Source organism: Lagopus muta, chromosome 17 (genome assembly GCF_023343835.1).
Source record: "Lagopus muta isolate bLagMut1 chromosome 17, bLagMut1 primary, whole genome shotgun sequence".
NCBI lineage: Eukaryota > Metazoa > Chordata > Aves > Galliformes > Phasianidae > Lagopus > Lagopus muta.
The window spans coordinates 11,850,419-11,975,516 of NC_064449.1; the positions used below are offsets into that span (position 1 = coordinate 11,850,419).

The window sequence follows — 125,098 nt, forward strand, 5'->3', positions numbered from 1 at the left end:
ATACAAGCAATAAAGCACAACAGCATCAGTGTGGGGCTGGAAGCCTGGATCCCAAGCCAGCCTGGTCAGAGCAAATGTGACAGCCCACCTCTCAGCATCTCTGTTTCAGTGCTTGTTTGCTCCTCGCGTGGTGTTTCAAAAGTACCGAGTCACAAGACCCAGCCCTGCCAATTCTGTCACATTTCACTTGACAACTGTCCCTCTTCCACACTGTGATAACGACTTTGAAATTCACTTGGTGTCGCAGTTTCCTTCCTGTTTCTCTCAACAGCTTCACAAACGATTGTCAACACAAGCACAGCAATAGCTGATAGACAATAGTCCATCAGCAGCAGATAAGCACGAAGTGCACAGGAGCCAGTGTCACAGGGTGATTCCCCAACACAGCTTTGCGTGCATTAAAAACTGTATAGAATAAATAATTTCAGTGGAAACCGGGAGTCAGAATTCTGTTCTTTTGGTTACAGGTTCTGAATGTTGTGCCGATCAATGCACTGAAGTTATGCAGACAGACCTTGCAAAACAGAAGTCTAAGACAGGCAAATCCCAGCTTTCCTAAAAGAGATAACTGATCCGTATCACGGCTGTCACCGTTGTCACAGTCACTGGGGGTTTCACCTTCTGCTGTGCCTGAAGGAAGCAGCAGGACCACAGCCCAGATCACTGTCCTAAATATCCATACAAACAATGTGACATTTGAGCCCCGAGCCAGAATCCTGTATGCGCATACACCGCCAAACCCGTGCCTGATGACAGCTTACCTGAGTAAGACTTTTCCTACAGAATTATCATGTTCAAGAGGTTATTTATCTTTCAGTTTCTTATCTTTATCAGTGGAAAAATGGATTCAAATATTTCTCTAACAACAACAAAACAAAGAAAAATCCCCAAACAAATAGCAAAATAAAGCCCAAATGGAAACCCAGCGTCTTGGAATTAGATACAAGTAATGCCAGTTTCATGTCATGACAGCTCAAAATCCCTGGGCTGCCCATTAAGCCGCTGCCTGAAATAGCATAAAAGTGGCAGCAGTTGTGTATCCAAGAGCAGCATTAGCAAGGCCATCAGCTCACCGCACGTGGCAGCAAAGGCATCCTTGCTCTTCTCTGCCTCATCCTGTTCCCAGAGCACTGTTATAGGAGCGTTGGTTTAAAGTCAGAATCATTCAACAACCAGGTTTACAGCACGAGCAGTTGGGCAGAGAGGGTCGGGGGGAATGTGCACACCATGGCATCAAGCTGGTACAGCAGTGCCCAGCAAGGAGCCCAGCCAGCAGCTAGGGAAACCCTCCTGGACACAGCACGAGGAAGGCCGTGCCAAGGGACTCCTCCTTCCCTTCCGTAAGCCCTGCTTAAATCCCCTGCAAATGTCTTTTGTTCCTCCGTGTTGTTTTTAAGAAAGCAGCTTTCTTTCACAAGCACCCCTGTCAGTGAGCTGTGTCAGAACAACGTGTGGATGCCTACACAGGCACTGCCAGCACCAGAGGCGTGTCAACTTGTGCTAGAATCTTAAGGTCTCTAAAATAGGAATAAATGCAGTCCAAGTGTGCAAAGTAGCTTTTCTGTGTATAAGAATAGATTAAATTTGACAGCTCTGAAAACCTGATAGTGTCAGTGAAATCCTGCTACTGTGAAGGCAACCAATCTCTGCTTTCCCATAATACATCATTTAAAACCCTGTTTGCTGACTGTTTTTACAGTTATTGTAAAAGTGAGAAAACTTCCAGATTCACACTTCTCGTATTTTCTTTTGCCACAGAGAATTTTACTGCAATTAGTCTGGTTTGTAATGGAAAACAGATGAAAGTACAAACGAGATCAAAACCTTGCCACATATCTAAGACATTTTTCATGCCATGCATCCCGAGAAGTTTTCCCAAAACCAACAACATTAAATGAAATGCTCAAATATTTCAACCAGACCCAATGAAAGCAGATCAAACTTAAATTTAAACAAGAAGTTAAAAGATTTTTCCTTCTCCTCACCTGCCAAGTCCTCAAAGTTCAGGGCTCTGTGTTTCTCTGTCAGCACTTAGCGGCAGAAACACCTCAGAGCCGAGAGGAGACATTTCCTCCTCACAGGCATTATTCATTATTTCTGAAGTGTCGACAATTGTCTTCAACACTGCACCACGCATACAAACAGAGTCCCTGCCCCAGCGAATCCCAGTCGGAGGCTGCTACCTTTGTTCTGCTTTGGTACATCGCCACAAATCTCTACAGGGCACCGCAGGAGCGCAGCCCACCTCGGACCAGCAGTTTTCCACTGGATTAAATAGGAGTTGAACCAGGCAGCCAAAGTTACAGGACTGGCCGCAGCAGGACAAAGCTGAATTCTTAGCCCATGAGCAAGCAGCAAAAGAACCAATTCTCATCAGTTTTGTTCTAAATTAGAAGTATGTTTCAGTGTTCTCACATGTAATACATCTTGAGATCATAAAGAGTTCCCCTTTACTCTTTGCTTTCAACCACAGCAGCACTGCAGATCAGCCAGCAGCAGGTCATCTCTGAACCAAGGCAAACTGGCAGCTACAGTAACAGCTCCAACTGGTGGAAGTTGGTGAAAGTTCTGTGTTGTTTTCTGGAATTCTGTGCTAAGCTTTCTGCCAAGGCATTTCACACACTTCAAGGGAGCATTTTCTCTGACATTTTGAAAGTCCTCGAGTGTTCCTGCAGGTAGCATTCAAAATTTAATCCACGTTCACATTTCTGCAATTTCTGCACCTCCCAATGGTTGCACTCAGTTCCTATCCTGGCTTTTCCCTGGCTGTATCTTGTGGAAGAGCGAGCAGAGGCACACAGCCCTGTGCCCTGACACACACCTGCTAATGCCCAACAGATCATAGAACACCACATAGAGATGCTGCCCTTCTGATTTATGCTCTAGATATATTTTTGTCTACGTTCTCGCGTAAGCCAAACTTTTAAACCTGCTCGTAGCTAATTATTGCTGTTCCAGCAGCATTTGGATCCACAAGTAAAACTCATTCCAGCCAGGAGCAGAATAGACATTACTGTTGTGTCTGGGGAGTGAAACAACTTAAAACCATAGCAAACCAAACTTGAGCATTAACACATCCAGATGTCACAAAAGCACCTCATGACAGCTTATGGCCTCACTGTGCCATAAACCAGGCTTTAAACCATACATGATATGAAAAGACTCAGTAAACTACAGCTCCAAAAGCCATATTCCCCCCCAGTCCCCATCAGAACTCTTCTGGAGCCTTCTGGTATGGAAGGATGAGAAACTGCTTTCCTGCTCATCACACTTTGGTGATCTGCCCCGTTTCAGGCAAGACACAGCCATTAACTGCTATTAATATCCAGGCAAGGTGCTGGCTCCTCTCCTGTCCTCCAGTTTAGAAGTGCTTCTTGTCCACGATTGCAAGTAACATTTTCGTCATGACATTTGTTTGAACCACATCCAGTTTACTGTTAAACACAAATGAACACCACAGAAATTTGCTATGGTAATTCTTACCTCCAATCCAAGCAAATTGTTCCATAATCTTTTTAAATAGAAAATGACACGATTCTGTTTTCATTCTTGTTTTCCTATTTCATTGCTATTTCCAAAATTTCCAAAACAAACGTGCATGTACAGTTAGAATTACAAAGTATCACATCTACTTCCTGGAAACACTGCTTGGGCATTTGACAGAGCATCTACTTGTCTACATCAAAATATTTACTGAAATTCCTGAACAAAATGTGTAATATTTATTAAAGTTTTAGCTTGTTCTTAACTTTCTTTTATTTATTTGGAAAAGCATAACCTCTGTTGCCTTGTCTTTTGTCATATCACACTACTGGTTCCATACCACATGCAGAGACAACAGGACCAGACACAATTCTCAACTGGGTTCAACGTATGACACAAGAGAATCTCTTTCCCTGCTCAAACTACCTATTTGCTTTGAAGGCACCGTGGACACAGGCCTGGTATCAAACAGGCTGTTTGATAAGAAAGAGTTTTGGCCACACCTTTCAGAAGGGAATGGAGCGTTCCAAGGTGTATCGGATTCAGATTATCATGGAGGTACCATGAAGATCACATTCAAACTTCAGTTTTTAAATGCTTGAAGGATTCTGAGCACTCAGACTCAGAGAGCAACCTAAGTTCTATATGGAAGCTGCCTTAGGCTTGGTTCTGAGGAGCCATGGACGGAGTAGAGACCGTGGAAAGTCTCTGGGGAAAAGAGACTTACATGGTCTGCATTCTCACCCTCCAGAAGTAACTTCTCGCTCCCTGCCTCCCTTTTACTGCCTCCTGCCTCCCACTCATTTATTTCCCATAAAGGTTGTTTCCAGACACAATTGATTTGAAACCTCAGATTATTCTGTTAAAATTGCTGACTTTGGAGCTGAGACCCCAAGCCAGATTGGGACAATCCCCTCAGGTCCTTTCTCCAACTAATTTATAGAAAGTTTTGTTGAGACAAGGAGTTATGGTCTGTAAAAGGCTTGCTGTCAGCCTCTCATAAAACCCTAGCACCCTGTCAGAGAAGGGCCAGAGCCTGGGAAGAAAGTTTCAGCAGTGATCAGCTGGTTTCCAGATGGGTGGCCTTCCACGCACTGTCCAATCCCATGAGTCCAATAAACCATCCCCAATCTTGCTCTTTGAAAAAACAAAGACACAAACCCTCCTCTACTCTCAGTTAGGGTTTTATAAACACGTTCCCAGTCTCTGTGTCAAGTTTTTCAAGGAGAAATCCATTCTGCTGTCTCTCCCTTTCGCTCTCTTTGCATGCACGTGGTGGCCCCTTTTGCTCCCGTTTCTCACTTTCATATGGGGTGGGAGGAGTTGTATCATGATTTACATCCTCCTGGGTTGTTTCATCAGAAATAAAGAAGGGGGAAAATAAGCCAGAAAGTTGAAGGATTGGCCTCCAAGGTATAAAACCACCCACATGAGGCAATGTTTGCTCTCAGTCTGGCATAAATTCTCTGCTGTTCTGTCCTCTACAGCTTAACAAACCAAAAAGCACATGATTAAATATGCAAACGGTTTGTCGGCAGTCAGAAAACAAAGCACTGCTGACTAATTGAGGACGCTGCCTCCAAAGCAGCACTGCACAGAACCGAAGTGCTACTGCTCAGAGGACCTGGATGTGTCTCAGCACTGAAAGCAAGTTCAGCTTTCATTTCAGACCTTGATTTTAGCTTGACTGACTTCTCAGTAGGGAAATCTCTGTGAGCCTCTACACAGCCAGTTAATCAGCTTCTGTGTCCATCTGTCTATATTAATTGCAGTGTGAATAATTTTCCCTGTATTTAGCTCAAATCCCCCTTTTACTTTCAGATCACTACTCTTACTGATATCTTCCACTTCAGCAGTGCCAGAATTTCATGTCTGACATTACCCTGAAGGGAACCAGGAATGGCTGTTGTGATGTTGAGCCTGGTAGGTATCTCGAGAGCCAGTATTCAGGCTTTGGACTTTCTCTACAAAGCTGCAGCTTTAAGCCAGGTTTGTTCGCTATCTAAACTCAGTCTATAAACATTTCTATATCCAAATAGAATCTGTTAGGACTGCTTTCTCAACTGGTCAATCAAGGTGGATAGTCTGCTGAAAACATCAACTCAGTATTCTTGTCCTTGACCAAAAAAAACCCCAAATGTGGTCAATATCATGAGGAAATGAACAGAATAGAAAACTTCCTCGTGCGCTTTGTGAGCCTTGGAGGCTTCCTCCCATGCTCCAAAAATATAGAAGTAATCCATGAAACATGCAGCAAATGCAGTAAGTATGAAAAGAATATGGCTTTAATGTAAGGTGAAACTAAAGAGATGGAACTTTTCAGTTGGAAAGGAGACAAGTAAGGAGGAATATAGTAGAGGTCTGTAATGAATCAGCAAACATGATTTACTGGTTGTCCAGGTTAGACGGACCACTCTGAATCTTAAATTGAACATATGCTTAAGCATGGGGCTCAGACAAAGCTCAGGCTCTGCCCATTGTTATCTCAAGCGCCCTCGGCCAACTCCATCTTTGAAATTTTACTCAGCTCAGAAAAGAGCAACTCAGAAGCCCAATTTCATGCCCTGATTCTTGAGCAGCAGCACAGTGTGGTAATGGCTCAGTGACTAACGCTGCCTGGGAACACTTCCACCCATCTAAATGCTTTCCATTGAAAAATGATTCATGCAAAAGGCACAGGTGTTAGGCCAGTATGTTGTTAGATCCTTCATGGCACAAAAAATTCTTAGCCTAAATATCTTAAAAGCTTCTTTTGAATTCTACGTCCATATGCACAAACTGAAAAAATATTGTCCTCCTTGTTATCCTTCTACATAACACCCTATGGCAAAGCATTCTGCAAAACTGAGACCCATTTCTGTGAACAATCCCACAGGAATAGGTCTGTCGATATTAATACATTTTGCTGGAAGTACATGTATGCAGAATTGAGAGTATCTCAAAATCGCAATTTTCTTTTTGGTAAAAAAACCTCTCTAAATCATGACCAAACAACCATCCGAGTAAATTACTTTTGTTTCTGTAATGCTGAGCTTCTCTGTAGCCACGTGTCACTTCTTCAACAGGAGCAATGCGCAACTCCTCATCATTTCTGTGAAATAACCATTACAAAGTCGAGATTTGCTCACCAGGACTTAGAGCCTCACTGAAGGCTCTGAGCAGTTTCCCACAGACTTCAGCACTGCCAAGACTTCACTCTCAGATTTGACCAAATCTTTAAATACAGACAAAGTGTCCCTCAAACAGTTATAGCAATTTCCATCAAAACCAAACGTGTGTGCCTCAGGAGCACCGACAATCTTAGCACAAGGAATTCTAGGTGGGAGCCTAGAGAAACCTCACGGTGTAGGATCTGGGCTATTTTTACAGGCATAACATTCCCTCATTAGATACACCGAAAACTGGAGCTCCTTTGCAAAGGATTCATGCTCCACAGCCGCTGTTAAAAAGCTTTCAAGCTGAGGGCCAGGATTGCCCCACAATGCTATGATCAATATTTCCCATGCAGCTCTCTCCACCTGAAGTGTTTGGCACAGGTTTTAAAGTACAGTGGAGTTTTCCAGGGTGCAGCCATCACTCCTGCGCTCTCTCTGGAGTGACTACTGGAAGCCAAAAGCATTTAAGCAAAGCTAGATAAAATCAGCAGCACCCAATGTGGGTTCTTTCTGGTTTCCTGCAAGTAAACAGACATGTTTACAAGGGGCTGTACATTCACATCAATCATAACGTGACTTTGTTTACAGTAGAGGAATTTCCTGCAGGCTTTTGCTGTCCTGGTTTCTTTCTCTTTGTATTTACTTTTGTTCAAGTGCAATTTTAAAAAGCCATAGTACTCCAGCTCAATTCAAAATGTGACACACTGAAATCTGAAGCAGGTAATAATTCATGCCCAGATTTAGTTGTTCTCTTTCTTGTTTGTTTGTTTAAGCTAACACACACCTCTGCATTAAAAAGCCACTTTTCTCTACCCATCCAATTCATCTACACCTGGGAAGGAATCAGCTTTGATTTGTCTCTCCATAAAGAATTGCTTTCCTCATCAAGCCCACAAAACACCAGGAGCCCACATGACACGGGGACTGGGCTTTTATTTCAGGCATCTAAGAGACAGATCCCTCAGAGGAATTTAAGTCAAAATGTTATTGAATGCAAATGAAAGACTAGCATTAATATCAGCTGAGCAGCCGGGGATTAAGGACTTCTGCTGCCATGAATCAGAGGGAACCAATTCTTCACCCTTTGATAGAATAAAGACTACTTGACTTCACTGGGGATTTAATCTGAAGAACTGCTGCAGAATTTGGCTGCAGACTTCAGAATTTGGTCAGAAAAATGTTTCTAAATAGCAAGTTCTTCATTTTCTATAAATCACTTTCAAAGAATCTGACTCCTACAATAGCCATCTTCACTCTTCCTCTCTGATTCCTCCCTAGAGCCCCAGCTGTGCCCAGAGAAGCAGCCTGCTTTTCTCGAGGCACAGGGATGTGTGGGGCACACAGCAAGGACAGCCTACACGTGATTCTTGCCTTGTTCTCCATTCTCTATGTGATGTGACCACGTATTAGGTCAGTGTGGTTTACTGCTCCTGAGTGTAACTGAGCATTAACAGTTCAAACAGGGAGTATGAGGAAAAACCCCTCCTTTGATACTCCACAAAGGCCAATAAAGAGAGAAGAGCTAGAATGGGAAGCACAGTGCCAGAAGTTTGCTGAGAAGAGAACAGACCACAGTTTCAGAGTGGCAAAAGAGGGAAACGTGACCTCGCCATTTGCCCTTGCACGTAAGAGAAGTTCGCCAGAGAAACATGAACAGGGCCCACTTGAATATGAGGCTTTGAGAGTGGCTTCCAGCATACAAGCCATGATTCAGTATAAAAATCAGCCTCGTACAGGCTGTCTTTGTTAGCATCTGTTGGCAAGAATGTCAGCTAATCAATACTTTTTTATTGCCAGATACCTACAGGGCTGAAAAAGACAGTATTTCTGACATTATTATCAGTGTTCTTACAGCTCATCTTTCTGGAAGCATTTTTCCTTCGCCTTGTGTGGCATCGTTACTCATCTTCACCAATGCTTATCTAGCTCCATCAGTCTGCAAATGCCCATCCAGAGAACTGTGTCCCTCTAGACTCGGTTCACTAAGCTCACACAGCTAACCTATCCTCCCCATCACTTCATCCTGCAGATTTTCACCCGCAGTTTGCTCAGGATTCAGCCCTTCATGGTGGCAAGCACCCCTGCAGATGACTTGCATTGTCCCCACAGAACAGTTCCCTGCTCTAGGCGAAGAAAGGGAAAAGCTGTGACTTGGCAGTGCACAACAAACAAGCCTTCCTAGTCCTGTAATTCAATTTACAAAGCAGCACCTCGTACCACATTTGTGCAACGCAGGTGAATGGAGCCACAAGCCATATCTGTTAGCAGCCCTTGCTTCAACCACAGACTTCTACAGAGCTATTTGGCACAGTGGAGAATACATGTGAGCAAGCCTGGAGCTGCCTCCTGGAAACTTCCCAGCCTTTCTTCTTGCTTTTCCAGACACCTCTTTTCTCTTCCCTGGTATCACTGTGTTTTTCTCCCTCACACACTGGCAGAGCCTGGGGTTCTTCAGCACCTCGTGCTTTTGAGGAATCCCAGCTGCACACACGCAGCACAGAGATTAAATGGCAAATGGTGCTGAGCCCCAGGTGCTCCTCTGTACCTTCACGGGACGGTGTGCAGTACAGGAACAGGCTGCTTGCAGCCGACTGGGAGCCCTGCAATCTCTTCTGCCACCGACCTCTTGGCGTTCAGAAAGCCACTCACCTCCTCCCATGCGCCAGTAAAATCAAGCACCATTGTGCCTCGTCACCTGGGACAACGCACTGCCCTCAGTAACTAACAACACACTGCTGTGTGGGCTACGGCGACTCCAAGCTCACACAATGTATCAGCAGAATCAATACCGAGTATATAGAATAAATTAGTTCCAGGCTGCTCTCTGAAAGGAATAAAATCAAAGGGAAAATTGCCTCCTGTCATTTTTAGTCAATCGAGTAAGGCAATATCAATTAAAATGGAGATGCAGCAAGTATTACCATGCATGCTCTGGAAAACACATCTATATCAATAGTATCTTGGAATAACATATTTAAGAGAATTAATTTAATTCTGAATACTGTCTTGCCTCAGGACCAGTTTCTATTTGTCCCAAGACATGTTGAAACAATAAAGAACATTTTCTTACCAAGCCCCTGGAAAAAAATTTCTCTAAAGGCTTTAAAAAATTGGCAAAAAGCCTTCTGCAGCAGAAATGGAAATCTTCCTTGTCGCATAATCATCACACTGCCTTGAAAAATTAATAAGGATGTAGGTGATTTAGAAAAACATACAGGTTTAAAGTGAGATCCTTTTCTGGGAAAGACAAGCAAACAAACTGCCTTTAGGTTTAGAAATGGAAAACTCTGAGCAAAACTTCTGAGTATCCTCTCAGAGCAAAGAGCAAACAGAGCATTTCCATAGTGCTTGCCCTTCGCACAGGTGACGCGCGCTGCACCTGGCTGTAGGTTGTGTGGTGCTCACTTAGCTGCACAACAGTGAAATTTTGGGGCTCCTAACTGCCAGTACAACACAAAGGATCATCAGGTATTTAGAAGACGTAGAAATAACCAGGACACCACAGTGAGCACGCAAGCAGTTAACATTCAACTTATGTTAACAAATCTAGCAGATCATCCAGATATCCCTGGAAAGTAGATTAAACTCCAGCAGGCTGACCAAGAAGAGGAGATGCTCTGAATCATGTCTGGCTGCAGCTTTTCTTTCTCTGAAGAAAAGTGACTGAACTATTAGAAAAGAGGAGGCTGACTTTTTTCTGTGGAGCTCCTGGAGCAGTATGTGCCACAAAGCAGATACTGAGGAAGAAGAAACATAACTCTTGTGCCCCATACGCCCTGGTACTCTGGATGAAAACACTAGAGGGTAGCTCGACATTCATATCTTCCAAAGGCAAAATGCAAGTTCTGGCAAGGCCTCTGTATATGGCCATCTTTCAATGGGAAAGCCTCTAACAGCTGTCTAGCAATATGCAGGGTGCTTATGGAATAACGCAGGGTAAAAGGACCTGCAATGTTAGATAGATCTCTTTGGCTAGCGTCCACTACTGCTATCTCAGAGCCAACAGCAGCAGCAGGAGAAACAAAGAACTGTGGTGAAACGACTCCTCCTGCATCATGCTCTCGAGAGCTATACCTAAAGCACAGCAAAAGCACCTGCATGGCTTGCAGCCTGTTGGAGGCACTCTGATGCTAAAGAGGAGGTAGTTAATCTGCCCTGCAGATGTGTACGACGTGTGCTAGGAATCAAAATAGGGAAGAAAAACGATTGAATCTAAAGCAACGTAGTAGCTGCGGAAAAGCTTCCTCATCTTTGCACTTCGTGCAAGGGAAAATGCTGCCTCTTTCTCCCTTATCAAGCACTGTAGCTTTGGTTAATTTTTTTCAGCAGAAAAAAAAAACAAAGTCAGACAGGAAAATAAACAAGCTCCAGCTGGGGGTGTTTTCCACACTTAAAGCACAGTGGGCAGCAATACCCACTTGAGTGTTTGATTTTTCTGATCTCTGTATTAGGGGAGGGACTTTTTAAGGGCATGTAGCAACAAGGTGAAGGGAAGTGGCTTTAAGCTGGAAGAGGGGAGATTTAGACTAGATATTAGGAAGAAATTCTTTACTATGAGGGTGGTGAGACACTGCAACAGGTTGTCCAGAGAGGCTGTGGATGTGCCCTGCCTAGAAGCGCTCAAGGCCAGGCTGGATGGGGCTGTGAGCAACCTGGGCTGAAGGGAGGCGTCCCTGCCTATAGCAGAGAGTTGGAGCTGGATCATCTTAAAGGTCCCTTCCAACAAACCATTCTATGATAATAGGATTCTACAACAGTTCAAGTAAAGCAGAAGAGTGCTCAGTGTTCTAGTCTGCTTGACATTGTTCATGGTGAACACTTTCATAGCAAATCCTGCATACCTGAACTTCTCCAGACAGTGTGCATGCTCACACCTGATGGCAGTCCTGCTGTATTTGCTGCATTGAGGTTGCTTGGGAAACATCAGAGTTCCAGCAACAATCTGCGCTATCATCTTGTCACAAAGAATCTAAATTTGTAAGTTTTTCCTTAAACTAATGTAAAAATTATTCAAGTGTTCATCCTTTCCCCATTCTGCTACTGATTAAAGGTTATTAAAAGCCTCACAATTTTCCCATCCCTTCCTTAGAGAAAAGCCAATTGTCCAGTGCAGTGGTGCAAGTGGTGCAGCCATTTGTGCCATCCTGAGGCACAGACAACAAATTTGTTTTGACATATAATGAAGGCCCTCTGAAGACCACGTCAAAGCTAAGTACTGGTCCAAGTGCACTGCTGAACTGGTTGGACTGGTGGATCAAGATTTTCAGCTGCTAGGCTTTGAATGAAGATCTTGATGCAACAGACAAATCTGCCTCAGAGTTTGGTGACTGCTGTGCTTTGATCTACCGGTAACTCCTAGGGCTGGGCAGTACACTGAAAGCAGGCACTAGGGCAGAACAGTACTGATGAGCATAAAAGAGTAACATAAGCATTCAAGGATAAAACTCAGCAGTACTGAAGCCACGACATGAGATGTACGTAGCAAGAGATGTCACAGCCAACAGGAGATGTTTTGAAAGCTTGAGCATCAAGGCAGAGAGGAAAGAAAGTGCTGCTGGGCTGCTCACCTGGAAGCAGGGCTGTGATCTCTGGGCTCAGAAAGCAAGAAGTGATGTCAGCAGAGAATAACTGATCCAGGGCTCACATCCAGGTGAGACTGTCTTGTTCTCTCACAGGCAAGCTGGCATGGCACAAAGGTGCAGTGGAGTGCGATTTGGAGGCAGTGCTGCATTCACTGCCAGGGGTTTAGCCCATCACACAGGAGGGCTGTTCATATACTGTGCTGCCAACCAGGGAGCTCCGGTTGCCCTGCCTGGGATTTGAACTGTGCAGTCTCTGGGAATCACATGTAATTCACTCTGTGTTCAGGAGGCATAGCTTAGGAAAGCGTATATTTGCAAACATCCTTCTCAAGCAGCAAACAGAACAGGAAAGCAGAACTTCAACAGAGAGTAAAAAAACCTCCTGACTGTTAACCTGTGACTGAAGACAAAGCTATCTGTCATCCGAAACCAACCTAACTGTCCTTCATTTTGATATTTACCAGGAATTATTAGCACCTCTTCAGGAGAAAATCCACCTCCTGTATTCTGTTTCCATCTGGCTCCAACTCATTCATGTTCTAAATGTCCCACTGGATTCTTTTAGCATTTTATAACATGGCAGCTTAAATCCCTGTGATCTGTGACCCCAACTACGGTTGTTGGAAGACAGTACGAAAAACAATATTTGGGGACAGTGGAGCCAAACTGTAAAAAGCAGCCTCTAAATATGACTGCAGCTTGAGAAATAAGTCTCCAAATGTCCAGGGATGGAGCTGCTCCCATGTAAACCAGGCTTCTTAGACACCAGGTCTCCAGGTCTGATCACATCTGCTGAAGCTTGAAACAGGCAGGGAGAAAGAAATATGCAAATTTTCCATTTGCAAAACTGGCAGTGTACATTTATCTTGCAAATGTCTCAAATGGAAAACAGTCTGCGGAATGTTTGCCCCTATTTGCTCTGCTTGGGAAATAGTCAAAAGGGGAACAATTTCTGTGTAAATCCAGGCAAAGAAGGCTTTTGTCCCAGAAGAATGGAGAAATTCCTGCTGTCTCAATGCTGGTCTCTATTAGTAAGTGGTCAGCTAAAAGACAGGGGACGAATTGATGCAACAACCAATTGATGGCATCTATTGCCCTTTTTTAGGCTGCAGGAGGGCACGATGGCCAGCTGACTGGTGACTTGCTTCTCTCCCTAAACATCTTGACAAGGGGGGCTTTTAAACATCTCCAGGTTAACAAGTGAACCAGAAACAAACACTGTCTCTATTAGTCTCTCCAAAATGGAGGGGAGGGAGTGAGAGAGGGGGAAAGCTAAACTCTGTATGAAGATCTGAGTATTACATACTGAATGTAATTCACGGCTGAGTGAAGAACTAACAATGAACTAATGATTAATAATGAATCTGTCATATCCTAACCAACAACGTAACGTCTTCCAGCAACATGCCACTTTTAAATGCCATTTATAAAAACTCCTGCAGCCTATTAGATTTTGATTTCTTCACTTACTGTCACATTGGAACAGAGTTGACCCTGGCACCATCTTTTCCCAACAGAACCCACAGTTTTAGAGTGCAAGCCATGAATATCCTTATGGATAGAGTGATTCTCAGCAGCATGTGGCATTACATCCAAGGTCATTTTTTCTCTAGCTTGTAAGGGATCCTTAGTGACCTGCAAGTGCAAGTCTTTTAGAAACATGTAGGTCTTAAGGGAGCTAACAGCACGTACGGTGTCCAGCCATTTAGGGTAAGTGTGAAGATGCCTCTTAGATCAGATCCTAGAGATAGCCTACAGATACCAACACACTCAGCTGTGAAATTCATGTCGGGTGAAAATGCTGTGAAAAGTTCTGTCCCATAATATCTAGCTGAGAAATGAAAGTGCCAAAATCATCTGCGTTATTTTGCTAGAATCACAGCTTTTAGAAAGGCTTGTTTAAAGGGTGCATGTGGGATTCTTGTAACAGAAGTACTGTCAGTTATCAAACAGTAGAGAATTGGCAAGTGCTTCATGTAAGATGAACCTGAGCAGTGAGCATCTCTCTCTTTTTTTTTCTTTTTTTTTGTTGGCAGTAACATGACACAGAGGTCTTAAGGGACACATTTCCCGTAAGAATCCTGGATTGCACCTTCACACTGTGGTGCATGGTGATTGCTTGAGCAGTATTGCATGTTTAGCTCTACCTGTCTGGGTGCAAAATCTGCACTTGCTATAAATGGAGGCAGAGTAGAAAGCCAGTTGGCATTTCCTCCTCTTCTACCTGCAAGACACCTCTTCATAAACAGCAGTCTCCAAATACTCCACCACACCGGTCACTCATCCTGACTCAAGTATTTGTAGGGTCCATTTTCTTGTGATTCACACCTCCAGCATTTGAGCACTCAATTCAACTGAACCGAGGAGTTCAAACGTTACAGATCAGCTCAGGCTACTTTATATTTAGAAATCAGCCTCGAGCTACAACAGTTCTTGAGACTTCTAGCTGCCTTCCAGCCCAAGGACGTACTGTATTCCCTGCAAATCACTTCAATTACAAATTTATATTGCACAATCAAAAGTCACAGAGAAGAATGTGACTTCCACTGAGTCAGGAGAAATGCCAGGAGATGGAACACATGGCCCTGAGCACATATGAAATGTAATCCAAGCGTTTCTCTGGTCAGTGGAAATCTGTTTTTAGAAACAATTAGATCAGCCCCCTTAAGTTTTATAATTAGTTGCTTGCCTTTATTTCACAAATACTTTCCTCAAGCCGTGGCTGAAAGGTTACCTCACTCTGGTCCAGCATGAGCTTGCAAATGATAAACATGAGCTGCCTACAAGATAAATCCAAAGAGGCTTGCACTCCATAGCACAATTTTCCATTGCATCTGTTCACTTAATATGAACTGCTGTAATCTGGCATTTCTGCTCCAACATATTAATGTGTTTCATACATCAGCAGTAAGTAATTAGGCAGAGCAGCCCAAGCCTGCACGCAGCTCACCAGCTGAACGGTGTGTGTGGGACGATCAGCTGCCAGTCTGAACCCACATGGATTCAGTTACCTGTTGCTCCTGTGCAACACAATAATCAATACTGAGGGATTACACTCTAAGAACATAAGTGGGGTTCAGTTTTCTCTGAGTGACCCAAGCATTTGCTCAATGTGTCTGCATGGGGAGATCAAGTGAAAGATCCATTAGACAATAAGGCAGCACAAGCCCACGTTCTTGTGGGCTGAAATCAAGGGCATATTTCCAAGCTCTGAGCAGGCTAAAGAAACCCGATGCCATCTGAAACAGCCCTCTTCCAGTAAGAAGTGGCTGGGTAGAAAATGCTCATTATCTGCTTATTTTGCTTTGTACCTTGAAGGGTTGCTGGAGTGTCTCAGTAATTGAAAAAAAAAGAGCTAAGCAGCATCCCAGAAGGGGAAGCTGAAGTGTCGCAGTGCTCTCTTGATGAAGCGGTGCATGTATTTGCCTGCAGTAACTGTCACGGAAGCTCAGGATAGTAACAGGGAGCAGGCACAGCAGAATCTGTGTGTGTGGAAAAGTTGCTCTGCTCCTCACTTGTTGTAACCTGAAGCCATTGATTTTTTATTTTTATTTTTTTTGAATCTGATATATATTTGAGATCTGAGCCAAAATAATATCAGAAGGAATCCTTTGGCTTTGCTGGGTCTTTGAACAGGCTCACTGACAGCAATAAACACCCATGCTGATAGCAGAGCATAAGCCAGTTTCAAGTCAGGCCATAAAAGAGCAAAGCCAGATGAATGTTGAAAAAAAAAATTACTGGATTGCATTTGGTGATCTACTATTGCAGTGCAATGCCAGGCACTCTGATCATTCCTGCTGGTCCAGGAGCTGAGTGCTTCAAAAATACTCATGAGCTAAACACCACAGCATCCCATCCAGCAGGGAGGTACTCTGTGCTCCACGGCGCAGCCTGGCAGCTCTGATCCCAGCAGGACCTCAGCAAGGCCTGACAGCTCTGAACTCACCACTGCCAGCCTGCCTTCCCAATGCTGTCCTTCCTCCAACAAGTAAGCACAAAATAGAAATCTTTGCTGATGGGCTGATCCTAGGACAAACACTGCCTCAGTAGGCAGTGGTGATAAAGCTAATAATTTGAATACTGAATGTTCAGGAAGCTTAATAGCTCTTGATTTCTGAGCCCTGAGTTCTGTTTTCCAGATCTTTTTTTTTTTCTTTTTTTTTTTTTTCCTGAGATGAGAAGGGCTAGAAACTGCCTTGATTCTTGAAAGCCGATTTTCTCCCTTAATTACATGCATGGGTTTAGGAAATACACCACATAACTTGGCATTCCTACTATGTTTCATGTCCAAAGCACTTTGCAAACCTCAGCTGACAAATCCTGCAAGCACTGATGCATTTGAAGGCAGTCAAAAGTGATTGCATGGGGCAGGACCTGGGACACAGGCAGGGCTCGCTGGAGGATCAGGCCCTAAGCAAGCTGTGTCAGGGTCAGAGGAGGATTCATGACTGGGATTACTGCTTTGGATTCCTCCTGTCCTGAAAGCACACTTCCCTCATTAAAGATATTAGCACTCAGCCAGAGCCTGATCCACTCTGGGGCACCTGTTTACATGGCCTAGATAATTTTTACTTTTTCGTGTTACTGCCTATCCTTGTAGCCAACCCATAACAAAACATCATGCAAGAGCAATTAAAAAAATGGTACAAATTTTTTTTTAATTGAAATGCCACACACCTCTAAGACTCGGGCAGCAGCACAGCACAAAATGGCAGCTCATGTCCCCACACCTGCCTGTCTTCCTCATCCACCTCCCACAATTTTAACAGGAGTATTTATTTGGAGAAAGACAAATTAAAAGCTAATGGATAAGAGATGCACACTGGGGATTCAGAGGGCCCTAGTCTAAAGACAGAGAAGGTCTCTTAGACCTGGAGTGCCCTTTTTCCTTTCACTGCTAAATCCCACTCTCGGGCAACCTTTCTGGAAGGCTTTCTGAGGTTGGCTGTGTTTGCGTTGCTTTGAAATGCAAGTCTCCCTCGCTTTGTTTGTTTTTGAAATGGTTTGAAAGGGAGGAACAGACATCCTTGGCTACTAAGGCTGAGCTTTCCCAAAACACAAGCTGCTGCTCTTTGTTTGCTTCTCGTTAATTAGCTGTGTGTCTAATTAGTGACAGGTTCCCTTTGGACTTCCTGAAACCAAAGCCGCTCCATGTCAGTGGAGGTCCATCAGGGGACTTGTCAGTGCCCGAATGGTTTCCAGCTGCTCTGCAGCCCTCCGCACAAGCACACTTGCACACAGAGACACATCGACTCAGCTGAGCCCCTGGCAATAGCCAGGCCAGCAGGGAAACAAGTTGCTGTGCCTGCACTCAGTTCAGTCAGATCTGCTCTGCTGTGTCCCATTTCATCCCATCCCTTCCTAATTTACTGTAGATACAGATCCACGGCAGGAACAGAATCCAGGGTCTTGCTTTCTGGCCCTTTGCTTTAACTCACTTTTATCCCCAGTGTTCTCCAACACTCTGGTCCAGGTTCATCTCTCAGTTACTCCAGTCCAACAATACCCAAGGGTGCAAACAGCTTTCCAGCTGCACAGAGCATCGCTAAGTTTTCAGGGCACTCACCATAGGATACTGTTATTGAAGTTTATTTATTTAAGCAGAGGTGAGCTCAGCCTGTTACCAGCTTTAAATTCACCTTTTTGCGGAATCACTGAAAAATCCCTTTGGCTTGGTGTGAGAAAGAGGAAAGACACGGACTTGCAGCATCCCAGGGGACCGCCGAGACTGTTCCTCCCCCATGCACACACTTCCTGCTCTCCTCTGCTCACTTCCCCCCTACAGGTTTCCATCAGCAGGTCCCTAAAGAGAGAAGAGTTTATTTAATTCCCCACTGATGTCAGATCCTGTTGGTGCCAGAATGATTGATGGGCAATCCCCATGACCGACGGGAAGATGCGCTTTCAATTAGCGGGCAGCTTCCTTCCCTCTCTCTGCCCTCACTCCGCAGTCTCTCTGGGGCACTGCCCTCATTGCAGGGCTTCTCTCTGGGTCGCTGTTCTGTATTCCCTACCCTCTGCTATATCAGCAGCAACATTTTAAACAAACATGGCTTGTTTTAAGCTGGGTAAAACTGAACCTAGAGTTCTCTGCCTCAGGCATAAAACAACTCCAAATTCATCAACCCTAGGTCTTCTCAGCTGGCCTTTCTCCCAATAAATACATTATTGGAAGCCACTGGGTTCTCAGCACGATTCAAAACATCTCTGTAGCCCTGAATCTGTAGTGGCTGGCAGATCACAACTCCAGGGAGTCAGACACAGAATCAGGAGAAGCAGCATAATCCTTACATAGTCTCAACTCCTCTTCCGCAATACTGTAGGATTGCAGTGACCTCACACACTGGAATTACTCCTAGGAAATTCTACCAAGTGCAAAGGAGATGAGAATTCACCCTTTCTGATGTCCTGTTTCTGCTGAACATATAATATCTGCTCTTGTTCTCACTCCTGTGTAACAAACCCATTCCCTAGCAGAGCCACTTGTGAAAACAGCACAGCATGAAGACGTCAAGAGAGCGTTTTCACTACCTCCCCTTGGCATTCAGCTGAGGCTGCCAGACTAAAACACCTAAACCAAACTTCTGCAACTGTAATAAAAGCAAGACAACGATCAGCATTTAAAATGATGATGGTTAAACCAAAGAATCCTTTGAGTTTTCAACATGGTCTTGCGTTAAACTGTGATTAAAAAATTTCACCCAAAGGATCCTGATGTACACAGCACAGAATCTTGTATTAATAAATCCAGGAAGCGTGTTTCACGGCAAGAAGCCAAAGAACCCAAAGGCTTTGACACTATCATGTCCTGGAAAGCATTTACCTTGCAAAAGGCACTTTATATTGTACAGCCTGACTCTCACTTGGGAGGCAAGCACAATTTTCACAAAGGTAATATGCTACCATTTCTTTCCAGGTTGCACTAGAAACAGTTTCCTGGAAATCTTTTCCTACCTCAAGATTTTCCATGAAGAAGAAATAGAAAAGTCTAAACACTGACTCCAACCTAGAAGACTGAAACCACTTTCCTGTGTCAGAGTTTTAGCAATAGCCAGATGTGAATGAGTAGCAGGTGCCAACAGAAAATATCAGCTCTGAGCTCACATGCTTCTGCTGCCAAAGACAAAGAATAAAGCTAGATCATTTCACTTCCCACAGTACAGGCGATCTATTCAGCAACAACTGCATGGAGATCAAAGAAATCAGGGCAGCAATGAAGAAAGAACTTATGCTGTCCTCAGACAATGGATCCCAGAAACAAAACTGGCAAGTTAAGAGTTGAAGAGAGCTGTAGACATTTCGCTGGGGTCGTACTGAAGATATGAACGTCAGCCTTCTCACCTGATCAAACAAAGCTGTTCTGAGGAACTTACATGAAATTAAATCATGGCCAGAGAAACTTACCTTAACCAAAACCACCTGTGATTTGTTCTCGGCGTTCCATCCTGCCATCCACAAACACATTCCTGGTCAGATCTACATCCAGTTCATATCTACTGATCCCGTTACAAAGCTCTCTGCTCCCAGCCCACTGGCTCCACCATTTTCCAGAAGCACTCTTGTCTTCCGCAGCTTACAGCAGCATCTTTTATTCACTTCTGGAAAACCACATCTGGAAATATCCAGCATTTGTATCTAATCAATGAACTTGGGATAAGCAGCGCTATACTGGCTGGTACCAAGATTCCTTACTTATTCAAATTAAATAGCGTGACGGCGTCAATAGCAATTAAATACAGCTACAAACTTGTCTGCCTTTAGGAACACCGAGCCAGATTTTCCTTGTTTTATTCAGCCTCTCAGTCTCATGGCCAGTTACACTGTGTTCGCACTGCTTGAGGAAGAATTCTCCAGAAGACTGCAAGGAAATAACTTGTAACGAGGATCATTTTCCACATCTCCACATGGGAGAACAAACCTCCAAGGAATGTCTTTATCGTAGTTTTCCAGCCTCTGTTTCTTTTCTAGTTCACGCTAGAAAATGCCATTTAACACATACATGAATGAAGAAGAAATCAAGCACCTGACGGATTTGATCTGGGATTTAGATGTCGTGCATGAACAGATGCATAAGAAACAGCAAGAGACTTTCCTGTTTGATTCATTGCTTATCCCTTATCAACTACAATTAGAAAAGCAATAAATGGAATTAAAATAGGGCAGAAAGGCACAAAGGAACAAAAGCTGAGACATCAGTCAGCCTGACCTCAACTTCAGCTATAGCACCTGGAATAAGGCTGATACAAACAGTGCTGGGCTTCTAGATTCACATACACGAACCGGAGATTAGGAGACCATTCTGACAATAAACCAGGAGGCAAGCAGCATCACCACTAGTTCCATTGCAGCTGGTGTATGGAAACACGTGCCTCTCTGGCAGGGAGATGCTCTTAACAACCCAAGCCCAACGATCAGAACTGGTTTAACTCTGAAGGCCACACTGCTTCATCTGGAGCACAGCACTGGGGGAAGGCGAGGATGTCTACACACAGTCAACTGTGCATTTCAAAATGAAAAGGGAATCTGGCTTTACCAGCTTTGTCTGTTGGAGAAGCAGTCGGTAGGAAAAAAAAAGAAAAAACAATTTCTTTTTTTAGCTATCAACTTCCCCCACAATTACACGTGGTTTACATTTAGTGCAAAGGAGGGACCAGGAGAAAAGTCTGTGCAGAAGCTTAATTATGTGTAATGTAGCCAGATCCTACATTAATAAAAGCCTCACGAGGCATTTGCCAGGCCATAAGGGAAATAAGAGTTTGAGATGTAACAAAACCAAGGAAAAAGAATTTTTTTTTCCTAAATACCACATGATTTCAAAACCAGGGCAGAAAGGCCAGAAGCAATGCCATTAGTTCCAGTCAATGCAGCACGCCTGGCTCCAGAGCCACCCTTGCAGCACAGTACGTATTTTTTCACCTGTGTTTGTAGGAAAGAGCAGTAACTAACGAATTTCTGATGGCCAAGTTTGAAAAAGCCAAGGGTAGTTTTAGCAAGAAACTGTAAAATATTCAGCGCCAACACTTAAACTGCCTTTCTCTTGATCACACGGGATAGAACGCAGAAGAGCCACACACAGGTCCAGAGGTGCATTCGCTGGAAAACCTCTCTGACGACCTGAGCTGTGTAGCAAAGGCAGGGCAGACGGCGCAGCCTCTCTCCACGCACCTGTTGCATCTGATTCAGCCACTGACCGTGCCCACAACATTTGTTTCATCTTCTGGCAGCAGAGGAGCAGGGACAGCCGTCTGTATGTATGAGCCAGGTGGGCAGGCAATGGGATCCTGTGGCTGTTTTTGCAGAACAGCCCATACCGCCACCATTCCCTCAGCCCAGCGGGACAAAGCAACTCCCAGCCGGGAATTCTTCCCAGACGGCAGAGAAATTCACCCCAAAGCAGGAGCTCCGTCCCGTTTTCCGCCCCTGCTCGCTAGTGGAAACTGCAGAGCAAGTGCGAGCCCGGGACTCTGCAGGTTGTGGGTGCCCTCTGCCGATCAGAGGAGGAGGATGGGCCCGGGGGAGTAACGAGCAAGGAGACCCCAGGTCTCTGCCGGACTGCCGTGTCCAGCACTTCCCTCAGCAAAGGAAACTTCCTCCCATTCCCAACTTTGACCAGGTATCCCGTGCGGCAAAGATTTTACACGCGCTGTAAAATCATGCCTGAGAAATGACTGAGTGCCATCCTGAGCTTCAGCATCCCTGCTACTCCCAGCCCCTCTCCAGTCAGCAAGGGAAGGGCTGAGCCAAAGTTACTTCACAAGTCCCTGACACCTGTGGGTTTGCTTTCAAGGAACAGTCTCCTCAGCACATACTGAAGTGCCCCAACCTCCCTATGGCGGCACTACAACAGGACAAGGAGGAGCAGAGCGGCGCGGGAGCAATCTATTTGTGCAGAGGGAAAGAGGGGATTATGTGACTGGGGCTAAACAAGCGCCCTGAAAGTTCAAGCTACGTCCAGAAACAGATGAAAACAAGCTGTACTATGGCCATTCTGATGGCAAAGATAAAGGGGCTGATGGCTTAAAGAAAAAGGCTCATTGCACAAGAGAAATGAAGGGTAAATTGCTCTTTTTATTTCCTGTTCATGTCAGCTGGTGATGAATTAGAAACACAGATCCCTGCCGCAGAGCTCCAGTGAGCCGACTGAACGAGAATTTAGGAGGTTCAGCTCCGCAGGGACCCATCGACTGCCTTGCCCAGCAGCAGCCTCCTGCAGCTGCCTGTAAGCTCTGCTTTTCATTGCAAGCTGGGAGAAGCTGCCAGGAGGTGCCTGGGGACAGCTGCTGCTCCTGGAAGGGCACCTTCAGCTGTGGGACTGATGGAGGGGTTGAGGAGAGAGGAAGAGGAAGAGGGGTCTTTGTTACAGCTGTGCTAACCTTGGAGCTCTGGGGTAAGGAGAGGGCCAGTGCAGCAATATGCCCAGATCAACACGCTCTGCACATGCTGACCTGGTTGATCTCGACATTTCTTTCCACCATTCAGACAAATTCTAAGTTACAAAATCCATTCTCATTTCCAGCAAGACTTGCTTTCTAAGGGCACTCATTGGTAAAGCAACCTAAATGAGTTTAAAACAAACAGGCAGACAAACAAACAAGACACAACATTATCTAAGCTCTGCAGTGCAAATGCAACTACGGCCCAAAGAACACGGGGTGCTCACGAGATGCATCCTCCTTCAGGGAAGGAAAGGCTTCTTGAAGCAATGGGGATTTCATATGTGCAGAACAAAGAAAGCAATTCCCAAATTCTTCTTCCAAGGCCCAGAAATGAGATCACACATCCCACAGACGGAAAAGCTTACTGACATTGTGCTCAGATTTTAAGAAGGGTTCACGCATTCAAAGCTTTCCTGCTTTTTCTGTCTGTATCAGCCCATCAGAAAAAGGATACTGACTCTCCCCAGAAACTCTGCCTATCTTGCCAAGCTTTTAGGTAGCAGTATGTGGAAGGAGAGATGGGCTAGCTGATCCCTATTTTGCAAGGACACAGGGATATTCATCACTCAACAAGCTAACCTTTTCATTTCTGTAGCTTCAGCGTACAGTTGCTCCATCACATTCACTTGGAATTTATAGAACAAGGAGTGACTGGGCAGCAGCAATGGCACCTGTCCACACAAGCCTGGAAAGGGAAGGAAGCCTTCGGGTTCATCTGGCCGTATCTTTACGTCCTCCTTTTGCCCTCCCTGGCATAAGCCAGATCTAGATCTAGAAAGGGTCTCCTTAGGAAGGAAATAGTGGCTGCACAGTACTGTTTGTTACATAGACATGGTAGCAAATAGCTGAAAGGAAACAGAGGGGCATATGCAATTGTGGCAGAGCCACCCTAGCAAGAGAAGCAGTTGGAATTTTCTTAGGGCTTTTTACAGAATACAAACACTCATCTTTTAGGGAAAGGTTATTTAACAAGAGGTCAGGCATGGAACAAACTCCCCAGGGCAGCAGCCATGGCACCAAGCCTGCCAGAGTACAAGAAGCATTTGGACAGTGCACTCAGAATTATAGTTTGGTTTTTTTGGTTTAGTCTTGTGTGAAGCCAGGAGTTGGACTTGATGACAATTGTGAGTCTGCTCCAACTCAGGATGTTCTGCAATTCTCTTTAAGCACAGCTTCAGTGGGGACAGAACACAGATTTCAGGCCCTACCAGCTTAGATGATAAACAGAATGTGGAAGCCTTCAGCTCCAGCCTGTCCTCACGCCCAGGTGCTCAGGAGCAGCTAGAGCTGATTCAGAGCACCTGAACAAGTAGTTCTGCAAAGCCCCACAAAAAGGGCTGAAAAAGCCCTTTTCCAGATCTGTCTTGGAGCCAGCTGACATGGCTAGAAGCCCTGCTTCACCACACACTCTGCATGTGAATATGCATCATCTGCACCTAAAGCGTAAGATGCAGCAAAAGGCAAGAGCTGGCTTTGGCATCTGCTTTGCAGGCCCAGGTGCTGGGTACTGAAAGGCAACTGTTTTCAGGCTATGGGAACAACTCTATCAAGTCTCCATTAAAGAAGGCGATGACAGTCCCACTTGTTCAGCTGACTAGGTTTCACCCATAAGAGGCAGGCAGAAGGTGCTTTAATGAAGGGCACACCAAGAAAATCATCTTCTTTGGGTTAACCTCTGCTCCCAGTCCTTGCCACCCACAGTGAACTAGGAATGTTCCCCAAGCCCAGATAGCCGCTTCTGGTCCAAAATCAGGGCTTGCTGTCCCAGAGCAAGGGCCACAGCTCACAATAAATTGTGCTCCATAAAAGCATTTTCTTGTATGTTTGGTGGCACAAGCAGCACCTCCCCTTTCCAGGTGCCCTCTCCTGGACCAGACCTCAATTAACTCACAACCTCAGGCTATAAATCAAGTCAATAAAAGGGGCTGTAAAATAAACATGAACAGGTCTTCCTCTTTCCATTCAAATGTACTGAAGTGGCAAAGGCTTTTTCCAAGCAGAGCGTACATACCCTGTGCTTCACTGGCCTCACAAGAGGAAATCCAGTGTCCTCAGATATTAATACAGGTGACCTGGTCACTGAGATGCAGGTAACGCTAAGAAGTGCCCCGTGGCGTGGAGGTCAGCTTCAGGTCACTCCTCCAGAGTTTCCATGGGGTGGACAGGTCTAATTTACAGCTCACAAGAGCTGGAAATGAGGTTTTTAGAGATGGAGGTTAAATAAGCAACACTGTTGTTTTTTATTATAAGGTTTGGCCTAGCAGAATGTAAAGACATAAATTGCATCTAACAGACTTACCTGACACCTCAAATAAGGAAGAAAAGTAGATTTTCAGTCTCTGAGCCAAAACCTGCTCCAAGGGATGCCCACAGGGTCAGCAAAGTTGGCTGCATGACATCAACAACACAAAGGACTAAATTCTGTCAAAGCAGCAGCCATGAGAACTGTGACCTTTTCTAAAAATTTGCCGAGGAGGAGAAAAAATGATTTATAAACCATTATTATTTGTAGTGCTATAGTGCCTAAAACTTCCAGCTCAAACACAGGGCCACAGCATGCCAAGTGCTGTAAGCCAAAGTGAGAGAAACACCCTGAGGAGCTGAAATCCCACATGCAGACCTGAGGGGAAGAATGGAAAAACAGAAAGGGCGGCATGAGCAGACTTTCTACACAGTTCTCTGACCCATGTCCCTCTATTCTCTCACTGGGCAATGGAACAGGATACCTTCTGCCATAGGCTGAGAGCCCGAAGTAGGTTGACTCGATTTAGGGAAGGTTTTGGTTAACCCTTTTGCCTTCACCTCCTGCACAGCTCAACCAACTCACCACAATGCCCAGCAGTCTCATTCACCTGCTTCACAGAAAAAACCAAGCTGCACTACCCCAAATCACTGTCAGCTCCCTCCTCGCTCCAAAGCCCACATCTAACTTTTTCCTAACCTTGAGAGCCATATGAAACCTCAAAACATGTTATCTGCCTTCCTGGGTCAATAACTCCAAAGCATCATTAACCCCCCCAGTCCTTGCACTGTCATAGAGTGGAAGTCTCTGCCTCTGAACTGAGCTGCTCCTAGCTTAGGGAAATGCGTTGATCATGCGCACACATCTGTAGCAGAGCAAGAGGAGTTAAAATCCTTGTGTCTGTTCTGTGGCTACTCCTGGGTTGACTGTAGGTTTGCAAATAAGTGCTCATTCAGATATGCAGGTGAGACATCCTGGGAGTCATGAGATGGATCAAAAGATAGAGAAAAAAAGATTTCAAGAGAGGAGGAAAAAAAGCTGAAAGGAACTGAAATCTTCCTTCAAGTCTTTGTCCCTTCTCTATAAATGCAGAGCTGTGACAATACTCCTGTAGTTTGTCCAGTTAATTATGGAACAATACGAAGAAGAGGGCTGTGATGGATTGGTGATTTACAAGATAGGGATGTGAGAGTCAGAGAATGATAATTACGCAAGTGCTTCCACACTGCCTATACAACCTGACTGTTTGACTAATGAAAAGAGCCCTTCCTATCTGCCTTCCCCTCCACGATAAGAGCTGAATGCCACACAGGCTCAGGTAAACAGCACAGCTTGGCTTCACTCAGTCTCAAGGGGATGCTCATTGCCCTTCCACCCAACCTGATCCTGGGGAGGCACCCAGGGAGAAGGCACAACACTGGCAAGCGCTCACCTCCTCTGCAGGGAGTGGATACCCAGGGCAGAGATAAGGATCGCTGAAGCAAGGCCACAGGCGAGTGGACAATGGCGAGGCTTGGGCCACAAGGCCATCCATCACATGGGAAACAAAGGTGTTGTCAGCAGGGACAGACGCATCCTCCAGGCATGTCAGCTGCTGAGTGAGTTGGATGACAGGGCTGACAAGGCCTCCAGGGAGACTCCAAGCAAAGAAGAAAAGCCATACAGCAACCTGCAATTCCACAGTGGTGCCAGGAAAGGCCAGACAGCTCCACAGATTCCTCCCAGGTGAAGGCAGCTAACTCTGCTGTGGTACCAGGGTCAATTTCTCTTAACGGAGAGTCTTGGCCGGCGGTTGAGGATGTAGGACTTCTCCTTAGCACAAGGGATTATTTCAGCTACACAAATCAAAGCCCTTTCCATATTCTAACCAAAAATCCAGGATCAAAATATTCAGGGAAGAACTAAATGGAATATTTTTCCCCCTTTTTTCTCAATAGGGTGAGCTTTTCCCTGCTTAGACCTTAAGTATACATATAAGAAACCCCATAGGCCTTACAGCCTAGTTTGGATCCTAGAGCTCCATACCAGCAGCTAAGCAATGTAAGCTTTGCCCCAGTTACTTCAGGACAAAGAAGGAACGTGGTGGGGAGGTCTGCTCCAGTAGGAGAGATGCAGTGGAAGGGAGCTGTAATGTGGAACACGCATCAGTCTTCACTTTCCTTCACAGGAACGGCTGTTGTGATGAGACCCTTCAGCTGGATGTTCTTATTTCACACTAACATGGGTCATTTCGACTTCGCAAAGCATTCAAGCCTAATCACACTGTGTAGACAAGTCCTCGCATGAGCTTCTTATATGCATAGTTACACCAAATCGTCCACCTTGAAGGAAAAAAAGCAAATTTCCAGCAGGTCTGGCCTCCACATGAAAGTAACACAAGAACAGCCTTTCCAAGCTCAGTACTGGCCAGAAAACAGGAACAAAACACATGTTTCTGATCATTTCAGAAGCTCCAAAAGATGTTTAATTCAGAGAATGGGCAAGAGTTTGAAGGCAAAGAAGGACAACACACGTCCTGTTTGAAGTGTAAGGACTGGGGTTTTTTTAAGCCATTTTAGCCCTTCTTAACACGTGTGCTTGAAGTGTCAGCCCAGGGCAATGTGCAGAGTGGTTCACGATACAGATATTAGAAGTTCAGACACCCCTAGTCTGGGAATTGCTGAGTCCAGCAACACGTTCTGAGCTCATTTTAAAGAAAGGTTAATGTGGAGGTGAGGGTCTGAACTCAGACTCACGAATACGCAGGCTTACACTGAAGTACATCTTGAATTATAAGCAGTTCTCCCTCCTTTCTTTCTTCTTGTAGCAGCTCTTGGAACTTTCCTCCTCTGTGTCATGTTTGGTGACTTTTTGCTTATTTTTCTGCAGTCGGGAGAGATGCCACGAACCTGGAGCTGGGCCCTTCCACCCATTAATCAAAAGCTACAAGTGCTCTGTAGGGAGACAAAAACTCTGTGTGTTTTCTCTGATATTTCTGGAGCAAGGCATGGAGGACGAGGGGTGGGGGGGGCAAGGACCCCTAGTTAGATTAACATGTTATTCAGAGACCTATTAATCAAAGTCAGAAGTAGTGTGAAGCAGCACTAAGGGGAAAAAATGGCTGGACAACTAAGGTCCTTTAAAAAAAAAAAAAAGTACTAGCTGAGAGGGAGGGAGATTTGCAGCCTCAAATCAAACAAGAACAGACCCTGCAGGTAAATTCGGTTTTTTTCCCTCCCCACATTAAGCAAATAGCTCTGTATCCAGCCCCCATCACAAGTCAAAAAGGTCCCTATCTGTCTTTCTGCAGAGCACTATACGCTTTCGTGCAAGCTTTTGATTTTTAATTATTATTTTTGGAAGACAGTGCTATTCAGCTCCCTTTTCTTAAAAGGAAAGATAGGCTCGGTTAACAGAAATGGGTCTGGCCAGCATCCTGCTTGATTCGGGCCTTTTGGAAGGAGCAGTTTGCCCCCCAGAGGAAGGGTCAGTGGCCTCATGCAGCATGACACCAGCAGCAGTCAGGCACGGATGTGTCGGAAGACAGAACAATCTTGTGCTTGTTTCTTCTGGCCGCAGCGCTACCCACTGTGAGACAAAGCACAGCAATGCAGGTGAGCCTGAAAACACACAAATGCTGGGCACAGTGGAAAAGGGCTGTTTTGTTTTAAGACAAAAGTCCACCGAGGAACTGCTGAGCACATCTCCACAGCTTGGGCTGGGCCTGCCTTAAGAGTACAGCGGGACCCAGCATATTTCAGCACAAATTCCTGACCCACTTCCATATGCCATTCAGAATATTTTATCTCAAGGTACAGAAGGGAACTGGGCTCTGTGGCCTGCAAGGGCAGTGATGTTAAGAACATTACTATCCAGAGGTCAAATGGATAAAAGAAATGGAGACAAGAAGAAAACCTTGCGTTGTTTTTTTTCCCCTTCAGAAAGCAGCGGAAGCCTGCTAGAAGAGAGGTGACAAGAGACAAACTGGAGAGCAGCGTTATGTCAGCCACACCAAGCAGTCCTAGGAAGCTATGGCAGCTGCCTTGTGCAAAGACGGCTCTGCTGCAAGGAAGGAAGACTTGCCTCCTCAGAGGAGGTGGGGAAAACTGCATGCGTGCATCCCCAGACAAAGCCTCTGTGCCCACCCAGGCACAGCCAAGCCATCTCCAGCAGCACGTGGTTGGTTTTTGCCTATGGTGAGCTCCTGGCAGCTGCTGACAGGAGGGAGACTTGGGGAACTTGATCTCTTCTCTTTTCCCCAAGCGCCTGCCCTCTCCAATCCCAAAACACAAGTATATGGACTTTTCCCGTACAGATATGCAAGACGCCAGGGAAAGAGAGGCTTGTGGAATGCACAGCCCAGTGGATCTGGTTTCCCAGAAAGACTGGCCTGGCCTTAGCAGAAGATTAATTAAATCTGGCAGCTCAGGGCTGGAAAACGTTCCCTCCATGCACTGGAGTGCCTATCCATGGATGGAGAGGGGGCTATGCAAACCAGAGGGGCAAAAGTCCATCTGCAAACATGTACAAAAAGCTTGGCTGGGTTCATGCTTGGGTCCTGTGGGGGAATGCAAGATTTAGCCAATCAATATGGCCATAGCGAGGTGCAAGGGGAGGACAAGAGAACCACAAAAGAGCTAGAAAAACACAGCTATGCCAGGCGTAGGTGGAGAAGCATTATTTATGGGGTGGGCGCGTATTCTGCCCTCCCTTCTCTGAGCACCACAAGCGCCTTTGCATCCAAGCCTCTAGGAGAAGTGGCTGAGAGGAGCCACAAACACAGAGGCTTGAAGACACCCTTCACAGGTTCTGTAGTTCAGCAGTAGAGCTGGGTGCACTGTTGACACACAGCAGAGAGAAATGAAACAAATGCATGGCCAAACAGACGTGCAGGGAAAAGAATTTGGCTTTCCTCGCACACTGAAAAAGGACACTGCCCCATCTCTGCTCCACTGCTAGTTCTGCACCTTGCCAGACCGCAGCATACATTTCATGCTCAACAAGACCCAAGTCACAGAGATCTCACCCCAGTGCAGCAGCTCCCAGCTGCACCGCATGTTGAAAGACTGCCTCTGTCCCCATCATTCCTGTAACATCCAGGGTATGAGTATTTTGAGAAGACTCACGGCAGCACTTTGTGAAACCTCCGTGAGGTGGCAGCTGCTGCTCATCCGAGCCCTGAACTTAATCAGGCAGTGCTCCCCGAGACTCAGGTGTCAGCCAGTAGCACCAGCTCATTTAGTTCAAGTTGTGCTGAAACCTGGAGGTAGCTGACTTAACCTCAGGTGCTGAGGTTTGGAGAAGAGAAAACCTATCAAAAAACAGGGAGATGTGGTTGATCTTCTGCAGCACGCAAGATATTGAGAAGAAATCAAGGAAGAGCACCCAGGGCAACCACCCAGGGCTGCACATCCTTCCCTCCCGCTTCCCAGGAAGTGAGTGTGAGATGCTGTGCTGTTCAAGCCCAGCTGTGCTGCTGAGGCACTCAGTGAGGACAGGCACATCCTCACTCCCCCTGCTTCAGTTTCTTTTTCTCTGTAACAGCTGAAACGACCGGTGTCCCACTGGGCAAAGTCCTCCGAGATCAGCTGATGAGAAGGATCTTCATTTTAATAAGCTTGTTCCACACACTCCCAAGACTGTGTTCATCACAAGGTGGATGAATGGATGAACAGTGCCTGTGCTATTTTGAAGTGTCCCAGGATCCAAAAGATAACCCAGACTAAATCCTTTATGCTGAGTCAGGATGCAATAAGCAGCAGCTGGGGAGCTTACAGATCTGCTTAGGGAAGCCTTTGTGCAGCAAAAGAAGGGTGAGACATCAACAGAATTTCTGTGATTCCTTGGCTCGCTGCTCGAGATAAGTATCAGTCTTAAATATTTGAGGGAAATATTAAACCTAAACAAAGTAAAGCAAGGTTCAAATTGAATTATTTGCAAAGAATAAGGGAAGGAAGAGAGAAGGAATAGAGGCCAGGAGACACTGGACAAGCCAAGGAAAACATTTGGAGAACACTGTGCCACTTAGAGCAGTCAGATGTATTTTAAAAGCAACGAAATAGTTTTTGTGAAGTTCCCGCACAGCCGGGCTGTAGACAGGAGGTACACCCTTGTTCCTGCTTTGAACCACAGATACACCCTCTCCCTCTGCTCAGCATTTTTCACTCACCAATCTCAAAGCGCTTACAGATGTTAAAATTTAGCGTACTTATGAGATTGATTTTCTTGATAACTCTACTCAGTAAAACAGAATTCAGCTTTCTCATTTTGCTCACAAAGTCCCCACAAAAACTGCTTTGCTGTGAAGCTGTAGCACACCTTGTGGCAGCCCACAAGTTCAAGTGCTTTTCTCTGTTTTAGATGCAGCAACTCCAGTACAGTTTATGTTTTATTTTATGCACAACTTGACATAAAGTGACATAAACTGACATAAACCCCAACAGAAGAGCCTCCCTTTCCTTCTGTGCTAGATTCAACCAGGGCTAAATTAACCAGAAAGGTGAAGCAGCATCCAGAGGCAAAGAAATTCTGGCATTCCTCTGCAAGCGTGTAACCAGATCCTCCCTTCTCTGTTTTTCTTGCCACTCATTCTCCATCTGTAGAAACTGCAGAGGATACAGCAAGGCCAACTCAGTAGGCAAAAGCTGCTTCAGCCTTTATAAACACTCAGTAATCAGCCCAGATCAAGCTCTCCATTGCCAGAAAACCGTCCTTCAGTTCTGCTCTTCTGGTGGTTTCACCAATAGTGTCCATGTGCACACACTTCATTCTACGGACTACTTGCTGTCAGTCTGCTCTGAGCATGGGTAGCTCTGAAGCTGGACTCTCCGGTGAAGTCCTTGCTCCCCATCTGTATGAGGGGACCTTCTGCAGGCAGCTCACACAGCAAATGGACAGCAGTGAATGTTCCCGCTTGCTGCCAGAAACCTCTTCATACTCACAAGCTCTCTAGACCTCCTCCTTCAGGAAGCCTCAGGGCCCGAGGATGGGTTGGTGCTGGTCACCTGTCATCATAGCTGCTGAGCTATGATGCTTCCAGCAGCCTGGCAGACTCCCTCAGCCTCAGTCCCACCCTGCAGCTGCCAGGCAGAGTACAGCCCGTCCCACCGCATGCAGGGAACACTGGTAGCCCAGTCTTGGACTGAGGATTCAGTAGTGCTACAGAGAGGGACACAGGATGGTGCCCTGCACTCCAACAAGAGTAGTCTCTTCTAGTCATTAAGAACACAGCACAGTTTAGATGAGGCTCCTGCTAGCTCTTACAACAAGGAGAGCAATCCCACCCAACAATTCAGCTTTCCATGCTTCTCGTCCTTTGTGTTTGCGAGGCAGCCTGCCTTAGCACCAAGTAACCATAAGCCCTGTGGTGCCAGAGCAGCAGGCTGCAGGGAGCAGGTAAATGGCTCGTGCCTGAGGTCCGGCATCACATCCCACCCACTTCTGCTGCCAGCCACCACACTGTGGCCAGGGCAGCCTTCACCAGCAGCCCTAGGGCCGCACAGATGGGAGGGAGCTCCAGGTCCCTGGCTGTGCTCACACCAGGCCACCAGCACCAGGCCTGCTCCCCTCCCTCCTGTGCAAGACGCTGCCTGCTCACCTGCTCTCTTACCCCATCCAAAGCTCCTGTTGGTAGGTACTACAGCTGCTTCCCAACAGGGGAGATGTTCCCTCCCTGACTGATATTTCCTTTGCAACGAGAGGAATGCAGCAGGAACTGGACTCTCTGTGTGTCAACACCAGCAGCTCAGCACCTCCAGGGGTGCTGGGACTCCTTCCAAGATCTGCGGATCGCTGCTGTTATCCCAGAGTGTGAATGTCACTACAAATTTCAAACTGCGCTGCACTTAGTGCAGAGCCTTCTCTCAGATCCACACTCGTGTTATTTTCAAGTTACAGATAACAGATAAATACAAAAAGTCTTCCTGAAGCACTGCTGGACATCACAGGGGGTTTGCACACTGAAGTTCAGATGCAGCACTTGGAGGGAGTTCCCCTTCACTTAGGGGTAGGGAACACAGAAATTACAATATTGTTTCTACTACATTTAGAAGTCTAAGGCAAAGAGGAAAGGAACCAAACCAGCCATTAAAATGGCGTTCTTGACAGACAGTGGCAGAAGGGATGAGAGGAGAGGTAGTGAACAAGCTCACCAGTGTCTTGCATTCAAAGCCTTCTGCACTGGATCATCAAATTAATTGGTTTGATGTGTTCAGTGCAGTTCGGCCACCGAAGAACCAAACACAGGAAAGTAGCAAGCTGTAGTTTGTGTACAACTTGAGAAATGTTGGCAGCACTTGGAAGGGTGCGGGGAGCAGGTATGGATGGACCAAAGAGGCAGCAGCTCACAGCAGAGCTGAGGGTGAGGCAAGAAGGATGGCAGCTTGGCACAGGGTGGAGGCTTTGGGGTGAACTTGAAGGGAGGACTTAAAAGGCAGAAAATCACATACAGCTGCACAGGGAAACTGCCCTCTACTTCAGAGGTTTTAATGCAAATGGTCTTGCTGCAGCATTTGGTGATTTATGGAAACTCAATATGATGCCTAAGTCTCAGTAACTGCCACGTTGTCTCATGCTCCCTAGAATATAAAGACTCCATGCTTTATCTCTTTCTCTGCAGGAATCCATGCTGCTGATCAAATGTGAAGATTCACCATAGAAAGATACAAAACAGCCTGGGGAAAAGACTTCCTTTCACCAGCAGATTCATTCACAGAGATCTGCCACGGCACATAAGGGAGCCATTGTTTCTGGAATAAAATCTCCATTTGAGCTCTCTACTTTGGCCATGATCAATGGGAGGGAATTAAATTCTCATCCCAGGAAAAAAATTAGTTTGCTGACACCGTGTTGAAAGATGGGGTAATGGAGACACAGACAAACGTGGGCACCCGCAGCACCTCTTGGGGAGCTGGAGAGTGATGGAGTTAAAAGCCTGCAGACAAAGCTCCCCAAAGTCCAGCAGAGCTTATCCCAGGAGAGACAGCCAAACCAAGGGCTAAGGTTTGCAACAGGAACATCAGCACTAAATGGAACTTCAGCCCCGGTAACTTTGCATGGTTCTGCACTTCTGCCCTACAGAGACCAGGGGAACGCTCACAGCTCCTGCCTTCCATTCGTCCTCTGCACACCTTCCCACCTCCAACACGCACGCCAGAGGAAAACTCAAATTCCCTGCTCTCACTGCTCAGTGACATTAAAAGGTCTTTTCCCCCCATCCACCATGGGAGGGATTTAAGCCCTCCAAACCGAGTCCGTTTCCATCACAGCCATCACAACACAATGCCTACTTTTCCCTGCCAACAACAGACAACCTAAACTAAATGCCACAGGCTGAAAACGCAGCGTTTGCTACTTGGACGCTGCACCGGTCCGAGGCCCCGGCCTCGCATCCGTTTCACCAGTAAGAGCGAACAGGAGATTAAAAGCTATTTGCTGCCCTCTTCTGAGCAAACCCAAATTGCGTGTCAGTATGGGAAACGGCTCCAGAACGATCCCTGAGGTAGAGAGAGCTCTCCCTCCCTGCAAAACGAGCGACAGCGTACGGCAACAAGCAGCTGTGGCGGCGGAGCTTAGGAGTAATCATCAGCTGTGACAGACGGGGACGGCAGATCAATCCATGAGGTCTGAGCCGTGTGTTATCCACAGGGCATTCTTGGCATTTGGGTTTCATAACTCTCGGGCTAATCCCCTTGTGTGGAAATAAAAAGAAATTCCTCCTGGTGTATTCTGTTCCCTGCCGTCAACAAACATTTCAGAATAGGAGTAAACCAGGAGACATGCAAAGAAATGGGAAAAAATGGCTTTTGGATTTAAAGAGAGTGATTTTATGGTTGTTTTGTTGTCGTTGTTTGTTTGTTTGTTTGGATTAAAACCACTCAAATCTCTCACATTTTACAGCAGAGCTTTGCCCTGTTCTTCCAAGGAATATTTCTCTTTATCCCGATATACAGTACGTATATACATACTGCCTTCAAAACAAACCTTAACATTGCAATCTGCTGCTTTCAAAGCATTTATTCAAGATAACTAATTATTCATAGAAACTTATTAAATTAGACACTGTGCTCTACTCTACAGACTTACAATACAAACACCTGTGAGCCTGAGGGAGCCTCAGTTTTCATATGCAAATGCACAATAAAAGTAAAAATAATTTCCAAACACTTCTGAAATAGCTCTCCTCCCATGTCCCCTGGGACAGGCAAGATGCTCCATGATGCTGAATCATCACTGCTTTCCTTGGCACTCCCTGGGATGCCCTGCATACGTAAACACTGAAGGGAAATCAGGACTTTGAAGCCCAGGTAACCCCAAATTAATGACCATGAAAAATGTATTTCATAATTTGTAAGCAGTGCAACGAATCCCAGACCAGGCTGCCATCAAGGCGACTACTGACTGTTTCACTTGGGCACACAGAGCGCACACAGCTGTGACAATGTGAGACTGGAACATGCCATTCTTCTCCAGGACTTGGTTCCACAGGATCTCCAAGCACTGCTTCGTTTCTGGCTGCTGCACAGAACAGGTCTATTTATTTCAGTGACCAAGCCACGCAGTGGAAGGTAACAAATTGTTCTTTATGTGTGCATTTTATCCCACAGATGAGGGTGAAACATCAAAGTCTGTTTAAATCAACAGGGATAAGGTCGCAGATGTCATGTGAACCCAATCAAATTGTGAGCAAACACCTGCAGCAACCCTGAGGCAAAACATAACCACTATCACCACTGTTAGCATGCTTGGGTGTTGGATTGGCATTGATACCATGAAGGGATTTGCAAAGAAGCTTAAATAGCCTCCACCTACCTTTGCCCTCTTTCACCAGTTTCTCTTAGAGATCACTGTGCAGCAGCACAGCAGATTCTCCTCAGGCCAGCAGGTCAGGAAAGCGTCTGTGACGTGCAGCTTTCCTAGCCAGGAGAAGCCAAGGCATGCAGCCTCCAGATTTATGGATTATAATGCTGCCACGGCCTACAAATCACTCTGCATTCAGTGTAATTCATTATCACACTGCTATGGTTGGTCACATTCTTTGCAGGTGTACAAGATGCCAAAAGGGCTTTTTACCTTTCTCGTGCCAGAATTTAATGATATACAGTCAGGACACCGGGAAGCAAAACTGAAGGCAACGGTTGCTCTGCCCCTGTGGGCACATCGAGTCCTGAGGGCTCCCCAGAGCTCCTCCCACAGCTGCTCCCAGCCCAGCCCCGCTGCCAGCGCCCGCCCAGGTGCCGGTAACGACATCCTGTGACCCAGGGGAATTCAGCTAAAAATCTGCAGGCAAACCCGGGGGTTCGTTCTGGCACATGAGCACAGTCTGCAGCCGTACTGAGAAACCAGACCGTTTGTCCCAGACTTTGCGTGGGACTTCAACAAGGCGAACAGCACAGCTCCAGGAGCAGCACGGCCGACCCAAGAGGGTTGTGGTATTTCTTTGTACAGCTGAGCCTTGATTACGGAAAAGCACACCTGGGAGGAACCAGCCGCCAACGCAGGCTTTTTGTTCCTATGGAAAGTTAATTCCTCAGAAGCCATAATAATAAAAGTAACGCAAGCGTACTTAACAAGCAGAGATCTGTCAGGGCCTCACCTTCTCTCCACGGCAGCGGCCGCCACGGCCGAGCTCCGCCCGGGGGCGCTCACCTCACGCCGAGCTCTCCTCCTTCTCCGGCCGCTCCGCGCCGCTCCCCGCTCGGGGCTCCACGGCGCTGCCCGGCGCGGTGCTTCGTCCCGGGGCCGGGCACGGACCGCCGCGGCAGAGCCGCTCCTCTCCTCGGCCGCATCGCAGCGGGCGGCCCGGCTCCTTTCCTCCGCCTCGCCGTTCTCCTGCAGCGGCCCGAAGGCGTGACGAGGCTGCGGGCGGCCCCGCTCAGGGCAGCCGTTAGCGGCCGTTAGGGCTCGGCGCGTGCCGGCGCCTCGTGCCCCTTCGGCAGCGCGAGCAGCAGGAGCAGCGCCCGGCACGGCGCCTCCGCCCAGCTGCAGCTGCGTTGGAGCGAGGCGCGAGCGGGAGGCCGAGAAGATGCCGAGAAACGCCACTTACAGCGCAGTTCACCTTTATTTTATTCCATTTTCGCTACAAAAACGATTCGGAGGCCGGTGAGCAGCAGCGGGCAGGTGCACGGCAGCGCAGCGGAGGCTCAAAGCCGGCTCCGCGCGGCGCCGGGAGCTCAGTAGGAACGCGGGGCGCGTTGAAGTCAGTACTAAAAACCAGCAGGAGGCTAAAAACGCTGCCCGAGGAGAAGGTTACAAAATACGCGGGCAGGAAGAAACACCCGTTCTGTTCTGCTGACGGAGGCAGCGGAAAGCTGCCAGGGCGAGCAAGGCGGTCCTGCACCGCGAGATGCGTTCCTCCATCATCCCGCTCACTGCTCACCTCTGCCCCGGCCTCACACAGAGCGACCACGAGCACAGGGAAAGCACGGCTGAAATACCCAGCGCGGATGGATGGAGCACTGCACCCCAGCAGCTCGAGCGCTGCTGCGGTCATTCTGCTTGATGCAATTTATGGTTTCCTTGGGCAGAAACAGAACTGCTTTCAGCAATTCAGCAAAAGCAAAGCAATGAAGGCCATACTGAAGCGTTCAAAGCAGTAAGAAGCATAAGATCTGCTCCCTGGAAACAGAACAAGTGTCTGATCAGTTCCAGGTCCTGCTGCGGGCTGCAGTCAGGGTCAGATGCTGCACTGAATGTCCCCTCTGGGTCTCGTACACCACCTGATTTCAGCACAGCAACACCCCGAGCAGAGGGGACCCTCACTCTTACAACTCTTATTGCTCCTGTAGGGACTGGGTATCTGCATGCTGATACAGATCCCAGGTGGTGCTCCGGGCTTCAGCAGTCGTTCTCCGAAATCTCTGCAGGTAGATAATGATGAATATGACCAAGATAGCCTGGAGGAAAAGGAGGATGATGAGAATGAGTTGAGAGAAGAAAGCCAGGGTGCAGTACCAGTACTGGCACGTGGAGATGATCTCATCTTCTGCCAGATAAGCGATGACCCGGTCCTGAAGGTGAGCTGGGGAGGCACATCTCACATCCCTGTAAAAGGTCCGGTTCTGCTGCCACTGCAGCCAGGAGCGCAAGTAGAGGATGTCACAGTTGCATTCCCAAGGGTTGCCCTGCAAGTGCACTGTTTGGAGGCTCTTCAGATTATCAAAGAGCCCGCTGGGAATAGAGGTGAGCCTGTTGTAACTGAGGTTGATAATTTCAGCCGACGGCCGGAAAGCCGCTGGTAGTTTTGTTACAGTTAGGCCTTTGGACATACAGTCAATAATGTGGGTGGCACACTTGCATGGTGGAGGGCACGTAGGTATCACGAATGGGAGGAAGCCAAGGAGGGACAAGAAGAGAATCCTACTGTTCATCTTCACCTGCAAACACTCCCCCAGTGAGAGTGGGTGAGGTGGAAGTCAGGCAAGTAGACTGTAAGACTATAGAGATCTGAAAAGAACAGAGTTAAAAAAGGTGTTGTGAGAACTCTTGGTCTCTCATTACAGGAGCAGGAATACTCCTGGTCTTTCCAGCCCTGAGGGGGTTATGAGCTGATTGATGCTGGATTTAGCTGCTGCCACTGAATTAATTTCCACTCATCTTCAGAAGCATTTAAGAGTTGCTGATACTTTCAGCATTACTGCAGAAGCATTACTAGGTTCTGAAAACTGATGACAGGAAGTCATCAGAATATGAAACTTATCATAGCTCTGAGATACATCTGTAAGCAAAGCTTTATTCATGCAAACTGCAAGAGAAGATTCAGAAATAAATGTACTATTACCACAAGTTTAAAATAGTCTTCGCAGTTTTGAATGGACACGATAAAATAGTCCTTAGTAAACACAGGGTGCTCCCTCTGAGGGAGGAAATCCCCAGAATTTTCTATACTAGACACTGTTCCAGCAGACACATAATCTGGAGCTGTGTCCCTTCTGAGGGGCAAGGGCCAGTGATACAAAAGAGGTATTGCAGCCTCATGCCACCTCTGAACACAAACTTTTTTAAGAGAACTACTGCACATGCCTGCAACAAGGCACTGTTTTCCATGCAGTCAGCTGAACGAAAGGGGGGGAAAAGAAAGAATGAGCAGAAGGTAGTTTGGTTGACTTACCGAGGTAGATCAATCCTTGCTTGCTTTCTGCCTTTACAGTACATACAACAGAAAGGTCTTAAGGCAGTGCAGTTTTTGCAGCTGCATAGCTGAGCTCCCAGATAATCCCCTTGCAGCTGGCTCACAAGATAAGGGTCAGGCTCATCCCAGGGACACCTCCCATATGAGGCCTTCCTGCAAGTCTGCTGCATGCCGCTGGAAGCAGAGTCTTCATTAGGCAAGTCTTCCAAGAAGTGGGAGCTGGCCTGGCTACAAAAAATGCTTTTGCTGGCAGAGATGCTGACAGCAGCAATAACTGCGATGCTGCTCTGGGTAACAAGTAGCCAAACGGAGCACTGAATTCAGGTATGGCAGCAAACTACAGCGCCTGGATGCTTCCTTATTGTACAGACGAAATATCTGCAGGGTGAAGACTGCCTCTCACTACTGTAAGTGGCTGAGAGCTTCCTCCACGTTTTCTCAGTTTGGAGCCTTTGGCTCTTGGTAATACAAAAGAAAAAAAAGCACAGCTGTTAGCTGTGCCCAGTTAACAGCCAGCTAATGCATTCATATGCACCCTTTGAGGAATCCAGTGCTTCCAAGTGCCCTGCTTTATCCTCTGGCCCTTTGGAACAAGCTAATAGAACCATGTAGACCAAACAAGGAGGTAAAAGAGGACACCATTCCAACAGAAACAACACAAAGTCTCAAGAGAAAAGTAGTAATTCCAAATGCACTTAAACCTGGAAGCTGATGTTACCAAATTGTACTGCAGTCCCTGAGCTTTATGGTCTTTGGTTTCCATTTTATCACAAAGGCTGCATTTGCAGAGTGGCGATCCCTAGCACTTATCAGTGTGTTGTCCCTGATGTTTCTCTTCAAACAGTGACAGGTCTACTCCTAATAAGCAGTGGGACATCAGCTGAAAGAAACTGTTCTCCAGAGATCCTGCTGGTGTTGGTAATCGAGCCAAGGAGAAAGTCCTCCGAGTGCTTCCATCCTCTCTTGACTGCTAGAGGTAACACACAGCTCTTGTCATTTCACTGTCTGCACCAAAATAAAGCTGACTGGCTCCACAGGAAGGATGACAGGCTGGGGAAGATAGTGCTCCAAGGGTCTGCTCTTTTGATAGGCTAAGTGAGTTGTCAGCACTCAGCAAGCATTACTGAGAAAAACTGACCACATCCTTCGTTCAGAAGTTGCATTATTTAAATACTTGAAGAATTATTTGTTCAACTTATGTACAAGGGTCAAAAATATACCCAGGACATTTCAGCAGCATCTTATCTTGTCAAGGTTCTTACACTTTCACAGACATTTTTCTCCCATAGGCCAGACTCTAAGCATTGGCTATGCTAGAGGCTAAGGCCACCAGAATTACTTTCTTGTTTCTGCTCAGCTTCGGAATGTGAAACACTCAGAATGAACACTGATATTAGGACAGTTTGGGCTGCAAACAAAAGTAGAATTTGGCCCTAACCAAGGCATAGTATACTTGTGATGCTCTAAACAAAATAATTAACCTTTAGATTTCTAGTAGGTTGGAGCAGATCATTCCGGTTGTTTCACTGTGGCAGGCAGACAGAGTAGGAAAGGGATCCAGGGCTAACAAATGAACCCACTTTTTCCTGCATTCTACCTGGAAGAAGCTCAGCTACAACAGAGAAAGTTCACTCAGCACATCCACACCTCATTTGAGTGCTACTTTCTCTCACAAGCAGCTCTCAGGCCAGCTGTGGCACGGAGCCGATCCAGAGCCTGGCTGGCTCTGCACACAGCACGGACACAGCAGCGCTTCTTTGGTTACTTACTTTCCTGGGACTGGATCCCACCAAGCCACCCACTGCCAATTTACACAGCTTCTGAGGGGAAGCTTAAAAGTAGGAGAACTTCGGGATCAGCTTGTCTAGCCTCTGACATAAGCACAGTCCAGAAATCACGTGCCTGCCTGCAGCCTGCTCCGACGGAACGGAATAAAAGGACAAACAGTCCTTGTGTCCTCTCCTGTCCATAATGCATCATCGATGCTGCTGAACAAGACTGAAAGTCAAACAAAAATAGGTTGTTCTTTTGAATGTATTTATTTCACTGATCAGTTCAGGTAGTAAACATTATTAATAATAACAATGATCATTTAATAAAATGGATATGTTTTAAAAGGTTTCTTTTTTTTTTTTCTCCACAATGACAAAATGTTCAAACAGAAATTTACAAAAAATATATTATAATAACCTAACATGACAGACGGGAAACAAAGAGCTTAGGAGTGGAGCGAAGGGTGAGGAAGTCATATGGTAGAAGCAAGCCAGTGTTACAGCAAGCACGGCTGGGTTTGTGAGAAGGAGCAGGGAATGCCATTGCACAGCACAAGAAGTGAGAGCCCCTCCTTCTCTAGCAGGAGGCATGCGGGGAGGCAGCAGGAAGGACAGCACAGGCAGGGCCAGCACAGCAGCAGCACACAAGGAGCTCATGCCACGACTCCTTCCCCAGTCAGGCAGATGGGCTAAGATGGTGTTACCAACAGGACAGACCGCTCTGCTGAGCAGGATGCAGCCCCTGCTGTGTCTAGCTTGCCTGGGCAAAGCTTGGCAGAAGTGTGAGAACGTACCTGGGGGTGCAGGGGTTGCATTGGAGACTATGGAAGCTGTGTGCAGGGGGAGGTGTTAGATTGCCTTCCTATCCACACTTCTCACTGCCAAAATCAAACGGCTGAGCTGCACTTATTCTGGTCTATCTTCTCAGCTTATTGTGCAGCTCAGTGCAACAGTACAAAACAGCCCTCATTTATAAACAGGTGTCACATTCTAAGCCAGTCCAGGACCCTGATGCCCTCCAAAATCAATCTAATCCACTTCCAGGCAGCCCCCCAACTCTGATGCTCTGGGCAGGGAACCTTCTATACAGGACATAGATCTCAGTACCTCTGCCCATCTGTAGAAGCTGTAGAGCCTCACTCCTACGTGTTTTGAATAAGAGCAGCTCAAACCGTCTTTGCCAGCTGGTAGCTGAAGAGTTCAGCGCTGTAGAGAACACAGCTGCCACTATTAACTTGATCTAGGAGCCATGTGCACTGAGCTGATGGAGACTTCCCTCACCCGGAGGGACAAGGCAGATGCACACTCAGGCAGTCCTGTCTGCCTGTGACCAGACACTGTGCTCTCACCAGCACGCATGCTAATGCATGCACATGCTAAAGAGTAAAGGTCTGGAGTTTTGTTGTTATTGTTGTTTTTTTTCCCTGGGAATCAATCTATTTTAAAGAGCACTATCTCTAGCTAAACAGGGCTCAAACGTAACAGAACATCCTAACAGGCAAGACTCGTGAGAAAAGAGAGGGGACAGGTACTGCAAAGTGCTTCCAGTTACACTAGCATGGATAAAGTTGAGAACTCAGCATTCCCCCTGCTTCCAGCAGCTGCAAACCAACCCCAGAAAACCTCTAGAAAGCTCCTACCTCAGACTACTCCATTGCTCAGGCAAACGCACTGCAGGAAAAAGGCTGTATTTCCTCCTTAAGCATCTGTTACTGGGCATGTTACTGAAGACAAGCTGAACCCACTCCCTCTCCTAGGCTGGCACTTCCACTGTCCCTTATGAGTTTGACACAGAGGAGAAGGAAAGAAAAAAACACTGAGCCAGAAGAGCTGCCTGCACCCCTGTCCTGCTGAGCTTATCCTCACTTCCTGACTCCCAAGGCTGCAGAAGGCTGCTTAGGAGAGACTTGCCTTGGACACGGCTCTTACTCAGCTTGCACGTTCCTGCCAGTGGGCTTCCACTCCTGCTCTGTCCTTCCACAGTGTCAGGATCTCTTTCCTTCCTCTGCAGCCCATGCTCTGGTTGATCAGAGGCTCTATACAGGGAATAACTGGAACCTGCCTCTGCATCTCCTGGAAAAGCCCTGATCAGAGCTCTAAAGCTCAACAGGGAGAATCAGAGAAACACAGCACCAATAAACAGAATTTAGGGTTTGGGTATTCCTGGACAATACTGTGCTTTGTGCACAGGGAGATCTACTGTAAAAAGCCAGAGATGTGGGAACTGACACAAATGGAGAATGGGAACAGAGAAATTAGGCTGGCAGCCAAAGGAGCAGAAGGGCCCATCCCATGGTAGCACTCCCTGGACTGGAGGTAAGAGCCAAATGCCTCTCCTTCCAGCAGCCCCTGATTCCCTGTGAGCGCGGCAGTGTTGCTGGTCAGTCCTGCCCTGTTAGGCACATCACACTCTGGAGCTCTCCTCTGGCTGTGCTAAGAGCTAAAAATACTGCAAGAAACAGAAATAGGACAGAAGTTGCTGCCCAAAGAGCGCTCTTATCTCTGCCCAGCAGATCCATCGCTTTTCCCAGCACTGAGACAGAAAAGAGCCAGGGAGAGGAAGAAAGGTTGTGTCCCAGGGGAAGGGGAAGTGCCAAGTCTGCTGGGATGCACTCAGCCATGTACAGCAACATTCCTGTCACCTGCCACACTGACCTACACAGCCCCCGTGCCACCTCCTGCTCTCTCAGCAGCCTGTCTGGCCAGGCAGATCTCTGGTACAGGCATTAGAAACTGCCCCTTTCCTTAGGAGAAGCTCAGAAATGTGGGCTGCTACCAGGCTTTCAGCCCTGAGTGCTTCTCTCCAAAGCAGGCCCAGCCAGGAACTGCAGCTGCTGTGGTGCTCCTCATTGCAGGCACTGGAGATTGAACAGCTGGACAGTCAGAGCCACCCATGAATACCATCACCCAGCTACTGCTGGCGCTGTGCTTCCAGCTACAGTGCTCCTGTCAACCCCAACCCCATAGGCTGAGAGCAGGGCAGGCAGGCTGGGCAGGTGTCCACTCCCATCATCTCTCCTCCTCACAGGCAGTCCTCAATAACTCATGCTCTCTGCCAGAAAGACACAACTGAAGGCAGTGGAAGCTGTTTCTTTTAACAAACCTTGAGAGACTCAGTTCCCTGCCACTCAGTGTAAAGATCTGGAGTTTCTTGGTAGGAATAACAAACCTAATCAACCAATTGGAAAAAAGCAAAATAACCTGGGCAGACAACCAGCAGGACCCCTGAGCAGCTCAGTGCACACAGAGCCCCCCAGCCCTGCACTCTGGGCAGCACAGCTTGAACTCCCAGGAGGGAATGGCTGCCTTGACCACAACTGTGCTGGCCCCAGACAAGGGGAGCAGGGGAGGGGGCACAGCACCTCAGTCAGGAGTAAACATTTACGTGCATTGACACAGATATTCTTCAAGTTCGTACACCAGAGAAACCAGGACTTTAAATACTAGAGCATTCCCAAACAAGAGATTAGTACATGGAAAAGGGAAACCTGTTTCTTCTTTTTCTTTCTTTCTTTTTTTAGGATGCCTTAGAGACTCCCTAGTCTATTTTCCCTTAAAAAATATATATAAAATAAAATAAAAAAGGAAAAAAAAAAGAAAGAATTATTAAAAAAAGAAATACACATCAGTAAACAGTTAAGTGAACAGCCTTCTCCACAAACCAGCTGGCTGCAAAGCCAGCCTTGCTGCTTTTAAATAAATTAGAGGATGTGAATGCAGCTCTTGCCCACAAGTCTCTATACAATGGGAAACCTCTTTTCAAACATCCACAGCTCTTGGCAGGCCTCAGATGGTCGCTGGGGGTTCCCTTTGCCCTCCAAGTACCTGCATCTCACTGATCCTGCATCTGCTGCTGCATCTTCTGCAGCATCTCTTGCATCCGCCGCAGCTGCGTGAGACAGAGAAGAGACAATCAACCAGGAGCCCGTGGTGGTGGGAGGCAGGAGTGGGAAGCGCCAGGAGAGCCTGTGTGGGGCAATGCTGGAGAAACGTGTCAGATTCCAGCACTAAGAAGGCCCAGGCAGAAATGGTTCTCACCTCCTCATCCTTCATCTTGATCAGTTTCTCCGTCTCAGTGTCTGGTGTTGGGAGAGGCAGGATAGGAATGGGGCTTTCTATCCTATTGTCCTGAGTCAGTTTGCTAGAGACAGAGAGGGACAAAACACAGTCAGTTATAGCTCAGGATGGCTGGGCCACGCACAGAGCCTGTGGGGAGTCCAGCAAAGATGTGTAGGGTGCATTCAGGTGCAAAATGAGAGTACGGCCAACAAAAGTTCTCGAAGTAGAAGTTCCTGGATAACTACCAGAGAAAACTCAGTCCAGGCTAACACTGAGGGAAAACATACACAGGGGGAAAAAGGAAGATGATTTCTGAAAGTCAGAGGAGCCTTTGTAGAAAAGCTGGAAGTTCAAATTAGCACTTTCGGGCTTTCACCGCTCGGAGTCGCTGTTTGCTCCTTATTGAATCAATTCCAGCTCTGCAGTTTGGTACATCCCCCCCAGTTTCTCTTAGGAAACCTTATCCCACTGACAGAAATGGCCACAGTGTTTTTCCAAGACTTCGCTGGTAAGGGACCGGCCACTGCGTGAGAAATAGCATCGAAGTTGTAAGCATCTCTTTAGCTAAGCTACTGCTTTTTTATCACACTGTTCTTTTAATAGACACATAGCCTGTCTAAATAGCAACTGTGACACTTCTCACAGACCTCTAGCATTTCAGATACTTATTTTGGGACTCCATATTATCACTGCTGAAAAAAACAGGCTCTTCTGTGATGCAAAAGCACAGGGACACACTGTGTGGGAACAGAGCATGCCAACTGCACACCTGCACACACACAGGGTGCTCCCTGCTGAGGTGCAGCTATTCCCACTCTGCCATGCAGCAGCACAGTCACCCAGCCATTTCAGGCAGCAAGTGAAAGGAATGATTCACAACAGAGGAGCCCAAATCCACTTAAAACTTGTCATCAATGTTTCAGTCTTTCTAGTGAAAAGCCCATGAGTGTTTTCTGATCTCCATGATTAAAATCAGAGAGAATAAAATGCAAAGAAAGTCAAAAGCAAAGAAATTTTTGGAGATGCGTAAGGCACTTGCTAATTGCTTGGGCTCTGTTGTCTGAGAAACGGCAGCACCCCAAGGGTCACACTGTCTTCTGGATGGAACCACAGTTGGAAAACACCTCCCTCTTTGGCAGCGCACACAGTTTTCATCTCCACCAGGGAGACAGTTTAGCCCACGTTTCATTAGGCTGGATGTATTTCAGCCAGCAATAGGAACAGCTCTTCTAAAGAGCATTTTTCTCCAGGCCTATTTCCCAAGATCCATGCAGGACTCATTGAACAGGAACAAGGATTCTCAGCAACATCCCTGCTGTAATCTCAGGCTGTGGGAGACAAACTTGGATTTGCTATTTTACTTTCCAGTGCCATTTCCCATACAAGCTCTGAGAGCAACCCCAGCTCTGCAGAGAACAGGATTCCTCTGCCACTCCTAAGCAGGGCGGGTAGGGACCCACCTGGTCATTTGCTGGATGCACTGAGCTCGGTAGTTCTCATAGTGGACATCACAAGTGACATCCTTCAGGTCATGCATGTGTGTCCGGATCAGCATATTCCGCAGCTTCACAAAGTCACAGTGTGCCTGATTTTCCACTGCAGAAGCAAGAACAGATGAGCACCTGGACATCACACCTCACCAGCTCCATTCAGGGAGTCCCTTCTCACCTCCCAGAACCCAGGCCTGAAATAAAATTTACCCAGGACCCTTTCCCCATCCTGCCCCCCTCTCCCACTCCCTGTGCCAAAGACTCTCCCCTAGCCTTGGCACAGGCCTCGGTGATGCTCTGTGCCTGTCAGCCTTGAGGCCAGGCTGCTGAGGTCATTGTGTTCCCAGGACTTTTTCTGGGTAAGAGGATTAATTAAACACATATAGTAGAGCCTTGAGAGAGGGTGCTGCTCCCAGATACATAGGATGTCATTATTACACATTATTACGTTATTATTATGGGCAGCAACTGCTAGAGACAAATTGGTCATTCTCTCAGAATTTCAGATTGATTGTAAGGCCACTATAGGCAGGGTGGTTTCCAGTAGGAAACTTGAGTCAGCCCCTGAGGAGCAAAGCTACCAGCAGGCAACAGTCTGGAGAGCTGAAAGATTGCTGTTACCAAGGACGGCCAGGCCCCAGGAAGCCCTGGGGACTCTGGGGGGAAGTGCTGCACTTGGTAGCTGTGTGCTTGATTTGGCAATCTCTGTTTACTTCTCTGAAGGACTGGGGGAAGCTCTGACAAAACTCATTTCTGCCAATTACCAGCATTCAGACATGTACAGCCCACTCCAGAGCCAGAAAGAGAAAAGAGCCAGCAGCTGGGCATCCCAAGCAGCTGGCACCAACCCACAAGCAAACACACAGGGTTTTGGGACTGAAAATTGCAAGACCATAGAGCAATGTGCCAACACAGGGGTGTCAGCAATAGCAGCAAAAGTCATTCCAAGGTTATTAGGGACTTTGTGAAATTTCTGCCTTTAGAAGAGGACACAGTTAGAGACAGTTAGAGACAAATGCATTATGTGGCAGTACAGCCTCCAGTCCTCCCTCCAGGACTCACTGCTGCTTGAAAGGACCTACACACAGTGCTCCAGCCCCACAGCAGGGCTCCACCCAGCTCATGTGTTGCAACAGCACACCATAGCTTTGAAGGCACGGCGATTGCTGTGTGCTCAACACACCAGGCAGGTCACAGTACCTACTCTACCCTACTTTGTACCCTCCTATGTGCCAGAAGCAGTACAGTTGGTCAAGGCCAAGCAAAAGTGAATTCCCCACTGCAGTTTCTGCTCTACAGGCCCACCTGTGTCCTTCCCCATCCCTCCCTGCCCCATGCTCACAGTGCCAGCTTCCAGGCACTGCACTTACCTTCCACAATGCCCCATGGGTACAGACGTCCACGGACTCGCTGGCCTTTAGCTTCTACCACTGTGTTGCTGCCAATGACAGCAAAAGGAGCACTTTCCTGGAAAGAGAGGTGATGCTGAGCTTGTGGTTGTCAACAGATTCCTCCTCCAAGGGCCAAGCTCAGGCAGAGAACAGGAGAGGAAGGGAAAGACACAGTGACACCCACACATGCATGGGACACCACAACACAATTACAGAGAAAAGCCTCAGGCACTGGGATCTGCAGGTGGCTCGATTCCCAGCCTGACCTTCTCATGCCATACAACTCAGCCTTCTTCTCAAACATACACCCAGGGAACACCAGGGAAAGACTGACACCACCTAGTGGGACACCTGAAGTCCCATGTCTTTATTCCACACTTCATGGCACCAGCAAGGGCATCAAGCTCCCTTCTCCAGTCTGTCTACTATGTGAACCAATACAGGCTGCCTCCGGGGTACCAGCATCACTGTACAGGACTTTGGCACAGAAAGGACAGCTCTGGATCCTTCCAGAGCAACCACCATACCCAAGAGCCAGACTTCCCAGTCCCTCACTGAACTGGTTCCTTACCTTCAACTCTCTATCTTGCTGCTTGAACTCCTCATCTTCATCAGAGTCGCACTCAGGAAACTGGTACACTTTAATGCCGAATTTGTCAATCTCTTCCCGGATCTGAGTCCATGCAAAACAAGAACAAAAAGATGCCCCACTGAACAATACAGAAATGATGGGTTTAATATCATGGATTTGCTGTTGCCTACAGATGGGGAAGGGATTTGATGCTTCCTGTAGAGCTGGCCTCTCCGAAGACACCACTTCCCTTCTCACGTTTCACATGCTGCAATTAGATCTGCAGATACTGCACACACACACACACACACACACACACAGACATACACTATCTGTCTTTACATATTTACTACTCTCCCTCTTCAGCACATCCCTGCCACCACATCAGGTATGTGGAAGAAGCACATCTCACCCTTTCTTTTAGCTTCCGGATCTCTGAGGGGATCAGGCAGTCAGCTTTGGCAATCAGGGGTACAATGTTAACCTTCTCATGAAGAGCCTTCATGAACTCGACATCCACAGGCCTCAGCCTGCAACAGGGATGAGGAGGGACATGATTGGCAAGGACATGACAAGCAGCTCCCCCCTCCAGCCTCTTCCACTTCACCCACTATCCCCAAAAAGGAGGGAAAAGGACAGTACTGTCACGAGAGTGCGGGGCAGCCTTCAGCTAGGGCTGCATTTGCAGGAAAGCTGTCTCAGACTTCAGATGCTGACACTTGTTGTGCAGACAGAGGCTGAGTATTCCCCTTACAGACTAAATATTGCCCAGGTCACAGCCCTGGCCTCCCACCAGCTGTCCTCTGTCGAAGGCAGCCAGCACATCTCCTGCAGCTGTTCTGGACTAGGCTGGCACGCAGGCCAGCAAGGCCTGGCAGGGATTGAAGACAACTTAAAATTCTCTTTCCTACCCCTTGTTCAGGCTCAGGTAGATAGGAAGACACTGTGTGGCATTATTTCTCCTGATTTCAAAACCAGACTGCAGACCTGAGGGAGATCAGCTCTGTCTGCTTATGGGCAGTCTGCCTTGTCAGAGAGGAGGAAGGAGGCTATGCTTGTCAAGGGGCAGCAGCTGGGTGGTTCTCCATCTGCACCAACAGCCAGACAGCAAATGAACAACGGAAGGGCAACCCAGGGGCACAAAGGTCTTCCCTCCAGCCTGAGTCATGCCCCATCCCCGGAGCAGCTCTCACCCATGCCCAAAGGGCGAGATGAAGTAGAGACAGCAGTGCACTCGGTTATCCTGGATGTTCTTTCGGTTCAGGCCGCTCTCATCACGGAAGTACTGCTCAAACTGCTGGTCGATGTAGTCAGTGATGGGCTTCCAGCTGAGAAGGACAGTTCAATCAAAACCAAACCATGTGTGCAACAGCATGCTGTCCCTAGGGACTATGGTGCATCATCCCATCCCCACTGTCAGAGCCCCTTTCAGTGAAGCATCCACAGAAAACAGATGTGGTCAAGTTGCAGCCTGCTCACCATTCAGTGTTATTAACAGCATCTCCAAAGCCCGGTGTGTCCACTATGGTCAGCTTCAGCTTGACACCCTTCTCCTCAATGTCCACTGTGTGTTTGACAATCTCCACTGTCTGGTTGATTCTCTCTTTGAACAGGAGCACATGAGTTAAAGCCTTGCAGTAATGGTGGGGGTTCCAACTCACACCCACAACAGGCTGGCTCCCCTTATCACTGAGCACAGGGAGTAACAGGAGTTTCAAAAAGCCCTGATCGTACTCAAAGGAGCCTCAGGGAAGGTGTAGCAGGGGAGGCTGGCAGCAGGCAGAGCTCTGACACAAAAACTGTCATGCTGCTTGCAGCCCAGATGTTCCAAACATTTTGTCCAATCACTTGGAAAGGGGAATCTCTACTGCACTCCAACACCCAAGAACAAAAGACAAAACTCAGCATTTCATCCCAAAGGGATGGTGCTGCTCTGCAGCCTTATCTTGCCTTCATGGAATTGAAGAACCCTACAACCAAACCATTTTTGCTGAAATACTAGTAGTGCCTCGACAGTCAGCAAAGGAGACCACAGCAACATGGCCAGGGCTGTGATCAGGCCATGCCTGTAGCTGCTGTTGAAGCAAGGAGCCAGGCCCTAGGACAGGGTGGACCTGTGGATACAAGGACCTGTTTACCCCCCCCGCCTTTGTCCCCAACTTACCCTCTGCATTGAGGAGCTTTCTGTCTTTGTACAGATCTGTCAGGAACAGGCTATTCACGAGCGTGGATTTGCCCAGACCCGACTCTCCTAATTGACAAAGTGCAAAGGGAAGGAGGGAAAAGCAAGCAACGTGACCCACTAATTGACTTACAAATAAAATTCTGAGGCAGAGGAAGTGAGAGATATGAGCTGTCAAGAGCTGTTTATGGGCATTACATTTTTCCAGCAGTGGGAGGACTTTTGCTGCAAGATGTCTCAATCCTCATATAAACGTGCTCTTGCAGTTCCTCCATCCTCCCTTCTCTTCCTCTCTCCCCCTCAGTCCCCATCTGGCCCTACCTTCATCACCCAAACCAACCCCACTGGGGGAGAAGCCACGCTCAGTGCCCACGCTGTGTGCCCACCATAGGGCCCAGCTGTCCCACCACGGGCAGCCTCACCTGCAACCATCAGGGTGAAGTCGAAACCCTTCTTCACAGATTTCCGGTGGACCTGGTTCGGCAGAGTGGCAAAGCCCACGTACTGCTTCTCATGGTCCTGCAGGGCAGAGGCGGACAGAAGCAGGTCAGGGTGTGCCACCGCTCCTGCTCAAGCAACAGGGAGTTGGATTCAGAAGAGCTGAAAAGCCCCGAGACAGAGCCAAGGGGTGGAGGAGAGGTGGGTCCCTGCCTTGGCAGCGGCGTGAGGCATGGCACACACATCCTCAGGACTCAGGGACCTCTCCCAGCTCACAGCCACTTCCCAGGGAAGAGGTGGACTCACCATCCCTGGAGGCATTCAAGAAACATGGAGATGTGGCACTTAAGGACACAGTTCAGTGAGCATGGTGGGGATGGGCTGTCAGATGATCCTAGAGGTCTTTTCCAACCTGAAAGGCTCTATGATTGTATGATTTGTGCATCTCTCCCCACAGAGAGCTGTGCAGCTGGACTCTGTGATTAGCGCCCCTGGGCTTCTGAGCAGCCGAAGGCGCGGTGGTTCGGCTTCTGCTTGAGCCAAGAGGGGCTTATTGCTCTGCCACAGCCACTCCTGGCTGAGTAAGAGGTAATCCGGAATAATCTCCAGTGTTATTTCTGAGGAGATGGAAGCTCAAGGAGCACAGAAAGTGAGGTGATGCAAAATTATTCAGTACACTGGCAAGGTGCCTTTGGGGAGGGTATTACATACGGTATTGCCAGAGAATGAGTTCTGGCCCCACAGTCCCCACTCCCTGAGCACACAAAAGCTGCAGCCACCCCCACAGAAACACTGTGCTTTGCACAAGGGCACTGAAGGCACACAAGGAGCAACACAGACCCTGACAAACTCTTTCTTTCTTGCATAGTTTTGAAGCCAGACCCACAGCCCAGAAAGGCCAGAAGGAATGGAGCAAATGACCTTAGGAAGAAATGGGGACAAATAGAAGCTCTCACACAGCCAAGCTCTTGTTTGGGCACAGGGAATGGACCTGTGCTGACTTTTAGCAGCCTTGGAAGAAAAACTGCCTGCTCTGTCCAGAGACTTTACACGTGAAGCAGCACTGAGCACAGACCAATAACACCACGGCAGAGGCTTGGGGTGTGTTGCTGTTCTTCTCTTTGTTTTTTTCAACTAAAAAATGACTAAATGCTGACTAAAGGCTGACAGTGGAGATCTCTGGTGCAACACTGCTTACTTCAGCCAGGTGTAACTGGCTGAACCTGATCTCTTGTTTCTGTTCAGCCCAACCAAGAAAGCGTGGATTTACTGTACTGCTGGTGCTTCCCCATAGCTGTGTAGAATCAGGATGCTTCATGATAAATGCAAATCCCAGCTGGCACAGGATGCTGCCCTTTTCCTGTGGCTCAGGTGACCATTTCCTCTGCAACAAAGCAGGGCAGTGCTGAGCACAAGCTCAAGGGTAGAGCTTCCCTCCCACGACAGGAGGCAGCTGGAGCTGCGGGGGAAAATCCATCCCCAGCTCTGTCTCCCCCACCCAACCAATGACCATCACGTGCACAGAGCAAAAGGTGAGAAATGCAGGAGAAACAGTGCGGAGTGGTCAACTCTATTAACAGCCCTCCCCTGGGAAAGAACACCTTGGCCCCTGCACCACAGCCAGAGCATCCCACGGTTCACGCACCTCAGCTTTGAGACACAATGCATGCTCCATCCAGGCAAGGAAGCTCAGCCAAAATCAGTGTGGCACGTAAGAAGCCCCAGTAACCTCCTGAGCCTGGTGCTAGCCTTGCTGAAAGCCCCACGTGGCTCAATCTTTGTTAGTACTCAACATGGATGCTGTCTGCAGAGCCACCATGCACATGATGGAGAGCACCGATGGGAGCTGTGCTGCTGGCAGCCCTCCTCGCGCTGCCTTTGTCCCATGCCTGGGGACACACTGCATGCAGCACAGCAGAGCCCACCAAAAGATACTGCTGACATTTGGGAGCTTGCTGTAAACAGAAACTCCCCACGCCAAGCAAAACATGTCTGCAGCCTCCTTCAGCACGCTGCGTCCCTGCATCCTCCATCACCCAGGCAGCTGCTCAGCTCCTGGCAGGCCATGCTCTCCCTGTTGGTTCGAGCCAAGGAACCAGAAGGTTTGAGCCCTGATCCTGCCTAGGGCAGAGATCCCCATTACCAAGGTATTTGCTATCCTACAGCCACGGAGAGAGGTAGGTATGAGAGAAGTCTCCATCACCCCTGAGTCTTTCCTCATCTCCTTTATGGCTGTGCTATTCAGAGAAGCAGACATCATGCAACTTCACCATTTATCCTGGAGATAAATGAGGCTTGCTGAGTGCATCCCAAAGTGCTAAAATTAAACACCACAGGACCACAGAAAATTTGAAGAATGGCCCCCACTCTATTTCTGGAGCTAAGCCTGCAAATGAGGAAGGCTGTGCTGGGATCCTGACGATGCCCCCGGCCCAGCCAGGCCCTGAACGCCCAGCTCACGCTCACAGCACCGCGTCACCGCGCTGCCAGCTGCAGGGCGGCGGCTCCCAGCTCAGGGAAGCGGGGAAAGCAGAAGCCGCCCGGTTCCTCTCGGCGGTCCTTCCTCCGCACGGCCACCACATCCGCATCTGCACACGCCAGCACGGCCCTTCCCCTCAGCACAGAGTGCCCTTCGCTTCCTTTCATTGCCAGAAAGCCGATGAATTCCCAGCCCCAACAGCCCCGTGTACATCTGCCTCCTCCGGCCCGCTGCTACGTACGAGAGACCAGCAGAGCTGCTCGCCCACCAGCGTTTGCCGCAGAAAACGGGCTTGCAAAGCGCAGCCCGAACGCGGCCACGCAAAGCACGCACACCGCTCGTGCCCCGCGCTGCCCAGGCGCGCACGCCATTCCGAAGAGAGAATCGCCGCACGAGATAACGGCACGGAAACGGCATCCCCAGCCGTCCGCCCGCCCTGCCCAAGGGCTCCGCTCTCCCCTCCCCTCCCTCCGCCGCCCCCGGCCATCTCCTCCTCGCCTCCTTCCTTCCGCTCCGTCGCTTCTCGCAGGGCTCCCGTCGCACAGCGGCCGGCCGCTCGGGCACCGCGCTCCCCCCGCCCGCGTGCCGCTATAAATACATGCCCGTACCTTCAGCTTGGCCGGGTGGCTTCGCTGTGCCTGCGTCCGCGGGGAAAGCAGCCTCTCCACTAACCGCTCCTGGATAATGAGCGAATCCATAACCGCGGCCGGCGGCACAGCCAGCCACTGCGGGCCGAGAAGAAAAACACCCAACCCATGCGTTCCCTCCCAGCCCTCGCTAAACCCATGCGGCAGCCCCCCGCCCACGGCCGCACACACGCGCAGGGCGGCTCGGCGAGGAGCGGCGACGTTTGCGGGCTCCCACGGCAGCGCCCCGGGACTTGCCGTCCCTCCGTGCCGCGGGAGGTGCCGCCTGCGGGGCCGGCACTGCACGCACCGCCCGCTGTCGCTCCGTCCCCGGCCCGCAGTTCCGCGCACGACGGCTGCCGCCCCTCTCCCGGCTCCGCTCATCCGGCCGGAGCGGCCCTCGGATATCCCGACGCGTGCAGAAGCGTTGGGCTCCGAACGATCAAGAAATACCTGTGTGTTTGATAAGCACGCAGATCCAGCAACGGCTCAGCACAGAAAAATTGTGCAACCTTCAAGTCTGGGAGCCTACAGTATCAGATCTGCAATTCATCTTTTCTGTGCAGCCACAGAAGCTGCAAAGGAATTTATCTGAAACAAACAAATCTTATAACCTCATAACAACACGACTCCAGGAACTGGGCAGTAAATTTGCTGGCACGTAGAATGAAGTCACACAAGACGGCGGTGCTGGATGAACCTGCAGCTCGACACACAGGTTCTTGAACAGCTCCTGCTCGTGAGCAAGGAAGAACAAAGGCTCTGCTTTACACCACTGCCCATCTCCTACCCGCAGTCTCTGCTGCCTCACGGCCCCCCACAGCCTTCTGGCAGCTACTGCCAGCGCAGCATCCACCAGGGCCCACCCCCCATGCAGCTGTCACAAGGCTCTGCCACAAAGTACTGAGATACCTGGGAGCTGCTGCAAGAGCAGGAAGGTCTCAGAACCTGGGTTTCTACAATACTGTGTTACAGGGAGGGGAGGAAAATGGGGAGAAAAGAAAACGGACAAAGTGTGTTACCTCCACTGCCATTCTGCAAGCTGAGGAAAGGTGACCTCAGAAGTTGCAGTAAAAGGTCCTAAAGGCTGGGAAATGTAAGACAAAAACATGCCAAACATCAAAGAATGCCATCAGCATCCTTAAATTCCACTTGCTGGATTTTGTTCCCAGTCATTTCTGAGTGTAACACTACTCAGGAAACCTGGATGGAGATCTGTGTGAGGCAAAAGTTGCCACTTCTGACAGAACAGGCACCTGATCCACCTCACACGACAGCTCTTCCCTGCTGTGAGGTGGGGATGTTTTTAGGGAGCAGATAACGCTTACAGCAAGCAGTGCTGTACTGCTCCCAGCTCAGCAGTAGGTCAGGCCATGCTCATGACACCTTTTTTCTCTCTTAGATTCCCAGTATCTGATTCTGCTTCCCTGCCTGGAGCGCTCCATCACCACGGCCTGCAGCTCATGCACAGCTGAGGAGCAGCAGAGATTCCATGCTCTGTGCCAGGCAAGAGGAGCGATGGCTCGGGGATGCAGAGACACGTTCAAACTCACTCTGACAACACAGAGGTGTCACATGGCCTTCCACACTGTAAACCACAATAGCTGTAACCAAACCCTTTCCAACCTCCATGAGTTCTCATGCTTTGAAACACGCTTTCCTGAAGACCGCAGGCCACACGGCCACCAACCACAGGCATCTGTCAGCCTGGGCACAGGGAGAGCGCTGCGTCCTTGCGAGCCTCCCGCACCCAACAGGAGCATTCTTCTATGGTGGGATCATGGATGAAGTCAACATTGATTTGGTTGAGACAAAACCACAGGGCCCTAGGAACCATGCTGACAGTGCAGATAGGAACAAGGAGCTGCTGTCTCCCACAGCACACGCGGCTCTCAGGACCGGCAGCCAGGGAGGAATTCCAGCTAGGACGCCAAGCCCGGGAATGCAGAAAGCACACTGAGAAAAGGAACCCAGGAAGGTAGCTCTTGGCTAATGAGGGCTTTCAAAATGCTCAAGGAGGGCTGTCTGGTCTGACTCGGCCTCCTCCACCTTTCCAAGAGATGAAGAGCCAAGGAAAGAACACATTTCTATCACACTGATGTACTGCAGGGCACACCCACAGCCACAGGCTCAGGTTGGTCCACCTCTCAAAGACAGCCGAGCCAAGCCTTGTTTTGCCTCTGCTCCTTCTGATAACCCCTACCTCCCCACGCAGACAGCTCAGCAGGGAATCTAGAGCAAAAACAAGCGCTTTCTTCCTTTGGCTCCCAGAAGACAGCTTGGTGAGAGCCCCTCTGGGCAGGGGACATGGTGTGAGGGAAGAGCTGCAGCTGGGCACCAGCATCACTGTCCTACGTTCTTCTTTGTTACAGGGGATTTCTAGCCTGCAGGGCTGCAGATGGGCCCAGAGAAGAGGAGAGAAAATACATTAGTTCACAGCATTAGATGTCAGCTCACAGAAGGCAGAATTCACCACTGGGCAGCATAGAAATGCTCCTGGAGAGCAGCACATCGGCCTCACATCGGCGGGGCACAGCCCACCATCAGCCCAGGAACAAAGGGCAAGGAGCTGTGCTCCGCCAGCAGCACTGAGCCATGGCTGACGCAGGGCTGTGCTGTCACACCGTCAGCGGGGCTGGGAGCGAAGGAAGGTTTCCTGGCCGCTGCAGGAAACACGCAGCACAGCCCAGGGGAGGCAATGGAGGGACGGCGGCACGCAGCGCAGCGCTTTGTGCAGGCGGCTGCAAACGTGACGAGCGAGGAGCAGAAACAACGCGATGATGGGCAAGGAGAAAACAGCACAGATCAGAGATGGGGCGGGGAGAGGAAATTCTGTCCTTGACTAAATATACATACGGTGCTGGCTGGGCTCCACCCACAGCGACAGCCCTGCTCTTGGGGCAGGGAGGCCTGCTCTCTGCGTGGCTTTTCCAATGAGTTGGCCTCAGGACTGCTGTGCTCCGGCTCTGCTCTCAGTGAGCAGCTGCAATTGCATTGGGGAACAGGTACCTTCAGCCCACAGAGGGCTGTACAGAGGGCTGGTGAAGCTCTGCATATCCACACCTCCATAAGGTCAGCATGGTCGCATCATGACATTTGTAGTTCTTCCTTTGAAGCAAAGCTATTTGCAGAACTCCCCACAGAAGGAAAATTCAGTTCCTGGCTTCTTTCTACCAAGACAGGACAGGTAGTGCCAGAGAAGCAGTTTGTTTGTGGCAGGAGGATGCTCCCCACTCTGATCGCTGCAGTAGAGGCAGAAGAACTGCAGATGCCACCCCTGCAGGCAGGGCTGAGTCCAGCTGTGGTCCTGCTGCCTCCTCCCGTGCCTCTGTCTGGCTGTGCAGAAAGTCAGTGCTGGCCATGGGCAGGTAAATCTCACGGGGTTCGGACTGCTGCTCCATCACCTGCATAGCACTCAGGCTCACCTGAGTGAGAAAATGCCTTGCTGATCTAACCTCTGATGATTAAACCTTGAACTTACAAGCAAAACTCTAGGTATGTGGTCATGGAGAGCATCAGAGCCCTGACGCTCCAGCCAGGCTTTATCGTTTTATGCTCAGAAAAAAGCAGGCCAGCATTGCAAAGTTCCCAACACACGGGCTTAATCTCCTGCACACAGTGCCATGAGCACAATCAGCACAGCAACCAAATTTCCTTTCTTTTGCCAGCCTCTCAGGTCAAACTTCACTTTTTACTCAAGGAGCGCAGCTGTTTTGTCACGTAATCGCTCCAGAAATCTATCAAATTGCATTTTAAAGGTATTTGTGCTCCTGCTTCCACCTGAATTGCCCCAAGCTTCCCAGGAGGCACTGTGTGACTCCTCCACTTCCAGCTCTGAAAAGGACCGCGGTCCAACAATTCCCACTTGTTTAAACTTCTGACTCCCTCTGGAGCAAGTTCACAGCTTCTATCACACCCAGCACCTCTGATCACCGTTCAGGATCATCTGAAATACAACTAATTGGACAGAGGTGGAGGAGGCACAGCCACTTGCAGGCAGAGCTCCCTGCTGCTGTAAACGTTCCTGGCAGGGAGAAGTAAACCTGCAGACAGTGGGTCCCACAGAGGCCGCCTGGGGTCACCACCAGCCGCTGCCTTGCCCACGGCCAACTCGCTATCAGTGTTTGGATCAGGCTTGCAATTGGTTCTGCTTCACGTAGGGTCACAGGCACCTTCCACTGCAAACACAACAAAGACCTTAGCAAAGGATGGGGGTGACAAATTTGACACATTCAGACAGAAGGAGAAAAGAAGCAGCACAGAAGGGCTGCAGCACTCCCTCAGCACTGCTGCTGTTTTTCTTTCCTTCTGTTTCCACCAAATCTGCCGCATGAATCAGGCTGACATAGATTCCCTCCCTCTCATCTCAAAGCCACAGCTGGGAAAAGCAGAGGCAGTGCTGGGCCCCGCCTGCCCCAGGGAAGCCAGAACAGGAACACTTGGGAGAAAAACAGGTATATCATGTCCCATGGCCTAGGAATGGCTGGGCTGGGAGCCCTGTGGAGAGAGAGAACGGAAACTAGTGGTGACATCCTCAGAAACAGAAGGGCACTGCTTCTCCAGCTCTCAAGTTATCCGTCCAAATGCCAAAAACATCAGCAGTTTGGAAAGCTCGCGATGCACATTTACATGCACAGACAGCAAAAATTTCAGGACAGGATCCTACAGAAGGTCCACTTCAGAGTTATAGGTAGTGGTCCCAATCCTGCTATCCTTACTCACCGAGTAGTCCCATTGAAATAGAGACGACTACTCATGTGAGTAAGGGATGCAGGATCAGGCCTGTCTACCAAAGAGGCTGAATCCTGAACCAGAGAGGACATCACGGCCTCCAAGCATCATCAGACACTCACCAGTAGGGCTGGTCTGAGGGCATGGCTGGGGAAGGCAGTCTGAGCACACCGAGCGGGGCCCTGCAGAACAAGCAGTGGGTATCAAAGGGAATCAGGCAGGAATGCTGCTGGTTCATCCACAATACACCCATCTCACCGATGCTCCCAGCCCTGCAAGAAGGTGTTTTAATCATTCTGACCTCCCAGAAGGCTCCCAAAATAATACTGGGAGAAAACAAGCCAACTGCCTTGGGACAGTTCCCAACTTCTTGGTCTCCCAACTACAGTTAACGTAACTTTAGGAGTAGTAGGAGATGCTCACAAGAAAAGAGAATGAGCCCACTCTTAGCTCACCAAATCATTTTTAATTCCATTAATTAAGGAAAAAAAGGCAGTGCTCAAAAGTAAACTTCAATCTTGGGAGGCATCCAGCAAGAGGAACACCAGCCCCAGGCCCTGAGAGCCATAGCCCTCCAAGCAGGGGGCTCCTGCAGCCCTCAGGCCCGCAGGCTCTCCCACCCTCCCTCTGCTGACCCATGTGGTCTCACCTGGCTCCCCACGACCCCAGACTCCCTCTGACTGATCTGCACAAACTTCAGCCTGCCCCAGGCTGGGCCCTGCCTCAGGGTAACGTCTGTCTTTGCAGATGGATAATTAGATTCCCTTTTCCATTTCCTTTTCCTCCTGATGGTTTCTCTGCCTGGCAATTCCCCCGCAGCCCTGCACAATCCAGCAGCATTAGTCAGAGGGAAATTCTGCTCCCTTTCTCCCCTGGTTGTTCCTCTTAGTTCAATATAAACAGCAGAGTGAACTGCGCAACAGTTTGAGTATTTCATTGCAGAAGCATTTGTCCTTTTCAGCCTGGCAAACAGTTTTCCTCCCACACCTGCACCCTGCTCCTTCTCCTGACTGACACAGGAAATGAGCATGATTAAAATAAATGTGATGGCGTTGGCAATTGGAAGCAATAAGCTAATCAGCAGGAAGATGCAATCAGCGACGCTACGGCTGCAGCACAGTGCAGTTTATGAGCAGCAGCACAAAGCATTCAGTCGGGGCAGGGCTGGGAGAAGCACACATGGCTGTCAGCAGGAGGAGAGGTGCTCTCAGAGAATGATCATAGCACATTTCTCCTGCAGGGAACAAAACCCCAGCAAGAGAGAGAGAGCAACCATGAAATAAGGGTAACCCAACCCAAGGCTCTCTTCCAGAGGTCCCTGATGAAGCATACAGAGGCCCTGAGTGTGTAGGACATCAGTCCTTCAGTCCTGCCATCAGGCAGCTGCTCTCTGGGAAGCAGTGCTGGTCCCACAGGCCTTGGTGTTTGCTATACAGCCCCAAGGCCTGCAGGGATGCACAGACACATCTCCACCTGACAGAAGACAACGGAGAGCTGTCCTGCCGCGATTTACTGCTCTCCCTTCACCAGCGATGTAGAGGCTGAGCTTCGCAGAGGTGATCTGTCGGTTCTGGCCTCACACACTCTGCAGCACACTGTGTTCTCCATGGGCAATGTCCCGAGCCCATACAGAGCCTGCAGGTCTCACAGCCCACTGGTGCACAACACAGAGACTTCCAGCTGCTCCACATCACGCCTGGGGAAGCAGGAGATGCTGTCCAATGCTTTCCTGTCCCTTTCTCCCCCATCTCCTTGCTCCAGCAATCACTAAGCTTGGTTACACCTCTGCTGCACAAATTGCTGCTTGCCCTGCAGCCTGAATGGAGATTTACATTTTGTTAAATGCTGTGATGATGGAAGAAAACTTCAGGTCACTGAAAATCTAAGTCAAACCGTGCTGTCTGCCAAAGAGAATTTAAACAGTGTCTCTATCAGCCTTAAGAGTAGTAGTCAGAAACTGCTGAGTGTTGCTTCTCCTCATCAGAGATGCTGACCAGGATGGAAAAGATACAAATATTGAGGCCGAGCTTGCAGTAAAACAGAGCAAATACCTTCTTGAATCAGATGGATACCTTTGACTTCCATAACAGAGATGCACCTTCACCCGGACCCTTCCCAGGAGAATGTCCCTATGGACTATTGACCAAGATGCTGGCAGGGCCCTGATGGCTCTGTGGTGCTGTGACCCTGCTCTGGGCTGCTCCAGGAAGCAGCACAGCTGCCTGGCAGGGAGCGTGGCTCAGCCCTCGCGCTGCTCTGTGCAAAGCTGCAGCAGTGAGGTTCCTACCAACCGCTGAGATGACGCCATCTGTTTCCACTTATGTGCTGGCTCACAGGAGCAGCTGCAAAGGGCTCCAGAGAGACATTGCTCTCCTGAGTGGACAGGGACTGCACTCTGTCTCCCAGAGCAATGTAGTACTTCCTTTCCATGCAAAAGACAGCTGGAAGGCAGCAGCCCCCGGCTTGGTTTCGCTTAGGCTCTGACGCACACACCCACAGGCCACAGCCCTGCAGGAACAGAACTGCTCCCAGCAGCCACACAACTGCACTGAATTAATCCCTGCTCTGCATGGCACTGCAGCAGACGAGGGATTGACTGAGCCATACCCACATCTCTTGGTCTGTCCTCTACAAAAAGAATCTGCTGCAGATGAACCAAGATCCCAAAATTAACAGCTACCAAAGCATCTTTCTTTCTGTATCAGAACTCACACTGTGCAAATCAATCTCTATCTAGACGCCTTTTTCATGTATTCATTTCTCTGTACACTTGGTGCAAACGGGCATCCACCCCAAAAAGGAGCAAAACAGCAGCGTGTGGTGAAGGAATGTTCAGGCTGCTCCTGAGAACAGCATCAGGAGGGAAGGGATCAAAACAGGACACTGTGTGTGGGACTAAGGGCAGTATTGGCACTGCCTGGCCCTCAGTCTGCAGGGCTCTGCCTCATCCTTTCCACCTGCTTCATAAGGGAAAGAGCTCTCTTGCTCAATTTCATGCTTTGAAATATATTGCTTAATTCTTAGCAAATTGGGTTCAGCAACTACCCTTTTCCTGTGGTTGCTGCTTCCTCTCTGGGCACACACAGTGTTCTTTGGAGCCAGAAGAGACCTCGTGTTCCTCCCAGCCTGCCCTCTCGAGCCCTGCAGCTGCCTTTCCTCTGGAAGGGTCGGTGTCAGTGTGGATGGGCAGACTGCATGCTAAGCTCTCCTTTTCTCTCACCAAAGTCCTCATTGCCCTGCTCTGTTGGTGGCAACCAGAGTTTTCCTGGAGAACAGTGCTCTTTGGCCAGAAGGGACAACATACCAGGTCTCGACATAACCACCACGTGGCAGCAGGAGCACCCCAGGACACCAGCCACCAGTTGGATAAAACTGCCATAGAATCAAAATTGCTGAGCATCCTGCACAGCTTCACAGAGGGAATTCTTTCCACTACGATCTTGTCCTACTGCTTCAACCCACTGCCAGCTCCTCAGCCCACCCTCGATCTCACACCACAGCCACCACCAGCTGTGCTGCAGGGGTGGCTCTCAGTGCCCTGGCAGCAGCTCCTGAGGACACGGCTCTGCTGAGCGCTGTGCAGCGCAGCACCAGCACCACAGCCAGAGATGGGACAGCAGCTGAGGAGCCCAGGTGACAGCCCCAGATGCACCTGCATCAGCTGGAAAAGACGGTTGTTCTTCAAAGCGTATCTCTTATTAGCGTGTGTAGTGCAGCAGCCCAAGCTAAGGAGTTTCCCTCACTTCTTCGCCAACCTATCACACACCGTTAAGCAATCCCATTCAGCCTGCTCTGCCAAACTCTGCAAGAAATAACTCCCTTAAAAGCCGCAGGTAGAGCATCGTCGTCCCCTTGGTCTGCGCCAGCCCTGCCCCCGTGCTCGCGGTGCCGCTCCCGGACGTGGCGCAGCGCAGGGAACGCACGCAGCCTCACGTCGCAGCTCCGGGCCACACACGCAGCCAGGCTGCGAGCGCAGGATGGAGGTGCAGGAGTGCCTCCCGCAGCCACCGGGCAGGGCCGTGCTCGGGCACGCACGACCCCAGCGCAGACCTCCCATAGCGAAGGGCGAGCTGGAGCCCCTGGCACCGGGCTGCCGCTCAGCGCCGAGCCGGGGGAGCGCGGCTGGGCACGGAGAGCCGCGTTAGCGCAGAGCTGACAAACCTCCCGCAGGCGGCAGGGCCTGCTACAAAGGCTCCTTTGTTCCAGACACACGAGCCTATTTCATGCTGCCGCCCGGACACATTAGCGTTATTGTACCCCACAGACACGGCGAGTGGCAACGGCTCGGGGCTCAGCGGCCCCTTTGGGGAGGGCACGCACGAGGCGCAGATGGCCGCGCACTGCCGGAGCCCCACCAAGCAGCGAGCGCTGCAAGTCCTCCATCACCAGCGTGTCTTCCTCGGGGCTCCGACGGCACAGAGCCCTTCTCACAGAGCTGGCAGGGCTGCTCTGTCACGCAGCCAGCCACACTTACCCACCCTCTGCACTCCATCGCCATCAGTAGAGCTGGGGATGCTGAGCAGAGAGGAGAAAAAGGTGGCATTTTAACACAAAACCCCTGCTTATTCACCTACTTACATCATATAAAGGTGAGAAGACAGCTCTGCAACAGGAAGGAGGAAAACGGGACTGTAAACTGACACAAATGGCAGAATCTGCCTCCAGTGCAAGAGGGAAGAGGGGCAGCGGGGCAGGGGAAGTCTCGTTTGATCCAAAAAAGAGTCAAATTCTCTCTGTTCAGCAACAGTGGGATGGAATTTACATCTGGGCAGCAGTCTTGGTACCACCTGGGATGAGGCCAAAAGAAAAGCAAATTCCTCTTACCCCCCTTCAGTACTGCCTACCCAGAGTCAGGGAGGTTCCTCTACAGTCACACAGATGAAACAGAAGAGTGCTTTTATTTTCCCAGCTGTAGCCTGCCAAAGCTCAGCATCTCTTCAGCCTGAGTTTGTGCCAGAAGAAATCCAGGCTTAAGGGGAAGTGGCTGGTCTCTCCCGCATGACTTGCGAGACAGCGCTCAGGCTGTGCTCACTACAGTTCGCTCGTATGCCAAAGTCCAGGGCTGTGCTCGGCAGGGCAGCCTCAGCAGACAGGAGGCACTGCGCTCAGTGGACATCAGCACAGTCCAAGAATTCTGGACTAAGATGTGCTAGAGAAAATCTTAGTGACCTCAACAGGAACAGAAAGGTCTTTTACCATGCCAGGAAGAATTCTCCGCTAGTTTCTGCATGCACTCTCCTCAGCTCCCCAGCACAGCTCAGCACCCTACAAGACAGGGCCTGACTTCTCACCAGGAACTGCTCTGATATCTGGTGCTTCCAGCAAGGCCTCTTGCCCAGCTACACTCTTCGGACTCTGTTCTGTCTTCTTTTCCTTGCTACTTCCTCCCCTTCCACCAGCATTTAGAAAGATGAGAATAGAAAGAAAATACTCCACAGCCATCCCTGCCTCCCACCACACACACACATCCTGCAGGCAGCAGGCATCCTGTGCCACTGCCCAGCTGCACCCCTTCCCCAAGCAGCACGACAGCCAACAGCCCTAAACCCTGGCAAATAGCAAGATGTCAGGAGCTAGCAGGAAGGTCCTCAGGAGAGAGAAGGGGCACTATGGGCTGGGAGATCCCACCCCACACACACCAAGGGCATGAAGGGATTGGGAAGCACCAGGCTCTCCCCACAGCATCAGCCTCTTGCCTGCAGTGTTGAAATAGCAACATAAGTTGTGGTTATAGCTCCAAACACTGCTCCACCTCAGAGCTGGAGATGGATGAGGTCACCGGCAGTCTGAAATCACTTGTTCTCAAGCTGCTCTCAAGACTGTGCCACAGAATAGAAAGAGTGGGTGGGGATGGGTGGGGAGGGAAACCCAAATCAGTGGAGCACATTCCCCATTAAAAGCTCAACACTTCATTAATCTCTGGCTCCCAGTCAGCTGCCACCAGAACTGTCCACCCTCCTCTCCGTCCTTCCCCTGCAAGAGGGAACCTGGCAGGAACACCAGGCTGTGGCACATGCTGCATGGGACTGTGCTCGACCCCTAGCTTCCCAAACCCAAGCCAAGCAGAGCACTGGGGAGAAATCACAGCTCAGTGCTGCCCAATAAGTTCAGCCATACTGCTCCACCTTGTGCCCAGCTCCAGCTGCTGACCCTCAGATGCCTGTGCTGCAGCAGTCCATCTCTTGCTCCCTGTGCACGTGCAGTGTGCAGTGGATTTGTATTGGTCACTGATCCCACCCAGGCAGCACTAAATGTGAGCCAGGCCACCACACCGATCACAGTGACAGCATATCCAGATCAGGTAGGCCTTAACCCACACCTCAAGGAACCAGGCTGAGCAAGGAGGATGGAAATGGAAGTCAGCAGCACAGGAAAAGATCTTTGCCCCAGCCAAACTTGACAAGCAGCAACCAGACCGATTGTTCAGTGGCATCATTTAAAAAAAATAAAACAAAAAAACACAACACACATTGACCACAGATGAATCAGTATCTCATTCTTGGAAGCACTGAACTGACCACAGTGCCCAACAGGGCCTCAAGCAGTAACAGCCAAGATATATCATGGTCACACTGTTCCCTCCTCAAGGGCCATGAGTTTGTTCCTTCACGCCAGATTTTGTTCTAACAGAGGGAAGCACTGAGGTTTTACAAGCCCCTTCCAGAATTCCCTGTCTTTCCTTACAATGTGCTCAGGGCCATTTTGTGAGTAAAAACAACTGCTGCAACCCATGTGCTGCTTGGACCCTGACCAGCTCCAGCCCATGCATGAAATGCACGTGGCCTTGGCCTTCAGCATGTGCCCCAGCAGTGGCTGGCCAAAGCAACCCTGAGTGCAGTAACTTCTTTTTACCATGGAGTAATGGGAGCCACTGTAAATGCAGTGGATAGAGAAGCAATGGAGAGGTCTGTTGTGTGCACAAACTGTTGTGTGCACATGCCACATATTTCTAGAATTTCCTGCAACCAGATAAAAGACTGAAACTCCAGAGCACCTGCACTGTCAATTCTATGCTAGTTTCTCTAGATCACACAGCACTCCTGGGGCTCAACAGCACGACTGCTGCTCCTCGGGTGTTCCCCAGTTGTTTCCCAGCCTCATTCCATGGGCCAACCTGGGATATCAACCAGACAAGAACACAATGAAAGCAAGAGCTTTCTCCCCTGTGGGCTTCAGTCCTTCTTCTGTCACCCCTAAAACCATAGCAAAGTTCTCTCCACTGCTAACACCAAGCCTACCCTGCTGGGCCCTTGAGGATGCTCCGAGACATTCCAGAGGGGCTGTGCTCTTCACTGCACCCAGGCACGCTGGAGAACTGAACCATACTCTGTAGCAGAAAGAACCCACAGCACTGCTTGTAGATCTCCCACTTTCTGTAACCTTCATGCTTTTCCAGCACTCAGCTGCTCTGTGTGTGCAGGCAGCCATTTTATGTTCAAAGCACTGCACATGAATAACACTGCACGCACTAACGCTCTGCAAAGATCTCATGTATATTCCTTCTGTTCATTTGAGTGGGTTTTTAGGACACTCACCCAAAACACCAGTAAAAGCCATTCAGACTGAAAGCTGTGCTTAGTCCTAGCAACAAGAACATCAGAGCTGCTGTTATGCTCCTCCCATGAAAGCATGGCTTTAGAGCTCAATTCTGCCATTTTGGCAAATTGCACTGGTGCTAACTCGGCAGAAAAAAATGGCAACCCAGTTTGAGTAGGAATACTGTTACTGTTCCAACCAAATCCCAGGGATGGTGCTTTCTACCAGATTTGAGAAGCATCTTTCCTCTCTCATTACCAAAAATCACAGCCTTAGGAAGAAACCTTAGCACAGAGCTCCTTCAATCCAACTTAGTCCTAAATCTTCTCACTCCTGTGCATTTTCTTCAATGGTATTGTTGACTCTTCCATTATTTTTTTTTTCTGGGCTCCACCCAAAAATAACAAGAATGGTAAAGAAGGTGCAAAATAGGAGATAAGGAACAGGCATTGGAAAAGCAGAGTTCCTGGAAATGTCACCTTTGAAGTGATTATACTGGATTTATGGAAGCCAGAGAAACGAAACCAGCCTAACGAAGATATTAGACACGACAACATCATTTGGCTGTAAATGCTGTGCTTGTCGGACACACAGAGCACAGCAATACTCAGTGTTAGAGAGAACTCAGAAGCAACGAGGTAGAAAAATTGCATTTGCTAAACTACACTTTCCTGTGAAGCAATCCAAGAGAAACGGAAGCAGCTACACGGGCAGGGACACAGCTCCATCCCCTGCAGCCTCGTGCCCTCAGGCTGCACAGAGTGAACAAACCCCGAGATGAGAAGGGGTACAAAATCTGCAACGCGAGGAGTGCTGGCACCAGCACTGCTGAGGGACAGGTGAGGATGCAGGGGCTGTGGTGCTAAGTGCACACAGGTAACACCTGCACATCTCATCAGTGGGATATTCACAGTAAAATCAGTTGTGTCAGGCTTAATTCATGGCCCAGGTTTGTGAAATTTTGATAGGACTCTTCTCTGATGCAATTTTGCCCTATGCGAGGAAATCAGTTTCTCCTTTCAGGCTCATTTATAAACCACTGCTTTAAGAACACGAAATGAGATCTGTCTTCTCCACCGGAGGAAAGGACACTGGCCCACTGGTGCAGCATGGTAGCCAAAAGGTGGGCACCTCGAGTTTTTTGAAAATAATAAGGAAAGAAAAATAGGTTATTTTTCACTAAAGGAAGTCATAAACCCCCAAGAAACAGGCTCTGATATGCACAGGCCCCCACAAATTACCTCAACACTTGGGCGTACGTGAAAAAGGATGTCTGATGAGGCAAGAGCAGGGCCTCACCCAGGCGTTTCCTGGACACGCATTGCTGGTAATGTCACAGAGCCTTTGAAATGCCCACCACTGTGCTGTAACACACTTCAGTACCAAACGTGACCAAGAGGAGGATGCAGGGGAGGAACAGCAAATGTGAATGAACATCTACACACTTTGCAGGGAAAAATAAGATGGTTCATGAAGCTTTCAGAACAACAAGTCTCGTGATATCCCTCGTTAGCAATCCCACGCACACCCTGCACTGTGCTACATGAAGGACAACTCCAGTAACACCATCACTTGTTTACCAGAGGAACAATTCCACTATTGACCAACACCTGCCCATGACGCTGGGATCGCAGGAGGAGCAGGGAGACGTTCCAATGACACTGGCCATTCAAAGCAGGCAGCGGAACGCCTGGCACTGGCTGGAGCCTCTGAGCAGCTGCTGTGGAGTGACCCTACCAGCTCAAACAGAAAAGCTTTCACTGACATTAATGAGGGCTGCTGAAAATAACACCACCACACAGCTATGAGATGGCCTTGCTGCATGAGGACCAGCAGGACAAATAGAGCAGGCACTGAGGAGGAGGAACCTCAAGCTTCATCCAGTTTGTCTGGCTTCTATTTAAACTCCCATGAAGTCAAATGGCATGAGCTGATGTGGAGGGGTGGGCCAGGCAACACTTCTCTGAATGGCCAGAGGACACACTCCTGCTCCCCAAAAACATCCTGCCCACAGGAGTAATGCTTCAGAGGATCACTGTCACAGTGTGACAGTACTGAGGTGTATGTGCAAAACATACCTCTGGCTTTCTTACCTCTACAGGTCTGTCTGAGCTTCTGAAGAGTCAGCCCCAGGGTTGACAGCCTGGAGCAGAGGCAGAGCATTCAGCTGCTCCATGGACCTGGAGTCCTTCCCAAGCATGTGCCAGGATTAACTGCCCAGAAGCACCGAGTCCTGCTAAATAACTGTCTGCTCTAATTCCTGCTTCCCTCATAAATACACACTTTGCCAAGGGTTCCTTTCATGGGGAGGAGAGTTCTTGAAAGTAAGCAGACGAACAGCAAAGTATTAAACTCAGGAGCAAGGCACGAGCAGCTTCCCTTCTGTGTGCTACAGCTAAAGGAGCCAGAGCACTGCCCCAGGCACAGCACAGGAGCCATCAAAGCAAGGATGCACATGCAGCCTCTGGGAAAGAAGAGATGCTCTCAGACAGCATTCCCCCCCCCCCTCTGCTGTGCACACACACTTGCTTATCTCAGTACTGTGCCATCACAGCAGCAGGATTTTGCTACAAGCCATTCCCCAGGAACCAGGGCAAACACCAGCAACCTGAGGCTGTGATGCGCCTTCCATTGCTGCCTGACCACCTCTTCTGAGCAGTTCAGAGACTCTATAGCATCCTAAGGGCCATAAACATCTTTTTTTTGGCAGGCCGTGGGTAAAGGGAAGTTACTCTTGACCCAGATGGGCATTTCCAATTCTATATTCACAGCGCTGAACACCGATTGCAGAGATTAAGAAGAGCTTCAAAATACACAGAGCAACAGGACAACATGAGCAGGGCAGGCTGCCAGCAGATGCTCAGCTTTGTAACTCAAGTTTCACCTGGATATGTAATTTATGTAGTATGTAATTTATTTTAAAAGTGGATGTAAGACTCCATGTGTGTGTCACAGCAAGAATGAGCTGAGCACAGCAGGCAGGATTCAAACAGTTCCCAGGCTGACCGAATAGCCAAGAGACATTACAGATTGCTGAAAGTGAAGCAATTTGTCTGAGAAGTGATCTTAAAAATAACAGGAATGCAAACTAAAGCAGTGAAAGACCTGTTCTCTGCATGCTCACATAGCTCAGGGGTCTGCAAGGCAAAACGGAGCAGACACAGGAGCGCAGATCACAGCTATATCTGTGGGCTTTGCCTCACAGAAAGCAGAAGGAAGACGTCAAACTCTTGAAGCCTCTTTTCCCACAAGCCGAGTGGATCTTTTCTTCCTCTCCCTTGTTTCTGCACCGAGAATGTCCAGAGGTCAGTGGGCTGAGCTGGTCCCCATGGCCTGGCTCCAGAGCCAGCACTCATGCTCCTGCGGTTTATTTGTTAAGACTGCATTCCCAGCTCCTGGTTCCTGGGCCAGAAGTCATTCCAGAGGAATGGCACCGGCTGCCCCGGGTGGGTCAGGCTGAGGCAGGCCATCCCAGCGCCCCACACAAACCCTGGACACTCTCGATAATGAACTTCAAAACAAACAGGGCACTCCCAAAGTTCCCAGGAAGAGCAAAGATCTGAGCCGAATAAAGCTGGCAAGCAAAGGAGCCCAACTCTCCAGCTCTGAACAGACATACAGCACAGCACTGGTGGACAGGGATGGGCCAGCCACCAGCAGTTAACCTCAGGGTGAGAGCAGCTGTACAGAGCAGCAGCCCAACAGATGTGAGCTAAACTCTTATCAAGGGCTTCCCACCTCTGACTGACATCCCGCTCACACCTTGCAGAGCCCACATTGAGTGTGAAGCACAGTATGAGATCCCCAGCACACCACGCTCACCTCACCCCTCCCTCAGACTGTGCTGCCATGGCACAGCACCTGAGGGCTGCCCAGCTGCATCCAGCAGTGTCTGCCATCTCAAGCATCTCTGAACTGTGGCTACACCTTCTTCCAGAAATGAGCTCCAGACTTCTCTTAAAAAAAAAAAAAAAAAACTTTTTTTTTTTTTTTGGACTTCAGGAGCAGACAGTTGTACTAAAGCTAAACAATTCACCTCCCCCTCTTGGCATTACAGCCTTGCAGATGCTCATACAGGGTTTCACTTCCTCTTCAGCTCCTCTTGGCCAACACTGAGCCAAGCTTTGCTGCAGCCCTGGGCATGCTCTCCTCCACAGGTAAAGGCTGGGAGCGACAGCCCAGAGCAGTGCTGCAGCCTAAAGCTAAGTGTTAGCAAATTGCAACATTTTAATTAACACACTGGAAACACACCCATACAAAAGAGGGGGAATTAAGAGTACTAATCCATTCAGCCCCTCAAGATATAGAGGACTCTTCACTTGAGTTGGGACTAACAAAAGATCTCCTTTGCTTTCCTCAGTCCAGCCGTTCCAGGCAGCACCGCAGACACAAATCCTTCCTCCCAGCACTCAGCACCACCTTCCACCACTCATTTTAAACAGTATTTATGGGATACCAAGTTGTGGATGAACAGCAGCACACATGCTGACAACAAGCACATGTTCTGGGATCTGATCCCAGCTCTTCTGACGCACCACACACAAATCCAGCTTCTGAACATCACTGTGGGAACACACTGACTGCAAACTTCTTCACAGCTCCAGGAATGATTCTTTGGGACAAAAGGAACACATAACAGCAGACAAACATTCTTTCTGAGCTTCCAGGCTGACCGCACTGCAGACATACACACACACACAGTCCAGCCCACATGGAGTTATTTCAGCATGCTACAAGACAACTTGCATAAGCTTGACAGAACTCTGAAGTCACACAATGTATCTGTCTGAGATGCCATACATTCCCTTCTTGAGAACTGGAGGATTATTCTGTGAGATGTCACTGCCGAAGGAAATCAGTCTGGGGCAGGAAGGGGACAAAGACCACTGTTGGTCAGGAAAGAACCTGTGAAGGTGAGCAAGGAAGGTGCCCGTCACTTCATGCACAGCTATCCAGAAAAAAAAAAGTAGCCCAGGAATCACTTAAAGTAGAAGAGAAATGAGATAAACCCTTTTGGCTGAGTCAACAGCTGTCTCAGCAAGAAGTGCTTGAAGTATCCAAGATGGAGCACAGCTCTCCAGGCTTGGATTCAGCGCACACGGCTGCCAGCAGCAGCACAGTGACAGCAGTACCAAACCCAAAGCTGCTAGGGGAGCCCCTGGGGTTGAACATTCATAACTCCTTTAGCAAAGCTCCAAAGATCTCAGCAGGGACCCAACCTGGGACAGCACAGCTGGCTGAATACACAGCCCCCACTGTACGGGGTATTTAATAACCAGCATCTTAGACCCAAACTGAGGATGCTCCAGAAGACACCGAACTCAAAGCTTGTCTCCCTGCTCAAAGGCTGGGACAGGACTGTCATGACACAGTAAGTCTATTTCCTGCTACTATAGCCAATCAGAGAACAGTAACCACATGAAGCTAGTATCATTTTTGAGAGCATTAGAAGCTTGTAAGAGGCTCCTGGACTCTGGAGGCCTGACAGTATCCAGGGAATGGGTTTCTCTGTATTCACATGGCAACAACACTTTCACCTCTGCAATTGCAAACCGCCTTTCGCAATGTCCCAGCATGCTGCAACCCAGCAGCTGAGCAACAGTGTCACAAGCGTCCCTTGGGGTTTTTGCCCTTCACTAACATCAGGCACAGCACCTGCCACACTCACATTGCTAACGTGCCCAAAGGGGCTCTGCACAATTCACACAAGAACAGCAGAATTCTGGATTTGCATGTAAGTAGCAAAACAGTTCATGGAAATTCAAGGGATAAAAATCCCCACATGGGGACACCTCCTTTTCATAAACTGCATATTGCTAGTAGCTGTGGGCAGGCTGAACCTCTCCCCTGCCCTGTGCTGATGACCATTTTACCCATTTGGAGCATAAATAATTGAAGAGCAGGAGGCAGGCTGTGCCCAGCTCTCCAGCAGTTCTGTGTCACTACGTAGCCATGCACTGACCTGCTTTTACGGCCCTTTTCCAAGAAGTGAAGCAGGGGGGGAAAAAAAAAAAAAAAAAAGGGAAAAAAAAAAAAAAAAGAAGGAAAAAAATATTTAAAAGAAGCCTAAGGATGGAGCTCACCTCCCGAGCCCAGAATAACCCACCTGTGAGACACAGAGCTGCCTGCAGCAGGGCTGTTCAGACAGGGGTCAGCAAGAAGTCAGAACCTGAACGCCAGGACCTGCTGCAGTCCCACCCAGCTCTGGACACACTGTGCTGAGCACTGAGCCCTGGCCCAGTTTGGAAGGGAAGGAACCAACACTGCCTTTTGAATTTGGCTTTAAAAAAAAAAAAAAGAATAAGACACTCAAGGCTTTATACAGAGAAGTAAAAGCTCCCACCCCAATGCTGTCTGGCCAAGATACACTGGGACAACAGAAAAACAAGCAGAGATGTGCTGCTTTAAGTGCTTCCAGTATCCACCTCTAGAGCCTGTGACTAATGCACGGCTCCCCTTCTGGCAGGCATTTCTCAGGAGCCAGGATGTAAGACTGAGGCTGGAAAACACATCGGTTGAAGAGACTTCAACACAGAGTCAAAGTGAAGCAGCCTCACCCAGTGCAACCCGCAGCTGTGCTGAAATATTCCCCTCGCCAGCTGCAAACACAAAACCTTGCTTTCTGCTAGCAAAAAAACCCTCACCACAACCCACTCCGTTTGAATGGATACAGATTGTGTCAGACTTGTGCACAGGAACAGATCCCTACTGCTCCTCCCAGTGACTCAAGGAGTCACGACTATAAAATCACAGCGTTAACCCTGAGAAAAAGTGCACTCTGCCTGCCAGGTTCCATGCAGTTCTGTAGGAGCACCAGTAAGCAGAACCTTCCCCAGGTCACAAGATCACAAGAGCAGCTCTTTTAAGGAAAACAGATGGAAGATAAAAATGCCACAGACATCTAACACAGGTAGGAGTCCTCCATGCTGCTCCAGCACAGACTTGGTTGCAATTCCACACAGAGCAGGAGCAAGCTGCTGTAGTCAGAACCTCGCACACAAACAGCACTTATCGCCTATTTCACAACTCAGCTAATCAATTTTCATCACATACACACCTACACAGAAATCAAGGGTGACATTAAGGTCATCCTCACCAAGCTCAGGACACAGGAATCGCTGCTCCTCCTTCTCTGCTCTTTGCCACAACCCCCTGCCCACTGGGTTCTTCTCATCATAAAAGGCGAAGGCTGTGGCTCAGAACAAACTAAGGGGAAGGAGGGGATTTCCACCTACCAGGGCTATCTGATAAGGCCACCAGAAGGACTGAGGTGAAGGCTGGCCTGAAACTGATGCTCTATTTTGGCACAGTTGCCATTTTAGATGGGAGACATCTTTGCTTTTGTAATATCTATTGTACCACAAACAGAAATCTCTGCTTTTTGTCGCTGTTTTTCCCTAAGTAATAAAAGCTATAGATTTTGAATACATAAAATTCCAAATTTCAAAAACAAACAAAAATGCAACAAACTCAGGAGTTCTCAATGTTTGGGTTTACAGTAACAGCATTCTTACAGCCAAACAACCGTTTGCACAGCATCTTTCTCAAACACGATACCCCCATGTATATGTTTAACTGAGAAGCAGACTACTTCAAAATATGTTTAAGCAGAAAAAAGGACCAAGCTGAACACAAGAGGCACAGCCCTGTAATTCCAAACCCACTAAAAGAACTGGATCCACCAGACCGCTTCTGCTCCCACACCCAAACAACTTTGCAACTAGATGGGGTGGAGAGATCAACTTGGGAAGGTGTTCCCATCCCGCTGACCTAACGAGGAACAAAGACTTCAGAGAACATCAGAGACACGAGCCTGAGTGAGCAGGAGCCAGTTCACACCCCAAACAAACACACACCAACAGCATGAAATAGGAGGCATGTTCTGCAGGAGCGTGCCAGGAGACTCAGTCTGATGACACACTTAGGAGGTTTCACCTGTACTCCCACAGCAACACCTTGGGCTTCAGTGGTGTCAATCAGCTGCACTTGCCCTTATAGGTTGAGTCAAAACAGTCTTTCAACAAATTGCTCCATTTCCATATTTCCATTTCCATTTCGGTACCCGCTGTTAATGGCTGCTCATCTGCCTCCCCCGCCCCTCCAGGAGAATCCCCCATTAGAGGCTCCAGTTGAATTCCTAGGAGAGAAAGCAACTCAACTGCAGCAGTGCTGAAGTGAGGAGCTTGGCCTCACCAAGCAACTTGCTGTACAGCTTCAGAGCAGAAACTGGTTTTCCTGGTCCAGGGTCCTAAACCACAACCCTTCCCCCTTGGAAAGATGGATGGAGACCAGTACCAAAACTCCACTGACTTCAATGGCAAGTGAGATCAGTGTCAAACAAGAGCTGACATCAGAAACAGAGAGCGTGGAAAAACTGGGAATCAGGGAGATGGAGAATCTCCTGCAGTTTTCTCTTCATAAAAGCTAGCATTTGTGAGTCAGACCCACAAATCAGAGTCCTCTGGCCCCAGACAACGCATCAGCCAGAATCACACTGTAAGGAAGATGAACACAGATTCTCTGACACCACATTGTTCCTTTATGTGTACTCAGCAAGTCATTAACATTATCAAGATGTCACCAAAAGCCACATTACTTACATGCAATTTATTGTTCTGCCCTTACTTAGCTCTCATATCATATTTATTTATTTATTTATTTTTACTGCTTCTGGCAAGAATTTCAGCTTCAGTAAACCTTTTAAATTGGTACCTGCTACCAGATGCACGTGGATTGGCACCAGGTAGCACAGAAAGAAAAGCCCTGCTCTCAAACAATAAAGATATCATTTGTGCTTCCATACGTTTGCTCACGTTTCAGCAGATTGCTTTGTATTCACAGCTTCATTTCCCTCCACCATCCACAAGGAACGCAGCCGGCACAGGCACACAGCCCAGCTGCCTTTGTCCTACAAGCCCTGCTCTGTGCTCAGCACCTTTGTGCACACACACACAGCAGCACACCTGAGCACCTTTGTGCACACACACACACACACAGCAGCACACCTGAGCAGAGGCCGCTCCGGCCCCAGCAGAGCTCAGCTGTTGTGCACACACTGACACAGTGGGGCAGGGCTGTCACCCAGATGTGACAAAGGCCTGCAGGAATTATGATAGCATCTAGAACAAAGTGCTCTGTCTTCCTTGCTTCTCAGCCTGTGGAGCAGCAGAAAGGAGCTGTATGCATCTCCTGCTTCGCTCTTTGTCTCAAAACAAGCTAAAGAACAGCACGGTGGGTCACAGATCTCGCTTTCAGTTCACAGCTTACACCGACTTTTTTTCCCCACAATTTCAGAACACAGCCTGGCTTATTTCCCCATAGAAACACAACAAGAATCGAAATAATAACAATATACTAACAGCTAACTGTATAACAGTAGCAAAAAATGCAGCAGATTAGGGGAAAAAAAAAATCACCCACTAAGTCCCCACCGTCCTACTGCCACCAGATTTACTTTGTTCTCTCACTGCAGTCAGCAGCTCCCAAAAACACACAGCTACCTTCTCAGCGTCCACGCCCGCACCGTAGGGAAGCACCATTCCCAGCAGGGCCGCACAATGAGTTCGCAGCTGCAGCTCGGGAAGGCTGCGCCGCAGCACCGCCCGGCTCGGGAAGGCGTTCGCTCGGCGAGGAAGCGGACCCCGAAGCGGGCGAGAGCCGGGCGGGGCGGGGCGGGGGTTCCTCCGTGCCGCACCTCCAACCCCACCCCGCGGGGCCGCAGCTCCGAGCCCGGGGACGGCGGGCAGCCCGCATCGGGGCGACGGACCGCACGGCGCTCCGCTGCTTCCCCCTTACGCAGACGCTCGATCTCCGCAGAGAAAATCACCTTCCTGTAAAACACCCCAAACGCCTCCGAATGCCGAACGGAGAGCCAAAAAACCTGCCGATGTCACCCGATTGCATCACCACACCCCACGTCGCGGCGCGGCTCTACCGCGGGCAGCGGCCGATGCTGAAACGGCTCCTGCAGCCCCCGGGCCGCCTTCCTCCGCCCGACGCACCCGGGAAATAAAGAAAGCGAATCGCGGGGAGACGGAGGGAGCGCGACGGCCGTTTCCCGGATGCACGCGGCCGGCGCGGAGCCCACCTACCTGCTTCTCTTCTGCGGGGCGGACGGGCGGCAGCGGGGCGGCGAGGGCGGGATGCCCGCGGCGGGAGGCGGCGGAGAGGAGAGAAAAAGAAAAGAGAACGAGGCGTGAGGGCCGCGGCGGGCCGCGGGGCGGAGATACCGCACGCACCGGACCGCCGCCTCACCTGGGTTGAGCGGCTTGCTCTTGTAGCGCGTGCCGGTGCTCATGGTGCCGGCCCTGCCCGGCCGGGAGCGCGGCGCCCGCCGACGGCAGCGCGGGGTGCGCCCGGGGACCGCCTCGGCGTCCCGCCCCGCCCCGCCCCGCCCGCCAATCCCGCCGCGCGCCCCGCCCGCAGCCCGGCCCGGGGACACCGCGCCGCACCGCAGCACCACAGCACAGCAGCACCACAGCACAGCACCGCACCACAGCACAGCACCACAGCACCGCACCACAGCACAGCACCACAGCACAGCACCACAGCACCGCACCACAGCACCGCACCACAGCACCGCACCACAGCACCGCACCACAGCACAGCACCGCAGCACCACAGCACCGCAGCACCACAGCACCGCACCACAGCACCGCACCACAGCACAGCACCGCACCAGACCACCACACCACAGCACCGTAGCACCACAGCACAGCACCGCAGCACCACAGCACCGCACCGCCGGGCCTGCAGGGGGGGCGCCGCAGCTCAGGAGAGCGCTGTGCGCTCGAACGACGGACCGCTAAAAACGTCAAAAGCCAAGGGAATAAACAGGGAACGCGCTTCCAGATTTAGCAGCCCGAAATGTCGGGGGAGGCACTGAATCACGCTGCAAACTTACTCCGCGAAGCAGGAACGGGCTCCTCTGCCAGCGTGCCATTTTAAGAGCAACACTGAGTTATTCTAGGTAAAGCTGCCGGAATAACGGGAGGAGGGGGCAGGAGAGCTCCAACGGATTTAGAACGCTCCCAAGGAGGCGCGAGCCCATGACTTCAGAACAGCCGAGGGACCTGAGCTGAACTCCCACCATAGGAGCCGTGCGGCAGCCCCGAGCCCACGGCCGCAGGGAGGGAACGCTTCTCCCCCTGCCGGGACCGGGCCGTAAGCCAGGAGCGCAGAACGGAGCGGCCGGGCCCGCTGCTGGCCGCACAAGTGCGAGGACAGCCTCCTCTCCACGGAACAAAACCGTCGCTGATTCCAACATCTCCGATCCTTGCGGTCATCATCCCTCGCCATTTCTTCCACCTACTCATTGAAAATATCCCTCGTACTCAAACAAGGAGACGCTTCCAAAACCAGCAGCTGGCAGTCCCAGGCATGTGAGATTTCAAAACCCATTAACTTGCCCCCAGATTGCTTTTAGCCATCGATTCAAAACATCAGAGACAGTATTTCATCAATCGTTAGCATATTCATTTTTATAGACCAGACAACTACAGACCATCAAACTCCACACCGCAATTAAAGGCACCAATGACCCCACCGGCAATTCAGAAGCTGCCATTAGTCTGCCACAGTGCTTCAAATCTAATGAAGACAAGAAGGACCTTGGGCACCTGCTCCCTGATCCTGCCAAACAGGAGATGGCCGGGCAGAGCGGGGCTCCTGGGCACTGCTGGCACTGCTGGGCAACGCAGGAAAGCTCTGCAGAGATCTCACAGCAGCAGCTTGGCTTAAGGAACACACATCCCACATTGAGCTGCGAGGTAGCGTGAGAAAATGAATTCAAAAGCAGCTGAAGATTAACAGCAATCACTAAGAAGTGAGGTACAGATTAAGCCCGTTTTGAAAGGAAAGCACACAGAATAGTGAGTGCCAGGGACTGGGCCAAGAGCTGCAGATGCAATTCACAGGCCAGGAGGAAGCAAAGACCAGATCAGTAATCACTATTTGCTCCCGGTCAGTAAGAGCTCCCACCCGGGAACTGTGACAGTGACTTCTGATGCCTTGCTTTGGAAAGACGGGGAAAAAAGCCCTAATTTTATTAAATAAAAAAAAGAGAGAGACTTTTAGAAGCCTACTTCCCTACTGTCCTCATTTCTTTGCAAGATGAACCTTTCATGTTACCTTGGCTCAGAAAGCTAACTCAGTACACAACAGAACGCCCTGGTTTTGGTGAAGGGTGTGGCTGTTCTTTCACATGCACAAAGGCACAGAGCATCATTTGGAGAAGGTTGCAAAACATGCTGCAGAATTCTGGAAGGAGCACAAAGGCACACATAAGGGCACGCAACCCATGTGAAACAGGATGTTTGCAGTTACAGCTCTCACCTTGGCTCTTGACAGACATGTTTAACATCCAAATCTCCATAAAACCTGAAGTGGCTCTGCAACTGAAAACAAATCTGTCATTTCATTTCTTCTTTCAAGTTCATCAGAGCAGCCAAGATAACAAATATCCACTTGATGCAGTTTAAGTCCACAGGCCAAATACGCACCCTGGTGATGCAAGCCTTTTGTGAAGTCTGTCCTGATTAAACACTCTTTGCTAGACAGCACAATTAGGGCTAACAGCAACATGACAGACACTCCAAAGCAGTACAGAATACAAAGCACCTCAATTCCATATTTGCAAGACAATTCACACTTACATGCATATGACACACACAGGACTACATAAGCATGCATGAGAGCCACGCACGCGTAACGGCACGAAGGGAACAGCAACAGCCACAATTCACAAACCGAGGCGTGTGATCCCATTTCCCAATTGACAGACACAGCCAGCGTCAGCAGATGCATCCTGAGTTTTGCAGAAACAACAGCAAAAGCAGATGTGAAGATGTGCTGCCTAACTTCCAGTGAAAACGTTTGGAAAGGTGCTCTGAAATGAAATCACAGCAGTAAATTCTAGAAGAGCCTTCCATTCTTCAGGCCAAGTACCAGGACTCCTTTGAAGACACTCTGCATGTCACCAATGCAACAATTCACAAATCATCAAAAAAACAGAATAATGCAAATAAAATAGAGAGAGAAAGGCAGGAAACAAAAATCACCCCAGAATTCATCTTTTTCCACATTGATACAATTTATTACAAAACCTCCATGAAAATTAGTGTTATAAAAGGTTCAGTACGTGCCACCACTCAGCTGGGAACGCTGCCATAGGAATATCTGCAAGCAATACTGGGACCTGAAGACAACTCTCCAGAGGCATCCACATAAGTTTCTGGCATGCATAGTGTTCATGGTATTTTAAGGCACAATGATTCAGAAAAGTCAGCTTCTTTACACCGCTGGCAAATCATCAGTGGTTTGTATGTTTTCTCATACATCACACAAATACAAATCACCAGAGATGAAGCTTGAAAAAGAACCGAAGCACAGAAAGTTATGAAAAACTGACATGATATAGAATGGCTTAAAATAGCAATAGAAAGTCACGATACATGAGAGCACATTTACTGCCAACAGGCCACAGAGGCTTTTAGCACTAATCACAAAATGGTTCAGAACAATCTAGATACACTATTAACTCCTTGCCCCAGCACAAGGCCTAGTCCAAACAGCATGCTTATCCATTTCTGTACCAAAAGGCATAGGAAGGAGAATATAAACACATTTATAAGTATGAAGGCAGTGTTAACAAAAAAATCAAAAAAGATACAGGATAACATGATTAACTTTGAATATATAAAACAAGCAGTTTTACAACACAATCTTCAGACTCTGTGTTTTAATGCAGGTCTTGATCTGCAGAATCCGGCTTTTGCATGTGAGCGTTACCACTTGGTCAAAGAAAACAGAGCACCCGTCCACCTAGAGGACTGAACGCTGCTGCGAACAAAAGTGGAAAACAAACAGCATTAGAAAAGACAAATTCTCAGCACTACTGGCATGCTTCTGGCATCCCGATCCTGACCCCCTCCTAGCAAAGCAGCATAATCCAGGGAACAGAGCACTCCCAGGGACCTGCACTACAGCTGCATCAGCTGAGTTAGACGACCTGCACGCAGTCTGGCCACAGATATCTGTATCTGTCTCAAACGTCTAACAAGAGCACATGCAAGAGAATCCATTTTTAGGTGCATCCTCCCTTCAGCACCCACACTCCCCTTCGTCTGCAAGAACTGCGCTGTGGCTCAGCTGAACAGAACAGCACAGGGGAAGCAACCTCTGTCTGCCTGCAGCGTGCAGCTTTACTTCTGACACTGAAAACTGCATTTAAGAGCACTTACCATCTAACCAGGGCTAAAATAAGCAGCCAGCTTGATGTTACGCACAAACACATCATGGTCTTATGACACTGCTTCAGTAAAAAAGGAAAGCAAATGGATTTTTCCAAGCATTCACAAAGCAGTACTCATACGGCTGAAAGAAGGAGCACTGACCTATCACTTCACAAATGATTCCCAGTTTTGCATGTGTCGTTAGTTACTTGCCAACTGAAGAAAGCACAATTCCAGCTTTCCCTGAAAATCAGGTCCTGCTTACAAAAGCTGTGACAAATTTGGTACTTGGGAGGCACCTGCAGCTCTCCAGTCTCCAAAGGTACTCCTTCCCAAGTAGGAAAAGTAGCTCAGCTTAAGCACCCAGCTGGACGGCAAAAAAGAAATACGCAGTGTCAGTACAGCACCTATGCAGACTGCAGCTGCAGAATACAGCTGGGATGAGGCTGAGGGAAAGCTGGCCGGGGGTCCTTCACTCTTCATGTCCTGAACAGAACCATCACTGTTAGGGAACAGCAGTTCCCTACGACTGTCAGCAGGGCAGGGCCTTCACCTCACACAATCCAGTCCAACAAGCAGCATTACAGTGTTGAAGCTGGAGACCACGCACTGCTAACCACCTTTAATATTCAAAGGCAAAATTAACTTCTTGTGCTACACTGTTACTTCAAATACGGAAGAGAAACTAATTTTCTGCCATCGCCTGCATAGCTCTGATCTGTTACAAAACACATCAGAAAGAAATGGTAACCAGCGTCTGTGACAGTGCTTCCAATAAACACCAAGGCTCTGGTTGTAAGCACCAGCGTGCACTGATGTTAGCAACATAGCAACATGACGTCCACTTGTTATGTTCATGAAACATGACTGAGCACAGTATGTTTCAGGCATTTCCAGCGTGGATTTGTTTCACTGCTTTCCTCCCTGTCTCCTGATGAGACAGTATTTTATGATGCATTAGGTTACTAGGCTCTCTACAGATTTTTATATCCATTTTTATACACTAGTATGTGAGAGATTCCCCCATACTTTCTGAGTGTGTATTCATTAAATGCCTCTACCTGCAGCCATTCCCACCATTACTTAATGGACAGCACAGTTCTGCAGCACGGCGCTGTGCTCAGTGGGTGCCGCAGCGTACACACACACCTCACACACACAGCACCAAGAATCCTGCATTGGAAAGGCTTAGGAAGACATGAGCTCGCCTCCCCCTCAGCGGCTTCAAAGAACACACATCAAGGTGCTCTGCACTGCACCGATCTGCCTCTACAGTTCGGAATTCCCAAGGAGAGAAATGCGTTTTATAGCAGTTACATTTTCTTACTGACCTAAATTATCTTTCTTCAAACAGCCCCCATTTTGTGTTTTATGTAGCCACAACCCTTTCACTTCACAATAGTTAGCAAGAACTTGGAGAAGCTGAGTTTTCCCACAAGGCTTTGCTTCACAGCTAAATTCCAGAGCTTCTGTACCAGGATAAACATTTGCAAACTTCGTTACAACTCCTGGAAAAACAAATCTGTAAGTACTGGATAGCATCAATGTCCAGTTGTTAGCTAGCTTTGACTCATGTCGTTACTCACAACCCCAGTATCTGGGGTTACAGCTGAACTTCAGTCACTCTCTGTTCCATTCCCTCTTGCTGGTCTGTGGCAGCACCTTACATTTTCCCATAATAAATGTCACCAGCCAACTGCACTCAGCTCCAAAACTGGCTTTTAAACTGCTTTCCAACACTTACCAGTTCGTTAAATGTGCTAATAGGCTTAATATCCATTGAATCATACATACCAGGCTCAGAGCTCCAGAACTATTACAAATGTTTCTCTAAAAACTTTTATTCAGTAAAAAGCTGCCTGAAGCATTTAGGGGCCCAGCACGGTAACACACCAGGCTCTGGCACAGCTCTGAGAGGTCCAAGTGCCCCACTAATGCCTATGGAGCTCTGGAAATAAACACCTCCCTTCACCTTCTGCCTCCAGTCCATCTAATGGCCATCTCAGATGCTGCAGTGTTTCCATTTCTCAGTGTAAAGGTGGAAATATTCAAACTGTATCATTCCTTGGATATCAAGCCCCTATGAGGCAGGAACAGAAAAGTGCCCTGGTACAAATTCACAGGAATTGCACATGTCCCCATAGCCACTGCACGGTGGACTTCATCTTTCCCACAGCATCTGCATGCTACAGAAAAGCAAATAAATGCATTTCCACTCACACTCACATTTCCCCACAAAACAGGATTTCCGCAGGGATCCATCAGGAATCTGATAGTCTCTCTAACCAGGGATCATTTCAAGAAAATAAAATAAATTTGTATTAATACATTGACTAACAAAATAGTGATACTGAGATACAGCTTGGTGTAATTAGTGTAATTATCAGAAAACTCACTATTAGGTGTTTCAGTCATCTTCATTTCATGTTTTGCGAAAGCAAATTCCTCAGAAAGCCCTTCAGTCTACAGAAGTGCAGTCTGCAGAGTGCCATCATCTGTCCCTCCTCTCTTCCAGGTAACTGAGTCTCAATGGGAAAGTAGTTTTGAAGATGCATCTCTCCTATGTTGTTAGAAATGACACCCTGCTATTTCTACTCCTTACTGTAAAAGCTCCTGACAAATTCCTGGGGACTTTGCATGCAGAAATTGTGGAGTGAAAAAAAAATCCGTACAGGATTCTTCAAGCAGACTGCATGTAGGTGCAGCAGGTCAACAGACCTGACTAACGCTTCAGACTCACGCACCTTACCAGCGATAGATTCTTGTTTCTGAGCAATGCCTTGAAGATTACCATTCTAAGTCCCAACGTTTTTCCTACTGGGAGAATCGAACAACTGATTTCCTGTTAGAAGACACAAACAGGGACACGCAGACAGCCCAGGCCGCAGTCCAAGCACAACATCTCATCTCATGTTCTCGGACTGTGTGTGGAAGATGGCTGCTCCTACCAACTGAGAGCAAAGCGGACTAACAGGGAGATATTATTTTTACAAGTTGTTCTCAGATGGACAATTCGTATGAAAGCTTTACTGCTCTCTGTGTGGAGGTTTAAGTCATACAATGATTGTACAAAGTGTCCTGGTGTAGGGAACCTGCTTTGACAGGGGGGTTGGACTCGATGATCTCTGGAGGTCCCTTCCAACCCCTACAGTTCTGTGATTCTGTGATTCTCTGCCCATTACAGCGAGGGCAGGTGGGCACCAGCTGTGAGCAGGAGGATACCAGTCACCAGGCAGCTCCTAAGGACCCAGCCAACATTTTTCTGTACAACTTCAGCATCCTATGGAGCCACACAGATTCAGCACTTCAGTTGTACAGCAGCAAAGAAAAAAATAGTTGTATCAAAGCCTGCCCTCTGAGGGAAACCAAAATTCGTGCTAGCCCATCAATACACAGTTTATTGAACAGCTCCAAAACGAAGACAGCTGAAAAGCGCTGGAGAATGACAGCACTCTTCTAATCCAGTTTCTAGCTAGAGAAACAGCCACTGGCACTGCCAGGCAGTTGTTCCAAATACTACAAGTTTGCCAAAGCATCGCATTCTCTAGGCTTTCAATTTCAGCTGCCAAAAACTACAACACGATCTGTACTTGCTCAAATGACTTTTCAGATCAATTTGGCATTCAGCAGCAGCATTTTAGAAGACTGGTTGCCATGACAATGCTTTGTGTTTTTCAGTTAAATGATGTCAATGTGCTTGAGGAAGAAATAGCCTGTTTGGTGCCTTTATCAAAAATCAGAACAGCGTCAGTCAGTCAGAAAGCTTTAACACTCACAGGAATCACCAGCTCACTATAAGGACTAACATGCTATAATTACCTCAAAACGCCTTTTTTCCCCACATGCATTTCCCTAACCAAAAGTACGTTTTAATTGGCTGTTTATTTTCCACAGACTGACTGCTGTTACGGCATCCCAGTATGACCCTGAAGCTATGTGTAAGACAACTCAGATTTGTAAGAACAAGAGGAGAACAGATTGCAAAGAGCTATACTTTCAGAAGCAGAAAAGGAAAGAGAAGAAAGCCCTACCAATAAACATTTCACTTGAAAAAATAATTGCTTCAGAAGGCAGTAAACATGCTGGTAGAGTTACCACAGGCTTATTCCAACAGGCCGTAAGTATTTCATACTGGAGTCAACAAATACTACTACATTAGTTTTAGTTGCTGGTAACTTGGCCCCACTCCTCCCCTGCTTTCTCTGAGCCTTCATTTGCACTGTCAGTGATAAGAAGCAATAAGCCCCTACCACTTCACAGCAATCTCGCATCCTGAAAATTAAAAAGGAAATAATAAATGAAACTTAAACTCATTTTGAAGTCTTTATTAAACTTCACACGGACTTGTAAGATTGGTGTAACAAGAATTATTCTAACCTTACAGCGGTGCCTAGCTGTGCCCTCACTGCCTGCTGCAAACACCTCTGTGCACACAGTCTGCACATTATTTGTGAACTTAAGCACATCATCGTTGTAAAAATCTGCATATGTCACCCTGCCCTGCTTCTCATCAGCCTCAAAGCTAACGGAAAGGAAACTGCTTGCAGTAAACTCTCCCTTCACTCTTATAGTAAGTCTTTAAAGATGCCCCTAATTCAGAGAGGACCAGAAAAAACAGAACTTCCAGCCATTCCTTCTTTGCAGCATAAAACACCATACAGACTCACTGTCTTTTAGGTAAGGAATTAACTTCAGCACATCTTAATCATTATGCAATGCCACATTCTTTCCAGATAATCCCAAAGCATTCAGCATCCACACCTCGTTCCCAGGTGCATCTGAAACCCAGAAGTGGGCATTTCATGTGGTCAGACATCACCACGTGTAGCCATCCTGCCCTGCACTCTCTGCATCTCACCCATGAGGTCATTAACACCACACTGCTCTTTTCCCAAAATGTCTGAAAACACCTTTACGTGTGTTTTAAATTTCTGCACGTGCATTAAAAATATTTAATGGATTTTTTGAAGAAAATATAAATATGTACTTATCCAAAATAAGAGCAGTGCAAACAGTAACTTTACATCTCGTCTATGAAGTTATGTACATTTCTCAGCATAAAAGAAATCAAAAGTGCTGAAGAGCAACTAGAGGAGAGGCAATGCTTTCAGTTACAGCACTGTCATAAGCTGATCCTTAAATGTTCCTATAACAGTAGAGCCTAAGAGATGCTCAGGATAAGCTGCACAAGAACAAGAAGACTGATACCAATCTTCATTGTGGCACACCGCACTAACTGCTGTTAATTACAAGTTTCCTGCTTCCTCTGGAAATAGTTAGAAATACTAACAAATAAATCTGATGGAATGCAAATCTGATGGACGCTGAACTCATAATTCCTCCCAAACTGCAGACAGCACACAAGAGGAAAACCTCCACTGTTGAACAGCCAAGTTCTAGCTGAGGATTCACACCACAGGATCGTGCAGCTACACTCCTGCTTAGGACGACCAAGGTGGCCCTGACTGTGCATCATGGAAGCTACACGAGTTACCTGGAAGTCTACAAATCGATATCTGAGGGGTAAAAACAAGTTCCGAGTTCTGTCCTGAAAACAACTGCTGAACAACATGAGTGCCCAAGCAGCTGCAGGAATCTGGCTTTGCAGACTCCAACCAAACAGCAGGACCTCTGCATATAAAGATCTTATCCAAATGCTTCCCAAGTTTATTCACGTTGGGTACTTGAATCACTGAAATACTAAAAGGAAACAAGATGTAGTTCAAACTTAATCACTACCAGATCATGAGTTAAACCCGGAGAGCTTTCCTGCTTCATAGACGTAGTGGTCCAAGATGTATTCCAGATTAGTAAGTTATCTAAAAAATAACATTTCATTTGAATACATGTGGGCATGCTCACGGCTTTGTTTACAACACATCCAAGGCTGCGAAGTGAGCGTGGGGCACAGCATGCTGCAAGTTGTTTCCATGAATACCATATTCAGGATTGCCAGAAGCTGTGAAACGCACAGAACCTGGTGCACTGCTGGCTACCTGTGCTATGAATGCTGCATCCTATCAGTGCCCAGATGCTGACCACGCAGACATCCTGCACTCTGCAAGCGACAACTATGGACAAAGCAATTACATTTAGGGAGATTTTTTTACTTACCAAGTATCAGTTTAAGGGATACCATGTGATTAAGCATGATTTGTAAGCTGCAGAAAGAACTGTGCTAGTTTGCAACAAGAAATAATGATTCATGCTATGCGAGGTTTCCCCTGTCAAACAGCTATTTTCACAAGAGGCCAGAGTCTGGCCATGTGATAAAGTCAGCATGAAATCTTGGGACCTTTACTTTAGGCTAAAGAATTTAACAGGCTGAATAACTACCAGCTCCTGCCTGAGGAAATGAGAGCTTTCTGCCAGGCCCTGCTATCACATATGCTGCATGGTTAGCCACAAATTAACCTCAGTGTTTAGATTTCCAGCTCAGGGAATACATATCTCATTATGGAGATTGGAAGACATAATGTGAAGATTACTTTACCTGCAAGACTTGGAATCAGCATGAAACCTGAGCTTGAACTGCTGCTTCCCCTTAACTACTTCTACTAAAGATTACAGTGTACATAACAGTAAAACCACCAACTTCTGCTTAAACAGGAGCCCAGTGAATAAGTTTATTTCTTAGGAGATTGTTTTTTTAAATATATAAACAGGAAGACTGAAAGTTCAAATAAAGGCAACAAAAATCTCCTTATTTTAGGCTTGGAATGTTGGCAGCTGCCACAAGGTCATGAGGGATAACATAATCCATTTTATTCAAGCTTTACATTCCAGAAGACCAGCAATCAAAACTGGAGTATTAAACTGCAGTGTTAAGCAACAAGACACCTCACATCCTTCTGGTTTTTAATCTTGCATTAAAAAAATAAAACATGCCAAAGAACTGGAAAAAGAAATGAGTATTTCTGAAGACACAGTGAATATTTGCTACAAGAACCTTTTTTTCCTTCACTCATTCTGATCTCATTTAATATATCCTACCTACAATCAAGCATTCAGTACACTTAACCAGCTTGTCTAAAATTTCATTTGTTTTAAATTCAGAAGTCCACATACCCCAAATACTCTACTTTTGTTTATGTAGAGACAAACTAATATTTTGAACAGCTTTTTGCTTGCAAAACCAAAGTTAGATGATCCAAAAAATAAGGCACTGAGGATAAGCATTTGCAAATCTTAATGACAGATGGAAAAGTAGTGTTTGCATAATTTTTTTAATGTACCAGAACAGCACTCTGTTTTACTAGAAGTGCCATGAAGGCATGTCCCAAGTGCAGAACTGGCAACAGTCACTTTGAAAGCCTTACGTAAGAGGAGTACACAAGTCAGAAAAGTCATACCTGATGCACCCAGCCATTCAGTATCTTAGTCATCTCCAGGCTTCATCCTCATCTGGGCTTGCATCTGAGCAATCATCTCCTGCATGCGGCGCAGCTGTAAGAGAAACACGCACATGTTTAGCACCATCTCTCAGCTTCGACACGAGAAGTCCAAAATCCAGGAAACTCACCATGCTTTCTTCCATGGCAGAAAGCAGATCCTATTTGCCTCCTTCTAAACCAGGCACATGTAACTCATTCACAGAACTGAATACTGTATTTTTCCCAACCCAGATTCTTCAAAGCATCACAAAGTAACTGCACTGACACACAGAGAATGTGCTGCTCCCCACCAAGAACTGGCAAAGAGCAGCTACAGGTGCCTGTGTCACTTTCCCTTGCCTAGCTTCAGATGCAGATTTGGGAGAGTAAGAAACAGAAGTGCATACACTGCACTAAAATTAGCTGCCTTATATACTGGGACACATCTCTTGCTGCAGCAGAACAGGTTCAGCAAAGACTAACTCAGGCTCCTATGACTGCACTGTAGATTCACTCTGACAAAAGGAGATCACAGGAACAGCATGCTACAGCTAACTACACTGACTGTTAGACATCCATCTGTATCTTTTCACTAAACAGGCAGAAAGCCTCTGACAGAGAGATGGCAGGCATAGTTCTGCAGGGTGGAAAAGAAAAGAAGTAGGAAGATTCAGACATGAGAGCTGTGTTGATTCTTTGGTACAATAAAAGAAAACTAGCTCAAAGATCCATTTGTACAGATGCAGGACACCTGGTCTTTGAACGACCCTACTGCAGATTTATCACCAGAGCAAAAACTGGCTTTACTGGGAGCTTGTCTATTTGAGCTTTCCCAAGAACACTTAAAATTGAGCCCTGAAGTGTTCCCAAAATAGAAACCATTCAGTAATCACAGGGAAAGATGCTGTTCCACATGTACTATGGTGATTTTTTCAAATTAGTATTCTGCTAATAGTCAACATCACACATTAAGACTTGAATGCATCTCTAAGTCTCATGTCCTCTTAACCTAAGGGATAAGAACATGTCCATAGCATGAAAGAATAATATGCTCGGAGACCCAAATTTAAGATGAGACAAAAGAATTGACACTAACATCAAGATGGCAAGGTTTTCCTTTTACATGTGATTCTGGTGTTAGTCTGTGCCATTAGCTAAACAGTGGCAGGCTGCTGAAGCTCTTGGCAGAATTCAGGAAGGCTTTCAGGAACAACCGGGCACACTGCTGTATCCTATGGCTGTTTGCACATAATAGACACTGATGTTTCTTTTTAACAAAAGAAAGCTGGCAAAAAAAAGTAAAGGAAAGCAGAGCGACATGAACACACATCATCTTCAGGAGACAACTGTAGTTTTTCACTGCATTTTGTTCTGGCTTTCGCTGAGCATTTGATATGCAAACAATCCTGAGTGGTTTCTTCTTGCTGTAAAACTACAGCTTCTAAACGTCTCTGCTCCAGGTCTCAGCCATGCATCTCATAGCAGCACGCTCAGCACACAGCCTATGAGGATGCCAGGCTCTGCCCAGCAGCAGCAGCCATAACTGAATTTAGGGAGAACATATAAATATCTCGAGAAGGAAATCATCTGCACTGTATAAATCCTGGCAGCTCAAGTGTGGAATTCACAAATAAATATTCCTGCTTCTGCCCAGCCAGGGAGTCAACCCAAGCTGTACTCAGCACGGTAACCACGCCAGTCTCTTCCAATGTTCCTCTTCAAGTGAAGAGAGGACACAAGAACCATTTCCACGTGTTACAAGTTCAAAATAAGTTGTGTCTCACCCCTCTGGAAGCACGGCGTAGAACAGTCTTTCATCTTAAGATGAATCTAACGCTTCACACGTGACTCAAAGTAATGCCTCTGCCCCTGCACTGGGGCAGAACAAGGCAAGGGCCTACAGCACCTTGGTCTTGCACAGCAATAGAGGCCCTTACTGTAAGAGCATGATTAATACATTCTGCAGGGAACTTGCACACATTCCCTAAAGAAACAGGACAGCACAGAGATGATCCACAGGACAGCAGAAAGCCAGGAAACAACATTTAGAAATGTGAACAAAAGAAAGTTTCCTTCAAGTTCCCAGACAATGAAAAGAGTAAATGCAGCCATGGTATAAAGTCCATCTATTTCACTTCACCAGGACTAAAAGGGAGCTTAAACTATCATGTAACCACTGGGTACTTAACACACACAACACTTGTAGCAACACAAAGGAAACAACAGCTTCTAAATCCAGTGGTTACAGAGCTCAGAGGGGATCCCAGCTTCCAACAGCTCCCAGGCCCACACAGAAACCACAGGTAAACAGTTCTGCATTACCTACAAGACTTCATCCCAAATTTTGCCCACAATACAGACAAGTACTTCTTCTGAACGAACGAAGTGCTCAGCAGCCAAAAAGAGTAATATTAAATATAAATATGTATTTAAATCTGAGGAACTTTGTTTCTTGTTTTCATGTAAACACAGACTTCAGAGGGAATATTTCTAGGAAAATGTCAAAACTTTGAAAGGATTTTATTACAAAATATTTTCAGAGTTAAACAAAAAAAAAGTATTGCACAACACTACAAAATTTCCTAAATTTGAGCCCATCCACACCACAATGTCAAAACAATCTGAACTACAGCACATTTACTGTAAGGAATGTGGTTATCGTTATTCTTACTTTCACTTCCCAGCTCAGAAAAATGGGTCATCAAAGGAAGATGAACGAAAAGCACAAATTAGCAATTCCAAACTGTGAACCAGGGACCACATCCTTTGGCATACTAAAAACTCATTCTAAAGTGATGCTCTGATAACGATGCTCCTGGCACTAACCCAAGTGTTCATTCCTTCCAAGGTTACATAAACCTTACAGAGCTGTAAATAGAACAGGCACCGTTACTGATGGGAATGCGGAGCAGGAGGGGAAATGGATATTTGTTTTCTCTGCAAAGGCTGTGGAATGTGAGCCCATTTCCTCTGCGCTTCTTCCCTCCCCAGATTTTTCCCAGTCTGAAGCATAGGGATGATACGGAGATGAAGGGATTTCATCCCAGCTTATCTACAGAAGATTCAGCAAAGCTTCTTGATCTCTTAGGGACAATAGAACGCAGAACATAAAAATCTGTTTGTTTTTCCAAGTTCTAACCTAATCCTCTGCAACTTCAGCAGCAGTTACTCAGAGATGAGTCCCAGAGGGAACTTTCAGAGACCATCTGTCAAGAAATTCAAGACTCCACCTATTTAACGGTAACACATAAAAGCTGCGTTACACACATATACAAATATTATACACAGGTCTGCACAGAGTCAGAACAGATCAGTCGACCGTGAGGAGCTCGCCGCACCAACAGCTTCCCACAGAAACACCGCAGAATGCGTTCAGCTACAAACCTGAAGACAAGTAGCTCTAGAAGAACACCTAAATTTATACTTAACTGCTAGGGCACATACAATTTACATCATTGAAATAACATCAGGATGAATAGGATTAAAGGATTAGGGATTAAACCCAAATTGCACCACACGAATGATGGAAGCGCTGGACAGAAGTAAGAGAGGTGTTTCTCTAACCACGCTTCTGACACTTCAGAGCACCTGGCACTGCTGGCAGCCAACTGACAGCTGCTGCTGTTACACACACACACCAGGGAAGGGGAGGCAGCTGAGTTGTGCACAAAGTCCTTGGAGAAGTTCCAGCGCCCCAAGTGCACGGCCATCACTTCAGCAACACAGCTGCACCTTCATCACTGCAGGACTTTCTAAGTGCATTTATCTCATTCAATCTCTGGTAATTCATGTTTTCAACTACTAGCTATGGTGGTAAACAGCAAAAAAAAAAAAAAAAATAATTCCTAAAAGGAAATACAGAAGCAGCTGATTATGTCAAAATGCCAAGGTCAGCTATTTTTAAACATGGATGCTATGAAGGAAAAAAGAAATGCACAGACTGAAGTAACTATATTTCATAAACTTGCAGGTACTGGAGCCTGAATCTTTCATCCCAGAAATACACATAATTGGTTGTATTTTTAGTATTATTACTTTAATATCTTACTCCAAATCACTGCATGTATATCTGTATCTGTATACAGTGACCTTTAAGTCATGCATTCCTTCATTTATGAACTTGAATCAAAGCTGAACTGGATAAAACTAGGATAAACAGAAAAATCTTCTACCTTCCAACTGGCAGAAAGCATTTCCACCGTGCAAGAAGTCACAAGCACTGGCAGCATGCTACTTACATTGCAATATAGGCTCACAATCTCTGAATCTTTAGAATTCTAACATAAAAATATCAGGATGAAAGGTTTAGCAATAACTTGAAAGCAGAGTAAGAAAACAAAGATAGAAAAATTGAGTGGTATTAAAGAAAATTTATAGGTTTTGCTGTAAGACAGAAGATTAAGAGATATGCACACAAATTCCGTCATAGGATTTTTAAGATTCTGTAACCTTTTCTACTCTTTAGCACAAGACATGGATAAATTTATTGCTAACGTGTTTGTGCTAAAGCATGCCCACCTGAAACGACATTGGTCTACCAGTCTACTCCAACATATGTTTAAAACAGCACATGTAGATAACAGACACAGAGAGGCTTTGCTACTTAGCAGAAAACATAAATTCTGTTTATGGAGATGAGAGATATTCTGCCTGCAGAACCAAAAGTCCCCACGTGCAACCTGATATCCACCGCATACAAGCACACCTTGCACAGGCAACTTGCATGCAACAGATCACATCTTCCTTCTACCCTTCCAGTCTGTATGCAGGAGCTGATGCAGAACACTGGAAGTGGAGCACGGCAGATGCATTTGAAGAACAATGGTTGTAGAAGCTCTCTTACCTCAGCCTCCTTCTGCTGAAGGATTCTATCCTTGTCTACGACTTCTTCTTCCACAGGCCTGTTGAACAACAGAACACACTGATGACGCAGGATACAGAAAAAGTCTCCAAGAACAGCCCTGAGATTCACATTTCAGCTACTGTAACAACACAAAAGTCTGCATGCTTTCTCATAGTGGAAATGGGGACATTTTTTAAACACATTTGTATTGATTTTTTAAAATGCCATCTTCTATTTATCCCTAAGCTCCTGTTATCCTCACTCTCTAATTTTCTTCCTCTGTTTCTTAGTTTCTTCATTGCTAACTTGCTAATTTTTTGCTGCAAGATTCCCTCTACCACCTACCCTTGGAACAAAATCACCCATGAAAGCAACTGTGGAATTGCTGCTTAAGCTATTTCTTCTCTTGTTTAAGATCTGAACGCTTGGATGAACTCAGAGAACAAGATGGGGAGAAGAATACTTTGCTATCAAGATAGATGCAGTGAGAGTAGTTGTGGAATTAAATTTGCCAAGAACAGAAGCATTACAAGAAAAAAGAAAAAGAAATTACAAAGAAAGGTTGCTTGGGCTGAACTTCCCTCTGCAGCTATATGTGAAGGAGCAGAAAAAAAATCCCACACGGCAGTTTTAATCTCATCAGATTAATAGGCTGTGATCTACATAACCATATAAATATATATGGTTTATATATGATCTACATAATCACATAAATGTGCCCACTGAGTTTGTTTTTCCCAGACAGGTTTTATCTGATCATGTCTACACCCTGCTTCTTTATGTATCTTCCACTTAAAAGCATAGAGAAGAGGGAATGGATATGCAGACAAGAGCAGATGTCTGTTTGTATGGCACTTCACAAGAGTCATGCTTAATACTACAAAAACGTCTTATGAATTTCACTTACTCCATATATTGAAAGTTGATAAGAAATAATGATGAGGAATTGCTTCAGAGAAGTGTGTCAGGTGCCACAGAAAAAAGGAAGAGACTCACAAGCAGAGCCAGAGACACGCAGACACTTACTTGCCAGTTCTCTTCAGCCTCTCTGAACGGAAGTTCTCATAGTGCAAATCTTGGGTCACCTCCTGCAGGTCCTGCATGTGAGTTCTAGAACATACAAAGCAATACTGTGTGCTTCATGCTTCTTGTCAAAGGGAATATAAAAACTGAAAACAAAAAGTTATTTTGTATAATAGATGCATTCACTAGAAGGACAATTTTTATACACCAAATCAGCCACAAAGCTTGTCAGGACACTGCTTTCATGCTTGCTAGTCCTTTTGATTTATAGATTAGCACCCTCCCACCAATATCCTTAAACCACGCACAGCGTGCTGTCTTGTTCACGCATTACTTTAAAGGAGTTGTTCGTATGAGTCTGCAGTGTTAGAACCTTGTGAAGACTCGTTCAGAAAGATTTAATTCCTGAAGTATTTTTTGACACTTAAAGGTCATTAACTACAATTTGGAACTGAAAGCTGAGCAGAACTGCTTGGGTAAGGTAACAGCTGGCATCACCCAGCAGCTTTCAACTGCCTGGAGAAAGAAATGCTGCTGGAAATGATGACCAGCAGAGGGCAATCCCTGCTCAGCAGAGACTAAAACCAAAAACACACTACAGAATTCAACTTACAACAACAGCAAGATAGCACAAGAAATTACTTAGAGCCATCTACACTGACAGAATGCCCATATCAGCTACAGACACCAGGGGTGGGGGGTGCCCTACTTAACACAGACTTTCCTATACTGATAAGAAAACTGAGCTTTGCCTTTAGAACACTTGTCTTCATGGATTCACCAATTACTTTAGCATCTAAAGGCTCTCTGCCTCACCCACTGCACTGTAAGAAAGCTTCAATTTCTACATAGCAACGTAAAAACAGTTCACATAAGATGCACCTTATCTGATCATTTCAAATACAGAAAATATTTTCTTAGCTCAGACCAGAGGAGCACAGTGGTAAATTAAGCCAAGGGCTAAAAGTGGAGGCAAAAAAAAAAAAGTCAATCTGCACTTCATTAGGGCTACCATGGCATTAAATAATTCATGTTCATGTAATTCTCAAGTCATTCCAGCAGGGTTACATCACCAGGTTGCAGTGATTTTTGCATTACTCACACCAGCATTGTGCGCAATTTAAGGAAATCATTGTGCTCTGGGTTCTCAACTTCAACAACTCCCCAAGGATACAGACGGCCTCGGATTTTCTTCCCTTTCACCTCAATAAGTTGGTTGGATCCAATAACAGCAAAGGGAATGCTAGCCTGATTGAGACAGAGCAAAACAAGTTGTTGCGTTGGCTTTTGGTTGGGTGAGTGGGTTGGCTTCTTTCTGGGGGGGAGAGGGGCTGAGGATTTTTTTTGGTGCACCCAGTTGTTTGCTTTTTTCTTTTAAGGAAAGCACAGAGGTGCAATAAGTAGCAGACAGGAGATGGGGAAAAGAAACGTTGACAGAAGTACTTCAATAAAATCCTTCTACACCAGAAAACCAACAAATTCTGTGCTCAACAGTGCAACCTCTTCTTGCTGAAGCCCGTCGTTTTGTTAGGACTGGTTTGTCCTAGCAGCAGCTCAAAAGGAAATGACACTTTTCTTTCGGAACGTCTGACTGTTGTTGAAACACAAATTGGGCATAATTCGTCATCTGACATAACATCATGCATGGAAAACAGCCAACAGAAACACGCTTCACATACAGACTAAAGTTGCTGGAGACAGAATTTCACATGTGTTCTTCAAGCATCTGTGGAAGCATCAGAGCACTAGCAGGAAGTGATTTAATTAAAACCGTTATTACCTACACTAACAAGAGGAAAGTTGTTAATTAGTACAGCAACTCTGAGTGCATATTCTCTTTTTGCTTGCATATTAAAAGGCTTGTCAGGCTGTCAAGGCAACAGACAGCAAACCACTGTTCTTGGTGAGCAGTTACTTACATTCAAAAAAGAAAGTCACAATACTACATTTGGAGCTCTGATGAAGCAAAGAATGGATTAAAAAGGATTATAATTCAGAATCAACATTTTTTCCAAGAACAAAATCTGAATATTCAATGCATATTATAAAGGAATTATTATCTTTAAGCATACAGTAAGCCTGAACACTGCAGCAAAACAGTAAATTAAGAAAGAGTGAAACTTGCCTTTAAGACTCTAGTTTGTTCTTTAAATTCCTCATCTTCATCAGAATCTGCATCAGGGAGCTGGTAAATCCTAATGCCGTGTTCAGAAATCTCATCTAGAACCTGAGGAGTTTAAGAGACGAAGGAAAATAAACTCTTGTCCCATTGAAGAGTTATCATTATGTGAAAGATACATGAAAAACGTAACTGGTTGTCACATCTATAAGTCTCAAAGCACGTTCTTCTGCTCTAAGCAGCCTTTAAAAACCAACCAATTGACAGGAATTACCACTACTTGTTCTTTACATTACGAACTACCAAGTTAGATTAGGTACCATAAGACTACCTTACATCCCACCGATTTCACTCTGCCTATGCAGCAGATGTCAGCATTTTTCGTTTTTTCTTCACTCAACAGACAGACTTGAACCTCAAGCACGCAAGCAATGCAGGCAGAACAGCTCAGGTACAGAAGCACTCCTTCAGTAAGGTACGTGTTCAAAGACTTAAGAAACAATTCCGAGGTGGACATTAATCACAACTGCAAAATGAACAAAGGAAGCCCGTGCCACACGTTTGGATTTTACAGATTTCATTCTGCTACTACAAAAAGCACATCTAGAAACACTGCTGAGATTTGCCAACAGTAGAGGTTCTCTTTAAAAGCAGTTTATTAACAGGCATTGTAATAAGCCAAAGCTTTGGCTGAGATTTACTGTAATCCCTATCTGTATACAAAGTCAGAAATTACAAAACACAAATGGCAGTTCATCTGTCCATCTACCCAAAGAGAAACAGACTCACTGACCAAATACACCTCGTGACATTTCTAATGTATGTTTGCATATGACCTCATTTGAACAGTATATTTCTGTTCAGTGAGATAAAGATTCTAACTTCTTTTTGGATTTCAGCCCAGCTTTTGTTACCCTTTTTCTCAGTACCCTTCTGGGCACAAAGGCTGCACAAGCAGCCGGGCTCAAAGGATTCCCCAGGGCTCCACCTTAGGGTCAGTTCTCATCAGCAGCGTTATAAAGGACCCGAATGCAGAACACAAAAGCATCATAAACAAGTTTGCAAATGATGCAAAATCAGAAGGAGCTGTCGATTGCCTCAAGAGCAGAGAGGCCTTGCAGAATCCTTGACAGACTGGAGGCCTGGGCAGTAATGCACTGCACGAAGCTCAGCGAGTGCCAGATCCCACATGTGGGACAGGGCAGCCCCACAGCAAAGGCTCTGGGAGTTCTGGTGGATGGCAAGTTGAATGCTGTGTGCTCTGGCAGCCAGAGGGGCCAGCTGCACCCAAAGCACATCAGGTACAGCACTGCCAGCTGGGAAGAAGAATACGAAGAAGTAAAACCAATGTATTTGGAGATAGGATGCATTAGTTAAGCATCAGAAACAATGCAATCCATGCAAAAATATTTGTACAAAAAAAATTAAGGCAGTCTACTGTTTCTTAAATCAAGCAGATGAAAGCTGATTTCCCACTTCAACTACAGAAAGTGATTCAAAGTCCATTAAGAAGTAAAAATCCATAAACAGTTCTTTTTATTGTCACTAATGTCTTGGATTAACAAAAAACCCAACAAAGTACTCCTGCATGCATTCCTTCCCTAAGGAACTCGCTGCAGGGGTAAGCAGCCAGCTAATGCTAGGCATGTGGCAAGTGGCACTGTTCAGTCCTTTAAAACTGAAGGAAACACTTCTGTTGTCATACTATTAAGAATATTCGTGTGGGAAAAGCACTGTCAACATCTTGTTTCACAAAAGAAGAAAAGTAGCTTGAAGAGAACGTTAGGAATGAATGCTGATATTCCACAACAACTCTCTTCCAAGTGGTTGAAGACATCTTAGAAGGAAAAAAGATGCACTGCACCAAGTCCTCATATGGGGGCTCCCCAAAGGGCTGCAGCTGTAGCCCACAGCTGGCACAGGAGCAGCAAGCACAACTGCCACAACCGACCTGCAGCTTCCTTTTTTTCTTCTTTTTTTTTGAGGTCATAAAAAACATTCCTAGATGTCTATGAGCACTTGTGCCATCATGTGTCTGTAGGTGTTAAAACAAACATAACTTGATAGCACAATTAGAACTAGACTCCAGCTGCACGGGAGAGGTCTTAATGAATCTTTGTGTTGAGTTCCTTGATCTTCTGTTGTGTAGCAATCAATCACTAGAGCAGAAATGAAAGTTGTCCAACTGGACCTTGACTATTAAGCAGCTGTTGGAAATAAAACAATCCCTCACACCATCAGACAAGAAGTGAACTGCAGCTATTCCCATGACAGTGCTCTCCTGGCAGGTATATACACATCCCCCGCACTCACACGCGCCCAGAACAAAACAGGAGCCCACACCTAAGCAAGGAGTACTATCCTTTACAGGAAAAAAACGGGAACAAGTCTTGCCAGTAGGCTGTATTAACTGCATTACAGATAAATCAACAGATTTGTTCTTGCTTTGCAAAATGGAAGATAACTAATTTATCACCAAACGCTAAGAAAACATGTAGAGCTGGGATTGGTGGGGCAGGCTGCAGTGCGATGCCTTTAAGTATCTGCATAAAACAAGAAAACACATTTAACGTGACTGAGATCTTACAGATAAAACACAACTGAAACAATAACGGGAAAGCCAACAACAAGGGGTGCTAGAATAATATATTACAGCTGTTAAACCTACTGCTTTCCTGAAAGGAAAAAGAATCGCAATAAAAACAAACTGTATTTCATGGTCCTAACAATGAAACAGCATTTTGCTTTTTCAAATCTCCATTTTATTGGCCTCAGAGGATTCTGTGTTCTTAAAGATTAGCCTTCCCATGGGAAATCAAAAAAAAAGTCAAAATATTAGTTCCCCTCTCATGAAGTCATTCTTTTGAGCAGGTTTCCTTAGCAGCCCTGCATGGCACAGCTTGTGAAACTGCCTTGCATTTCTTCCCACTCAAGAGGGACAGAAAATAACTTTGAATTCCAGAAAGACCAAACAGGAATTACTCCAAGCTGTGTTTCCTTCACAAGCACCACAAACTGGTTCTGCTGCTTTGGACTACACAGCAAAACACAAACAGTTTACTTTAGATTGACGGCCAAATGGCAGAGATCTGAAAAAAAAAAAGACTTCAAGCTGCATCAGCAAAGGATTTTGATTCTTACTCCTGATTAGAGATTCTGTTAGCCAAGGTGCTTTGAGTTACAACAATATACAGCAGCTGGACTTTCAAAGCTTTGGAACCACATTATACATTTGACTTTGTATAAACTCAGTTTGCTGAGCAACCCTTGCCAGCAGAATAAAAATAACGCAGGCTGTTTTTTACCTGTTTCCTAACCACTCCCTCAGACTGCACTGTAAGTGCTGGTATGTTGTGCCAGTGAGCGCAGGCACAAGTTTTGCTCTGTGTAAGCAGAGACTGTTTTAAACACTGATCAGTTAAAGCTAACTTTGCACTAAAATGGGAGGAGGTAGGCATGGATAGCACAGAATACGGTCAAGAGAGGGTGCCTTTAAATTAACCTGTTCATCACAGCACATGAACTGGGATTCACCTCCATACTCCACAAGAAACACCTCGTAAGCCTTCAGTCTAACATCAGTCACAGAACTGTGCTAACTCCAAATTCTCATCAGGTAACACATTTGCCTGCATCACAGCCACTTTGCAACTAAAATCTTGTGTCAGCAAGACAAAAAAGCAAACGTCAAACAACACATGCACTACACTGTGCTGGATTCTAAGAGACCAATGAGCAGCAAATAAAAGTAGCATAAAAGAAAGACAAGATAACGATAGCATGCATTGAAACCTAATAAGAGTACGTTCCTCTTCATTGCACCTAAGAACTATTTTAGTGAAAGATAAGTGCAGTTAGAACCCATTTCGTGTTCAGTTATTTTAGGCATTTGAACATTCAGCATTCTGAGTGATTGATGCTGTCAAATATTCCTCTAATGCTCCACTTAAATACTTGCTTCAGTTCTTTCAGCATCATTCTGCTTCCAAACGCTGAACCAGAAAATAAGTACCTGTGAAAACTGAGCCTGAAACACACTGCTGAAAGATCAGATACAGTTCCATAAGCAACAGCTCCATGAACACTATTAGCATCAGAAGAAAATCTTTCACCAAGTCAATATAACCACTGAAAAAAGAACCAATAAAGGCAGCACAAGCAGTCATATTTCTGCTATGTTATTTCCCTACAGTGCTCTTTCAGTTCACCCACAACACATGTCATTTCCCCATAGCAAACAGTAGACCTACTCTTCTCTTCAGCCTCTCTCTCTCCTTCAGCGTCAGTGTGTCAGCCTTGGCAATCACAGGGACAATGTTGACTTTTCCATGAAGAGCCTTCATGAATTCTACATCTAATGGTTTCAACCTGCCAACAAATGGGGAAAAAATGAAACAAACTCCAGTGAACTGTGTTTGTTCTAGCTTTATACAAACTAAGTAATGTATTAAAAATGATTTTTTCGAGTATCTACATCAACAGTGTGTTCAGGATAAACTAAGTCAGAGCACTTGCTTATCAGCTCTGTCGTCTGAAGATTGAATTGCAATTAAAACTGTCACTATGAGATATATACAGTATTGTAAGCTCTTAGGTTTCTAGGTGATAAACCACGTAACACTGACTGCTTCAAAACAATATTCATCACCGAAAGGGAACAAAAGCAAAGGAGAACGTTAGTCTCCAAAGACCATTTAATTGCATTGGCTAACTGACAGTACCTACATTTTTTTTCCCTAGTTCAAGGAGTGAACACTCACAAACACAATGTAAGACCTTCAAATACAAGAGCTTTTTCTTACCCATGCCCAAAGGGAGAGATGAAGTAAAAACAGCAATGGACTCTATTGTCTATAATGTGGCGCCTGTTCAATCCGCTCTCATCGTGAAGGTATCTCTCAAACTGGTTGTCAATGTACTGGATGATGGTTTTGAAGCTGTTGTGTGGCAGGGAGGAAGGAAGAGAATCATTGCAAATTAGCTTTAAAGTGACAAAAGATGAACAATGCAAAGGTAAGAACAATAGGAGAAAGTCGTGCTTCTGTTAAGATCCTCACTGTTAAAAAATTCAGCGTTGCAGCGTCACACCTATTATTGATGAAAAGTATTTAGATAACACAAAAAGGCATTTTCAGAGCAGCCAAGTGCCCATTTACGTGTGCAGCTACTTTCGGTGCTACTGCGACCACCTGCACAGAGTGAGTTCAAGAGCAAGTGCAGAAAAAAGCACCAACTACAGCATGGGCAACAGAGACAGGAACAGAACCGCCTGCTTTTTTTTTCCCTGGGGCAGGGGCAAGGATTTGCTTTTAAACCAGCTGACAAATGATACATCCTGGATATCCTCTTGCAACCCTGACCTGGAGCTAAGCTTCTATAGTTACCTATGGAAATCCTGGTATTCTAGTCCATTGAATTAAATACAAACACATTTGAAAGTCATGCACCAAAGCATCACATGACTTTGGCTATTTTCATTACTTTACAGAATCCTTTTCTGTTGGCAAAGAAAAATAATGCCTACTTTAGTTCAAAGCAAATTAAAATAAGCCCTGCAGAGGTAAAGAAACACAAAATATGGTTATAGAGATTAAGCAGTTACAAAGAACAGTGGCTAAAGAAAAGAAAGCACAATGCATTACTAAGAGGACTGTTTTAAGATACGCCAGAGCATGTAGACACCTGCAAACAACATTAATGTGAAAGGACTTTATATTAAGCACCGAGGAGAAGGGAAATGAACACACTGATGCAGATAAGACTAAGCCAATGTCTGTGCCATGAACATATCTTAAACTACTTGAGACAAAAAAAATAGGAGCAGAAAGCTTACCTTGAAAAATAGTATCTCAGTTGTGGGAAATTGAAAATTTGGATGGAGAAATTAAGAAGAAAACAGATGAGAAAGCACAGAAAAAGAATGAATAACAAGGAAGACAAAGACAGTATGTTGGTAAATACCGTGGCAGGCAGAGAAGTTCAAACCTAGGGTGAGTTGCACTAATAAAGCTGAAATAAACAAGAATGATGGAAGAGATCCTGAGCGGAATTTGATTTTTCACTGCTGATTTTGCTCTCGAATTTTGGAGGAATGCATTCTGTGACACAGTTACACACAATTTCTCCTTGCAAAACTTGCACTGTTTTAATTCATACCACAGAAGACAACACAGCACTACGTGATTTACTGATTTTGACCTTCGTGCTACTTAATATCTTCCTATCTAAATGTGCTGAAAAGCACAGTGTGTTTTATGTTCCTGTTGATCTTTAGACCCTTTTAGCTGCTGAAAGGTAACAAGGCTGAAGACATACAAATATTAGGACAGAAACCAAGCACAAACAATGGGAAAGCAACTATCACACGTTTCTCTGGCAATGTAATCAGTTTACGTGCAGTTTTCTAGTTATAACAGCTATAATTTGCCCTATGAATGTGGAGTTAGTGTCCTGTACCTCCTGACTTCCGGGAAACACCTGGATTATACCCCTGTGCTATCATTACTTGGAGATAGCACATCCTGTATTGTAACAGCAATAACATAACCACTGCATTTAAGAAGCCCACTGGGGGAAAACGAACAATATTACCAAGCTGCCAAAACCCACAAAACACAACTTAACATAATCCAAAATAAAAATAAATATACAAATTAGCAGCAGCCAGAAAGCAGCACCAAGAGCCCAGCACACTGTAACCAAGACGAAATAAGGCTCACCATCACCAATATCTAACAAGGCCAGCTGTGAAAGCTTTTTGTTGTTTTTTTTGTCAACCAACGTTTTGATGGCAGATTTAATCCCAACTCTGTGTCTGAAGCTTCCCCCTTCCTGCCTTAAATAATTTCTCTCCAGTCACCAAGGACATCTGTCAGGATCTCAATGTACGAATGCCCATTCTATGCTTCAATCCTCCCGTCATTACAAACTTTGCTGCTCTCCAAATTCATGCCTAACGTGGTACCAAAAGAGCTTTTTAGGTTTAGTTTGGTTTGACGCTAGAGCACAGAACTCCAGCTGGCACTAACCTTAAACAAAGCTCCACACAGAATCTCATGAAAAGATACACTGTTATGGTTACCACAGTTAGCATTTATCCACCTTTTCTTACTGTTCAAATATCAAAGAAAACAACCTATTTCATAATTTATTACAGCACAGTCACTGGTACTGCATTTCCCAATCCAAAACTGCAAGGCCTCCAATCCAGGCCATCCAACCAATACTCTCCTGTTACCAGCATTTTTGCCGCGACAAAGAATACACGAAAACTGATCACAACTCCCAAACTCTGTTAGGAAACCTAGCTAGGAGAAAGCCATTTTGAAGCAGTGTCAGTGATTGCTGCCTCCCAGAAGCTTCATGCCAGTTTGATTTTTTATTTATCCCTTCAAAAACCAACCTCAGGAAAATCAATCACCCTGAGAAACATGTGGTCTGCCTTCACTGCAGCTTTGGGAAAAAAGTGTTTATGAAATACAAACTGTGATCAGCACCATCTACTGGTTAACCGTAACTGCAGCAAGAGCTCCTGAACACAAACTGAAGTTCCAGAACACGAACTTGCTGCATCCTCTGAAGAAACAAGAAAGGAAGGTGGTCACAGAGTCAGTCCCAACTACAGTTTGAAACAAGTCTATCCATCCGTGTTCCTGTGACATCCTGTACAGAACAACAGACTGCCAAGATGACACGCATCACAGCCCAGTCTAAGTTGTGACACATGGCATAAGAGTACATGTTTAGAGAGAAATCTAGAATTCACTGATACTTTCATTTTGCATTAGTAAGTACTACTTGTTCCCACAATGCATGTTCGTGTTTAAGAACTGTCACAGAAAACAAAGCATAGCACAACAAGTCATTCTACTCAGTCTAATCATCACGGAACGATTTCTGTTTAACAATCCCCTAAAAAGAAAAGGGGAAAAATCTGAACATGTACGTCTCTAAGAAACACCTTAACAGAATAAACAAAGGGCATCAGAACACAATCAGCAGGAAGAGCTCAGCGTAACACAATGCACGGCAGAGCCGCTCGTCCAGCGGAAGGAAGCTCTGCTCAGCAGCGCACGGAAGGAGCCCGGCCACGCTGCTGCGCAGAAGGGCGCCCTGCTGGCACTCTGCAAGCTAGATCACTTCAATTCAGTAACGCTGGAAATGTGGAAGATTCAAGCTAGCAGGCAGGGCAGTGCTCACAGCTCACACGTACCAGTCCTGGCTGTTGATGGCGTCTCCGTACCCCGGCGTGTCCACCACCGTCAAACGCAGCTTCACGCCCCGCTCCTCTATCTCTACTGTAGAAGCTTCAATCTGAACCGTTCTCTCTATTTTCTCTAAAACAAAGGAACATTTGCACTGTTATTATTCTTATACCCCTACCAATGCTGCAGGAACCCCTGAAAGAGAAAGCAATGAAGAAAACACAAAGCTTTTACTATAACCTACACGACAGAACATTTAAAGAAAAAAACAGTCCAAACTCAACACTTTTTTCACAAAAACAAACAAAAAGCCACAGTGAACTCAAAAAATCAGATCTGTTGGTGATAATACGCAAAAAATAAAACAATACTAGGAAGCGTGCCAGCTTCTTTGTCAAAAGGCATTTAAGCTCTGAGCAGAATTTTGGGCTTCACAGGAAGAGAAAATGGGGAATCGACTGAAACCACATTTAAGTATTCTAACATCTGAAACGTTTGTCGTTTGCTTTTGCTCTCTGGGGTTGTTGTTTGTTGTTAGTTTTTTAAATAGAAATTGATGACTGAACAACAAAGGTTGAATTTTTTTAAAGGAAATACAAATGAGAAAAATGACAGCTTAAAGACAAGCACTGGGAGAATTAAAATACAGTAAGACTGTTTGAAGAAAGGGTCTCAAGGGTGAAGTTATCATCAGGATGAGAACTGTGAAATTTCCTAGGGATGTAAGTGGACAGAAGACTCCACATTTACCTGCAGCTCCAGGAATATAACGCTCTGGATAAAGATCAGTCAGAAACAGACTGTTAATTAAAGTAGATTTTCCCAAGCCAGACTCACCTACAAACAAAATAATACACGTTATTCAGCATATAGACTTTTTACTCCTAGGCTTTTTTAAGCACCTCCTCTTTCCCCAAGCCCACGTAACAGAGGATCTGTCAGGATCCACTCAAGCTTTTGAGATAAAAACATCAAAGGTTCAGCCAAGCAGTTTTTAAAAGGCAGGAAAAACAAGCCCTTAGTGTTTTCATAAACACTGCATGAAAATGCTAAGCTTACTGTTCTACATTTCATAATAAAAGCTGAGAGGCCATACAGCACTTTAACTACATAGAACCAGAGGTAGGTAGCCTTATTTCATGGAAACTTATGAAATCCAGAGCTGCAGACCCCTGCTGAAAGCTTATTTGAGCTTTTTCCCTGTTGGGACATTGGTTGGACAGCACATGAATAAAGCAATACCACATTAGCTGTCAAGCTCTGCATCCCTGTAGTTAGGCTACATGCTAATGAAAAGAACGCAAGAAAATTACTCAAAATTCCATGAGAAGTTCCACCACTCTAGAATTTCAAGTCACACAAATGTTGTCCCACATTGAAGTAGTAAAGTTAAACGTGTAAATGCAATTGCTAAACCAGAACTTCAGTGTTTTGTTTTGTTTTCCTAACCCAAGGCATCAGAGAAGTCAGCATTTAGAAGAACTGGCCACGCTCTCCTTGCACCCATGTAACACTAAACTCATTCCACGTCAGTATAGCTCAGCACATCACTTCAGATTGCTTTCTGCCAAAAGTCTTCCCATCCTACAGCTGCTCACTTGCAGAACAAGCAAACTAAAAGTTTATTTATGTCAGATTGGGGCAGCACAGAACAACAGAAAGCAACAGAAAGATCCACAGTGTGCACTCACATGTTCAGCTGCAGAAACCTGACAATCAGAAAGATTAGGCAACTATCCCTAACATCTGATGATGAGTCAAGACAACAAGGATGTCCTGCTGGCACACAGTCATCATCTCTAATCACTACAGATACGTCCTCCTATGAAACATGACAAAATGGAGATCCAGCTACACTGAACGGTTCAGTGCTTTTCTCTTCTGCATGCCCATAAATTGTTACCTAGGCAGACAGAGATGTCTGTGTGAAAGAATTATTTATATTTTATGGTTAAAATCAGGAAAAAAACCCCAAACAAGCGACTCACCAACCACCATCAGTGTGAACTCAAAGCCCTTCTTCACAGATTTCCGGTGGACCTGGTTGGGCAGATTAGCAAATCCCACATAGCCTGCTGAGTCGGAAAACTAATGGGAAAGAAAGGCTGAGTGAAACCACCGCTGCTTTCAGAAGCTGGACAGATTGGAAACACAGAACTCTGGCTGTGCAGCCATCTCCTTACCTTCACTTTTTCACCTGACTGAGACATGTTTAGTTTCTCCAAGTGTCAGACACTGAAAAATAAAATGCAGAGTACACGTTAGTTGATTTCATGATTACTTTCATTTTAATTTTGAACTGATTGATTGCATACAAATATCGGCTTTTATTCTAGTAGAATGAAGTGTAGAAGAACAGCATTGTTTTTCATCCTGTTTTTACCCTTCCCACAGATAAATTACAATTTCTTTCCTAAAGCCACCTTACAAATAGCAGCCACTATTTTATCTGTTGTCTAAAAGGTACCTAAAAGTGACAGGTGAGGATTGCGACAGCATATGAAGTCCCCAGACCTCAGGACACCTACAGGCTCTCGAAGTGAGGGCTACAATGTGATTTTCAGACACTTTGAAGCACATTCCCTGAACATTATGGGACACTGCAGAACCACAGTGTTTGGCTCACTCACACTGAGCATGAAAACTCAACCTGACCTGAGAGACCCCCATAAGTAACTGCAGTTTCTGGCATCTGGAGAAGCTGAGTTTTGGCAAGCCTTTATCTTCTTCCTGAAGGATGTTAGCTGCACTACAGATCAGTTATCTCAGCAACGCGAGGCCCTTTCAATCAGGAGGTGAAATGGAAGGAACACTTCACAGCTCGCTTTGCTGACAGCACCGCCCTTGGCCTGGGAAGCAGGAAGTGACCAACGCAGCACCTGTGTGCTCAGACAAACGCCTTCCTGCCGGGCAGCAGCGGCCATCCCAGCAGGATGCAGTGCAGCTTCTGGCAGCGGCTGTTTGACAGCCAAACCCCGGCAGAGAAACACCAAGCTCTGGGCTGAAGGAAAAGCCTAAGCTGGCATTATTGCACTCTGACTTTTAAAGGAAAGGCTTACACACACTTAACTTGCCCTGGAACAGGCACTTCGAATCCCACCGGCTGTGCACACCAGGCACCATGCTGCCAAGGACATTTCTTCTCCTCCAACCGCTTTCCCCACGTTCCCATCCATTTGCTTGCTAAAGAAAGCCCAGTACAAGTACTGCTGGGAAAAACAGGAGGCCGTGATTCTAATCTTCTTCTGCTACCAATGCATGCCTCAAAACAAACTCCGAATCACCCTTAAGAATACCCTTGAAAAAAACAAAATGGTTTATTCTCCTTTAAGCATTACGTTTAGGCCCATTCAGGCCTCTGAACAGCCAGCAGGGCACAGCCCTACAGCTGCACTGACACACAGCAGTTGCAGAGCTATTTCCAGCTCGGTACAATCCTATAAGCACAACGTGTGACACCTGTGTGCGCTGCTTCTTACCAACAGAGGATTTCTAAAGAATTCCTGTTGTATTACGAACCTCCAGAATCTTCTGGGAAATCACGATCTGTTGCCTGAATAGGAAGTCAGGTCATAAGATCCTGGTTGTGACCAACGCTTGCACTGAATATTAATCAACAAAGCGAAAAGTCAGGTGATCTCTCTAGAGTCAGAAATGGCTTCCAGAGCTTATTCGAAGATGAGAGAAATCTTATTTTCTTATTCTTTCTACCTTCCTACCCGCAAGCGTTCCCATGCAGCAGGCTAGGACGGCCCAAGAGGAACAAGAATTCAACGGTCACACATACCTAACATTCTTAGAGGAAAAAAAGCATGCTGCTCCTCGGCGCTTCAATGAGGCACTGCGGTTCGAATGAATCACCAGTCAGCAAGCTCCAGCTCCCGCGCAATCCCTGATGCTGCCCTCATGAGGTTTTCCAGAAAATGGCTCAAACAAGTGAGTTCCCTGGAGGGCCTTTCTGACCTGCGCAGAGCCATCACAGATCGAAGCCTTAGGGTCAGCCACAATACGACAGTTCTGCACGTGTCAACGTCCTGCAGCAGCAGCCACCTGAACCACCTGCAGCATTCACAGCTGCTCTCACACACAAACTTGCTGTCAGGCCAGGCTGGCCAGGCAGCAATGAGGGCTGAAGGCCTGAACCCCACATGCACTGTGCTGAGCCAAGCAGCAACTGACCTCAGGTGTCTGACTGCACTCTGGAGAGCTTTACGTTCAGGAAATCATAATGCTTGATATTTCACCAGTTCTCCATAATATATACATACTATAACTGTCAGAAAGCAGAAGTCACAGCCATTCCATTCTCTTTTGACACTCAAAGGACCATTCCAAGCATTATAAGAATAACGTAGCATGTACAAAACATTTCAAAATGGAAGGCAAAGAGTACAACTGTATTAACAAGTGCATTAGCAGCATCACTTTGTTTGCCAAGGCTGCAGCCCCATTTTAGCAGGGCTAGCAGAAAGAAGGACAGCTTACGTAGAGAACATCCAACAGATTCAACTTTTGAACAGTGGATGCTGCAGCAGCATTCATTTGGGAGCTCTGCGAATTCCCCTCCTGCCCAACGTGCTGCTCAGCAGCCGCAGGGTTGGGGCACGGCCTCCTGCGGGCATGGCAGCCTGCTGCCCTGTGCGAGGAAATGGGACTTCAGTGAGGCAGAGAAAAGGAAGGAAAGTGGGTCATTTCCTCCATTCCTGTCAGGATGCGAGCAGTCAGCTCTCAGGAACGGGCAGTCTGGGACTTTCTTAATCTTAAGCAGCACAGAGAAAACGCTACAAAAAGTACACAAGGAGTCTTTCCATAAACAGCTATTTACCAGATTCTAAAACAAGCGCTCTGCAGTGATCCCAGCCATCTCTGCAGCAGAACAGCCCTCCCGATTCACCCGATGAGTCGCCTATCTTCTCATCTGTAACTGTTGATGTAACTTTGATTCTCTTTTAAAAGCACACGTTATACTGGAGCACAGCGGCACAGGAAGCAGTAACAATGTAAGTGGGTGTCCAAGTGCCGAAAATGGCTTTGACACCACCAGCATTCTGATGGCTGATTTTCAGACATAACGCAGACGGAACAAGAACAGCTCCATCAAGTATCACCTGCTGGATCCTCACTCATTGCAAGAGCCCACAGAATGATGCAAAAAATGAAAAAACTAAAACACAAAATCTCACTGTAACCTAAACTGAAGACAGGGATATTCAAATACTGAACACTTTTTAACTTTTTTTGTAGCATGCTGTCAGTGTTGCTTGAAACACCCAATTCAGTCCAACAATGGGGGCCCTGCAGGGCCTGCTCACCGTCATGCTGTGTCTGCATCCTCGGCTCTGTGGCTGAAACCCCCTCCCAGCAGCTCCTGGTGAGCAGCACACACTCCCTCTACTCCCTCAGTCCCAATCAGTTCTATTTTCCTCATTACAGTGTTACCAGATGAATCAATCCCCTTTTACATAATAACAACATAACTACTTTCTGTACTGCGCTTCTACCAACCACAATTCTGAATCTAACAGCAAAAGGGACAAAGAACACCCAACAGACCAACCAGTGACAGACAAGCAGATAGATGGGCTGTAGGTGGACACCACTGCTTTGTCTCTGAATTCGTGTTTGGTGCACAGAAGTTTCACATACTTTTATTTTTGATATTATGTTCTTCCAACAACACAAAGTACAGACTTGTCTTTGCTACTGGGAAGGCAACACTATTCGCCAAGGCCAATAACACCTCTAGGTCCCTAAAAGCTCTCCTGATCATAAAACGAGCAGTACAGCAACATTCACATTGAAAATGCAGCGTGTTACACTTCTGTGATTTAGCATGCATACGCACAGCAGAGAAGTGCAAGGAGTAAGCAAGTAAGAGGGAAGAATGGTGTATGAGCTCTGTCCTTAAAAAGAATTTGGATTGAGAAACTGCATGCAGCGACAGTTCTGATCCGAGATGCTTTGTGCAGGGATCGGTTCGATGACAACTCTCTGCTCCGAACACCTTGCTTTCTGACTGCTGTTCAGTGAATGCTGTCACCCAGGAAGCACAGAGGAGGCGGCAGTGCTGCTCACACTAAGGGCTTGTTGCAGCAGTCACGCGTTTCCTACACAAGCAACTATTGGCAGCACTTCCCACAGTTACTGCATCAAAGAACAATACCGTAAATCAGTCCTGCACACACGAGAGGCTTCCTAAACAGTCAGCTCAGTGAACGACCGCGACACCGACGTGGAAACAGGCAGCCCTGCCTCACACCAAGCTCACCGGTAGCTGCACACCTACGAGAAGCAAAGCCGTGGGAATACATGAGAAACGAACCCTCCGCCTTTCGGTTAACACACAAGGAAGGGCCGCGCCGCTGTCCTGGGCCGTTCCACACCGCGGAGCCACGGGCGGTTCGGGCTCCCAGCTGCGCCGCCCGCGGCGGCGATTACAAAGCCCGAGCGACGCCCGAGAAACGCGGGCCGCCCGCCCGGCCTCCTTCACGGCACAGCACTGCGGGCGGCCGGCGGCGCACAGAGCGGCACGGACGCGGAGAGCGGCGGTCGGAGGGTGAAGCCGGCCCGGGCCGAGCGGCAGACCGGGACAGGCCCAGGCGCGCTGCCAGCGGGGCCCGAGTTCCGAGCGGCTCGGGGGCGGGCGCGGCCCCGCAGGCGGCCGTAGGGCCCGGCCCCGGGCCGGCTGCGGGAGGCCGCCCACCGGGGCGGAGGGACTCGCCCGGCCGCGGCCCGGCTGCCGGCTTACCTCAGCCCGCGGGCGCCGAAGCCGCGCTGACGGGCCTCGCTCCACCGCCTCCACCCGCGCGGGCCTCCCGCATCCCACACGCCACCGCGGCCGGGCGCCTCCCCGCCTTCCGCGTGGCTCTATGGTCGCGGGGCGGGCACAGCGCCCCCCTCGCCTGCAGGGCGGCCCGGCTGGAGGCGCGAGGTCAGGCGGACCGCGGCTCCGAGCTGCCCGGGGCCGCAGCCGGCGCGGTGCCCGCAGTCCTTCCCGGGCGCTCCGGCCGTTCTCCTGCGCCCAGCGCTGCTGCCCCGGACTCCCCTCGCCCCGCCGGGCCTCGGCCGTCGGCCGTCCGTCGGTTGCGTCTCCTGGGACCAGTGCTCACAACGGCCCCTAGCTCCGAAGCGGCCGTCGGAAGGAATTGCTTTCCGAGGCCGGCCGACCCCCAGCCCGGTTCCGCGCCTCTCTGCTCTCAGGCCTTTTCCCCAGGGCGACCCCGTGCCGTGGTTGCTGGCTGACGGTTCGCACAACCGGCTCGGAGCCCCGGGCAGCCTCCTGCACAGTGCCGAGTTGTCCTTTCCAAGCTCTAAGCAACGCACGGCAAACACCTCCTGATTTACAAATGCTTCTCTATGTGCGAAGCAAATTTCTTATCAAAATGCTGCACGAGACACGTGCTGTTTTACCCACACCAAAGGCTGTCAGTAGTAAAACAGCCGCTCTTTGCTCTCTGAGTTCCTTCGATGAAGTGACGGACGTCTCAGCTTGCTGTCACGGCAGCAGTGCAGGCTCTCGGAGCCATCGAGGGCTCCCATGCGTGTGAACCCAGGGTGCAAATGACGCCTGCAGTCAGGTTACAGAAGCAGATTGCTTCCTGATGGTGGAGTGGTGTTACGTGTCTCAAGCTTCAGCACGACAGTGGTGAATTAAAACAGTAACAACAAAAGTGCAGGGAAGGGTCATTCAAAGGGAGGACCGGATTCAAACAAGTGCCCAGCAATCCATCCAAACGTTTTATGGAGGGCAGACTTTGGATGTGTGAGCGACCAGATGCAAGGCAAACCTTTGGCCTGCACATTTCAATTATTAAGAAGCACGTTTCTGTTTGGGCTGCAGTTGTATCCATTAAGCAAATGAGGTCACAGTTCTCAATAGGAAAATGTGGAAGTGAAAGAAATGCTACTGAAGGCAGACTGGCATTATTTGCTAATTCACATTGTGCTCGTAGCGTCAGCTGAGCATTGATGGGATCTGAGTAAGAGCAAGACAAAAGCCAAAGAAAGAGCAACTGAGTTCCATTTCCCAGGACAACACGTACTGTTATAATGCAATGTTCCATTCATCACTTGAGGGAATTTAAAATGGCATTTCAGTCTTTTCCAGTAAGCAAAGTCTTCTTTAGGGTTACTCCACAGATATCTGTGTAGGTGTTTTGCACCATCACCAACGGAAAAACAGCGGCCATTTTCTTTCACTAAATTTGAACTCTGATGCAGAAAGTATTTCATACATTTTAATTGGCATTACAAATAAATGGTTAGCACCTGGATGAATGAAGAGATTGGCACGGGCAGTGCCGGACAGCAGACCAACAGAGCCACAGAGACCAGAAGTTGGAGCTTTCCCATCATTCCTGTCAGTCCTTTCATTTAGCCATCTTCAGTGTGAGGGACGAAAAATTCTCAAGCCTTTAAAATGCTTCTGAACTGAGGCACACGAATCATTTCTCCGTGTCGTGGGTGAAGCAGACGCTGACCGACTCACACACAAAGGGCTCGGGGAAGTCGCCGTCCTCCCAGAACTGCCCGGCCGTGCCAGAGCGCACCATGAGCGACACTTCGGTGCAAGCAAAGATCAGCGGCAGCCGTGCCCCGGAGCAGATGCTTGGGAAAAGATAACAGTAGCTCTGCGGCTGTGTATCCTCCCGGCTTCCGGCAATCGGCGACTTCCTGAACCAGAACTTTTATCTTGAGAGTTTTCTCTTCCATGAATGTTTTTTGTTTCTTTTTGAACCCATCTCAACTTCTGGCATGAAGAGCATCCTGTGACAGTGAGTTCTGCAGTGCAATTGCTCCCTTTATGAGAAGGTACTTTTGCTACTTTTGAAAGACGTTGTGATTCTTGTTATGAAACTGCAGAAACACTGAGCGGCAGAACTATTTGGTGCATGTAACCCACAGAATGCACGGCCACAAAACACGTTTTGCATCCTTATTTCTCTCGCTGGTATTAGAAGAGATAGAAGATACAATCGTACTGAAGACTCCTATTCCTCCCAAATGACTAAATAGAAATGCTAATGCAGTCAATGGCAGTCTGAAGGTGAGCCAATCTCTTATTCCGATAGTTTCTGAATGAATTTTGTTTTAGTTCTTGGAAGTTCAAGTGTCTTTCATAAAATTTCCTGCTACATTTAAGTTTATGTTATCAAAAGCATAGAGTCCTTCCTTGAATTCAGATCTTGATTTTGTGTGGAGCGTTGTCTTAGGACGCTAAAAAACCTCACACATTCAGGGAAAAAAAAGGAAGAAAAAAGGAAGAAAGGAATAATCCCAAAACTTTATGGCATCTTCTGTTAATTAACAGAGAAAATGGTTTGACACTGATTACAATAAAACAACTATGACCACATAACTGAAGACCTGAAGACTAGATTGAGTTTTGATACATAAAGCAACCCCATGTTCCTGGGTATAATTTCCATTAAACAAAACAGGCTGGACTGCTTGGATGAAATGAAGCGGTTTCTTTCCAGTTACAAGATCCCTTTTAGCTCTGTTTTCTGTCGGTTCTGTCTGTTCCTCACGTAGTTGAACATTTGGGATTTAAGCCTAAAACAATGCGAGATCCTTTTCATTTCCATCGGATTTAGGCCTGTGTTTAAGACCCAGGCTAACCGTGTGTTGCAAAGTCACAGGTTGGAGCTGCAGGACCAACCCTTTCAGGAATAAATACCAACACCCTGCGTCGCACGCTGTGCGTGATGTCCTCTTCCAAGGGGTCAGCAGGAAAAAAGTACTTTGAACACAGCTGCACTGCTAGCATTAATCTCCTATGGTCAGAGGAGGTGCCCCAAGCCTCTCTCATGTTCTCTGGAACTCAGGTTTCCTGGGACACTTGTGAAATGTAGTACGTTTCCCATCACTGAACCTGAAGAGTTTTCACTTATCTCCAAGGTCACGTTGTTATTAATTACTTTCGACATCTGCACTGTATATTTAAGACAATGACATTTGTCCTTGCTGACGCTGTTCTTAACCAAATGACATCTGATGTGATTTCCCAACAATTACACGGGGAACAGATTGGTTTACCAGAGTCCTGGTTCACCACAATCCATGGAAGGAGGCTAACTTTGGGAGAGGACAAAATTAAACTACAGTTCTCCGGATAGGAAACATGGCATAGAATGGATTCTTGACTGTGAAACAATGTATATTTCCTATAGTTCTTTTCCCCCTGCCTGCCCCAGCTTTCATCGATTCCCAAGAGCCATCCACAGCGTAAATGAGAAGTACTGGAGCTGACAAGGCTCAGGCGTATATGTACTGCAGTTCTCTTGATGTTAGATACTGATCTGCCAGACTGAGAAAGTGGTCTGCATCATCCATTGCATTAACCACCCTGGAGCCCCAGAGCCGTGGCTGTGCAGAGGCACCACAGCATTCTCGGGAAAGTCAAACTCAGAACACAAGGCACCCAGCAGCTCTGCAGGGCAAGGCAGGAAGTGGGAGCTGCTTTACTAACACATGGAGACCAGTTCAGACCAAGGGGAACTTCGAGATACCAATCCGGAGGTTTGTGTGGAGGGAAATTCAAGCAGGAACTCCGCTCTAATGACGGTTTTGCACAATTAATTTCCTCATTATGCCAAGGAAGGGCTCATGACACTGCTTGACTCCTGATGCAGTGTGTGGGCCAGCCAGAATTCCCTGCTCCTGGCTCCCTGACAGTGCCAGTGGGTAATCCATAAGGGAACGCCCAGGCAGGACATGGTACAAGGACTAGTATGGGACCAGGGTGACTTTGTTTAGGAAACAAAATACAGCAGCAAGAATATGAAGGTTGGAAGCAGATCTGTAACCTCTTTTATCCATCTTTGCAAGCACATATATTTGTTTCCTTCCCTTCTTCCATATGAATTGTCTCACATTAGCGCTGAGGGTGAAGAGTAGCATGGGCATCCATTTCTCCATCCCAAAGGGCAGCAGCAGCACTTGTACTAAAAAAAGTTGTGGAATGCTACTTTGTTAGTGTCGGTCATACTGCATTTATGGTCCCTATTGCAAAATGCTGGTGCTGTGCTTAGATCACTGTTCCTCTTCGCTCAAAATATCAACTAACAAAGGGAGTGGCAATTCCATCTTCTTTCCAAAATAAAGGAAGCAGAGATAAACCTGATGGGGAAATTGTGCACTTCCATTCTGTAATCAGCCCATCATTTGACAAGGATTCATTCTTACATACCAACTTTCTGATGTGTCACTCCGGCCTGAAGACGTGCTGACAGTGGTGCTGCGCAGCGGCTTCATGGAGGCCCACTTCTCTGCAAAATACAGAACGTGAACACAAGCTCCAACTGAATCACTTCTCCTGGCAGAAACAGTCTCATTGCAAAGGATAATTCAGAAAGGAGCAATCTTGACTAATAAAGAACAACTTAATTAACTTATTTATCTGTAGCAGGGCTCCTGATTCTTCACTTTTGCTTCTGTCTGGTCCAAAAGCTGTGGTAAGCCATCTTGAGACCAGTGAGCTTTGAATTCATCTTTTGACTCATTGCCTGCCATATTCACACAAACAATACTACATTCAGGCATCAGCTTGACACCAGATGAAATTTTCTTGTCTTCCTGATGCTTTACATTTTAGGAGTGAGAAGGAGCAGCAGCAGTCTACATGTCAGGTCCCAAAAGGCAAATCTGCCTGAACACTGCCAGCAGAATGCTTTGGAGCTGAGCAAAGCCCTGGCCAGACAGGAGGGCCGGGCACAGCAGTTCTTCTGTGCCGTGGGCCACAGTTCTTACCTCAGGACAAGCAGTGCTGGAGCCTGCACCTCCCTTAACAGCCCTCCCAGTTACTCTGTGCCTGGTGTTTGTCCTGATCATGTCAGGAAAAGCATGAACACACAATTGCTTCTAATCCCAAAGCCCCTCTTGCTATAGTATAGTTTCTGTGCAATTGTTCTCGGTTTGAATACCACTTCCGCCCATTTTCACAGGCTGCAAAGCCCCCTCTGCATCCCCCCAGTGTGATGTAAGAAATACATAGTTGAAACAGCAATGGATGTAATAACATAAATGGTAATCTGTTAACAACTTACTTTGCTTCAAGAACATCATGTCTTTGAATGGAAGTGAATATAGAGTTTACTAACACAGATTTCAGTTACAAGTAATTATTTATTTACTTAATATCCCAAGCAAAACACCGTGCTGATTTGTGTTCACTTTTAAGAAATCAGAAACTTTTCACTTTGGGAGCTTCAATTCATTCCCAATGCTGTGACATTAACACCATCAGAAGCCACAGCGTGCTGATGCTGAGGGGGTCCTGAGCCCCCCACAGCTGTGCCCACAAAGTCACCTGCAGGTGTAACCAGAACAGCGAGCGCCGGGAGCCTGTGCAATGAGTTCTCGTTTTCAGCACCAAGGAATAACTAAAAATGGTGTGGACAGGATAGAAGGCAGTACCTGGGTAAGAAAAGGGAACACACACAAGAAGCAGAAGTGCCAAGAATGGAAATTCCTTTAAGCAGAAATGTTGGTTTACTCTGTGATTGCTAAGCATGCGTTGCCCCAGAGTAATAAATGTCTTGGATTAACTGACTTGGAGGAATCGGTTGCTCGGTAACAGGTAGCACGGAAGGTGGGCTGAGGGCTGCAGGGGTGAAACAAGCCGTGCAATGCTGCCCAGCACGCAGCCCCAGCAGCTGCACAGCCCCACAAGTGCCTCCCGCCTGGGCAGCACACGTAGGCCACGTATCAGAGGAAACCACAGTTCTGTGCTCTTGGGCAAGTGGCAAGGGTGGGGCTTCCCTGTGCTTACAGGCTAAGATAACTGGCTTTTCTTCCCCCCTTTTTAATTGTTCTTCTGAGGTTTCTATACAACCATTATTATCATTGTAAATACAGACGTTACTCCGTTTCAGCTTGCATTTCGGGTTTCCTCCTGTTCACCTCAGATATCTCTGTCTCTCTGGTCGGTTCTTTTGCACAGTCCCCTGTCCCTGACATCAGGGCCCTTGCTGACTTACAGCAAGCAGCCTCAGCCTGACGGATGCACAGCCCCGGTCACACATCCCTGCTGGACTTGCACACTGGAGCGGCAGTTTTACATAATTGAAGTAAGCCGTACGTATTTCACATGCAGCTGGAAGAGGGGAAAACTCCTCTGCGCTCCATTTACCAGGCAGCCTCTGTTAGGGAGACATTTTCCATGCTAGAAGTGTTTGCAGCTCCTCACTCAGAGTCAATCGATGACAGGCTGCTGCTGTCACGTATTGCCATGTCCACATCGTGACGCTCCACGAAGCTGACAATGTTTTGATTCATTCTTTTGGGTGTCTTGTGGCTAAATTTCACCTTCCTGTTGAGATAACAGTGAGTTGAAAGGCCACATCCCACAGGCTGTGCCCTTACCGCCACCCTCCTGTTGCCAGCACGTGGGCACTCTGCAGAAGGATGCAGGCAGGGCATTGCTCAGCACCAACTCATTGCTCATGTCCTCAGTTGTTGATGCATGCGATCCCTTCAGCTTCTGCCCTACCATTTCTTGTTCTTCTGCTTCACACATGGTCTTCTCCATTCAGACTTGTTCGTTGTCATCACAACCGTCTGCATGTCATAATACATGCCATAAATTACTGCACAACAGAGAAAACCAATTACGGAGGGGCAGGAATACCTTGTTTTCATCTCCGTGACCTCCTGTGTCCTGGCAAGATGCTTTGGGCTAAATGAAACCAAATCTACCCAGATCAGTTCTAAACACCCAGCGAACATAACTTCCAATTTTGTTTACAACATTTTAACTTCTCTAAGAGAAACAAAAGCAGTCCATGCTTACACCAAACCTAGCTCCCCTCGGGGTGCCTAGCGGAACGCTGCCAAACTGCAGCTCCCTGTGAGCGCAGCGAGGCAGCAGCTGGGACCTTTTTCTCCTGCAGCCGTAACAGCAGCACTTAACCAGAGCCGTTTGCCAGCCCGGGGGAACCGCGTCCGCCAATGGCCGGGCAGAGCCCCCCTCCGCGGGAAGGGCCGGGCCGCGAGCGGGGCGGGCGGTGGGAGGGCTCCCGCGGCTGCTCATATAGCGCTGCCCGGGGGCGCCGGCGCTCGGAACGGCTCGGCGGTGGCGCCCGGGGCCGGAGGTGCGGAGCCGCCGTCCTTTCCCCGCGGGCTTCCGAAGAGCAGCGGCAGCGGCGGCATGACTTCGGCGGCGGTGGAGATTCTGGGGCTCGGACTGGGCATCCTGGGCTGGGTGGGGGTGATCCTGGCCTGTGGGCTGCCCATGTGGCAGGTGTCAGCCTTCATCGACGTGAACATCGTGGTGGCGCAGACCATCTGGGAAGGGCTGTGGATGAACTGCGTGGTGCAGAGCACGGGGCAGATGCAGTGCAAGGTGTACGATTCCATCCTGGCGCTGCGGCCCGAGGTGCAGGCGGGCCGGGCGCTCACGGTCATCGTGGCGCTGCTGGGGCTGGTGGCGCTCATGGTAACCGTGGTGGGTGCGCAGTGCACAAACTGCATCCGGCCCGGCAAGATGAAGTCCCGCATCGTGATCGCCGGAGGGACCATCTACATCGTCTGCGGGGTCCTGGTCCTCGTCCCGCTCTGCTGGTTCGCCAACATCGTCATCAGCGACTTCTACGACCCCTCCGTGCCGCCGTCCCAGAAGCGGGAGATGGGGGCCGCGCTGTACATCGGCTGGGCGGCCACGGCCCTGCTGCTGTTCGGGGGCTGCCTCATCTGCTGCTGCTCCTGCTCGCAGCGCGACGAGACCTCCTTCCCCGTCAAGTACTCGGCGCCGCGGAGGCCCACTTCCAACGGCGAGTACGACAAGAAGAACTACGTCTGAGCGGGGCCGCCCGCTCCGCCCGGCCGTGCGGGCACGCGGACAGACGGCGCCGGCCGGGAGCGACTGCGGTGAGCTCGGCCGACGGGCGCCGCGGTGCTGCCCATCCCGGAGCCCGCCCGGCCACGGCAGCACGGCGGCGGCAGCCCCGGGCAGAGCGGCGTCCTGCCGGCCCTGCTTCCCGTCGGAGCGCCGCGTCTGGTTCTGCTCCCGGCCCGGCCGGCGCTGCCCGGCCCGGCGGCACAGCCGTGCTGCTGGAGCGGAGCCGGGAGTGGTGCGGAGCCGCTGGTGCCTCTCTGCGCGCTGCCGGGCCGTCGCGCGTGTCCCGTCGCGGAGGAGACGCTTCCCTTCTTCGTTCTATCTCCCGAAAACCTGCAGCTGACTGACTTCTGCCGTGGCTTTAACTGGTTAAGGTTTTCCTTTCGTTCTTTGTGGGCAACTAAACTCGGGTTCCTATCTGAAAGACGACTCTAACCTTGGTCCTTAATCATGCAGGCAAGTAATCGGCTGGAGAAAGGCACGTCATTTTGTTCCATTGTTTTGGGCCCTCAAAGAAGCGGGCTGTGCTGCGCCTTTGAGACTTCTGAAAGTGATTTCAGATAGCTGCCATTATTGCAGGTTCTCCATCACTTCTTCGTCAGCTTCTGTTCTTCTTGTACTTGAATACGAACTCATTACACGTCACCAGTTACTGCAGGACCAAATGCAGAGACCTGGGAGATCTTTGTGCCCCGGCTCCAGCAGGGCGCCCCTCTTCTCATCTGTACCACAGGGGACTGGAAACATAAACCCTTCCCTCCCTCCTGATGCTTAGGTTGTGAGAGGCTTCGTGGCCTTCTTGCTGAGCACTGCTCGCTGCCAATCCTGAATCACGTGTGCTCAGCTGGACATACACATGATCGGCTCCCCACTGCAACTTTGGTAACATGCACTTGCCTTAATTTAATTGATCGGGCAAATAGATTAAATGCTAGAGGACTTTCTCCAAGGATCTTGACTGAGACCATGCAGTGCTGGGGAGGTGGGAGGTTATGGCTCCTATGGCCCTCACAGCTCCTCCTGGTAGTGCTGCAGACTGGGAGGAAGATGCTCTGGGCAATGTAACTCACTTTCTGAGCTGTTAAACCTCACCACAGCCTGGGATATTAACACATACCTTTCCCTCTAGAAACACACACAAAAAAACCCCAAACCAACAAAAGTGTCAGAGGGGTGATGCGATGCTCTCACACAAATTGTCAGAAGGCAAAACACCTTCCTCGTAGCATCAGGTCAAGACAGAACACCGCTGCAGGCTGTGCAGCACCGTACTGCCACGAGGAGCTCTGCCAACAGTGGGAGAGGAATTGTGCTGTGAGTCCTCAGAGCGCAGCGCTGAGCCCTGGCTCCCCGCAGCACCACAGCTCCGCACGGACGCTTACAGTTCCTGATGATGCTCAGAACTGCAGGCTGACCCTTCCTGGGGGCTGTGACAGATTTACATTGACTGTTCTTGCTCTGCTTAGCAAACTTAAAACCCCAGCAGTATCAGTCCATACATGGATCTGAAAGAGAGACTAAACCCCCCCAAACATTGATGTTGAATGCTGAGCACAAAATTTACCCTTATAAAGATAACTGCTTTTGTTTTTACACACTGCGGGGTCTGAACCACTCAGACAGCAGAAAGCAGCGCGACATGTCTGGGATCAGCTTTGCTCTACAGAGGTGCAGTTCTTACACAGTTTTCAACTAAACAAAACCTAAGATGTTGTTGTTATGATGGGATATGTAGTTTTGGTACAAGAATGAAATATTCCATATTTCATCAGTGCAACTTTTAAAATCAGTATAACTTTTGTAAACTGTCAATGTATTTAAGTGCATATATTCTGCAAGAAACCTACCAAAGTTGGCTGTAACGGTTTGGTGCCTTTATTTGTTTCAGTTATTTTATTGTATTTTAAGTGCTACTGCCCTATTGTTCCTGTGACCCAGCCCCTACTCACCGCCATGTTACACCACCCTCAGCTCTGTGCTGTCGGCTAAGAAGAGTCAATGGATATTAGCTCAAATCCTGCAGACTTCACTTAAAATGATCTGCTAAAATAATGGGATTTGTCTCAGATAGAAGAATCACAATAAGCCACACCCTGGCAGGTAGGCTTGCATGGGGCTTTACTTGCAAGCCTTCAGAAGTGCTGCTGGATTTGGGCACGTAGTGACAGCACTGCTATCTACCAGCCAGGCAGAACGGCGTGCCGGGGGCGGGGGGACAAAAGCACACATCTTCACTTGGAGCCTTTTTTAGCAAGCCAAAATTCCCGATAGCTTCATGACACGGCAGGGCTGGGCCCACTGACAACCACATCTGAACCAACTCCACAATCCGACCTCATGGAAGAAGCCAGTGCTAACTATGTTCTAGGAAACAAGCCCTTTGTCTTGCCCAGAACGTAACTCGCTGCTGATGTGTCAGAATTCACAGAGGTCACAGGGTAGTGTCCAACCACATCTATTCAAAAGAATACCTGTATTTTATCTCACCCTTCAGTACACTTTATACTTATGTATTGCATCACTTCACAAGAAAAAAATGAACAACCACCTCAGTGAACGTTGCTACTGACACGACTGCTTCAGGGTGCAAATTGGTTCCTTTTGCACTGTTTGTTTTCTGACAGCAAAGATCTGGTCCTGAAGCTTAGGAAGTGAAAGCACTCAGGAGCAGGCCTGAACCTCATCCCAGTGGAAATAAATACCTACAGCACTCGTTTTTATTTTGTATTTATAATGTCACATAAAAATAAAAACATCTAAACCAACCCCCCAGAGGAGTCGCTGGTCATGAAAGGCAGGGGTGGTCGGGGCTCAGTAACGGGGAGGCGTCCACAGAGCTCCTTCCCCTGGGCTGCGGGGGGCAGAGCTGGCTCGGCGCTGGGAGCTGCCCTGTGCTGCACCAGCACCTCAGCCCCCCGCCGGAGCTCAGGCACAGGAGCAGGTGGCAGCGCTCGCCCCGTGCTGTGAGCACATGAGGAAGTGGACCGAGTCCCAGGGACTTGGAGAGCAGCTCTAAGCACGAAGCCCTTTAAGCTTTCAATTCCTACAGGTTAAAAATAGAAAGCGGGAAAAAAGCCCATGCTGCTTGGATCGGGCCCAGCCTGACCTGATACCCTAAATCCTTTCCACCAACCATTTTTGTCAAGAAGTGCATTCAAGCTGGGGAAAAAGCATTTTCACAGTTGCATCAGAACAGAACCTGTGAAAAAACGCCCATTAAAGGAAACTGCAGAGGCTAATTACCAGTGGGGGAATTTGCTGAAGTTACATGACTGCCAGGGAGGTCTTTCAATATTTTACAGACACTTTTGGCAAGATTTTTATGCTCTCTTGAACCAACTGTTGCTTTAAGAATGAAGAAAAAGTATCTTCAAAGACTTTGTTCAGCAGCATTCTGGCCAGCTTGGTTGAGATTAACAAAGCTCCTCACCACCCTCCTCCTGCTATGCACACGCTGGGCTGGAAGAAGGGTGGCTGCTGGCCTGGCCTTTGTCCTGCTAAATGGAACGTTCCACAGTTATGAATTTGAAAGTAGCCTCACTTCAGAGCCTGCAAATCTGGTTAGATCCTGTCTGTGCAAACAGGGGAAATGCACCAGGCACAAGGAAAAGGAAGCTCCATCAGTCAAGTTTGCTGCAGGATGTTTAAGGAAACGTTTCCTTTTCCTGCACAGAGATGTTTGTTGGGCATCTGCTCTTTGGAACAGGAATGAAACATTTTACTCTTGAGTGAGAAACCACCATAACTCCAGATTTGCATTTGTAAATCTATTCCTCAGTCAAATACTGTATGAGGTATTTACTCTTATTCCTTGGCCATCTTCCAAACCACAAATGCAAATAAATCTCTTAAGCCAACTTTCTTCAAACTGGGACCAATCCATACATCTGCAATGCTAGATAAGATTCCTGCCTAACAGAAGCCATACGCTGCAACTGTCACATCTTTGCACACATTCAGCAATACATTGATGCAATATTCATCATCACAACATACCCACACAGCGCATCCTTTTTATTGTTGCTTTGTGTACTAAAAATAAAATAAATGAGCACATGCTTGAGGATTTGATTTTGCAAGTCCACCTGGCAAACCTGGTAACATACAGCAAATATTTCTGCTGCATTAGATCAATCAGAAGACAGCAGCTGAATCCTGTCTTCAAGTCAAATGTTGTATTTGTTTTACCTGTACACTAAGTGTGGAAGAAAAACTGTTCCCAAAGGAGAGCCTTAAGCAGGTCTCATAGCTCTATTTTGGAAGTAACAACGTTCTATTGTTCTTATCGTGATCAGACCTTTGTGTGTATTTGTGTGTGAGTGCTCCAGTCTGCTTCTTGTTGATTCTTTGCAGGAAGGAGCAGTCTGCCTAGAAATCCCCTTCTTCTTCCCACCACAGACTTCAGTTTCAAGAAAAGGACAGTTTCAACCACCGTGTCATTGATAAAACCTCCCATGGCAACAGCAAAGGCTTTGCAGTTGCTTGGTTACACAAGCCTTGCTTCACCTTTTCTTTTTCTTAAATGCAAACTGAGACATTCTGCCATGAATCACTTTAACAGTGTCTTTTGTCTGTGGCATTTTCGGATTTTGTTTACAACTTCAGGCTTCCCCCTCCTTCCAGAGCAAACCGTGTAGCTTCCACTCAAACCGTGGCACACAAAGGAGACAAGCAGCACAGCTTCCCAGGGAAGCACGTGTGTTACACCTAAAGCACCTGCCCAAGGCTTGCACCGATCTTCTCATCACATTTGACTCCAGCTGCACCTCAGGCACTCTGACATTGTCCTGAGGTATGGCTTTGAAACTGGCAGAAATGCACTTTATTCCACGACCAACAGAGTTGTCAGCATGAAACTGCGATTTCATAACATTACCATAGGAAAGTAAATCAAGAGAAGACCTCCAACATCAGGGCAGAACAGCACAAAAAGTCTGCAACCAGCTAGAAAACCAGGCAGAAAGTAATTAAATACAAAGATCTGCACCTCGTTCTCCTATCCTCCTCAGAGCAGCTTAAATGGCAAAGGCCATTCATTGACCAGAGGTCCACAGCTGACACGATATTGCATTCCCAAAGCCCAGCTGAGGTGCATTCACAGCACTCGCTGTCTCTGTAGGACAAAATATGTATGGTGTAGACAGGCTTAAAGTGCCTTGGAGCTATTAAAGATAGCAGTAGAGGTGGATCTGTTCCCTATGGCACCAAGTCCAGGGAGGATCTCTTCTGGTGGGCTCTGTACCAGCCAGGCTGCCTGCGTGGTGCAGGGTGGTGCTCTGGTATACACAAACAGAGCTCATGAGTCAGTCCACTGCGTGTTTATTTACAGTGGAGGACAAAAGTAAATGTTTGCCTGTGAAATCCAGCTATTTTAAACAACAGATAACTCTCAAAAGTGATTCTGATCACACAGGATCACAACTTGGCGAGTTTTGCATATCTCCAGAGAAGGAGACTCCACAGCCTCTCTGGCAACCTGTGCCAGTGCTCTGTCACTCTCACAGTAAGAAGATTTCCCTCATACTCAGATGGAACTCCCTGCGTTTCAGTTTGCAGCTGTTTCCTCTTATCCTGGCACCGAGCATCACCAAAAGCAGCTTCGTTCCTGAAGTTTTAGCCAACCAGGTAAGCTGACGGCGGTCTGAGTGTCATTGGTCTCTGTCACATTCCAGATACTCCAGCAATTAATCAAACTATACGTAGGCACCTGTGAACTTTGTTCTCACTCTCAAAGACTCCAACTAGAATCGGTTCCACACTGCTACCTGGGCACAAGAGTTCACTCTGGAGAGAAAAATATCCCCTCTAGGACAAGAGCACGTGAAATCTCAAAGCAGCACGATTCGGTTTCAGTACTGCTTCACATGTTTGAAGGAACAAGCAGAAAAACAACAATCACAATTCTTATCAGCTCTAACAAGTGCCTAGCACGGCAGAATTCTTGTTCTTTGTATATTTTTAGATTACCTTCCAGTTGCAATGTTCTGTCTGTACTGCATATCTTTTGTTAGAATTAGGATATCTGTTGCAGCAGCCTGGATAACCTTTAGCCTGAGCTACAAAACCTTCTACAGTTTCCAATTATAACAGCAATCTTTCATTCTATAACACAAATAAACCAAAGTATTATCTCAACACAGAAGACTCACATGAATACCCAATGACTGCTGTATGATTTCACCGTTT

General features: G+C 47.5%; 4 protein-coding genes across 10 annotated transcripts; 1 reads left to right on the top strand and 3 right to left on the bottom strand.

Moving 5' to 3' along the window:
- Positions 1-36,885: 36,885 nt before the first annotated feature.
- GP1BB (glycoprotein Ib platelet subunit beta) lies at positions 36,886-40,905 on the bottom strand. The gene is made up of 2 exons (XM_048964574.1): positions 38,988-40,905; positions 36,886-38,323 (listed from the first exon to the last, which is right to left on the bottom strand). The coding sequence occupies exon 2, from the start codon at positions 38,245-38,247 to the stop codon at positions 37,651-37,653; it is 597 nt and encodes a 198-aa protein (XP_048820531.1). The 5' UTR covers positions 38,248-38,323; positions 38,988-40,905; the 3' UTR covers positions 36,886-37,650.
- Positions 40,906-41,024: 119 nt separating this feature from the next.
- On the bottom strand, positions 41,025-76,646 carry SEPTIN5 (septin 5). Of its 5 annotated transcripts, XM_048964564.1 has the most exons (12): positions 76,538-76,646; positions 76,375-76,385; positions 50,896-50,992; positions 50,456-50,542; positions 49,771-49,894; positions 49,485-49,619; positions 48,704-48,821; positions 48,292-48,393; positions 47,700-47,796; positions 46,300-46,435; positions 44,819-44,921; positions 41,025-44,669 (listed from the first exon to the last, which is right to left on the bottom strand). In XM_048964564.1, exons 1-12 carry the CDS (start codon positions 76,578-76,580, stop codon positions 44,613-44,615), a joined length of 1,110 nt encoding a protein of 369 aa, XP_048820521.1. In that variant the 5' UTR covers positions 76,581-76,646; the 3' UTR covers positions 41,025-44,612. The 5 variants fall into 5 exon arrangements, with proteins under 5 accessions (XP_048820521.1, XP_048820522.1, XP_048820524.1 ...); XM_048964565.1 differs by lacking the exons at positions 76,375-76,385; positions 76,538-76,646 and adding an exon at positions 75,784-75,875; XM_048964567.1 differs by lacking the exons at positions 76,375-76,385; positions 76,538-76,646 and adding an exon at positions 54,470-54,602.
- A 2,702-nt stretch (positions 76,647-79,348) lies between these two features.
- LOC125701941 (septin-2) lies at positions 79,349-110,945 on the bottom strand. Of its 3 annotated transcripts, XM_048964572.1 has the most exons (14): positions 110,825-110,921; positions 110,240-110,358; positions 106,260-106,311; positions 106,065-106,164; positions 104,827-104,913; positions 104,085-104,208; positions 100,675-100,809; positions 100,123-100,240; positions 95,879-95,980; positions 94,856-95,001; positions 93,757-93,840; positions 92,731-92,788; positions 87,867-87,960; positions 79,349-80,122 (listed from the first exon to the last, which is right to left on the bottom strand). In XM_048964572.1, exons 3-13 carry the CDS (start codon positions 106,284-106,286, stop codon positions 87,892-87,894), a joined length of 1,050 nt encoding a protein of 349 aa, XP_048820529.1. In that variant the 5' UTR covers positions 106,287-106,311; positions 110,240-110,358; positions 110,825-110,921; the 3' UTR covers positions 79,349-80,122; positions 87,867-87,891. The 3 variants fall into 3 exon arrangements, with proteins under 3 accessions (XP_048820529.1, XP_048820528.1, XP_048820527.1); XM_048964571.1 differs by lacking the exon at positions 110,240-110,358 and having other exon boundaries at positions 79,349-80,119; positions 110,825-110,945; XM_048964570.1 differs by lacking the exon at positions 110,240-110,358 and having other exon boundaries at positions 110,825-110,945.
- A 7,192-nt stretch (positions 110,946-118,137) lies between these two features.
- On the top strand, positions 118,138-121,691 carry CLDN5 (claudin 5). The gene has a single exon (XM_048964573.1). The coding sequence runs from the start codon at positions 118,226-118,228 to the stop codon at positions 118,874-118,876; it is 651 nt and encodes a 216-aa protein (XP_048820530.1). The 5' UTR covers positions 118,138-118,225; the 3' UTR covers positions 118,877-121,691.
- Positions 121,692-125,098: the final 3,407 nt, after the last annotated feature.

Excerpts from the sequence above, each read along its gene's own strand:
- GP1BB (XM_048964574.1), bottom strand. The coding sequence starts at position 38,247 with ATGAACAGTAGGATTCTCTTCTTGTCCCTCCTTGGCTTCCTCCCATTC.
- SEPTIN5 (XM_048964563.1), bottom strand. The coding sequence starts at position 54,088 with ATGGATTCGCTCATTATCCAGGAGCGGTTAGTGGAGAGGCTGCTTTCC. Across the intron at positions 50,993-53,998 it reads GCCACCCGGCCAAGCTGAAG|GACCATGAGAAGCAGTACGT; the intron begins GTACGGGCATGT and ends TCTGCCCTGCAG. Across the intron at positions 47,797-48,291 it reads AGCAAGATAGAGAGTTGAAG|GAAAGTGCTCCTTTTGCTGT; the intron begins GTAAGGAACCAG and ends CTCTCTTTCCAG.
- LOC125701941 (XM_048964571.1), bottom strand. The coding sequence starts at position 106,286 with ATGTCTCAGTCAGGTGAAAAAGTGAAG. Across the intron at positions 95,002-95,878 it reads AACAAACTAGAGTCTTAAAG|GCTAGCATTCCCTTTGCTGT; the intron begins GCAAGTTTCACT and ends TGTCTCAATCAG. Across the intron at positions 92,789-93,756 it reads AGGCTGAAGAGAACTGGCAA|GCCTGTGGAAGAAGAAGTCG; the intron begins GTAAGTGTCTGC and ends GTTGTTCAACAG.
- CLDN5 (XM_048964573.1), top strand. The coding sequence starts at position 118,226 with ATGACTTCGGCGGCGGTGGAGATTCTGGGGCTCGGACTGGGCATCCTG.